Source organism: Hypomesus transpacificus, chromosome 14 (assembly GCF_021917145.1).
Source record: "Hypomesus transpacificus isolate Combined female chromosome 14, fHypTra1, whole genome shotgun sequence".
Lineage (NCBI taxonomy): Eukaryota > Metazoa > Chordata > Actinopteri > Osmeriformes > Osmeridae > Hypomesus > Hypomesus transpacificus.
The window spans coordinates 14,330,135-14,472,545 of record NC_061073.1 but is presented as its reverse complement, the minus strand read 5'-3'; the positions used below and the strand labels follow the sequence as shown (position 1 = coordinate 14,472,545).

At 46.1% G+C, this 142,411-nt stretch overlaps 5 protein-coding genes across 6 annotated transcripts in view; 1 reads left to right on the top strand and 4 right to left on the bottom strand.

Moving 5' to 3' along the window:
- shank3a (SH3 and multiple ankyrin repeat domains 3a) overlaps window positions 1-15,825 on the top strand; it is a 19,331-nt gene extending 3,506 nt beyond the window's left edge. Inside the window, exons 2-10 of the mRNA XM_047033528.1 lie at window positions 460-584; window positions 713-848; window positions 3,732-3,812; window positions 4,070-4,093; window positions 4,715-4,842; window positions 5,301-5,406; window positions 5,689-6,227; window positions 6,466-8,639; window positions 14,283-15,825. Coding sequence (XP_046889484.1) covers window positions 460-584; window positions 713-848; window positions 3,732-3,812; window positions 4,070-4,093; window positions 4,715-4,842; window positions 5,301-5,406; window positions 5,689-6,227; window positions 6,466-8,639; window positions 14,283-14,847 — 3,878 coding nt within the window. The 3' untranslated portion in view covers window positions 14,848-15,825. The remainder of the gene's footprint in view (window positions 1-459; window positions 585-712; window positions 849-3,731; window positions 3,813-4,069; window positions 4,094-4,714; window positions 4,843-5,300; window positions 5,407-5,688; window positions 6,228-6,465; window positions 8,640-14,282) is intronic.
- Window positions 15,826-19,983: 4,158 nt separating this feature from the next.
- On the bottom strand, window positions 19,984-23,678 carry rabl2 (RAB, member of RAS oncogene family-like 2). Its single transcript, XM_047033967.1, has 8 exons — window positions 23,209-23,678; window positions 22,965-22,994; window positions 22,614-22,693; window positions 22,315-22,394; window positions 22,114-22,225; window positions 21,845-21,942; window positions 21,664-21,747; window positions 19,984-21,317 (listed from the first exon to the last, which is right to left on the bottom strand). Exons 1-8 carry the CDS (start codon window positions 23,313-23,315, stop codon window positions 21,234-21,236), a joined length of 675 nt encoding a protein of 224 aa, XP_046889923.1. The 5' UTR covers window positions 23,316-23,678; the 3' UTR covers window positions 19,984-21,233.
- A 110-nt stretch (window positions 23,679-23,788) lies between these two features.
- odf3b (outer dense fiber of sperm tails 3B) lies at window positions 23,789-26,361 on the bottom strand. Of its 2 annotated transcripts, none has more exons than XM_047034472.1 (7): window positions 26,247-26,361; window positions 25,412-25,530; window positions 25,112-25,315; window positions 24,923-25,024; window positions 24,677-24,798; window positions 24,438-24,578; window positions 23,789-24,358 (listed from the first exon to the last, which is right to left on the bottom strand). In XM_047034472.1, exons 2-7 carry the CDS (start codon window positions 25,521-25,523, stop codon window positions 24,266-24,268), a joined length of 774 nt encoding a protein of 257 aa, XP_046890428.1. In that variant the 5' UTR covers window positions 25,524-25,530; window positions 26,247-26,361; the 3' UTR covers window positions 23,789-24,265. The 2 variants fall into 2 exon arrangements, with proteins under 2 accessions (XP_046890428.1, XP_046890429.1); XM_047034473.1 differs by having other exon boundaries at window positions 26,243-26,323.
- A 669-nt stretch (window positions 26,362-27,030) lies between these two features.
- Window positions 27,031-30,741, bottom strand: zgc:77752 (uncharacterized protein LOC393862 homolog). Its single transcript, XM_047033527.1, has 12 exons — window positions 30,563-30,741; window positions 30,285-30,365; window positions 30,081-30,199; window positions 29,716-29,853; window positions 29,314-29,585; window positions 28,897-29,199; window positions 28,306-28,566; window positions 28,048-28,164; window positions 27,821-27,922; window positions 27,580-27,657; window positions 27,327-27,437; window positions 27,031-27,159 (listed from the first exon to the last, which is right to left on the bottom strand). Exons 1-12 carry the CDS (start codon window positions 30,739-30,741, stop codon window positions 27,031-27,033), a joined length of 1,890 nt encoding a protein of 629 aa, XP_046889483.1.
- Window positions 30,742-61,785: 31,044 nt separating this feature from the next.
- On the bottom strand, window positions 61,786-133,111 carry tmtc2b (transmembrane O-mannosyltransferase targeting cadherins 2b). Its single transcript, XM_047034815.1, has 12 exons — window positions 132,725-133,111; window positions 100,591-101,200; window positions 84,428-85,265; window positions 83,520-83,634; window positions 82,975-83,060; window positions 81,507-81,691; window positions 81,300-81,378; window positions 78,615-78,736; window positions 73,891-73,972; window positions 72,653-72,767; window positions 68,763-68,826; window positions 61,786-64,560 (listed from the first exon to the last, which is right to left on the bottom strand). Exons 1-12 carry the CDS (start codon window positions 132,805-132,807, stop codon window positions 64,381-64,383), a joined length of 2,559 nt encoding a protein of 852 aa, XP_046890771.1. The 5' UTR covers window positions 132,808-133,111; the 3' UTR covers window positions 61,786-64,380.
- Window positions 133,112-142,411: the final 9,300 nt, after the last annotated feature.

Here is a 142,411-nt window from a genome sequence, read left to right as displayed (position 1 = left end):
CTCCCTCCGGGTCTCACCTCACCTCCTCGGTCCTCTCGTTTCCGTGATGCGACGGTAGAGTGAGGCGGAGAAGACACGCCCACTTGTGTCGATCACCGATGAACACCTCCTCGGCGGTTTAACTTGTTTTCCTTTTTTCTGAACCAGCGAACAAAGCACACACATGCACGCAGACACGGAGACACACACACACACATACACACACCAAGCTCTTCTGAGAAGCCCTGTGTTAGTGAACTGGCTGGGCTCCAAGGAATTAAAAAAAAAATGGTATCGGAGCATTTGAAGGTAGAGGGGGTGGGGGTCGATCTGGCGTTTAGTACCCCAGTGAACAGGTCTCCTTCTCATTCACTGACTATCTACACAGACCTTCTAAAGATGGTCCATCCCAGATTGGGAGCACACTGAGCTGCGTTGCTGGTCCTGACGCAGCACGTACTTGTGTGTGTCCTTCCCCAGCTGAGACGCCCATCGAGGAGTTTACGCCCACCCCAGCCTTCCCTGCGCTGCAGTACCTGGAGTCTGTGGACGTGGAGGGCGTGGCCTGGAGGGCGGGGCTCCGGACTGGAGACTTCCTCATCGAGGTAACCAGGGACAACAGAAACTGTTCCAAAACCGCTCCAGCTGCCCAAACGAGGAATGACACAAACGATGACGCATCTAACCATGTCGATGTTTTTTCTGTCTACGTGCGTGTGTGCGCCCTTCCCAGGTGAACGGGGTGAATGTGGTGAAGGTGGGCCACAAGCAGGTGGTGTCTCTGATCCGTCAGGGAGGCAACGCGCTGCTGATGAAGGTGGTCTCTGTCACGCGCAAACCCGAGTCTGAGGAGGTGGTCCGCAAGAAAGGTGAGCCGCTGAGGGGCTGGGCCGGGGGGGCCGGGGGGGGGCCGGGGGGGGGGGCGGGGGGGCAGGTGCGTGAGGAAAGTCAGGATGGAGACAAAAGAGGGACGGATGGAGAGACAGGGGAGGAGGGGGGGATGTGACTGAGTAACTTTGCGAGTTGCAACGGCATGAAACGAGCGGACTGTTTCCGAGTGCCTCTCTGTGAATGGCTGTCTCCTGGTGCACTTGCGTGCGGCGTAAACTCGGAAACAGAGACTCACTGTTGAGGGGATTGTCGCGGGAGCATACGGGCCTTATCTAGAGAGTCTGTGTGTTTCCATCGTCAAGGTAATTTCACCATGTTTCTTCTCTGTAAATTCATGTGGTTTCCATGTCAACCACATCTGATCATTACTCAGCTCCCACACAGTCCTGGCACTTCGACCTCGGAGCCTGTATGATTCTGTGTGTGTGTGTGTGTAGCATTATACCACTCCTCCATATAGGATGGAAAGGTGGAGTCTGAGAGAGACATCATTGACCTACTTCCATCTCGCACAGATACAGATCTGCTATAGTGCAAATTCTCTCCTGCTCTCTAGCTTTCTTGCTCTGTCTCTCGCTCTGTCTCTCTCTCTCTCTCTCTCTCTCTCTCTCTCTCTCTCTCTCTCTCTCTCTCTCTCTCTCTCTCTCTCTCTCTCTCTCTCTCTCTCTCTCTCTCTCTCTCTCTCTCTCTCTCTCTCTCTCTCTCTCTCTCTCTCTGGCTGTTGCTTTTCTCTCTGTTGTTCAGAGCAGACATCTGTCAGTAGCAGGGAGAAAGAGTGAGAAGGCGATCATATGCCGGCAGTGTTTAGTGGGTACTCAATGATGCTTATCATGAGGATCAGATCATGAGATACTGTCCGTATGTCCTTCTGGGAATTAACAAAGAGACCTGCGGTATTTGCGGCATTGACCCCCCCTGCGACACCACGAGGAAACTGGTATGATTTCTGATTTTAAACGTTAAAACTGTGGAGGAAGTCAGGTGCTGCACTAGACACTGCATGTCTCTGTAGATGTGAAGGGGGGGGGGGGGGGGGGGGATTGAAGCAAGGCTAACCTGTTTGTGTCCTCCAGACAAGTGCAGAGTGAAAGTGTAGCATTTGATGGACAAGTAAGACGGCAGCGGTTAGATCTGAGGGAAGACGTGTGTGTCCCCTGGGTGTTGAAGCAGCTGTCTGTGCTGTCCAGTGATGTCCCTGGCTCTGCTAGAGGTGTCCCTGTCCCTCATCGCCGGCAGATGTACTCACCGTCTTCACTGCTCCTCCCATCGGATTTTCTCTGCAGTTTGTAACTTACCTGGCACACGCACACACTCCTCTCTCTCTCTCTTACGCACGCACGCACACACACACACACTCGCATATCGTGGCTCTGCACCAACCTAGGCCTTACTACCGCCACCGTTACCATGGTGACTATGCTGCTAGTTTGAATTAGGCATTGCATTACAGCTACAGCATCCCCCTCTCTTTTGCTCGCTCACTGTCTTTGTCTCTCGCTCTCTCGTTCTCTATTTCTCTCGCTCGCTCGCTCTCTCTCTCTCGCCGTTCCTTCCCTCAAACTCTCTCTCGCACCTTCTCTCTCTCTCCATCCATCTCCCACTCTTCTTCTCTGTGCTGTAGATAGCTGTGTCGCCCTGTGGAGCTGCGAAGATGTTTGCGAGCTTTGGACTGTGCCCAGGATGGCGCACGCACAGAAAACCTCTCGCTGCCGAGCCCAGCGGCAGTAACCGGCCGCTGTAGGGTTTGCAGATCCATCGCTCTACAAGGGTGCGTGCAGAGCAGGCGTGGTCCATAGTCCACACCGCCGGCTGGAACAATATTGTGGGGTATTGTTTGAAGACAGAAAGGTTTGTCAAGCGGCTCGTCCGGCTGCTGGTACTGTATTTACAGTAGACGCAGGTTAGCTCGGGTTGGAATGTGGACGGCTGCCGTGTGTTTTCAGCGTGGGAGCGGGAGTTGCTCAACGAGCCGCCGCGTTCTGAACCTGTTGAGGACACTGCTGAGCGTTGAATTTGAATAGTGTCGTGATATTAAGTCGGTTGGTTATTCGGTGTTGCTGTTATGTGGTGTCGGTATTTCAGAGTAAGAGGGCCTTTAGAATAGTGGGCTTTGAAAGTATAGTAGGTTACTGAGGGTTCCCAAGGGAGGCATACTAGCTGGTGTATCCTGTTATCTTTCTATCTCTAGCTCTCTTTCACTGTCTTTTTCTCTCACTGTCTTCAACTGACAAAGACACATGCCACTACGTACTCACTGGAGGGATTCTGAGGGTGTTGCTGTGTATTTGCAGGTGTGCGGTTGTGCTTGAGGAACTTGTGGCATGTGAGTGTGTGTGGCTCCAAGTCCACCCCCTGCCAGATCCCAGACACTCAGTAGGTAGACAGGGAGATGGCTGCCTCAGTCCCTCTCTTCTCTCCCTTATTTTCCTTTCAGCCTGCCAAAGGGGGAACAGTGTGTGATTGCCTGCATAGATGGGTAGAATGGGAGGGTAGAATGCACGAGCTCTACTTCAAATAGGCCTGCAGCAGCTCTCTACAGCCTGCGCACTCTGGATGGGGACGGGACCTGGTGGCACCCAAACAGACAGACGGCAGAACCCCAAGAGACAACAGCAGACTGAAGGACTGAGAGTCAGACCAACAGACGGCAAGGAGCATGAAGAAACTCGTCTCCAACCGGGACCTGAACAAAGTTCTGGCCGAGTGCGAGGCGTCCAGCTCGGCCCAGTACGACCAGATGAAAGCCGTTAAGACGGGCTGGGGCCTCCGCCTGGGCGAGGCCAGGAGAGCCCTGAGCCGCAGGACCAGGGGGCCTTCCTCCCCCTCGGCGTCATCGTCCTCACCCTGTCTTTTCTCCGCAGCCCCCCCGCCACCCAAGAGGGCCCCCAGCACCACCCTGACCCTACGCTCCAAGTCCATGACTGCTGAGTTGGAAGAACTGGGTAGGTGAAAGAATTGCCCCACGCACACACAGACACGCACTCACGCACACACAAACACACACACACACACACACCCTACTCTGTTTCTCCGTCTCTCCCTCCTCTCTCTCCTTTCCCTCTCTCTTTCGAACGTCTCTTTTGTCAAGTTGCGTCTCTGCTCGTCTTCCTCCCCACCAACCGTTTGCTGTGATCTCTGTAACTCCACTAGCATGATCTTGTTCCTCTCCCCCTGTTGACACTCTTTCTTTCTCACCAAGCTTCTGCTCGGAGGAGGAGAGGAGGTGAGTTTGAGGCAAGACGCCGTCACCGAGCTCATCAGCGTCAAAGACGTGATTTCACCTCATCCGTGTCAATTTAAGCAGCGTTGATTAGAACAACCGGACACACACAATCACGTGCCTACGCACACGCACGCACACACACAACTAAGCTTGTCACTAATCCCACGGCACTTTAGCCCCTCCACAAAGGCCTGGAATGATGTGGCACTGGCTGCGGGCCCCTCGCCCTGTAATTGCAGGGTTTCAAGGTCTCTTTCATCTCTAACTCCGTGATCTAGAACTTTCCTCATCATTTCATTTGCCGCTTTACCGGTTTTCCAAAGCTGATTGCCACCTCTAGACTTGGATGTTGTCAGTCAGTGTGGACTGGGGGCTGCATGAAGGGTCCGCTGAGTATGTCACCATGCCACCATGATATCAGTGCTCCAGCAATCCTTCAGTGTTGTGATGATGAACGTGGTTGATGTCGGAATGCCGTTGCTTGTTGTTTCGCGAGAGGCTGAAAGTCTGGGCCGTCGTAACATTTTGCTGGAGGCGTGGTGGCAAGCACATGTCATGCCTGCCGTGTAGAGGTGAATGTGGTGCGGTGCAGTGTTTACACTGGGTCTCCTCCTCCTGTAGAGAGGCTGGATGAGATGCTGGCCTGCCAGGAGCCCATGCTGAGAGCCCAGCCCTCAGAAGTGGACTACAGAGCTGCCACCGTCAAACAGCGGCCCACCAGTAGGAGGATCACACCCGCTGAGATCAGTGTGGGTACACACACACACATACATACACACATACATACACACGCATACATACACACATACATACACACGCATACATACACACATACATACACACGCATACATACACACATACACACACACATACATACACACACATACACAACATCTCCCCCCCTGGGGGGTCAGATGGCTGAGCGGTTAGGGAGTCGGGCTAATAATCAGAAGGTTGTTGATTCGATTTCCAGCCGTGCCAAATGACTTTGTGTCCTTGGGCCAGGCACTTCACCCTACTTGCCTCGGGGAGAATGTCCCTGTACTAACTGCAAGTCGCTCTGGATAAGAGCGTCTGCTAAATGACTGAATGTAATGTTAATGTAACACACCTGATCATTTTCAGTGTGCAATCATTGTTTGATCTTGTTGATATTCCTGCGTTGCGATGTCTGTAATGAGAAGGGGACCTTGTGGTGTTGTTCCAGTCGCTGTTTGAGAGACAAGGGATGACGCTCCATGGAGGCCTGCACCCGGGGGTGGAGAGGGGCCACATGCAGCTGCCCAGAGGCATGTCCAGGACCAAGTCCTTTGGTGAGACCTGGATACAGCTCTCAGGATAGCTATCGCACGGTCCAGCTAGCCGAGCTGGAAACTCGAACCCATCGGTTTGAGCTTTTTTGTAATAGGACCGCAACACAATTCCTATTTTATGGAGACAGTGTATGTATTGTATGCTGTAATATATGCACCACACCCACCCACCCCTCCTTTCCCCCACCCCACTCCTCACCTCCCCCACCCCTCACCTCCCCCACCCCTCCCCAACCACCCACCTCCCCCACCCCTCCCCCACCCCTCCCCCACCCCTCCCAGGTGCATCTGAGGAGGAGCGTCTGTCTGCCCTGGCCGCTGAGCACCACTTCCCCCGCAGCTCCTCCATGACGGACAGCCTGCGAGAACACGCCCAGCCCCACCCCATCCCGCCTCCCCCGCAGATGGCCCCTCCGCCTCCCCCCTCCCACTACTACCTGGACACGGGCCCTCCCCCGGCGTTCTGCCCTCCCCCTCCTCCCGCCAGGGTCCACAGTCAGGGTCACGACCCGGGGGGGCGCTCCAGCTTCAAGCCCTCTTCCCTGGACCTGCCCTCGGAGGCGGCCTCCCGCCAGAGCTTCAGCCACGCCGAGAGACAGAAGAAGGCTCGCTCCATGATCATCCTGCAAGACTCCTCCCATCTCCCTGTGGAGCCCACCGACATACCCCGCCCCTCCGCAACCGGCACACCCCCTGAGCGAATCAAACGGAAAGGGCGGGTGATTGACAACCCCTATGCCAATGTGGGGCAGTTTAGCATTGGACTGTACACGCCCACCAAGCCCCAGCGTAAGAAAAGTCCACTTGTCAAACAGTTGCAGGTGGGTCCAAGATGTACACAAAGAAACGTTCACGTAAAATACAGCCCAATGAGTCAACTAGCCATTTTAAGGTGCATAGATCCATAATATTAGGATAAATGAAATCCATAAAGTAGGATATCGAAAGTATTGCATGTTTCAATGACTTCAATGTATAGTGTTTTTTCTACTGTATACCTGTACAGTCTGTTTACAGCCCTGGCTGTAGGTGTGGTTAATACTGTGTGTTGTGTCTCAGGTGGAGGACGCCCAGGAGAGAGCCAGCCTGGCCTTAGCTGCCGGACACTCCCGAGAGCCCTCCCCTTCTGGCCGCCACCCGCACGGCCACGCGCACACACACACCAGCCGTGCAGACTACTACCAGCAGCAGCTGTTGGCGGAGCGCGAGCGCCTACGTGCCCAGGGAGAAGCTCTTCTTCAGGGGAAGGGCCCTTTCGCGGCAGCCATCGCCGGAGCCGTGAAGGACCGCGAGCGGCGCCTGGAGGAGCGAAGGAAATCCACCGTCTTCCTGTCCGTGGGGACCATGGAGGGGGGGTCTGGACCCGACCCCGAGGCCCCCTCCCTCACTCAGTCGCGGTCCATCGATGAGCGGATGCTCACCAGAGAGCTGGGCCAGCTGCCCCCCCCAGCGCTGGCCCTCCGGCCCTCCCTTGGAGGGACCACCTTTATCCACCCGCTGACGGGCAAGCCCCTGGACCCCAACTCACCCCTGGCTCTTGCGCTGGCCGCAAGGGAGAGGGCACTGACGTCCCAGAGCCAGTCCCCTGCCAGCAGCCCAGAGCCCAGGACTAAGCAGGAGCGGCCTAGCCTCTTCAGCGACACCCAGACCAAAGAGTCTCAGCAGGGGGAAGGGTCACCTCCTTTTCCCCCACAGAGCACCATGGTGGTGGGGTATGGTGGAGTGGGACCCCTTCCGGGGGCTGGAGCCGGTAAGGGCCAGTGGGGAACGTCCTCACCCACCCTCCACCGTCAGGAGATGGAGGGAAGAGCAGAGGAGAGGAAGGAGGAGAAGAGGACAGAGGATAAAAAGAGTATGTTAATCAGTATCATGGATACTTCTCAGCAGAAGACTGCAGGCCTCATCATGGTCCATGCTACCAGTAATGGCCAGGCGGTAGGGCTTGGGACTGGGCTGGATCAGGCCCCCACCTCAACAACTTCTGATCCCACCAAGCCCTCCAGTCCCCGGGCTTCTTCCCCCAGCCCCACACCTTCTCAACCCCAGGCCCAGGCCCAGCCCCAGCCCCAAACACAGGCCCAGCCACAAGCCCAGCCACAGGACCAGACAGCAGCCAGTCCAGGCCAAGATAAGGCTTTGGTCCAGGGTAGCTCAGAGGAGGATGTGGAGCCTTACACAGTGACACTGCCCCCCGCTATGCTGTCATCCAGTGACGAAGAAACCCGTGAGGAGCTGCGTAAGATTGGGGTGGTCCCCCCACCAGACGAGTTTGCTAATGGACTGCTGGCCCAGGCCCAGGCCCAGGCAAAGGCCCAGGCCCAGGCAAAGGCCCAGGCACAGGGGACCCCAACATCCCCAACAAAACCTGCCACCACCTCCCCAACCACACCTGCGACCCATATACCCTTGACCCCCTTGGCCCCCACTCCAAGCCTGACGCCCACCCAGGGCCAGGTTCCCCACCCTCAGCCTACCCCCAGTGGAGCAGCCGTCTCAGGGAAGCCCTCGGATCCTCTGGAGCCTCCGCCCACGGGGGAGTCTGGCTCAGCGGCCGACTCTGGCGTGGAGGAGGCTGACACCCGCAGCTCCAGCGAGCGGGAACGAGACCATCACCTGGAGACCACCAGCACCGTCTCCACCGTCTCCAGCATGTCCACGTTGTCCTCGGAGAGCGGCGAGCCCGCCGACACACACACCACACACACCTCCTACGCAGACGGGCAGACCTTCGTGCTGGACAAGCCACCTGTGCCTCCCAAGCCCCGACTCAAGTCCCAGATAGGAGGCAGTAAAGGCCCTGTCACCTTCAGGGACCCTCTGCTGAAGCAGAGCTCTGACAGCGAGCTGCTATCACAACAACAGGCTGCCACTCTGGCCGTAGCCGCGGCTGGGGGGACTGCGCTGGGCTCTGGGGGCCTGGGCTCTGCCTCCATGTCTGGGCTAGCCCCCGGCAGGCCTCGCTACCTCTTCCAGAGGAGGTCCAAGCTGTGGGGAGACCCTGTGGAGCCTCGAGGCCCCGGGTTGGGGTTAGGGGTGGGGAGTCTGGGGAACTTGGGAGGACTGGGGCTGGGGTTAGGTCTGGGACTGGGAAGTGAGGAAGGAGGGAAACCGTCGGTGATGGGGGAGCTGAGTAGCAGACTACAGCAACTGAACAAAGACACTAGATCACTGGGAGAGGAGCCTTTGGGGGCATCTCTGGACCCTGGGAGGAAGTCACCTGTTACAGGTGCCAGGTAAGCAGACACATTTACGGGGAGAGCTACTAGAGCTAAACATCCTACAATAATCTGTAGACACATCCAAACACAATTTTAGCAGTTTTTTCTATGTAGTCCAACTCCACACTGAATTTGAAATTAAAATGGAGTATACAATGGGTGACATTGCCCTTGGATACTCTCCCAAGTTTATTGCAACATCCACCTAGAACAAGAATGAGATGAAACTGATGATTGATGTCATTCCCCGTGGATAGAGCTGGATGCATTTAAATCTAAATAAATTAAATACTGATGAACCCAGTATCATCTCATTCTAGCCCAGAGACTTCCTACTTCCAGTTTCCATATTCATACATTTACCAAGAATAACCACTGTAGTAGCTGTGCAGTTATCATACACGATTGGGTTTGTTCCCCAGATTTCTTTTCACTGCATATTTGATCCTGATGTTGTACCTCTTACCTCTCTAGGTATGCTCCATGCTATAGTCATGGATGTACAATTAGACTAGTATTGGCTAATACTGGGAAGCACAGCCAGTGGTTATGTCACCACAATTCTGATTATGTTACCACAGTGCTGTTAAAATTTTACAATATCAACACATTTTTCTTACTGTACAAAACGTCCTGCTTTGTAGAAGCACTAATAAATACATGTCGTTATCCCACCAACTACAAGTGTTGGCGTAGAGGTCATATAAATTAATTTCTGAATATGCATGATCTGCTTTCTCTTATTGTAAAGTATTGGAATAATCCATGCCTATCCCCATCACAGTCCTCTACAGTGGTAAGTAAGGCATAGATGCCATAGCAGACCACTGACCTTCTGCAGGGCTAGCATTAGCATGTAGCAGGGCTAGCATTAGCAAGGAGAAAATCTGCAGTGCCGGAGCTTCCCAACGTAAACCTCCCCCTGTCTGACCTACAGTAACCATGGTAGTGAGGAGACACATGAACTAGGATGGCGACTTTTTGCTCATTTGAAGTACAGTAGGTTTGGGCGGTGTAGAACCCACACAGCAAAGTGTCATGTGTTTTTTCCTGCTCTGAAAGTCCAATAAAGTCCTTTGTATCCCTACAGATGTGAAAAGGACCCAGAAGAGAGTAAACCTTAAGTTTATAGCCTCTAGGGTAAACCAACATTAATTTCTTATCATTTCTTATTTCCTAACAAGCCTATCAACTAATCCCATGGAAATGGAATAACCCTTTTTTTGACTTATTGTGTCTTTTTTGTTTCATCAAAATCCCAACGTCAGTGGTTACCTTGTTTGCATCGCTTCTTATCCCCAAATTAAATAGGAGCCTTCTGTGTTTCCGAGGGTTTTACAGTAGTGCACACCTCCAGTACTCCACAGGTGGAGCTGGTACATACGTGTAGAGGGAAAGGATTGTCTTTATAAAGTGCATGTCCTCAGGAGGATCGAGGAGGAGAGCCGATGACTCAATAGATCACAATGCTAGTGGCCCACTTGGAGTACCAACAGCTCTCTGTTTCCACGGTTACGGCATTGGCCGCTCACTTAGAGTTCTATCTAGTCCTTAAATGATTGTTGAATCAAATCAGTCGGTGAAACATTAGCTGGGTATGTGTGTGTGTGTGCGCGTGTGTGTGTGTGTTTGTTCCCATGGTTGCTTAATGGGTACATGTTGGTGCAAACAAGGTAACACAGGACCTAGAGGCATGCACTTCCTAAGAGCTACTTCTCATCTCTCATACACTTTCCTTTGGGGTTTGGTGCTACAACCAGTCAAGCCACCTTTCTTACTCCTCTAGAACCTTCCTTTCCTCTACCTGTAGACACCAAGCTCTGCTCAAATACCATGACATGCATCCTTCTCCCACATCCTCGGGAGGTATCAGCATCGATCACAGTAATAGATAGAGTAGCTCCACTACTGCGCTGACCCACTCAGCCTGGTCTGTGATCTCCTCACAGTTGAAAGGATGTCTTCTCACAGTATTTGAACACATTGAACTCTACCCTCCTTTCCCCCCCTGTTCCCTTCCACCCCGAGGGTTTAGCTCAAACAGCTTTGAACTTCAGACACGCTTCATGGCGGCAGCCAGATTCACCCGCACTTTGCTCTATGTTACGTAACATTCAACTTCATTTGCTGGCATTTATGCTAATCGACTTTGTATTTTATGACTTGTATTTGTTCGTACAACAGTATAACACAATAAAGGTAGCATAAGGTCCTGTCACATGGAGAACTGAGGCGTAGTAGACATGTAAGAGCACTGGGATGCTTCCCCTGCACCCAATATGCCTGTTTCTCTACTGACCATGAGCAGTTATGGCTGCTTCTACAGTGGCCAGGCTGACCCTGACCCTGACCCTGACCTCCCTCTGGCCCTGGCCCTGGGCCTGGCCCCCCTCTGGCCCTCTCCCTGACTCTGGCCCTGGCCCTCTCCCTAACTCTGGGCCTGACCCCCTGGCCCTGGCCCTGGCCCTCTCCCAGACTCTGGGCCTGACCCCCTGGCCCTGGCCCTCTCCCTGACTCTGGGCCTGGCCCCCCTCTGGCCCTGGCCCTGGCCCTGGCCCTGGCCCTGACCCTGGCCCCCCTCTGGTCCTGGTCCTGGCCCTGGCCCCCCTCTGGTCCTCTCCCTGGCCCTGGGCCTGGCCCTCCTCTGGCCCTGGCCCTCTCCCTGGCCCTGGGCCTGGCCCTCCTCTGGCCCTGGCCCTGGCCCTGACCCTGGGCCTGGGCCTGGCCCCCCTCCCCCCCTCTGGCCCTGGCCAGCAGCAGTAACGGACGGCTGCGTGCACACCTCAGCTCTCTGATGCCCTTTAGTCCATGCATAAGCTAACATGCAGCTTTCCTATGTTCATAAAGTGAAGACCAATATTACAAACTCAAAAGACATTCATCAATCACAATAATATAAAGATTTCATAACACTATCTCTGACATCATCAGGATCTCTGAGATGGTACAGGATAGCACTTTGTCATATGAGAACAATCATTCTCTTCCGGCTCAGTAACACTCATCCACACATCCAATCAGAATTGTACATCCCTCTCACTTCTGCCATTAACACTCCGGTGCACTCCTCTCTCCTGCCGAGAATAAATCTATAAATCTTGATGAAATGCAGATGAAAAATACCCTTTATTTCTCTCTCTTCCGCTCTTTCCCCTTGAACCCTGTCACTTAAACCTGCTTAGACCATCCACAATTCCAAGCATAGCCTGATCAGCATCTTAGTCATCCTACTGAGATGTCACTCGGTCACTCAATGCCTTCCATTCAAACTCACTCACAGCCAGCTTCTATACTGTATGTGCCATTCATATCCACCATTTGTACATGCTGTGTATGTAATAGATTGTTGGTTCAGAGAAATGTGGTTCTTTTCTCGTCTTTTAAGTTATATCCTTTTTTTCTCAGTGATTATGTTGAGGATGGCATTGGTCCTCTGACTAACATTTTCTTAGAAATGTCTCTTTAAAGACAACAGGGGCACTGTTAGATAATGCAACTGTATTTTTATACTAATGTGGTAATACAGTTTGTATTTAACATTTACTTTTACAATGTTAATAATATACGTATATACATACACATATATACACAGTGTATTCACACAAACTCACATACTTATACAAAACTGGTTCTTGAGGTTCAAAAAGGTTGATGTCTCACATTGAGTCAGGAGACATTTGCCATGGCTCTTTTGTTGCTTTATTTGGTTGTCTTTTGTATTCTTTATCATTTTGTTCAGTGTTTGAGATGTGAATAGTGTGCTCATTTCTCTCTCATATACCCTGCTGGCCAGATTTAGTCATGCTAAAACCCAATCTGTTGTTGTTGTCATGCCAAAAATACACAGACACTCAGATACATGTAGACATGTGCAAATACTCACACCTAGCCATAATAAATCTCTCTCACACACACACACACACACACACACACACACACACACATACACACACACACACACACACACAGGCATGGCAAGGGTAACAGAGTTGAGTTTAACAGAAGCTAGTTCTGGCTAGCAGGCTACGTCTCATGGACTGATGCTAACATTCTCTCCCATTGCTCTCTCTCTCTCTCTCTCTCTCTCTGCTCACCTTGCATGCTCCGCCCTGCTGCTCTGATCTGATTGGTCTAGAACTGACTGTGCGCCCAGGAGGGCGGGACGACTGTGTAAGTGCGCATGGAGCTCATCTCATCTCACTCCGCTCCCTAGACTTGGTCATGTCTGTACACCCTGCCTAGCACCCATATCCATCACACTCAGCAAATACAAATGATGCAATTTAATCAAACCTGCACACATGTTAACGCGACATAGACATGCATGTTAACACAAAGTGTGTTGGTACTTACTAAGCTCTACTAAAAAAAAACTTCTACTGTCCCACCTCCTCCCCCTCCCCTACTATCCCACCCCCCTTCGCCTGTACCCTCCACGACAACCTCTCACTTGCTTCTCCGTTTGCCCTCCACCTCACAGCCCATAGGCCAAAACGGACTACTGTAGATGTTTGCACCTGGCACTGTTAACGGTCAATCAGACGTAGAAGGAAAAACAAACAAGGCATCCTGTTGTCGCGGTGATAGGCAGGTGCAAACTCTAAGTGACAAGGCACTCGATGCTGCCACACTCAGAGGAGTTGTCTCTTCGGACACTTCAGGGGAACAACACTGTTCACCTTTTGCAGACTGATTTAAGAGTCGTAACAGACATTGTTTGTTTTCACTTTGACCCCACTAGTTCCTTCTCAGTAACCATCCATTCCATTACCCTGGTAGAATGATAGGGATGTCACCCTTACTCTTTGCATGCACAATTCAATTGTTTGGCTTAGAAAACAGTGTTGAATAACTGTGTGTGTGTGTGTGTGTGTGAGTGTGAGTGTGAGTGTGAGTGTGAGTGAGAGTGAGAGTGAGAGTGAGAGTGAGAGTGAGAGTGAGAGTGAGAGTGAGAGTGAGAGTGAGAGTGAGAGTGAGAGTGAGAGTGAGAGTGAGAGTGAGAGTGAGAGTGAGAGTGAGAGTGAGAGAGTGAAAGGTAAAGAAAAAGCCAGAATGAGCCACCAAAACAACTTGAATCATGATGCAATGTACATCGTTTGAGAAGTCAGAGTCATTACTTTATGGTAGTGTTACAGGGAAAGTGGAGATTGGGAAAGTGGGACTCCTTTGCTGATTAACTGGACTAAGTTTCTAACTTTCCAGAGAGATTAGAGTTAGAGATCCCCAACATCTGACCACCCATGCCAAGACTAAACGTCAGCCATGCACTAACGAGAACTTTTATCAAGTTCTGCTAACATGATTTAAAAAGTGAGGCTGTGAGAGAGTTAGACAGAGAGAAACAATTCCCAGGGTTATAAATGTCCCTTGAGATAGGAACAATATTGTACTCCGTTCAAACATTGTCTTTCGAAACAAAGTGAGGCTGTTTCTCTTGGTGATGCTGTGAGACGTACCGTACCCTACACTGACTAACGGTCACTAACCCCAGCCTACACGTCTTGGTTTGTTTGGTGTGAAGAGTTCCAAAAGAACATCGTCCTTCAGTGTCAGAACAAATCCATATTATTCTAATGGGTTTTTAATTTCTCTGTTCCCTTACGTCTCCTTCTTTGATATCCTGGTTTCTCTGTCTTTCTGTCCCTTTCTCTCCTCTAGACTTTTCAGCAGTCTAGGAGAGCTGCACAACATTTCCCAGAGAAGCTACGGCACCACATACACCATCCGCCCAGGCAGCCGCTACCCAGTAACACGACGCACACCAAGCCCAGGCGCAGGCTCCCCGGACCGAGGGGACCCGCTCGGCCGACTCACCGGCTTCGGCCTGCCCACTTCCCCCACCACGCCTCCCCACACCATCCTCAAGTCCTCCAGCCTCAGCCTGCCCCATGAGCCTAAGGAGGTCCGCTTTGTGATGCGGAGCTCCAGTGCCCGCTCCCGCTCCCCATCTCCATCCCCCTCTCACTCCCCCGGGCTGGGCTCTCCTCTCCTGGCTCTCAGGCCCTTCCACCAGAAGCCCCTCCACCTGTGGAACAAGTATGACGTGGGGGACTGGTTGGAGAGCATTAACCTGGGGGAGCACAGAGCAGGCTTCCAGGAACACGAGATCGAGGGCTCCCATCTCCCAGCTCTGACCAAGGATGATTTTGCGGAGCTAGGCGTGACGCGTGTTGGACACCGCATGAACATCGAACGAGCGCTCAAACAGCTGCTGGAGAGCTGACCCCTGCCTTGAGATAGAGGAAGAGAGGGAGAGGAGATGGGAGAGTAAGAGGACAGAGAGAATTGGGGAGAAATAAGAAAAGAGAGAGAGACAGCCCTCCTCGTTTACTCTGGCTAAATGTGTAGGTCCTATCAATTCATGTTTAATTAATTTTATTGTATTTGGATACAGTTATTGTTTTAAAAGAATACCCTGCGCTCGATACTGAATTATGGTCATTTACTGTACATGTTACCCACTTGTCTGCTGCCCACATCATTGCCTGCAGCCAATCAGATTCAGTCAGATCAGACCTCAGACCACAGACTACTGGGTCGTTACACGAGTTCCAACTGGAACCAATTTGATTTGTATTTATTTGTGAAAGGTCAAGTGGATGCCCTGGGACCCTGGTAGCCTGTATCCTACCTCTCTACCTCTGTTTCTCCCACTCTCTCCCTCCTGTGCTCGGGGCCTCTGACGGCTTTTATCGTTTGAGTAAATAAGAAGGTTCCAAACGGAAAGTTCAGTTGCCTTTTCAAAATATTTCTACTGAGATCAGCAGTGGCGAACACAGGATTATGGACACAGTAGTGACACTGCTCTGAAAAAAGGTGTCTTCTCTCTACCTGCTCTTATCTTTCAGCTGTTTGAGCCCAGAAGTGGAGCTCCGCCAAGGAGCCCATAGGAGAAGCCCCTCCCTCCCCAGGACCCTCTCACGGACTGACTGTGCTAACTATTATATTTGGAGAATGTTTAACCAACACTAGTGGCTTTTTTCATAATCAAACAATTTGCTTTGGGTTTCCAAAGGGAATATAATAGATATAAATGATATATGTACTTACATAGCTTTGACAAGAAAAGACTGAACGTTGCAAGAAGAAATGTAATAAATGCAACTGTACCTGTCTCCTACTTAAAAATGAAGACAGAGAAAACACTTTCAATTTATTCCGACAATAATTAAGTCATTTCTACCAGTTATATACATATATATTTGAAAGGAAAAAGTATATATATATATGAAAATGACATTTTGTCATAAGTATACAACTTTACTAAAACACTATTGATGGTATTATATATAAAATCCAGTGTTGAACCTTCCTTATATGGTCACCCTTTCCTGAACAGTAGCATGAGAGTTTGCATCATGTTTTGGAAAGAGTTTGTTTTGGAATTTGTTTTCTTACGGTCTTCCGTCACATGCAAGGGCATCCCATAATGTGAGCACGTGACCTAAATTGACTCCCATCCCTGTTGCCTTGGATACAGATCATTGTCACTCAAATTGGCCCAACTGCTGGACCTCCACCATACTGTGTTCACCTGTCCTGTTTCAGAGCCAGTCAGAGACTGAACGTAGTGAATTTCACAACCTGAATCTCTGCCCCCCCCCCCCTCCCCAACCAAATGACCCACCGGATAACCAGGTCTCTCACACCCAGCATAGCTAGAGTCCTTTTAACAAACACTGGCTCTCTGTTGTCCACCTGGCTCAGGAGATGGGATGTCATCTGAGAGGTCTCAACCATATGATCTACAATTGTATTCCCATTGGCTGCCCTTGGTGACAGTCTGAGACAGTGGGGGTTGTTCATGAACCTGTTGGCCAATACTCACCTACAGGTCTACCGGCCTTTCTCTGAGAGAACACCAGTTGATCCCCCACCAGAAATCACCACCTTCTCACCAGGTCAGGCACTTATGGCTGGGAGCCAGGCATCTGCCCCAGTTTTGTATTGGACTGTCTTGGTAGTAGTGGTGGAGGGTTGATTCTAGTGTGGAGGCAGAAAGGATAGCCCTCATTGGCTCACTGTGACCACCTGACCTTGCTCCAGTGTTTTGCCCCAGGGCTCATTTGGGCTTTGGTTGGTTTTATTCTTGTTTTTGTTTGGACGTTTGTTGATCTGTTCCTCTTCTACACTGTGGGTAGATTTTGTAGCTTGTGGAACATAATATGTATCAAATTTCTTTTCACTCACGTGATGTTTGAAGTGAAAGTTCAGAGAAAAAAACACAGATATTCAATCTGCTAAAAAGTACTTACACTTGTAAATATGAACAAACTACAGATATTAGCTTTTTATATTAATCACAAGCATTGTATATATGATAGATTTCATATAAATTTTTGAAAAACAAAAAATATATAGATCTATATATGAATGTTTGGCATATATGCATAGTTAACCACCTGTGAGAAAGGTGGGAAGATTTTATTCTTTCTATGAACTCTTGAACTTTTGAACTCTGAACTATGAACTAGGGGAAGATTTGCACAAAACAAGGTGCTAGCATTAAAGCCACCCATTGTCCAAGCACATCTGGACACTAACTCTAACCATCTAATCACCCCTCTCCACCATACATGTATGTGTGCATGTAAACATCAGTGTGTATAAGTGTGTATGTGTGTGTGCGCACTTGTGATAACATTTGTGTGTTGTGTGTTTATATCTGAAGGAGTGTTCATAAAGAAATGGATTTTGGGAGCTAGTCAGCTGTAGCCTTACTGTAATACCATCAGAAATACCTGGCATGGTTTGTCTCTCATAGCCAACCGCATTGACTAAATCTAACACATTCACACAGGCACTCACTGACACAAACATGCCCCAGCTCTCACATTGTAGTACCCTATATCGTCTTAGTAATGTTGTCATATACAGGAATTAGGAAAGTGTGTGTTTGCGAGTGCGTGTTTTATTAAAACAGAGGAGAAGAGAATGATTTGGTGACGGGTGAATGAATTGAATGTGTTATTATTTCACATTTTGCCCCTGCTTGGTGGCCGATGTTGTTTCTGGCTGGACTTGAGTGGTGGGCTTGTGTGACCTCCACACACGCCCCATCACCTGATGCCGTGATGCGCTCCCCTCCTCATGCTATCTGGCTGTACTCCTTTTTCCTTTTTCAGACTTTCAATTTCTGAGTTTTAGATATGCTCTGTGAGGTGATTTAAAGAGGAAGAAAAACTAAGGAAAAAAAACGTGCCAAAAAATAAGAACTTTTAACTGTATATTTTATTTATCTTTGCTTTAGGACTACCTTAGTTACAATGTTCTTGAGCTGTTACTCAATAATATGGTGCCATCTCCTGGAAATCTTGAGAACTACAGACATTCGTTTAGATCCTCCACTGTATGTACAGCACCTTTTTGAGGTGGGAATACAGTCATTTTTATGTTTTGTAAAGGAATAATAAATATATATATATATAGATATAACCAGATAAATCCTGATTTTAAGAGCTTTGCATTAACATTTCTATTTATAAACAAGGTATTTGCTTGGTTTCACCGTGTTGAAGGTTGTTATGAAACTTGACTAATTGCTCCCGAAAGATGTTGATTCAGAAATACACACACGAACACACACATACAGACACACACACACACACACACACACACACAGAGACACACACTCTCAAATAGATATCCAGTTGGATCCCTTTCGTGAGTTTGCCGCAGTTTCATATGCAAACAACACTAGAGAACGGAGAAGTGAAACAAGACACATCGATCACATTGTTGAGTTTTGCTGTAGGGTGAACTTAATCTTCTTTTCTAATCAACAAAGCACAATCTAGATGGTGAGAGGGTGTGGTGTATCCTTTGTTTTTGGTTTTGATCCACTGGGATCTGGTGACCCTCTGGATCTAGTGATCGTATCATGATGAAGGGGGTTTTACTTTCAATGTCAATTTTCTCCTTGTTTGCACTGTGAAGTTTAATATGGTGGGTCTATCACTGTGGTGGCAAATCCTAGTCCTGCAGGATTCCTCTTTCCCTCCTCAGCTACAAGCTCTGGTGGGCTGAAATAAGGGGAATAGTTAAAGATTTACATATTTGTGTGAACCTCCACGAACATGCTATCACTAACCCGAATCCTACATGATGAGTCTCCAGTGTTAAATGCAAAGGGGAGGGTTGGGATCAGATCAGTGGACAGCAGTGGACAAGAATAAAACAACAGGGTTTGAAAAACAAAATAACATTGGGGGTTATCCTACCGTGTTTTACCTGTCCCCGCTAGAAAGAGTCGGCCTATTTCCTTTCAGCCCACTAGTTGTGTGCATTCGAAGACAGAAATGGGGAGTGAAGGAGGGATACGGTAAGGCCACAGGTGTCATTGTGATAGCTCCACCACAGAGATCTATGTTTGTTATCTTATGTAATAAATTTATAATTAAAAACATGACATCACGTGTCAATCAGTCATTGGTCTGATCACTGAGGTGTCTAAACAGTAGTTCAACCACACAATCATGCACTTAACAGGGTTCCTGTGGGTTTCAGTAAGTCAAATTTAAGACCTTTTTAAGACGTTTTAAGATCATAAAGATTGAAATTTAAGACCTACACGACGCATTACCAAAACAATATTCAAATCAAAGAAATTCTCAGAAAATTTCATTTCTATGAATTCAGTCATTGAAAAAGCCTTAATTTAATGTACAGATAACGCAATCACATTAGTAACCTAATTTCATTTCATTCCGCACTAGGTACTAGGGGTGGGGGAGAAAAACGATTTACATATGAATCTCGATTCAGTTTTCTAGCATTTCACATCGGTTCACAACTTATTTGTATTTTTATGTAAGCATATATTGAATTGCAATTTGATTAAAAATAAAAATAAAAGTGAATCGTTATTTTATCGAATCGTGACCCCAAGAACCGAATCGAATCATGAGGTACCAAAAGATTCCCACCCCTAATAGACGGTAAGACACTACATTTATGTACATAAATGTTTAAAATGTATCCGTGTTGCAGAAATAAATAAGTCTATTCAAGACTTATTTATTGTCACTGTATTTTGTGAACGAGTTCTTAGAAATCCTTCAGCAAACTTTCACTTGTTTTGTAAGTATGATTAGAAGGCAGAGTATTCTGTTTTATAACTTGGCATTAGCAGAGACAAAACGTAGGTTGTCCTTTGGCAGTTGGTAATGCCATAAGGCGAAATAGAAGGTCTTGTAGAAAGTAACTTTGAAGTAACCCTCTGTGGCTCAGTGGGTAAGCTTGTGTCCTATCATGTCTATTGACAAACATAGTAACCCTGGTTCAAATCTTGCTTGAACCAAATGATAATTCATTTAACTGATATCAGTTAAGTTATATATGTTATTTATTTTTTGAATTTTTGTACACAGTGAAACATGATACACATATACAGTGTAACTGTCATTATGAGATAATTATTTTGATGCGTGACTCTTTATTTAACGCGTAGGCATCATTAAAAGAATAAAATGTGTGAACAACCCATGCTGATGCTTCCAGTATTGCCAGATAACTTCAGACAGAACTTTAATGAACAAGAAAAGTCAAACTTCCTTATATCCAACCAAGCAGCAGAGGGTAATGAGCAGTGCCAATAGACGGATCGCACGCGCTCGCTGTCTCTCCCATTGTCTCTCTCTCATTAAAGTCATCTGGATTGTTTTCACCAAGTTGGCTTTAAGAAGTTACCAGTCAGACACACTCAAAATACACCAACACAACCTCTAAGACAATCACATGGTTACATGGTACCTTTGCTGTTTAATTCAAATACACTACACGACAAAGCTCCGGGTTTACAGTGCAGGGCATAGAGCAACCATAGCAGCCAGTACATGTTCCCTAACTGTCACTGCACACAGAGGACAGCCCACAGTGCAAAAAGCCGATGAGATCCAAAGGAGGAGCAAAGAGACGGTTCACATTCACAGGTTTCACTTTGCTCTCAGGCACACGCCTTGTGTGTGGGCATCACGCTTTACGATAAAAACAGAATCATTCTAGTGTCCTCTTAAATAATGTACCTAGTTCACACGCGGAAGAAAACAGTCAAGTGTTTAGACGGAACATTGAGGGCTGAACCCACACAATGGCCTCGTCTCCCTCCCACCAGCCCTCCTGGGTGGATGGGGTGGATGGAGAGAAGATGGTAATGGGGCCAGCTCAGGGGGGAGGGAGGACTATGCTGCAGGGTGGCTGAATGCAGCCCAGGGTGAGGCAGGCCCTGGATTACATCAGCACAAGACTATTATTAGACAGGCAGCTCAGTGCGTGTTTAAAACAGCCTGTACTAAACCCTGCTCACTGTGAGTGACAGGTTGGACCCACCACCACCACTAAGTCAAAAAGGACATATGCGAAGAATAAGGTGTTGACAACATAAAATAAAAAAGATACGTTCATAATTTAGGAATGACTTCAGTACGATTGGTCCATAGTGTCCCAGAGAACCAGGGCATCGGGCTCCACAGGCTGCAGCACTGGAACAAAATGTCCACAACCTCAGCTTGATGACAGCTCACTGGGGCTGGTACCCACAGTACCAGCCCCAGTGAGACATGGGAAGGATGTGTCTATAAAGGTGAAGATCTGTTGCAGTGGGACTTGGTGTCACACAGACTCGGGGCTCTCTGTGTTCAGGCCTTCTTCCACGGCTTCGGAAGTCTTCTCCTTCTTCGGCTCCAGCTCAAAGTTCTGCAAGTTGGGAAATATTAAGAAGATTGGATTCACACGTTGGCCTTTTAAAACCGTCTGCTGTACTTTTACTGCTGAATGGCAAAGGATGCACAGCATTCACAATCGTAGAATAGTGTATACATTAGACAGCATGTGGTACAAATGTATATAACACTTGTCTAAACCTCTGCTACTACTATAAAAGACAAGGAGGGGTCCGATCTTTTCAGAGGTAATTCAGTGAATTAACGTTTTTTTGTGTGCTTGCACTAATACCCTTTGGATTTCTGCTTGGAAACAAAACCCTTTTGCTGTGTAGGAAATCAACTGATCTTGTAAATACTTAGAAAGAAGGACGCTGTACCTCTAGTTCTCTCATCACTTCATCCATGAAGTCCCGAGAGTTCTGCTTGTACTGCAGTGCCATCTTGATGGTTTCACGGAACATCTGAGAAACAAATCACAGTTGTTAGTCACCTGACCTATGTGTGATTTTATGTGAGGTCAGAACTGAGTGTGCATTCGGGGTGTATCGTCACCCTCACCTTCACTACATTGGTCCCATCAGCAGCAGACACAAAGTAGTGAGAAAGTCCCTGCTTCTTGGCAAAGTTAAAGCTCCTTTGGGTCACCTTCACATCGGCTGCAACAAAAAGAGACACCGCAAATGCATGTCGATTGGTGGTGCGCCGATGGCTCACCAGTTAAGCTTGCGTCCAGTGCACTATGTACACAATTAAACGGGGGGGGGGGGGGGGGGGGGGGGGGGGGGGGGGGGGGGTCTCCCTTTAGAGATCATGACCTAATGACTCACCATCTATTTTGTTGGCTACCACCACACAGGGGATCTCTGGTCGGTACTCTCTCAGTTCATTGTACCAAGTACTCAGATTCTTATACGTGATCTTTCTCTGGACGTCGAACACCTGGGACACACCACCCAACAGTCATCAGCCGGTCAACGTGGCACCTGAGGACCTTAGGTGGGGCAGTTTTGATACGAAAACACACTTACCATGATGCATGCGTGTGCTTTATGATAGTAGGACGGGTGCATGCTCTGGAACCTCTCCTGACCTGCAGTGTCCCAGAAATCTGGACACACACACACACACACACATGAGCATGAACACACGCCTGACGGCTCAATGTGTCATCCTGCATGCGGTTACCAGGAGAACAACTCTGGATTACAGTGACAGTTTACCAGTTACCACAGTAGTTGTTTATGAGTTGTTGAACATCCACAGACAACTTTTATGACAGTGTAGTCAGTAGACACTGCGAAAGGAAATGTCAAATCATAATACTTACCCACTAATATAGTTTTCCCATCAATAGTGGTGGTGTACTTGTACAGAGTTAGGGCATAGGTTGACAGCTGGTGTGGACGACTGGAAAATGTGTTAGGGAATACAATAATACACCCCAGGTTTTGATTTAGGAGTTTAAAAACAAGTCAAATGGCAACCCTTCAAAGAAGAGAGCACAGGATTAAACTAAATTGTAGGCTATATTGATTAAGTTAACAAAGGTTATATGCACCTCAATAAAGGCCATCACATTTGATCTGAGACATACAGACGTTGCTGTTTCCCAGCTACCCCATGTAGACAGGCAAGTTTTATCGCGCACACTTTAGCAGCACCAACATGAAAAGGATACTATCCATCCATGAGAAATCTCTCCATCAACCTGCAAGACAAGACCGACAAAAACTGATTAAAATGTAATTATTTTAGAACAAAGTAGGCTAAACTACACGTTATTTTAGCCACTACACGGTGCCGTGCAATCAGCTGTTAATACACTGTTGATTCAAATTATGGTCTCTTACGTTTAATGACCAGTGTGCTGTGTTGGTTGTTAGGCTCACACCTGTCTACTGCGATTGTGCGCCGTGACTTACTTGGATTTACCAACTGCACTGTCTCCAAGGCAGATGATCTTGAGTTGTTCGTCCGCATCGTACTTCTCTTGATCCAATTCAGAGATGCCAGTGGCGTCTCCCGCCATTCTTTCAAGCAGATGTTCTGTCCGTAGCCGACCTTTGTCTTCCCTTGGTCCGTTTAAACCAGTGGTTAGTCAAGATAGCTAACGAACTTGCTATAATAGAAAATAGCTAGTTAGACAGCTATTTACGATTGCTAGCTAACGTTGACTAGCTACTCACTTGAGAGATTAGCTCGCAAACTAGCAAGCTTTAAGGCAGCTAATTTGACAATTTACCGTAGTAACTACGACATGTACAAACACTAAATTTAGGAAATGTCAACGATGCCTAGATTACTACGTGTGGAATATATTAACATTTGCTGGACGTCGTTGGACTTGCGATAGCAACATGTTTTGTGAACAGCAGCTGCCTGGTTCCTACGCAACGAATAGACGCTTAAAAGGCCCCCTATTCGCAAGTCTGTCCTTTAAATTGCCTGTTGAAATGCATTTTTCTACTTTTAATAATTTAAACCTACAACAGACAAAAAGATGATTTGCCAGTAGAAAAAACTACTTTATTTATTGCTTACAATGTTGCAACTTAGTGAACATTGGTCATAATTTTCTTGTGCAAAAGACAAGACACCAGGGATCAGCGATTTACCCGTTTGGTATTATTCAAGTTAAGTCACCATGGTTTTAATACTGTCAGTGGCAACCCTGCTTTAGCAAACAACGAATCATTATTTGTGTTGGTTCTTTTTTTGCATTACAGATAATTAACCACAATCTAATAATGAATATCAATGGTCCACAGATTTTCAATCATAAAATCAGAAGTGGCATTGACATAAAAGCATGAATACTTGGCACAGAACTTTTCAACACTACAAATTCTTCACTATAGACATTTGTATATGATAGCTGGATTATCAGAATAAATCTTCATATTTCAGTGCCGAGGATTGTTAATCCTGCCGTGTTTATTTATAGGTAAAAGGAACATGGCAAGAGGTATGAAGAGATACTTATTCAGCAACATCCACAATAAGTGGTGCAATAAACTCAGAGTGGCGGATTCCAAAAGAGAAGCTTGGAGGCTTGACCCTTGTGAAGGTCACCTGCAATTGGAAAATAGGCAGCTAGTACCCAGAAGTTCACAGGGAAGTTAGTTAGAAATCTTGTTAGGCGGTAACTTGCCTGCTCAGGATGGTGGGCCCCAGGGCCTGGTTTCCTGGTGGTATCTCCAGGCATGCTGTTACGGCCAGTCATGCTGTAATGGGCAGGCTTGTGCTTGTAGGTGCAAGGGTCCACCACTCTATAAGTCCCTGGGCCAGGAGTCTACAGGACACACAACATCAATTTGACATCAGTTCCAGTCAGTAAACAACCTCCTATGAGGCCATAACATCGTTTTTTTTTGGACGGATCAAACTAACCTTCTGCAGGTCCTCAGCGAAGCTGCCAATCTTGCTGCGTCCGCGGAGGGAGAAGTTTGGAGCTGAGGTTTTGTTCACAGTATTTGGCCCGAGCACAGAGGGCAGCATGTAGGCAGCAGGTCCTGAGAGAAGAGAAGACTGTTATTCACACTTCATACATTTATATTGAATGGCCAATTATTACAGTAGCATCCTGTCCACAATATAACCTCGAATTGGAATAGTGATAGGGGGGCAGGAAGTTACCTGGTGTCTGGTCATTAAGGAATCCTTTGCTCCTGGCAGAAAGGGAGTAGGCAGGAGCAGAGTAGTAGGCTGACTTTCCTGCCCTCTCTGGGGAGTAACGCCCTAAAACACCGAACAGGAAAAGAGTGTGTGTGTGGTGTGTGTGTGTGTGTGTGTGGAGTTGGACGTGTGCATTGCTGTGTTATTGACCTGGCCCAGGAGTCTGGAATAGCATGATGTCCTTGGGCCGGCTGTAGAGGGAGTAAGCGGGAGTCCCATCTCGACCCACCCTGGTGATATTGGAAGGGACCAGATATCCTGGGCCGGGGGAGCAGTCCGAAGAGAACTGGCGGTGGCGCGTCCCAAAGCTAAATGCAGCACCTTTCAGCTTCCTGGGGTCATGAAAGTTCATACCTGTCAGCACATGTAGAGAGGAGAGTCATATGATGAGTTAGAGAATAGCGAATAGATGTTGATCTTCTCAGAAGACAAGGCTGATAAGGGTTGTACCTGTGGCCCCTGGAAGAGCATATTTGGGTCCAGGGCTGCTGTAGAACGCAGCTATGGGGCCTCGGGGCTTGTGTGGTCTCCAGGACCCAACCCAAACATCCCTACCTGTCATGATTAGTCTAAAGGAAAGCACAAGAAAAGATAATTTCCTAAATGAACTCATATTTATTAGCAATAAAGTAGCAGTCAACTTGTAAGTTATACAAAATGAAATATAAACTCAGAATAAAACAGAACCAAGTATGTATAGACAAACCCTTCTTCCGAGTTGAACAGTCAGTCGAATGTCTTTGATTCTATGAATGTCTTTTTAACAACATTTAGCGCAATTATGACGTCGAGCGTCAGGTCACAATCTGCAGCTGAACTGAAGTGTTAAGAAACAGTGGACTAGGCTGCTAAGTGAGCTTGTGTGGAAAATATCCACCACTACCTCAAACTAGCCCAGTTTGTCACATATTACTGAAAATTAAAATCAACATTAGCCTACTAAAACAATAACGCAGCAATCCAGCGTAAAACACATTTATAGAATCACACTTGAAATCGTTCCAACAGCGTTTTTTAAAACGGTCTGTTTTGTAATCAAATCAATGTACTAGCATTGATTTATTTAGCCCAAAATGAGATCAATCGATTCTTTAAATAGGTCAATACAAATCAAATCAGAGTCCGTTATTGATGTCTTAAGTTGAACCCATTACTTTTTGCTACATAGGCCTAGCCTATCTAGAACTGAGACTTGAATATTAAAACCAACTCAATAAAAAATACAGTTTGCAATTCCATATACGGCACCTATACCCCATTACCGCCATCTAAAATCCATACCTACGTGATTTGTAGTAGTCTTCACCCTTCAGTAGCAAAAGCAGATCCCCGGAACACCACACGTGCACAGAGACCAAACACAAGACTGTTTAAAACTTGGTTGTGCTCTTGCTCACTATGACGACGTTTCCATAGAGATGACACTTAGGTAGGGCAGGCAAAAGCATTTCAAGATAGAATAGTAGTTGACTATTAACACGATGGGAAAAACCTGTTTGTATGCTTGCCACACATTTGTATTATACCGGGATCTATGAAAGCACAGGGAGTCATAATGAAACCAGTGGCGAAAATCTGCTATCAATTTTGGGGGGGACAATTAAATTGCATTTTCTGAAGAGCAATTCCTGAAGGGGACAACAAAATTACTGCTGTAACACATTGTAATATGTTAAATCTATATTATCACCATTGGATTGCCCCTTGGCCGAGACGAACCTGTGCTACTGAAAAACTCCATGAGCCGTGTTAAAGGTAAAAATGTATTTAATACAAAGATTTTGGAATCATTCAACATCAGGGCATATGAGGTAGGCTACAAAGAAAAACCCGTACTTTTCAGTTATCATAGAAAATACAAATGAACACACTTCTGCCTATTTATAAATATTGCTTGTGCATCTATCATGCGTGTCCTTATTATGAATTCCAAGCACATCCTTATTGTGATTTCTAAGCCATGCCTAGTCTCTTGTCATTTTTCCAACGTAAATTGCGATGCACAATGATAGCAGGCCAGTCAAATTAAGCATTCACCATGCCTAATGCAGGTGTTGAAAATTATTTCTTCACTGTGCTTGATGATGAGTGTTGTTGCAAGCTTGTGTCAGAGAGTTATTGCTGTGGAGCGTTTCTCTGATATTACACTTGAAGATTTTCATCAGGGCTGCATGGCTCTCCAATTCCACTTGAGGGCGCTGTTGGACCAATAACAATTATTCACATTAGGGCCCGGCGGCCCGCAACATTCATCCAACCTCACACACACACTTGTCTTTCTGAGAATAAATGACCCAGTCAGACTAAGGGACAATGACAGTCTCACATCGTACAAGTCATCAAAACACACATGCTGAACACTGACCCTGATAAGTGCCCGCATCAGGCGTCGCAGCACAGCATCCTCTCTATGTGGACACAGACTGGTCACCTGACCCACGCAACCCAACAGACAGGAGATGGTGTGCTGTTGGGGCTGGCAAAAAATAAACACAAATCATCAAATCGTATGAGAAAAAGAGAAACAACACAGAATCAATCCTCGGGCTACAACTGGAGCCGATGGAGTTCCAGTACATTCGAATACATGTCCAAGACGAATGTGGCTAGCTAGCTACCTTGAGCAGCACATGAAGGTTGGTACATTGGACTCCCGATGACAACAAACCGATGTTCTCTGCACTCAGAACAGGATCCTGGTGGTGAACAGACCAGAGGACAGATGGACAGATTGTGAGAGATCGAGAGGAAGAACACTTGGTTGCCGTGTCGACCACAGCCTCAATCTCATCTCCACTGTTGAGGAGTATGACTCAGATTTGAGTCCTGACCTTGGGATCGTTTTCAGAGCCCACTGACCTTGAGTTTCTCCAGCCAGGCCCACAGTAGACAGCTGAGGACCTGGGGATCCGACTCTGTCACCAGTAGGGCCCATCCACACTCACTGCTGTTCAGCTCCTCCTATTGACAGTGGTTAAATATGTCAAGGGTCTCTGGAGATGGTTGTGGATCAAAACGTGTGTCTAGAATGGGTTATTTAAGTACACTGGGGTTCTACTTCGTGGTGTGTTTCTATGGGCAACCACCTGTATCAGAGCTGCCCTCTGTAACACCATCTCCCCTGGAGTGTTCTGGTCCGCCATTGCCTTGGCAACAGCACGAGCCACTGAAGCCTGTCCTGACTTGTGTTGAGTCCTGCGTAACTGGGTGGGAAACAAGCGTCAGCTAGGACCATGTACACACAAACACTTATACACAGGACGCATGTACTTATACAAAGGACGCATGTACTTTTACACAGGACGCATATGCATAATTTGTCTTTAACATTGTTGCAAGTTTACCTCAATGTTGGAGCTGAATTTAGGAAGAGCCATTGCCTTCTTGGCTGCACACTTAGACTTCTTGGCATGGTCATTGTTGTTTGGCCCACTACCTGCTGTGGGATGAAGTTTTGGTGCGTGCTCTGTGTTGTCACAGTGACCAACAGATGGTGTGGCTGGGTCAGGGCTGACAGGCTTCAGATCTGGTTTGATCTGATCTAGTCCATACCATACTCTCCCAGTCCCTGACAGGGGTTCATAGTAAGAGCCCAGCTCCAGATCCTAATGAAAATACAACCACAGTGAGGATAGAATCCCAGAGCAACCACTTACCATCATCCCAGGGTTGTAGTGTTAGGGTTAGTATAGTCGTTTATTTATTGCTATCTGTATATTTAGGAAGTTCACTTATCTAAGCTCAGCATAGATGTAAATTTGTTCTGTGTACTTATATGTTATGTTATGCCAGGTGCTTGCGTTGTCTTGTCTTAAGAATTTCAGTGCCCAGTCTAACCTTGTGTTGCTCTGTGCACCTGACAAATAAAAGACTTTAACTTGAACTTGAACTAGTGTGACGTACAAGCGTCCTAAATCCAGTCTCACCTGTCTGACTGTGATCTTGCTGAGGTCAGAGTCGCTGTAGCTGCGCTTGTTCAGCAGCACCTCTCTCTTCCTCTCCAGGAAGCCCTGGGGCTCGTCCCAGGAGGACACGGAGGTGAGGCTCTGAGAGCCCAGCCAAGAGACCCGCTGGACCTCCCTCAGCAGGGGCAGGTACTGCTTGGCCACCAGGGTCTCCCTCACAGCCCAGCCCAGGGCCCGCACCATCGCCTTCCTGTCCAGCTCGGCATGCACCTCAGCTTGGGCAGGAAGGCCAAGGGCCAGGCAGGAGAGCCGCAGGCACAGCAGGTACACCACCTGTATCAGAAGTCAGCAGGAGATATGGAAGGACATATCAGTTGAAAAAGGGTTGGTCGATTGTTTCTTGAAAGTAGACAGTATTTGCACCAAGCGTGCAGCTGAAGCCTTGACCTTGGGTATGTGTCTGAGGGTGCGGGCCTCCTGGCCGTGCAGCAGGAGGGCCTGACGGTGCAGGTGGAGCTGAAGGGTGAAGTGGGCCCCGTGGCGCAGGCTGACGTCCGGGTACTGGGCCAGCTGGGTGCCCAGCAGGCGGGCAAATTCGAACACCAGGCTGATCTGGGCACGGGTCTGGATGGAGCGAGGCCGTTTGATCCGGACATACTGGACGGCTTCGCTGGGGCTGATGCGCAGGGTGTAGACCAGGTAACAGGCTATCAGAACTCCTGTCAAACACAGAGTACGTCTCAGCAACTCAACTGGATTCACAAATTCGCTCCACTTCAATCTTTTGAAACAGACACAACTCCACATGCACATCTACACACAAGCCCACACACATTTCTACATATCCACCTGTCCTTCCCAAGCCTGCATGGCAGTGAACAGCTACTTTTCCCTCCTTCACAGCAAACGCCAGCACCTTCACTCCGTCCATCATACCAACCAGAGATGACACACTGAAGTCTGGCATGCCAAAGTTAAAAAAGAAAACTTAAGACAGACACACACACGCACACACACACACACACATACATACACATACAGTTAGTACGCATGTGTCGGCATCCAGCAAGTAATGTAATGATTCAAAATTACAAGACTGAAATTAGAAATCTGGTTTTACACATCCAACATAATACACAAACGTAGAACGTGACTGTAGTGTAGTAGAGTGTAAACTGTGCATGTACAGTTGTGTACGGTATAAAGGTCCTTACTGTCATGCTCCATGAAGGTCTGTGGGGAGTAGGTGAAGCCACTTTCAGGATCCAGAGGAGGGCCGCAGTAAGCATGCTCCCCTGGAAGCTGCATGTTGATGATGGACTTGATGTTTAACCTGGAAGATCAGGGTCGCTTATGACACATCCACAGAGAGATACCCAGCATACACAAACACGGTTTTGAAGCAAGTATGGGCTTACCGTTTGAACTGTTCTATTATGTTGTATTTGTTGATAAGGTAAGTGGAAGGGCGTGCCATGGCTACAATGTCATCAGTTACCCTGAGAGCAGAACAAAATATTTTCAATAGTTGGAGGTCTTATTTACTGCAATAACACAGAGCTCCTTCTCAGTCTCTTGGACTTTCTGTCTTCTCCCCCCCCCCCCCCCTCTCTCTCTCTCTCTCTCTCTCTCTCTCTCTCTCTCTCTCTCTCTCTCTCTCTCTCTCTGTTGTTCTCTCTCTCTTGTTCTCTCTCACCAGGAGGAGAAAAGGCCCTGGATGACCTGCTGACTGGGCCTCCAGCATGCTGGTCCTTCATAGCGGCAGTCCCGCCCTCCACAGGCCAGCATACAGATGATCTTGTGTGGGATAGCCTTCACCAGGTTCTCCCTGGCCTGGGAATATGAGGGCTGTGGAATCGGCACAGGCAGGGTCATTCTGGGAGTTGTGGTTCCTAAAAGCGTGCTCTGTCTGACAGCCCTGTTGGCTTTATGTGTGTCGTGTACTGCAGCGGTGTAGTGGAGTGGAACAGCCGACAGGAGTCTGAATAATCTGCTGTTGGATTTTAATCATGCGAGGCCTCGTGGCAGTCTCACGCAACCTTCTTTTACACATCAAGTCTGTTTGTCGGAGAAGACTCTTGAGGTTGAAAAGCTGGAAAAAAATATACAAAATTGTGCATCATTGCAGTACCAAAAGGTGCAAATGATTCTCAGATACATGTGGGTTGTTTAAAGTTAAAGAGATAACTGTAAAAGTTAATGACTCAGAGAATGGACACTTCCAACTCAAGAAAGGATAAATTAAGTGTATGCAAAAAATACATTTAATGAATACATTATAGCTTAGCATTTGTCAACCCAGTCTACTGCCACTTCCAACTGTGCACATTTAAGATGAACGTTTATGATATTTGAAGGTACCATGGATGAAAAAATACATCTTGAAACCTAATCTCTTGTGGCTCACCTTTCAGGCAATATCTTGGAGAGAGAGTTGATCCATGTCAAACAATATCCATACAGAGAGGCAAACATGTCTACAGAGCCGAGGGAGACACTTCTATGTGCTTACCTAGCAAACCACACACACACACACACATATGTACACACTCCTGTGTGCTGACCCAGCTTCTCTAAGCCTTATTAGCTGTCATAATTACATTAGAAGAGACATTCATAAACGATAGTAAGCTGTTTTACATAACACCTATACATTTTGCCATGCGAGTCCTACACGGTCCCTAAACACCATCTGGAACCTGCAGTGATACATACTTTTACCATGTTTTACATGTCTTGTCACAAACAATATTTGCCAATAGAGATTTGTGTGGTGCGAAACCTAGCTATTTTAACAGCAGGAACTTCTATTTGCCACGTCTAGCCATTGTACCAATAGTTACTGGTGAATGTATGGAAACAATCACTGTAACAGTAATGCTAATGGTTAACCAGCCACTCACTCCAGTCACTCAATATCCAACATATAAACAGGAAGAAAGTCAGAGGACTTCTAGGATGGGTTCCTGCAATGGCATTTAATATCCACCAGGTGGAAGCAGATACAAGGACAGCAACCGTGATCCAGAAAAAACATACTACATTGAGCAAAACATACAGAACACATAAATATGCATTAAACCCCCCTACATATACTAATATTGATTGAGGGATGATCCATATTGTGTGGGGCTATTGATATAAAAAAAGTAAATATCGGCAGTTTCTGCACACGCTACTCTGGAGCACTCTTTGGCTTTGCAGAGATTCTGTCTTGCTAGGCCATCTGTCGCTACTCCAGTGTCCTATCCTCCGGCCAAATTCAATAGGAACCTTCCAACATCCTGTTTCTAAATCCTACCATCTCCCATCCCTGCATTTAGGATACTCAGACCAATTTCTATCCACATGTAATCACACATCATTGAGCATGACCATCAAAACCAAAATCCATATGTTCCTCATAGACAGACAAATCATCTCTGCAATTAGTCACATAAAATGACAAGCAAGCCCCACGGACTACAGTGGAAACATTACTCTCTAAGACAGACCATCAAATAACACCGAAAATAGCATTGTGTGTGGACTCTCTGGATTACTTTGACAAATGAACAGTTGTTTCCACTGATGGTTTAACTTGTTACAAATGAAACCCCATCCTGAATTCAAAACAATAACAGCATACCATGAGGCTTCTGGTGATACATGTGCTCAGCTCCTGCTTTATATGGAAGATTCAGTTATTCCAACCTTCTCTCCTTCTCATTACCCAATCTTGGACATTTCAACCAGTAAAGATCATTGTAGTTAGACAGATAGAAGCAGGTAGAAGTATGTTTGAACCTTAAAATAAATAAACAGTGTGCATACATATTTGGATTTGACAACAAGTGTCTTGTGGATTAGAATTCTTATTGACTATATTCACTGGCTCAAGCAGACAAGATGCTTCAGAAGAGTGATTGTATACAGTGTCTGCAATGCACCATGTCATGATCCAAAACATTGTCTATCCTAAACACCTAGTGGGACATAGTCTAAAAAAGTCTGCTGCACATCCTGGATTAATTCCCCCAGAACTCCCTTCCCCTAGGTGTGGCGTTCCAGACGTCTCTGACCTCCTGACCCTCACATCCTGCTCAGCTCAGCAGGCCTCAGACGCCTCCCTCAGCCACACCTCCAGTCATAAACTTCAGGTCTTCCCTATCCCCCTCCTCTTCTTCCAGGCTCCTCCTCTGCTTGTTTTGGTGCATCTGTGCTTTTACTGTCTCCCCTTGACCACTCAGCACAAACATTCGCTTACATAACATCTTTTTTATTAAAAGGAAATCTTTTAAATCTCGCCTACTTTATATCTCTCGATTTTGGACCTTCCAGAACATGCTTCAAATTACAACCTGTTCAGATCCACCACTTAAACTAGTGGAAGGTTTCCTCCTCTTCATAGTTAGAGAGTATTAACAGCTCTGGCCTCAGTGCAAGCGACCTTGAGGCTCTATAACAAGCTGTGAAGCTTCAGTCCAAGGCCATTAGAAGGGTTATGATGTTCTCTACTGTAGGGAACTGGGGTCTGGGCCTGTATCCCACCTCACTGCATTGGCCAAAAAGGAAATCCCTCGGTCAATGGCCATACAGAGCATTCAAACTTGGGATGAAACAGCCAAACACACAATTTTACACACACACACACATGCAAGGGTACACCAGTCCATATTCATACTGTACACATACACACTCAAATCAGAGTCTGAAAACCTCATGCAGCCTTCACACAGTCAGGTAAGCCCACATGCAAACATGCGCTTCAAGTGGAACTAACTTCATGAAATATCCAAGCAAAGACAAACAGTGCAAGAGGCTGGATTGACAGTCTTATACATTAATAGAGAGTCCTTAGATATCAATAATGTAATAAAACTAGATTCACAATGAAATTCCTTTTAGAGCCTTTGACTTTTTATAATCCACTTCATAACACGGCATGGATCGAGGATCTCACTTATCTCCTCTCCACATGATTTTCCTCCACTCCGTCCTCCAACCTTGACTTCAACCCTCTTCCCCCTACCCTGTTTTCCTCCTCCTCTCCCTGTCCTCTTCCCCTCCTCGTGTCCTCCTCCTAAGTGCTCCTATCCCCAATGTGTGCATGACAGGTGTGCTCTGGCCTCTGGTCCTCTCTGAGGGAGGCTCATCATGTCCGTCTGATCCTCGGTTCAGTCTCTACACCAGCACGGACACGGACACTAAATATGAAATGACTTTAAGCCCACAAATTGGGGAAATACACATGAAATGATTGTTTTCACAGCTGTGCACTTGGCGCCAATGCTTTCGACTGGAGTCAGGGGTATGTGTCAGGAGAGAAGCAGTTCAGGAGGGGAGTAGACTTCAGGAGTGTCCTATTAAGAAGGAGGAGTGTGCGTGTGTGTGTGTGTGTGTCTGTGTGTTTGTGTGTGTGTGCAGAAATATCAGCAGGAGCAGATGAGACCAGAGTTTTGTAGCTGATTGATGGGATTGCTTTCTGTTCTGTCATCAACTCGCTGGTCTGTCCTCCTCTGAGTTGTTTGTATTGAATAAAGCATCTGTAATGAAATCATAGTTCAGCGCTAAACACTGATCCTAAATCCCCTCCCTCTCTTTCCCCCTCATACATCCTCCCTTCTCTCAGCTTTGATGCCGTTTATATAACAAGGTTACCTCTGGTACTTGCTCTAATTTCCCCATGAGGAGTTTCCTGTGTGGAGCCCAGAAGGATCGTCGTTCCACGGCCTCATTACACCTACGGTGAGTTACTGTACTGATGATAATGAGGAATGCTAATAGGTTTCAGTGTAATGGTACTTGTGTTGTGCTCTCTGGGGTGGGCAGTCACATAAACACTCTGCTGCTCTGCCCCATGTTGTTCAGGGAGTTGCTCGGATACAATTATTTTTACTTTGACACTCAGACAGTCCAACCATGACCTGACTCTGGTTCATAACCTCTCAGTAAACTGTGCACTGTCAACACATTTAAATTTTGAATACAAACATTGAACAGAACAAACGAGCACCAACAAACAAGCAAATGTTTGGCTGATTGAGATCATGACTTTATTTTATTAAAGCACGAGTTAGTGTTTTAGACCAGGGAACAGTTGGATGTGCCAGTAGAAGATGACTAATTCCTGACTGGCAATGGCAAACTTTCATCAAAGAACAACGTTTTCAGGGAAGAGTTTTGTGTCATATCCAGGCGAATTCTACAGTCACACGCAAGCACAGTTTACTGTAAACCCAAAGCTTCAGATTAACTCTATGGCTTTGGATTGGATCACACGCACAGTTGGAAATTTGATCACAAGAGTAGTTCATGTATTGCAGACTACAACAAAATCGGAACGCATGCATGTGTGAATGGTAAAAGTGGTTAAATAATTGAGACTGTGGTCAGCTTGAGATTCTGACTGGTTAAGAGAAACAACAAGGAAATTAGTAGCAGCCTGGTCCAGAACTGGTCGTCTGACTGGCCTTATTTCCCAGCTAGGGTTCACTGCTGTCTCAGGGTTACTGGAATGAGTCACTATATATTCTTAACCTGCTGACTCAGAGAAAACATTTACCACTGCAGTATATGCCCATCAGTCAAACCCAGCTAAGACATAATTTATGCGGAGTAAGATTTTTTTTGACGCTTATTGAGATTTTATAAGTCTCAGATCTAATAAATGTGGTAGGTAACACAAACCTTTGGGTGGTCCATGCCCTACTCTGCACCCTCCACAGTCTTAAATACTTATTCAGTGACCCTCTCTTAAACCATTGAACCATGAGATGTTGCTGTTGCTTTGCCAACTGTCCAGTGAATTACAGTTGTAAGTAACCCTTACATCAATACATCATTAGCTTATCTTGGACCCGCCTCTTTCGGGCAAGTCTCGCTGGAGCATGCTTCTCTTCCTGCTTCTTCTAAGGAGTGTGGCTAGGTATTACAGCCAACACTCTGGCCAATCAGCTCTCGACAAAATCTCTGTGACTGAAATAATGCAACATCTGGCACTCCGTGGTGTTTCAGTTCCAACTCATCATTGTCAAAAACAACCTGTGTTTTCATTTCTTCACAGGCTGTCTTGATGTTTTGATGCAAGCGTTTCAATACCCAAGGGATACTTCCTCCAAGCTTGATTAACAAGGAAGACTGAGCCAGCAAAAGCAAACAATGAAAAACGTTAATTAGTCACAAAAGGATGTGTGTGTGTGTGTGTGTGTGTATTTTTGAGTGTATGTGTATTGACTATTAGGGAAGTGTTAAAGTTATTGTGTATGACGAATTCAGGCTGACCTATTTACCAGATTTTTTGTTAAAAAAAAACCCTAACATATGAGCCAACAGTGATCAAATAAACAAATATACGACTATTCTAAAATATTAATCCAGCAATTGATGATCAGATTTGGACAGATACTCAAAGCTGACACTCAAAGCGTACACAAACCCCACTTCTGGGACAATGCCTGGCCAGAACAACTACCATCACAGTACAGATACGTTAGTTAAATCTGTCTTCTTGGTGCATTGGAAAATCCTGTGAAGATAACTCAACTGAACCACACCTATCCTCATGCTCTACTGTTTTACTGAACATTACATTACACATCTTCTCTTTTTCTTCTCATTAGATAGAACCTTTCTGCCGAAGTCAAGTCTATTTCCATAGCAATAAATAACAATATGTGAGGGTCTTGACTGAACTGATTTAAACAAAATACATTAAAACACAATGCATGTGTATTTTTTTTATTTTTTTTATTTTTTTATATTTTTTTTTTTTATTTTTTTTATGGGTACAACCTCTTGTACCCATAAGATGAAAATAACATTTTAAACTATTTGATTCTGGTTTGTGTTGGCTGCATAGGCAGCTGAACGTAGATCATGTGATGTTCTGCAAATTCATTGCAATTGCAAACCTTTATAGTGTTCTTTTCTTCATAACTGTTCCCACATGTTTAATAACAATATTGTACATTTTTTTTACCTTTCCAACATGAGGGAATTTGAAGATCTAAGCAAAGATAATAGTGGTTGTAGTCTAATCTTACTTTCTTATTACAGTAGGATTCTAAAAATATGGAGGGTTAGAGGATCATGGTTGCCTTGACATTGATATGATCACAAAAACAACCATTTGAAAAGAATAGTCAAATAGTAACCACTGTATATTACAATATGTGGTAAAATGATTCATATTTCAAGTTTTTCATAATCGTAATTTCTTTTCTTTTATACACATTAGTCAAACTTCTCTAAATTATCAAGAAGAATAAAGCAGCCATTTTAAACGGGACAGCATTGTTTGAATCATTAACCTAGCGACATCATCTGTGAGTACATGATCTCTCTGGGTTGAAGGCCTCCCATGACATCAAACTTACTCTCTCAATTTTATTGATAGGGAAAAGGATCATGAGATTTGCCAGGCCGCACGTGTTTACAACCACTATTACGTACGCAGTGATGGTGTAAAAGTTTTCTTTACCATTCTGCACACACTGTTTTATTTGGAAGTTTCAGCGGCAGGGGAGGGATGACATTTCTAAAGTGCCCAGCAGCAAAGATATTTAATGTTTTGTAGGAAGCAGTAAACTGGAAAACACAAAGGAACCCTATGGTAGAGTAGCCATAATTGCCGTAATCATGCAGCCATGTTACCACGGAAAGCACAATGATTCCACTTAACCAGCACTCAGAAATGAGGCTAAGAATACACGTACCCTCTGGACGTGCCACCAGATGGAAAGTGCAGCAGAACACTGAACGTGAAGCTTCCGTATCCTATAACTTAACACCTAACAGTGCTCATCCTATTTCTGATCATGAAAAAGGTTTCTTTGTCGTTGAAAAGCATAACCGTTTTTTAAACGGCCAAACTGTCAGTGATGATTTTCAATGTTTGATTTAATCGGATGTAATCCTGAGTAGGCACTTCTGGTTTTCCTACTGTTAAACAAGCAGTGCTTTTTGCTGCTTGTTACTAGATAGAGGAAGGGCTTTGATCCTGGCACTGCCTTCAGGTTCCTTCCTGCCTGTGACCTTTAGTGTCAAGTCTGCATAATGATTGTGTGTTCTAGAATTCCTCTCAACCGCTGCCCAGCTACTGCACCTCCAATGGACAGCACTGAAGAATGGACTTACTAAACTCAGTCCTCTTACTGTAATTCAATATGACCGTGGTCTAATATTCACAGTCTTTGTCAAGGTGCAGAGGGGCTAGCTGTCAGATGCTGTAACACTCTCTTTCTGATGGTGACACACACACACACACTCACAAAACTGATTAGGATCCAAAGTTTAGCAGCCTTCCTCCTAAATAGCAATGCGTTCAACTCTTCACAAAAACTCCTGTTAGAACATGTGTGTTATCTTGTGGTTGAAGGGACAGCACCATGGTTGCTTGAGTGAATCCACCATGTGTCCCATTAGATTTTAATGATCATTTTTTACTTTGAGAAAGAACGAGATCCAGTTCAGCTTTATGTGTGACCACAGCACTTCTGGATAACAAACTAGTTCAGCTCATTAGTCATCCTGAGTGAACGGACCTACAGACCAGACAGAGCAATGCTGTGAACCCTAATGGAGGAAAGCCATTTGAGCCTTGACTGTTGTATACATTAGCTGTCTGCAAGTTTTCTATATTGTTTTCTGGGAGTCTCCTTAGATTTACTAACTGATAGATCTTAATTATTTCAGGGAGGACCACCAGGTTTTATCTAGGGATCCGCTAGGGCATTTAAATAGAAGTATTTATTTTTACAAGATCAGTATAACAAAATTCACAAAACAAGGTCAGTGAACCCAGAAGGAGCAAAATCATTATGCATCTACAGACTGTGGGTGGAAGCTACAAGGGAAGGGGCCTCAGTTCATGTTGTTTACTTGAACTCTGCGTTAAAGAGCACAGCTCTGGATAGGCTTGGTGACTTATAGCACACTCTGTCTCAACTGTGCCGAGAGTCTCTGTGGTAGAAAGTACTTTTTGACCGGGAGGTTTTCCAGCGTTTTGTAGGTCTCTGGTATGGAGACTCTGCTAGAGTCTTTATTGGCAGTATATAATAGTACTGGACCCAGCCTGCTTGCAATTCGCTGGCAGTATAACTCCAGGTTTGTTCCAGGCCACGACAGCTAGCCTGCTGTTTGGGCTGGACGTCTGCAGAGAGCACTTGTAGATCTGAGATGGAGAGCTTCTTCTTGCGTGTGGAGAATGTGGGAGAGATGAGGAAGGGGAGAGGATAGGCCTCACGTTGTCTCTGTCAGGGAAGATCCAAAGGGTATGGAGACACACGCTGAGATGTGAAGAGCAATGAGCCACTGCTGTTGAGATGTGGACAACGTGCTAGTGCCCAGGGAAAGGAAAAGAAGTAGGAATGTATTTGTTGTTTGTACTTGAAAAACAATTTTCAAAAGTGGATTTTGGTAAACATTTACAAGCAGAAACTTTATTTTATTTGACTTGGCTGCTGTGTGAGTCCAGTTAGTCCCCTTCAGGAGTCTGTCTCTCTTTTGTATCTCCTCTAAGGGTCATACTGGAGAAGACAAGCTGTGGACTGGGACACCACACATCACGATAATGAAGAGAAAATGAGAAGAGAGGAAGTCGAGAAAGGAAATATCCCTTCAAATGCCCCTTCCTTCTCTTCTCCTCCCCCCCACCCCTCCTTGTTCAGTCCCACAACACCAAAGCTGGGCCATCCAGCAGAGAGAAGGAAGTTCGAGAGCGAGCTGGAAGCATGTCTGCACCAAGCAAGTGGGTACTGATGGTCTTTGTCCACCCTGAAGAGGAAGCTGCTCTCCCAGACTGACAGCCAGGGGACATGATGGGCCTCGAGGACCCTGGGGCCACCCTGAGGCTGGATGAAGATGGAAAACCCCATTGCAAGGCCTGAGAGGCGTGAAAACACAGTGTTCTGCCTTTCACATGCGAGATAGTAATAATGCAAAACAATTAAGAAACACTTTCTCTGTCAGTCTGGGAAAGATCTTAACGATCTTAAAGATCTTAGCCTGTCCTTTGAGTGGTATACTATAATTCAGAAAGCTTCACAAATCCATTGTTTTGTCATTAAACAGAGGCAAACCATCTCATCCTCTAAATGACACGTATCTTGTTGTCGTTTTGTAGAACAGCAATATATTCATGTCATTTTAGAAACTCACAGGCAACAGAAAAACATGTTTTGCTTTTCACACGTCGATGGCTAAGGCATTCTAAAGTACAGACACTTTCTCATATAAACATGTTTTGGTAAACAGACTGCCTCAAATGACAAGAGGCTAAAGCTTACTTGTATCCCCCTAACAGTTGAGGAAGCTGGATTCCTTACTGTACTATTTGGAATATGATCCACATATTCACAGCTGTTTGAAATTAGCATTTCAAAAAGCACAGAATGCATGGAACATTTCCTGATTTCTGCATCATTTCATGTCGTTATTTGCCATTCATATGAAAATACCTTGCCCAATAGGAGATAACCCCTTTACAATCTTACTCTGTATTTACTGAACTCTTGGTTTCCTAAAATCTGTTAGTGTTCTACTCTGTCCTCTTCGAACCCATATTAGTGAGCTATTTTTATTATATTTTTATGTTATGGTAATCCATATTCCGGTTTAATCTAATAATTATACAATCGCGATTTTTCCTTTCTGATTTGGGGTTTAGTTCGAGGGTTCAGGATTTGTCACGTTTTATATACTATACTAAATCTTTGGACATTGTGTGAGCATTACAGTGACAGCTCAGTGATTTGTAGAGAATAAGTGTCCTGTAGACTCCACAACAGGCAGCTAAATGAAGGGCTCTATGACTGAGCTGGTTTTATATAATTGGAAACACACATTTCACTTGCGTTCTTGTGGCTAAGACAGGGCTTAAGAGTTTTGTCTCTCCCATTTTGCCTTTTGCAAAACTGAATTACAATCCAGAAATAAGATTTAGCATCTTCTATTTTCACCCTGGGAGCTCCTTCGGACAGATTGGAATGTCATAAAAATCTGCATGTTTTAAACATTTGTTAGATGATGAGAAATTGTTCTTAAAGTGCTGCAGAATCCCTATTGGTTCAAGGGTTTTTTCTACAAAACATCTTCTGGTTTGGGTTAATACTTTATATGTTCCAACAGAACTGACGTTGATGGAGAAGTAACCAAACGTTTTTAGTTTTTTTACAGTAAGGGTCAAATAAGCTAACATCATAAAATACATTTACATTTGAGAAAAGCGCAAATGCGTGGTCTGAAACTTCTCCGTTCATTTTCAGTATTCAAGAGGTACTATCAACGGGCGCAGATCAAAAAGCCTCTGAATGCAATTGTATAGAATTAGATAGATACAACCAATCAGAGCAGCGCTCCTCTCTCTCTACAATCATCGTATTAAACTGGAGTGTGACCATACATATGCCAGAGCAAATAAGCCATGAGCTACCTTTCACCTCCAGTAGATATGTCCACTTTGGACCTGGCTTATTTTATTTCCAGTGATATATGTTTTTAATGTTCTTGGAGAGATCATTGCTGCTGAGTGTTTCGTCCCGGAGGACCTTGTCAGCCACAAAAAGATAATCCTACATGACAGGCCAATACTTCTAAGAGATGAGACCAGAGAAACGAGGTGTTTCTGACGATGCGTTATGGAAGAGATATGAAAGGAATTTGTCTTCATCTATCCGGCATCTTTTTTTTAAATCAGCTAACAGGATGAAATTGTGTTCACACGTTGTGAGTGATGACAACACAGGCAGATACAATCAGCAGTGCAAAGAGGAGGGGAAGGAGGACAAACATGTATTTCATGATGCCTTTAATGAATGAATACATCCTCTTCCAGTGTTCTCTAATTCCACAGATCACCAGGATACAGATCTGATGTACAACCCGAGGGGTGCCCAATATGGGAACCAGTACCTACATATTGGGAATTAAGACAGGTCCGCTACATTTACATTTAGTCATTTGGCAGACGCTCTTATCCAGAGCGACTTACAGTAAGTACAGGGACATTCCCCCCAAGGCAAGTAGGGTGAAGTGCCTTGCCCAAGAAGACAACGTCATTTGGCACGGCCAGGAATCAAACCTGCAACCTTTTTATTAATAGCCCGATTCCCTAACCGCTCAGCCATCTGACCCCCCCCCCCCCCTACTGCTTGGTGCACTGTGTGAGTTAAATGACTTCCATGAAGTCAGAAGGCCCTACTTCTTGTAGGGCGTAGATGGAGAGGAAGAAGCACTACGCTGAAGGATCCCTTTCTTCAGAATAAAGACCTGGGTTACTTTGTCAGTAGCATTTAAGATGTTTTGTCTGCATGACTGGGTTACTCACATCGGGGGAAATGCCAAGATTGAAATATTTCTAATATTTCACAAGTATGTAGCCCCAAAGGATAATCTGATTAGGGTATGGCTACAGCATACACATAACAACTCAATTGATCTAAACTGTGGAAAGTGTGGTTGTGCCAGGTCTGAAGCAATGTTAGAGCCAAAGCAGCCAGGACTGTGAGGCGACTGACAGTCTCCAGTTACTCTTGAAACAGAATTAAAATCATGAAAGGGAATCAAGTGCTAGGGGGATCACATTTTTTGACTTATACTGTACATAAATCATTCAAGGTTTCAAAAGAGTGAACTGCAGTTTTTGAACTGAACTAATTGTGCTTTTATGTTCTGGTAAAATATTCTACCCCCAAAATCCTGCTGGTGTTCCATTCTCTCCACTAGTAAGGCTTGTGTGCTGCTCAGTTGATCCGAAATTAAAAATCTACCTGCAGGTTTTTTGTCTGAAATAAACAGCAGGGCTCCGGTAGGTTCCACATGTTCTCTCAGTACTGGTTCCCCAATGCAGCATGTTTTCCCTCTGTCTGCTTTACAGCCACTGGCCTCCCTTGCACATAAATACACAGGCAGGCCTCTCATAGGGAGTAAGACCCTTGTTTTAGAGAAGATAAATAAATAGAGGGCTACCGTTATCGCAAACTAACCTCTAGGATAAAATAGGTAATCATTTTTTATTTTCTTCTTCTTCTTCTTCTTCTTTCATTTCACTTTTATGGGGCTATAAAGACTTAAGTTATTCATCCAAAATCATTCAGTAACATGAAAGTGGGCTAAAATGTATAATTACGTACTAAAATGTGGGCCAGGCCAAGTCATGAAAGAGGGAATGTTGTGACCGAAATGACTTCAGGATGTGTGTGTGTGTGTGTGTCTTAGTGCTTTCCCAGGTTATTTATTGTAGAATAGATCAAATTGCATAACTGGTTTCTGAGTTGTCCCCATTGGCTGCCCTACTATATGTATGCACTGTATTATGTATTGAACACCTCAATGTATGTAGTCAACTAAATGAATACAGGACCTCGGAATGAGCAGGTCTCTGAACTTTTATGAAGTCCACCTCTTAAACTGAAACTTTGACTCCACTCCAAGCATTCAATATCCAGCAGGCCAATAGAAAATTACGATTTGATGAGGAATATAAAAGAAATGCATTGTGCATATAATTGTACTTATGAAGACTGGGTTTAATATTCTTTATATTCTCTTTTTATCCCTGGTTTAGATATAACCACACATACAAGTCATGAGGAGGTCCCCTGGTAGAAATATATTTGGATATTGTGCTTTGTGTGTGTGTGTGTGTGTCTTCGTGTGTACTTGTGTTTATGTGTTTGTACAGTATATGTGCTATTCATACTAGCAGTTCACCAGTCATCAGATTCAGTATGGATGTCCCTTGATTGTACATGCACCAGAGGAGGCAGGCATCTGGCCTGTACCTACATCTTAAGCAAGTCATACACATCTAAGGCTTTGTCAGTAAAACCACAAAGGGTCAAAAGGTCATCACTGCTGGTCAGCTAATTCTGATAGATTGTTGACTAAAGAAAGTCAGTTGTGGGATATTGTCATAAAAAAAAGTCCAGATTTGTTGGAAACTAATGTAATGGTTAACAAATGCCATTATGGACGACGCAAAAGAAAGGTTTACTTGTGTGTGTTGGATGTGCCATGTGTAATGTCACGAGTAAATGGCAGTGACTTGATGGAGGCTGGAAGGCCCAGCTTTATGATCACTGTGACCAGATGAGATCAATGGAGAAGCAGAGGGCATGTTCTGGGGTTGGACTAAGACCGTAAATGTAGCGGACAACTTCCTGTGGTCCTTTCGTTTTTTTAAATTGAGACAGCTGGTTTAAATCAGTCATGAGAAAGACAGACTGCTCCCTCTCACAGTGTGCCTTCATACTAACATGAGAGAAAAGCTCACCACCGAACACAGTTCATTATCATTTCTAATGCATAAGGCTGGGTACGTGGTGTTCTGAAGCTATAGAGCAGACTGTGCTTTTCTCCGTTACCTCCATTTCACTCCATTTATATTCACAAAAAACATTCAACTCAGATCTTTCTGACTTGGACTTTGGATTATAGGTATTGCTATGTTGTTCACATACTATTCATGTAAAATGTTGCCAACTTTCTTTACCCAGCAAGGTTAGTCCAGCTGTGGCTTTGTGGGACAGTTTTCGGGTCCATGTTCCCCTTGAGATTGGACCTGTTTCATCCTGGTCAGTGAGGGGTCTACATTCATGCTGAGTATGCATGGCGGCCCGACAGCTGTAGAGGGGAGGGATCGCCAAAGATCTCTAGCCCAGACATCAAAAAGGTCCATTAAAATATTAAGGAAGTGAAGATTCATGTGATGTTGGTCTGGAGGACTGCTATGTTCCTCCTCCTGCTTACCATGTCCTGGTCTTTTTCAGTTTCCCAGAAAAGGCTATATGGAGAATAAATTGGAGCTCATGGTCCGGAAATGGTCAATGTTGGCCCTCCCCCGAAAAAAGAAATGGACCAGAGAAAAAAGAGGCCTCAGAGTGAGTGATGTGGCAAACATGACAACATGGGTGCCTTGCCTCATCTACCTCCATCCAGACGTCATGGTTTCCCTCCATTCACTTCACCCCTGCTGTGCTCTCTCCATTCACAACCTGCAGGATTACCAACATGGCCTCTCCTCCTGCTCTCCAAGTCAAAGCCTCCACGAGTCGCCCGTGAGGACGTTAGTTTGAGTCTCCCAGGCAGGGACTACTCAACATGAGAGAGTGGTTCCAAACCATCTCTGCCACCCCAGCCACATCCTTCTCAGAGCTGACCAGGCGTTTAGTGCCAGGCATGCAGGAATGCCCCCTCCACTTTAGTTATTGTCACAGCTGCTACTGATTTCCTCCGGCCAAAGTCTGCCTGCCCAGTCCAGCCCAGCAACACACAAACCTCATGGTATCCTGGCAGTTGGATCCGAGTCGCTCTTGGCCCGCTTTTGGTCATGGAACTGGAGACATCCACCTACGGTTGAGACTGAGGAGGTAGATGGAGTGGAAGAAAGAGGACAAGTTTTCTTTCGTAATAACGTTTTTAATGCGACTCCCTGGTTCAGGCTGGCTCAGCTGAGGAAGGAAGAGAGGGAGCCATAAATGAATTAAAGACACATTTACAGATATTTAAACGTGCCCACACAGCCTGGGGCTTGTATCTAAATAGTCCTGCGAAACGCCGAGGCTTTATCTGAAACTCTAAAGTTCCCCTAGGCAGAGCAAGCTGTGAAAGGGAGTTTGGGGAGGTTGAAGGTGTTGAAATGCTCATCAATCACCAAACTGCAGTCATTGAGTGTTGTACTGATTGAGCGTACTGTGACAATATCCCACAAGTGACAGGGAGGGACATACGAGCCCTCCCCCTACACGATGGACAGTAGCTGACAGGTAAATATACACATAGACAGTAACTGTAATACATCAGTGCTCTGAGGAAGGTTGTATGTGTCTCTCAGTATGAATGGGCTCAGGTTGAACCCTCTCAGCGGGACTGTTTGACAGCTGTTGGCAGAGTGTGACTGTGCCAGGCGTGGGTCGAAGCAGCGTGAGATAGTCTGGCAATGCCCGTGGTGAGACAGATGGTGGTGCTTTTGCTAACATCTGTGTCAGGGCAGCCCCTGCTGGATAATAGATTTTCCTTTCAGGGTGGAGGTATGACATTGTCCTGACCATGGTGGTACACTGTCCACGAGAGTCTGCAAAATCTATTAATGGCCCCAGGGAAATCTTCAATCAGGACGTAACACGGTCGGGGTAGCTTCGCAGCACAGGTGTGTATGGGGGCTTCCTTATTTCTACATGACTGCTACTGTTTTGCACATCTCTTTTTGAAGTGTAAAATTAATTCAAATATATTATTGGCAAAAAAAACTGAAAAAGTAATCTTCCTCTTCTTTATGGATACAGTCCAGTGAGCTAACACAATTTTTCCTCTCTGTGAGAGCTCCACTGAAGTCTTCATTCAAAACTATTACTTATAGCGGCTGTATAGGAACAGTATGGCTGTTTTTTGCACTAATGGATCTTGAAAGAGTTTCAGACCCACATTCCACACCGTTTTGCGTCAGATAGAACTAGTCAGATAAATGCTGCATTCAGCAGGACCCGCATGGACACAGCTTAGCCTTCCCCTCTGAAAAACGCACACACACACTGGTCCACCTCTCACCGCTGGCCTGGGCAACTGAGGCTCTTTTGTGCCCGAGCAGGAAGTCTGCTACACGTCATTCTCTGCTAGGGCTATTCAAGTGTTCCTAAAAAAAAAAAAGGCAAACTTTCTTCCTTACACACTTGGCCTGCCTTCTCTTGGTTGCTTGGTGATTTACAACTGCACGATGGGATGGTGTTTGCCCCCCCATGCTGCTGGGGTAGGGAAAAGGGCATCTTTGCAAAGTGTCCTCTGACACACCACCCACCCCGTCTTAAGCAGGGTGTTATCCCCCCCACAAATCACACCGTCCATTAAATCACAACCCTGACACACATACACACACACACGCACATGTCCTTTCTCAAACTGGCAGTTCCGCCATCTTTATTCAATTAAAGAGATTAATGGTCCATGATACAATAAGACACCCCAGGTTGACATTAGTTGTGGTGGACGTAGCTGAAATGTCATGGTTATCGTTTTTGAGAAAACAGACTGCCAGTTTCCAGGGGAAAGGAGGAACTCAAAACAAGCCACTGCGGGGGACATTCTGAAGATATACCTCTTATTCATGATCTGGTAAAACTTCTCCAACTTCTGGACTAATATTACAATAGAATATGTGCAGACCTAACTTGGGTTGCAGTATAGATTTTTCCCCCTTGGTCTAGTAGGAGATCTCTGGTGGCTTCCTATCTCTGTTGACAGGATGGCTGACAGCTCTGTCCTCACATGGACTGTGTGTGGGTGAAACCTCATCACTGTTTGCCCTACAGTCATTATTCTCACTCTGGTGGCTAATAGTGGTGCAATGTAAAGCCACAACAGACCTGAAGACAAGAAGCTCACTCAACAAAACCGCCCAACCCCCACATTTTCCTTCAATAGAGTGGAGAATGAATTGGCATTGTCCACTGTTTAATCTGTCTATCATGAAAATCACTATGAGAATAAACGTCCAGGGTGGAATGACAATATTCTTCTGACAGGGTTCTGATCTTGAAGAAATATTCAATTACAGTGCCAGATGTAAATACTGTGGTCTCATCATTGAGCGTTGCAGGGCTGGCTGAATATCCTAGTAATCAGTTGTGCAATTTAGAAAATCGTAACAACAAATGAGAGATGTCGTTTTACCAAAGAGTTTCGGTAGCAGAGAAATAGTGATGATTCTAGCTCAGCTGGACAATGAAACATCTGACGAATCTGGTGGGTGATGAATAGAATGCGCAGAAAGTACAAATTCCAGTAGGTTATGCAGTGTATGTTACATTTCAGTGATGTTGTTTATGAATATAAACAGAAGGACTCAAAATAAAAATGAAAACTGTAAGACTTTAACATCCTCACCCTTGGCTGGAGTTAAGAATCAACACATACAAATAGTTACATTTAATTTGGCTTAGATTTCCATCTCCCGAGTATATAATGATGAATGTTGTAGCGTTCAGTTGATGTGCCGTGAAAACAAAAATCATTTGGTTGGGTTTTTTGTGAACCATAGCTTTGACTGAGTGAGGAGGAGGTGGCACTGAGGCATGCTGGGAGAGGATGTGAGCTCATGTTAGTGTATGTCCAGGTTATGTTTTCCACCTCTAATGAATGTACAAGCTGGTCTTCATGTAACCGAGTTACATTTGTTAAACTCCCTCAACAACAGATACCACCCACCCACGTGTGGCGGATCTGGCTAAACCTGTGTTTACGAGAGGTGGTAGTTGCGTGCGTGATTCAGGAGAGGAGTATTCCGAGTTTGATCCCCAGTGTGGACAAGAGAGGGAGGAAACATGCACTGATGAGCAATGTGACGACATCTGGGACTCTTTACACCAGATTAAACATTAGTACTTATTTTGACCACATAGAGTAATTCAGATATATCTCATTTGTATTTGTGCAAGGAAAAATACCACTGCCAAATCATACCTCCTGGATATACTCAATTCAATGTGAGTAGTGTTTGAGACTACAAACGGTAATCTGTTCAATCTAGGATCCATTGTTTTATTTTCCGAGCTTTCGGATATCTCTGGTTTGCTGCAGGATGCAGCTGGAGATGCATGTGGACATGTGCGTGTGGAGATCTGGGATCCTACAGTAGTAATATCAGGGTATTTACACTAACATGGTAGGAATCAGTGTAAAGTGTAACTGTGCCAGATAAATTAATTGAAAAATAATGAGCCATGTGTGGGTGCCGTAAATCAAGCTTGTATTCCTCTAAAACTATTCCATGTGTGGATGCTGATTTTAACAAATCATATTGTACATAATCTCTGACAGAATTAATAGACTGTGCATGTGGTGGATTACACTTTCCACACCATTAATCACATAAATGCAATATGTTGTTCTTTGAGGGATTCTTGAATTAATATGGACTCTAAGCAGTGACAAAATCCAATATTTCAGCAATATATTGTAATGTATCAGACTATAAATGCCTGACTATGCCTAAATGCATCAGGCGAAGTCATTTAATTCAATTTAAAAATAACTTTTCATAAATGGAACACTTTCAAAGCATTTTGTGAATTTGTGGACAATGGACATTGATTTTTAAAGCTAAGGAGCAGTGCCGTATAATCAGCATCGTATTAACATATGTAAATGTTTGTCTATCTTAGGCAAAGAGTATGTAAATATGCAAACGCTTTGTGTCACTATACAAACACAACACTACCCCATTTGTAATTCCAGTGTTGTCCCTGAGCAGCACTAGTTTGCATCAACGTCTCCATGGGAGAATGGAACCCAGTCATTTGGAAGTTCTCTCCTCTCTCACTCTCTTTTTTATTCTTGTCATACTCTGGCAGGTGAATGACAAGAGCAGACATTTAGCCAACCCTGGCTTTGTCTGGGGAGATAGATCACCCTAAGGTCGTCAGCTGACTTTCCCCACAGTGACCACCCTCGCACAGACAGGCTGAATTGTCTGTCTGTAGTTAGTATTCATTTCTTCTGTCGGCAGACTGTCGGGCACTGGGTAGCTATTGTTGGACTTCTTCAGGGTAGTTCCTACAGGCCTTCATATGCTTGACTCAGTGACAGTGATTGTTAGTGAAGTGGTTCTGCCTTGGCTGTGTTCCACTCACAAACATGATGAAACAAACATAATTCAAGCATCAGATTGTAAATGGTTTCCATACAACTTGTAGACCATACATGACTCTCTAGGTCCCCTGTAAAAGATAAGAGGAAGGGAAAACAGATTTCCGCATGGGAAATAATATGATTGCAAAGGTGTAACAATGTAAATGAGATGGTTTAGGCTTGTGGTGCGCTGATGTCATTGTTTCACCAACTAGATGAAGAAATCCAAGGTCTACACGGCACAGAGCTCAATGGAAACCGTGTATTGTGCGAAAGAAAATAGTCCTTCATTCCAAGATAGTAGCAAAGCCAGTAAAAACACACCCTTCTTCCTTGGTATTACAGTGTGGCCACTGTTGTGGCAACTGCGGACAAAATTGGGCCCTGCCTTCCATTAAATAGCCATTTGTCACCATGGAGGGAAATGATGTGTACCATATGCCCTTTTCAAGACTGCACTGTATCCATCCTGAGGGTTTCCTGCTCAGTGGATGCTGGTATTGGATGAATACATGAACCAGTCTTCACTGACACCACTGACTGACAAGATAATGGACCTACTCTCTCTGTCTGCTGTTTCGCCTCTTAAAGCGAGGTGAAATTGGCTGCCTCCATCCTCAATGGAACACCATGGCATTTATGTGAAAGGACAGACACAGAAGTATGTGGATTGTTACAGTATGGCAATCTCTTTTTCCATCAGGTTTGTGCATGATATTTAATATATCTGGATCTTCTGCTTGTCCTGGCTTTCTTGTTAACCAATCAGAAGGTGCATACGCCTTGAAGTATGGAGGATGAATAGTTTGATTCTGAGGGGGCTTTCCTTTCACTCCAACACATTCTTTAACAGGACTGACACTTTTTGGAGGAGTGTATGCGGGCGAGCTGTTCGGCAATAAGATTAGCATAATTGCGTCATTAATTGTGGCTTCCTTTCACTTTGAATAATAGCAGCTGGTATAGGCTGTGGCCTCCAGTCATGAGAATGGGGTCCACACACAGTAGTTAGCATCGGCGGGCTAGCTGGAGACACACAGGCTGCCTCATTAGGAGACTCCTGCAGGCCTGCTTCTCTCAATGAGGGGATGGCTGGCTGATGCTTCTGAATGACTAGCTGGATGTTTACCAGTGAAGGGGGCATTCAGGTGAAAGTTATTACACTTATCTTCCCACACTCTGAGCTGCATAGTTCTGGTGCACAGTTTTAGCCCACAGGAACACTCATAGTTCCGTTGTGCAGGCCTCTGTGAGGCAAGAACCAAAAGTATTCAAGAGATTGTTAAGGAGTGGAATCTTTTCATGTTCTAAATTCTTTCTCGGTACTTACCAGTGTTCTGGAATAAATGGCAGGGAGTTTGTGAAGTGGGTGAATAAGGATGTAATGAGGAGTGTAGGACTGGTTCTGAATGAGCAAACTCAAGCTGTCTCCGGGGCTTTGGTTTAGGGACAGTGAAACCTATTCAGAGTGTTTGAATTATAATTGGCTCGGTCAGCAGCATCGACAATATCCTAAAAAGACACAGTATCTAAAAGATTCACTCACAACAGGACCACACAGCAATCTCCGTAAAAAGTTGACAACAATTATGATGGAGCACATTCTCACTAAGCTACAATGATAGGAGTTGGAATTCACCCTGGAAATTCACTGAGGTTTATCTGTGTGTTTATCTGCCTGTCTTCCAAATGTCTTGTCTGATGAGAAAGAACAGTTGTTTTTGTTCCTCCATTGTTTTAGCACATTTAACTGAACCACAGCAATCTCTCTGCTGCACTGACTTCTGTCCTGCAATTACCAATCAGAAGTTCTACAGAAGTGTGCGAAATAGCCCCTCAGAGATCACCCTCAGCCTCACAGTGACTTAAAATGTTTTCTTTTCACCCTGACTTTGCAATAAAGAGAACCTCTGCTTAGGATCATGCAGAGGACCCAAAGTCTAAGTGCAATGGCAAAACACTGTTCATGATAAAGGAAGGTGCTTGGGAATGTTCGTCTCGAAGTTGTGGAAAACCAAACACACTAAAAGGTCTGGGTGCTGCTTATGTTGGACTGCAGAGTCTGTGATGAATGACAAGTGAATTATGATTTGGGCTGGAATGCACCCACCCAGGTGCAGCATTTTATGACTGTCTTTGAATGATCAAATGTAAAACGTTAAAGTTATTCTCAATCAATTATTTATTCGTCTTTGCTTTCGATTTCCTAAGCAAGTACGAGGCCCTCACTGTTACACACAACGCCAAGCCTCCTAACATGGTAGTTACATTGTTATAGTTGGATGCTTCTCGTTTCGGCTTGTTATCGCTGAATGAATTTGGGACGCTGTGACAGAGTGGTTTGTTGTTTTGCTATTATATCTGCCAAGTCCTATTTTCCAATAAGGAAAGTGATGATAGATGAGGACCACTAGGGAAACCTTACTATATGCTGCATCAATTACTTCACCACAGCAAACGTACACAGGAAGGCCAAAAGCCACATCCATAAACTTTTATTTAGTTTCAAATATTGCCAAGATATTGTGCTCTGATCCAATTCCGAATCCACAAAGGCTCAATATTACAGTCAGTGTATTTTAATGAACTAGTGAATCATGGTCAGATAGTCTGCAAGATGCAGACCCTGTCAAAGTAGCGTTACCTGAGTACAGTATCGGCAATCATCACCGTGTCCTAACAACAAACACTTGTTCACCTAAAAAATGGTAGGCTTGAAGAGTCTCGCTGAGCGGAGTGTATTCAATGACACAAGGGCTGAAATCCAGCCATACTGGTGCTGGTGTGGTCTTGGTGTGAGATTATTGGAATGAGAGTCCCAGAGTCACAGTTTGCTGTTTTGGACACATCATTAAAACCTTGCCTGCAGTGATCTCTTTCTTGTGGCATCCACATACAGTTCAATAAAAAACACAATCAAGTTCATCTTAACGGCCAGTGTCTGAGAAGCAATAATGTCACAAAGACGCCTTATTGGACGTTACGTACTTTACGCTTTACATTATTGTTGTGTGCTAAGGATAGAGATGTGGATAAGGGAGTCTGATGGCTGAGCGGTAAGGGAATGGGGCTATTAATCAGAAGGCTGCCGGTTTGATTCCCGGCCGTGCTGAATGATGTTGTGCCTTTGGGTAAGGCATTTCACCCTACTTGCCTCGGGGGAATGTCCCTGTACTTACTGTAAGTCGCTCTGGATAAGAGCGTCTGCTAAATATAAATAAGGGTTGAGATCGTGCTCAGATCATGGGTCTATCGGGTGAGCAGGAAACCCAGGATTTTTCCCCACGTGATCCAACAACTCATCTCTAAGATCCCTGAAACTACTGTAATATAAAACACCAGTATTCTTAGTCAAAAATGAACACTAGATTTCCCTCTACAGAACCGAACGCTCCTGCTCCAGCTCCTGTTCCTACCCACCCCCACCACCATGGGACATGCTGGGATGATATATAACTCCAGATCTGTGTATTTAGTCCTGGTCAAATAATTGACCAGTCTCCAAACCATCCAGGCCATACTGAGCTCCAGTGCATGTACTTGTAGATGTAAATATTTAAAGCTCTTCTGCAACCTGTAAACAAACCTGAGCTCATGTTCCTGACACACAAACAAGCAACTCGTGACAAAAGCATCCACATAATAGACGTATGATTTAGACAGTGGGAAAGTGTTTGTGATTTGATGCAATGATTACACTGCAAAAATCTATAATCATTGGTGTTGTGTGCACACCACCATCTTACTGGGTTTAAAGAAGACATGAAATAAACCCCTTGCTGGGTCAGCCAACCGGGTCTAAGCCCTTAGATGTACCAGAATGTTTCCAAAGTGTTCACTTGTTAGATCATCTCATTGTGATTGGTTTATTTTTGGTCCAAACCTCAAGCATGTTGTTAGGGATAAGAGAGGGGAAGGCCTGTAATGACTGGGACAGATGGATATCATTCTCTCCTCTCCTTGTAGATTTGTTTTTGTCGTAATTAAACATGATAATTTATTCAGAAAATGTTTCAAGATCGTGTCAAGAATATGAAATAGTTGAGGAGTAAATGTGTAAAGACAAAAAGGCTGGCCCCATGTTCCAGTGACCTATCTAGGTCAAATGAATAGTCACCATCTGTAAGAATGTTTTGCTTCCAAAACACTGAATATAAATGTCAAACAAACATGTACTATCAAACAAATACAGCGCATACACATACTGTACACACATGCATACTTATCTGAAACACCCTGGCCCTCAATTTGCTTATATATCTGGTATTCATAAGGCCTCTTTCTAGTCATGAATCATTAGAGGTACCTTCCACATGTGGCCTCCATGCTGTATACGACCCTAGGAAAGCATTGTGTATATGGTACACAGATGTTCATTTGAAGGGTCATTTGCTGTTGATCTTGTATAACTCAAGTGTTTTAGCTAACTGAAACAACTGTAATTTATGATCTCTGCGACGTCCAGGAAGTGGTGGGCCGTGTTTAATTGCGAAGAGCATTTTTGGCATTTGCTTCGCTGATAAAATTCTGGACAATGTATTTTTGGTCAGGGGTTCAACAACTGGTAGGTCACTTAAATCTAGATGTATTACTGAACCTCTGCTAGAGTTCAGATTTACAGCTCCCTGTATGTATTAACATATGTGCAACGGTGTGAGCATCATTTGACTTTGGTTATTAGTGGCAGAAATACAAAGTGAAAGTAAGTAAAGAACCCAGCTTCAATGAAGGCGCAACTGTGAATACTAATAAACAATGCTCAGTGTATTGCTGAACCTCCGTAATTGGCCATGAATCTGTGTGTGTGTGTGTGTGTGTGTGTGTGTGCAGAGACAGAAGGAGGCTTGTGTTTGCACCTATAAGAGTTTCCTGCAGGTGTGGATACAATAGCATAGTTTGTGAACACACACCAAGACTTCAGAAAAGCTCAATTTTATGTTAAGTGAATGCTCCTCACATCACATCAATAGAAATGTCATTATCTTTGACAGTATACACTAAGCCATGGTCAAACCTAACCAAAAAACAGTAAAAAAGTGATGTCACTCTGGTATAAGTGAGTACACTCACTATGCGTTGTCCAGTTCTGAATGTCAGACTTTCTGTAGTGTACTCTATTATGCAAGAGTGCATGTTGACAGATTTTTAAAAAGATCCAGCTCAAGAACAAAGACCCATTATTAAAACAATGTGTGTCCTTTCTGATGTCTGGCCATTGAAGTGTGCAAGTAGAATAGATCCCACTGAGATGGCAAAACAAGAGTTATGTTTCTCACCAACAGAGTGCATTGGTTAGATATGGATTTATGTTTGCTCTGATTTAATTGATATCTGAAAAGAACACATCCATATGCATCAACAGAGTGGACTGGAGCAGCTGCTTGGACTGTTTGGAAAGGCCACAGCGTCAAGATAATCCTGCATCAATTTCAAAGAAGCTTCAAGATAACCTTTGTACAGTTTTTTAAACTGAGGACCCACGCAACTCCTTATGATGACTGTATCACATGATGTTGTTTGCTCAGTTTGTAAAACAAACCACGTTTGGAACCACATTCAGAACATCTACAGCAGTAGGCTTTTTAGAAGGACTTCTATGAGTGATCGTTCATACATTTAACGTGTTGGTCTGTCATGTCATTTGTCGTTTTGTATCCCCAGACTTGCTATCAAGATGTGTCTGGTCTGTTCTGTGGCCTTAAGGAAGAAAACTATAAAATAAGCCCTGTTTATTTTGCATATCTACAGGAAATCCTGCTCTATGCATTTAAGCACAAATGATTGGTGTTCCTGTCCCAAGGGGAGGTTTAACACTATGGGTCCCCATTTCTTAATGTATAAAACCCACAGATACACAAAACCCACTTGTTCATACTACTGTGTATCAAGTCACAGGGCGATACAGACAAGATCATAAATTAATTACTTGCGGTTCAAATGGATCTTCTTAAAATTATGGTTGGGGTTCGGACGGTCCTGCGAGGAAGACAAAAGTGAGGACAGACAACTCGGATTTCCTCCACATTTGAACCTGAAACCTTTTTATAACTACAAACAGCTATCTCTCACCTTAGACTTTTTGTAAGAACCCTAAAGGCCAAACTTGATCTGTTTTCAAGAAACTCATTGAATGTTCCATAAGAGAGGTTGATGGTGTAGAGAAAACAGCCATACGTAATTATAAGACCCAGTTTCTTACAATCCCAGTGCAGCACTCAGGCTTTTCCAATCTAATGAAGAAATATAGCTGTTTTTACACTGAGAGATTTATGGCTGGTGTAGTAGAGAGTTAACCACCAGTCACATTCAGTTCCACAGCATAGTTCAATTCAGAACTTAACATTCATACTTTTGGAGCAAATATACACGTAAGTAATTATTGCTCCAAGATCTTGGTTGCTCTCCCTCCCAATACATTGTAAAGATACCAATCTTTTTACATGACAGTTCACATGAAAAATGCGTAACAAATGCCTGACTTGATTACACTTACTGTACAGTACAGTAAGAACAAGACTTATTGAAAAACTCCAACATTTCCCACATAAACAAAACTGTGACAGCCATTCAGCTTAATTATGTTTATGCAATGCCAAGATTCACATTCAAAAAATGCATACACTAATATCTTTTGACCAAACAGAAATGGAAACAAATATCATTGTGGGTGTGCTATTTTTTTTTAACAAAGGAAACTGAAGAAATCTTGTTTATTGCTCTCAACTCTTTCCTTCCTTAACAAAATAATGAATCATTTTGAAACTGGCCCACAACTGTTGCACAACTATGAGAACTGTCACAGTTAGTGTCAATGGAAACTTATTGAAATGCCTCCCCTGTCTCCTGATGTAGACCAGCAGTAGCTTGGCGTGCTTGGTGTAGGCCTGTGTTTGGGCCTCTCTCTCCACCAGTATGTGGAAGCTCTTAGCTCGTCGCTGCAGAGATGGAGATATCAAAGAGTGATACAAACAAAATGACTGAAAGGCACTGATTACAATCAGGCAAGTGTGGAAACTATCAGCAATGTTTGAAATAGAAATGATATGTGGACACTTTGCCTGACTTCTCCACATGTGTTTCGCAGTCATGTTAATGTTTCAACTGTAGATGTTTCCTGTATAATTAAAAACATGGCACATCTTGGCAAGAAAATGAAACCGATATGTTTTGGACAGATTAGAGGCCGTGCCATCCAAATACAGGCTACATCACTGTCACACAGGGAATACGTAGCAGCTCTGCACTTCCTCAACACAGCTCATGTTTTGAATGCCCGATAGTTTACATTTGCTCCAATCTCAAGAAAACGGCAACCCCAAAGCTTATCAAGGGTCTCAAACATGAGCTGCTGCCAACTGGAGAAATGTTGAGATGGTTAAAAGAGTACATGAAAGAGAATGCTTGAGTCTTTCGAAAAGGTGGGTGCTGTCAATTTGAAGTGGAGCACTTCATCTCCAGCATGTGTGAAAACATGTTACGTGATATCAACAAGGTGACTGTTCGTCACAAACTCCTTATAATTCTTAAAATCCTTAAAAATAGCAAATTTCGTTGAGTATCTAATGCACAATGACAAATAAAGCCTATTCTATAATTCTGAAAAAGTGGTATTTATCAGCAAAAGCCTATTCCCTAAGTCAACCAGAAAAAATGCAGAAATACAAGGGAAACACTGCCTCCATCATTCTCCAGACCCACTGGTCCTCATCCAAAACCACAGGTTTTTGAGAACTTTCCATCGGAATTCCTATCAGAACTGTCAGGGGCCCCCGGAACCCTGGCGCTCAACATTCTGAAGCCCATTTGCAAATTACCTCCTTCACCAGAGGGACGGGGATAGAATAACATGCAGCCTTCTCTCCATCCAAGAACTACCTGGGTCAGCTACCGCGTAAAGCCAAGGAGCAGGGCAGGGCCAGGGGGTGTCAAAGCTGGCTAGCAGAGCTCTCTCTGATATGAGGCCTGTTACACCTTCATACTCCAACCGGTGTTCTATTTCTATGTTTTTTGGGTTTTTTTGCATTGTGGTGTCCAGAGTTATTAGCAGTTTTTTGCCTGAGCTCTGACACCCAGAGCTAACGTGACAGGCTGGAGTAGACTTGCTCGAAGTGTCCGTGTTCCACATTTGCATGATGGATGGCGGCAGTGTTGGGCTAGGACAGGCTGTCTGCTCTAATGGGTCTCTGAGGAGTCCAATCAGCCATCCTACCGCTCTCTGGATAAATAACGAGCTGTAGGGTTCCACTCTGGGGGTCCAGGAGGGACCGGCGGCACCCTCACAAAAATAGCAGGTCCCCTTTCAGCACGTTAACGAGCGTAATGGGGAGTGAAGGCAAATAACTGGAGACGTACACTCCTAAAATACCTTCCACATTTCCCCCATATCGTGGCTTCTCCGTCAATTTGTGTGCATTCACAAGGTAACGAAATGTATGATGAAGGGCAGCGTAAGGTGTGCTGGCTCCTGTTCAAACCACACACCCACGACCCAGACAGTTAGTTTAACACTGTAGGCAGCGAGAGGCTTTACAATGTGACGGGCTCGTTTGAAACACGAGGTGCTAAACACTGACAAGGCCGTTTGATAAAAAATCTACTTAACACATGTATTTACACACTTAATCGTTATTTTGAAATGTATATACAACCTCGTGATAAAAAAAGAAGATATTTCTTTCTGTAAAACGGTTTTACAGATTTTGAAGACAGCAACAGAAAATGTCAGACTCTGGAGGCAATGTTTTCTTTGAGATACTTTTATGAAAGTGTGATGATTTAACGTACACAAATTACACTTAAAAACGATCAAAAAAACTAATATCACACATTGTTTTTGAGTTATCCAGGTACACAAAACAACTCTGGAGTGTATGTTATCTATATTCTTTTCTAGCATGTTCCCAACATGGTCCAGAGCATCAGGGTTGGGGAGTCATGCTCTCTACTGTCTTCTTCAGAAGGAACAGACTTGTAGGACCCGCTGACCAGAGCACAGGTGGGACACCTGCAGGACAGATGTAACCCAGATGCACTCATTATGTCGGGTCTCCTGTTGGACCATAACAGGCACTGTTCCCTGGAGCCCATCCCCCTTCCACAAGGCTCTCCGTCTTCCCCTTCAAATGAAAGGCCAGCTGTCTGGGAGTCTGGAGGAGCGCCTCTTGTTTTGACAGTCTCTGCAGGATCCACACATCCGTCTCCCTGGCTGGAACTAATCAATCCTGACGCCCACTTTATACTCCTCTCCGGCCGCACCTGCTGCTTCTTATAACAGACGTGATCTCAGTAATGTACTGGGCTGCAGAGCGGAGGAAACCTCATACCGCCACTGCAGCGAAGACACAATTGTGTCTCGCCGTGCCAGGCAGTGAGGGGTGTGATATCCTGTGTGAAGGTCTCAGACGTTGCTTGTTGACCCAGTGTTTATGAGGCCCCTGGGCATGGTGAGGCTGCATCTGGCCTCTGCGGATCCTCAGTAGCAGGCGGACATTTTGAGGAGACCTCACCTGGAATAAATGATGAGTTGTTCAAATATGGTTTCGCATTCATGAAGTTGGTCCGTACCCCAGTGCCTGTTTATGCATCTCAGCAGGTCACAATATCAGCAGGAAAGCAATTATTCTGTTTGATTCAGTGTCATTCACTCTCACATAGGGAAGCACACATGATTTCCTGCTGTGTGTGTGTGTGTGTGTGTGTGTGTGAGACAGAGGGGCTGAGAGGGAAAAAAAGGAAGAAAGAGAGAGGAAAGTGTTTGAGTGTGCAAAAAAACACAGTGCAAGTCTTATTAATAACATTTCCCGGGAAAGAACTATGTGTAGATGCAAAAATAAATCTATGCCGCTAGCCTGCTGAATGTCTACTATTTGTCCGGCAATGTGGTCAAAGGGCATCAATTGACATGGTCGTCTTATCACAAGAGTTTAGGTTTGAACTCCCTCTGTTACATTGGAATGAGCTGAACATGTGCCCGTTTCTGGTCATGGATAATTATGCAGGTCTTTTTAGGTTAAGACACAGCTCTGATCTCAAATATAATGATTTATTTTTCATGTACGGAAGTAGTGGCATTAAATGATTTAACAGATGGAGGCCTACAGTATGGTATTTGAAAGGAATGTACAGCATCAGTAAGGTACGCTGTCTTTTTCAACAAAGCATCCTAGGACAGGTAACATTTGATTCACAAGTATTTAGGACAAAAATGTGTCCATACAGTTTGTTTACGTTTTAAACATATATGTTTGGTTTCCACAAACCTCTCATGACAGTTTTGATCAAATGTAAAGTGTACTGTAAGAGAGGGGCATCTTTCCTTATGACTACAGTGCTATTAATACCAAGGACCTTCAGTTTCTTTAATTAGTCTACTGCAGCAGCCTGGTTACAGTACAGATACCTGTAGCGCATTATAGCACACTGGAAGGAACTACAAAAGAAGGAAAGGCAATTTCCTTCCCAGAGACAAAAAAAAAAGCCCCTCTTCAATAATATGAAACAGTGTATTGGAGAGGGAGATGCCCTATTGTTGAGTCAGGCATCTCGTGTATGATCCTCATCTTAATGCTTCTTCTATCAAGCAATAACAACGGCTCTAAAGTCCAGAGGGGAGGACTTTGCTGCGTCACGCACAGCGATCTGCGGCAAAGACTCTGCATGTTTGCTCCGAGTGCCTGGCCCACCCCGCTCAGATCAAAGCTGTGATAGGTCTACGGCACATTCCACAGAATATTTGCTTGATAACAGCTGGCAGATTTGCCATATAACAACATAATAGGAAAAATACCCTCATAAGGAAATCGTAAGCCCTCACTTCTCTAGAGTGGGCGCTTCTGGATGCAAAAGGCAATATTGTAACATGATGAAGTGGGTCATGAAAATGCAAGACAGATGTTATTTATTTCCTTGGGTGCTGGACACAGGGAATCCATGACTTAATGCTTAATGCGCTGATAAAAATGTGCATTTATTGATAGAGAAGCAGGAAATCAGATTGCATGAGATGTGAATCTCAATGTGATGGAAAATATTTTGGTGAGTTCAGAGGTTTTTGATTAGAACATGTAAAGTTTTGTGATGGTCATCCAGCTCTGCTTCAGTGTACGAGGCTCTGTCGTGGAGGTATGCATGCTGAAATATTCTATTTGGAGAAACTAATCAGATAATTTATCCTAGACTACAAAGAGATCTTGGAGTCTTTCAGTGAGTTGATTACATTTTAGTAAGGTTTTTCAAAGTCCCTGTAACTGTAATCGCATTGGAATTTAGGGTCTCTGAATGAACAAATATATCTATTGGTTATTTGTAAAAGTTGGGTAATTTGTGTTGTCATGGTGAATTGTTTTCAAAACAGATGACTTGTACTGTATTTCCATCCCACGGCTTTAGCTTGAGACCTGCACCAGTGTGATAACACTCATGAACATGAATCACCTGATACTGATCAACCTACAATTAACTGTACATGGTAATGCATCAAACAGGCTGTGTAGACATCGCTTGTGATCTAATCGCTCCTCATTTGTTCAATGTATGCTAACAATGTCTTCCAGGATTAAGGTGCTACGATACCATTTGTAATGTTGAGAGGTACAATGTAAAGGCAAACAATGAGGTACAGTACTAAGGTCCCAGAAATCTGAGTACAGTAGATATATTTGACATGTAAGGCAGTAGATATACTTGATATGTTTGGAATTTGTAAGGGAAAGGAACATTGGTGCCTGTTAAAGTGAAGGCTGAGAAAGAGGCAGAATTATTTTGGTGCATGCTTTCATAGCCTTCCTATCTAGCAAGTTTGATCTCTATTCAAGATAAGAGAGGCACACCTGTGTTCTGGGAAGGAAATTCAAAATGGAATGGACAGTCCACAGCCTGGGCACATTCCAAATCAATAAGGAACCCTGGGCCTCCTCTTGCACATGTGAGAACCATCACAAGGCTAACTCCTTCATTCTTAGGCTAGGGCCTTCTGCTTGTCAGCAGGGTTTCAGCGGTGAGGAAGAATGAGACAGACCAACCAGATGTAGAGACTGCGCTACTCTACCATGTGGGAATATTTACATCCCTCTCGGTGTCGAACAAAAGATGAAAGTCAACGAGATCCATTTGAGCTGGGTTTATGACACATTTTAGCAAATTTGCAGGAGAACTTTAAATGCTGTGTAAAACCTGTTCCACAGCATGCTAGGCCACCCTATTAAGTCTGGGATCCACTAGTCATAAGAGGCGGATAAGAGTATGGACTGTATGGATTACTGTGTAGAACAGACACACATGCGTTCTTAAGATGAAGAACGCTAGGAGTCCGATGAAAGCAGAACACCATTTTATTGTGGAAAAGCAACATTGGGAAAGTCTATTCTGGCACATGGTTTCTTTTTTATATTACAAAAAGGAAAGGCAACAAATTGTGATCATTTATACAAATACAACAACTTTCCAAAAATAAAACTTTAATTTAGTAAACTCTCTGAGTGCTCTGTGAGCCATATTCTGCAATAACCCACTGCTTTAGAAATCCCTGAGCAGAGACACAGAATGAAACACTTCCTATTTCAGTCACACTAATTTGTTCATGAACAGTTTACATACAAGAGAAATTAGAAACGTGATGGGAGATTTGCGTGTATCCGTGTGTGTGTTTGTGTAAAGGAGTTGTGATTATCAGATTCAAACTTTTACTGAAACATCCAAAGGGGTGATATTAGCCAAGTACATCACAGTGTTTACACAGTCACAACCACCACAATTGCTACACTCACAGCCAACTGTACTGAAACTGCTATCAAACCATGTGAAATACCATATTAGTAGTGTATTCCTACCGACAGAGAGACAGAAACACACCAGGTGGAGGACTTGTAATGTTAGCGTAGAAAGAAGGTGACTTCCATGACAACTATCCCATCTATAAAGCACTGTACTCGACCACTTACAAAGTGTACAGACAGAGGAAGATCCCATCCTTCACTTAATCCCATTCAAAATTATTATAAAAATAATCATGTTCAAATGTTCCTTTAAGAAAAAAAATAGAAAAAATCGTATATGTATATTTAGGTATTGGCCAAAAAGTCAAACGTTGTGGTTCAGATTACACTTCAGAATACTGTGCGATGTTTCATTAAATTGTAGTTGCACCATATTGTCTGTGATGGATTCTTACCAAACATCTTTCTTAATTACAGATTTGAAACACAGTTCCAGCTGGTTTATATCACAAATAAATAACTAATATGCAGTAAAATACAGACAAAGTAGGCATACAGCTGAGGACAGATGGACATCCCTACCACACAATGCCGTAACAGGACTTCTAATGTACATAAAATAATCTATTAATTAACTGTGTTTTGATATGCTGATGACAAAATAGAAAGAATGTATAAAACTGAAATGTTAGTTTAGGTAGAGGGAGGGATCACGGCAAAATACTTCCAATTACTTTTGAACTTGACCCAAGTCAGACTTGCAGAGCCCTCAGCCTCCCTTCCAAGTCTGACTGCAGATCTGTCACACCAGTAACTGCACACCGGTAACTGTCGCTTCTTGAATCATATATTAAGATTAATTTATACAAACAAATACATGAAAATTAACATTTCAAAAAAGTATTACAGTTAAAGATTCCCTCAGACATACTATGGCTGTGCATTGTTATAAAAAGGAGTGCTTGGGTTAGATTGCTATTTGGTTATGAGAACTCAAGAGATGGCTCAAGTCTTTTTCTTGTAATGTTCAAGACATCAGCACATGAGTCTGTATCTGGAAAGGAACAGGCCATTCTCACCGCTCCTAAACTGTCTGAACCTTCTCAAAGCAGTTCAGCTGAAGTAGGTGAATACAGGTACCTAGTTCATAACGTCTTACTGTACCAAGCCTCTAAGAGCGGATTTAGTACCCAAGGACACACTAGTTGCACACAAAGGAGCAAGTTATCATACTGTACCAGTCTGTTTCAAAGTTCAATTGAGTCATGGTAGTGGTCGAAGAGTAAGGCATAACAGAGAATAACTGAAACTTAAAAATGTTTACTTAAATAAACACCACATGTACATTAATGTTTTTTCTTTTTTACTTTCCTTCAAATGAGCTTGTTTTGTAGGAATTGATTCATCAAATGACTGGGATTATTTGTATTTGTTAAAAAGGTATTCAGAGTCTTTTTCCCTTTTATCTGTAATCACTTTTCAACAACATGCTACCTAATCTGCTATTAAACTTACAGATATGGAAGTGAGGGGATTTGTTTCACACAGGAAGCTTATGAAACAATTTCCCTTTGGCAATATCACCGGATTAAATTCAGTTTCCAGAAATATTGCCTTGAAATCGAGTTCATGGTCAAAACATAGCTACTAAACCTGTAACTTCCCATTATTTAACTTAACTTCCACTTATGTGCACAGAAGTTTTGACCAATACTTCATGAAGTGGTAGTAGAAGTGGAATAATATCTAATGTACTGCTCTTCCTTCAGATTCTGAACGTTCTGGGCTTTCATTGTTTCTTGAGCTTTGAAACTTGCACTGCCCCTGGACAGATTTGGCCCTAAAGGACCTATTTATTCATCAAAAGGACGAAACAATTATAAAATAACTAGATTTCAAGTATGTATCTATGGCCCTCTTCAAGTTAAGTGTTCCGATAAAGAATCACAGGTCCTGTGAAGGGGGTTTCTAGAAAGGCATCCAAGTGTTGCATGCTTCACAAGGACCAGCCCCTCAGAGAGTCCCTTCTGGCCTGCGGAGAGCTGGGGCGTGTGAGTATGCCAGTCATAGCCTATGCTGTCCCCCTCTCTCCTTATTTCCTCCCTCCATCTCTCCACAGTGATGAGTAGGGGGATGGGGCTGTGTCCTTCCCCAGGGTTGGTGCACAGATGGTGGGCTGGCTGCCGAGTTCACAGCCGCCTCATGGCCCCATGGTCCTCAAGCCCTGTTTCTCCATGATGTTCCATAACTTGCGCAGGTTGGACTGGGTGATGGTGTCGTCCGGCTTCAGCTGCAGGGCTCGGAGGTAGTTGGCCTCTGCCTCCTGTAGTTTACCGTTGAGGTGGAGGATCGCTCCCAGGTTCATCAAGGCTGCAGGATACTGAAGTAAAAACAAGGAAGTGACCCGAATTAATTGTCTTTTACAGTACAACACTGTGAGATATCCTGGTTCAGCTGTTGCCATAAACACTTTATTAGGTTGGCAATCGTGTGCTTTGTGTAGACAGATCATTTCATTGCATGGAACATTCAGAACTTAGAAAGTCACAAGGCTTGAAAGGCATGGGTGAATGTTAGGAGATAAATAATGCAAATAAGTGTCATATCTACTTTCTGTTTGAATCCATCTACACTTTTAGGCTATGCATAATTGAACAGGGGGTACTTCTCTAAGGAGATTGCGTAACAGTCTGCCATCAAACACTGTAAATACTGATCAAGCCATGATTGAAGTTTAAACAAAGAGACAGGTGTCAGCCATTAGTAAAAAGTATTCCGTAATTTAGATGATGCTGTCACCACTTTGACAGGACATCCTTTCATCTATGAAGTTCCACAGTTTTGGCATGACATTTCACGGGCCTAGCCTCAAGACCGCCCTGTGTGAGACCAAATCATGACTGTGTTATCCTGCTCCAAGCATTGAGACACTGAGCCAGTCAAAGCGTGAGTCACCAGGACTAGAGCACTAAAGTGTTTACTGCATGATCCAAACAAGCCTACAGAGCCACCAGTGACCCAAAGAGTGTCTACACATCTGATCTCTATTTCAACCTTGATATTGGAAAATATGTTCCCCTCTGCACTTATCGCTACTGTTCTGGTCCACAGCTACATACTATAGCAGGGTGTTGGTTAATAGTATGAAATGCGAGTTTTTGGTTTTATTTAATAAAAAAGGTATCCCTATAAATACAATTTGAGAACATGTTACGAAATCCTGGTGTTTTTCTGACTTCTCACGAGGTCTCATGAAAAGATGTGAGTTTATGTCAGGAGTACATACATGCCACGGGTTGCCAACATTATTTAAGCCAACTGTCAAGCTGTGAGGACGAGGAGCTGTGTAGATAACCATTTAACCTAACATACCTGTCATACCGTTGTTAGAGTGAGATTTATATTGACCTGGTGATGGTTTAGCCATCATTGTAATCCTGAGGGCTTGGACAGTCAAACACAGACAGGCCTCCATTTTCCCGAGCGTTTGCCTTGGCTGATCCACACTGTGCTGTGTAGGAGATCAGCTCGGGCCTAGCCTGCTCTACGACACTCATCATCTCTGTTTTCCCACTGTCAAGGTTAGATGAGTGATGTGCCATGCATGAGAATTTCAATGGGAACAATATGTCCAATAGTGCTTCTCCTCTCATAGGGGAAATTAAATTGATTAATAAATCAAACGGCCTCTGGAATGATCCCGTCGTCCCATAGGCGGCCCCTCTCACCCCTTGACGGATATAAAATAACACATTTGCTTCAGACTTCCTCGCCAAAGTAAAGGCTGGCATGGCCTAAATTCCCACTAATGCTGACTCAAATGTGTTTGAGCCTTTCATTGTTGGATACAAATGTACACTATTTCTAAGCAGTGAATACTGCTTTTGTAACGTCACCTTGGCCTGGGTACATTATAGAACTACACAATTATAGATATGCTCCCCAAGCTATAGCAATCTGTCTCCCCAGGCAACCAGATTTGAGCTAGAAGGCCACTTTGAACTAGGACCCAGATAGACTAGCCGTTATTTAACCCCTTAAAATGAAGATCAAGTTACGCGGACCAATTTGTAAAATGTAATCCGTGCTCGAGACCCATTTTAAGATTGCAAATATGATTTGAAAGGGGCCACACATCCATGCAAGCCCCAGCACATAGTATGATATATGGGCTCCACGTGTGTTATTGTTCCTGTGTGGAGCACAAGGGCTTCCTACTGTTTTTGAGGTCAAAGCCCCCATGGAACACCAACAGAGATGGCCTGTGAGGCTGGGCCTGAACCCTTCAGGGGTGCAGGAGTCACCCAGACCACAGAGGACCTGAACCCTGGGTGGTGGCTCTGGTTTCCACACACCGACATTCAGAGGTAGCAAACCACAAGCCGCAAAGAGGAACAAAAACACCATTCCATATAGGTTCCCTGGTCCACTCCTGTGTTTGTGTTTGAATGGATCCTGAAACGATTCATCGGTATAAACATTCGATATGTTTATACTGTATATTATAAATATCTTCATACAGTATGCTACAATTTGGGGTTAGGTCCACACTACACATTTCCATCGATGAATGAGCAACATTGTGCGAACGCTGACTCTCCTGCTTTCTCCTTCAGTACAGCTCAGTTGAAGCGTCGGATCCCACACGCCAGCCCCCAGCCTCTCTCCCTGACGTTGACCCCCACCCGACCCTTCCCCCCCAGTCTCTCTCCCTGACCTTGACCCCCACCAGACCCTTCCTCCCCAGCCTCTCTCCCTCCTAACCCTTGACCCCTACTGGACCCTGCCTCCCCCAAAACCCTCCACCCTCCGGCATCTCCACCATTCCATTTCCTCAGGCATGCAGTTAGTTATAGGACAGATGTGGAGTATATCAGTTGGGCGTCGGGGAAAACAGCTGTTTTAAACCATGAAAGTACAGTTCAGGAGGGAGGGGGTAGACCAGTAACAAACCTACTTAATCCTCAGAGTATACCAGGTGGGGCATATCTAAGGGAGGGAGGCCCTGGTAGACATGAATCCCACAGATGCTGCTGTTTTAGGGGGAACACTGCTGGGAGAGTACCTCTGTCAGGCTCCAGTAACGTTGGTGGAAACCACTGATGGGATGGAGCTACACAGCATCTCAGTTCAAGAACACTCAAATGGAATTGAAGTGTCGTTAATAAATGCCAGTCCTAAGGAATCACGAACAGTCAGCCAACAGCATACTGAACTATAGTGTGAAATAACAAATAAAGATTGACAAGAAACATGGTTTAAGTCAAGTCCTATCTGATAGAACAAAAGATAACTGTAAGGAAGATGAAAGATTGTACTCAATCGTAATATGGCCGTCCTTATAAACAACCCTAATGGAACGTTGCCTTCCAAATAAGGTGATGACATTCGGCTTAAATTGACTGTTTTTGAGCTTGGACAAAAGTGTTTAGATTTGCGGATGCCAAAAAAGCTCAAATACAAAGCTCAATGGATGATGATCTTCCAGAAATAAACATGAATACCGGGAAGACAAAATATCATCTAGCTGCTACGATGCCCTGCTTACTTTCAGTCATCGTTGACATTTGGCAAGTCTAAATAAAGTCTAAGATTAAGATATACCAACGAATAAACAGGTCGTTAAAAACAAGGCACTTCCACCTCTCAGAGTCAAAGAGAAATAACCTCTCTGAATCCTGCATCAACATGGCCTACACTACAAGGCAGAGCAACTGCAGACTGTCTGCAGCACAATGACAGTGAAGGCCCCTTCTCCACAGCACGGGGATCAGGGTTAATCGTATTAATGTTGCTGACTTATGGATATGAGCTCTCTGTTTCACCTTTGACTCTCTAGTGGCTCAAGACTCTGGTAATGTATTCCTTTCAACCCAGACAATAATGAGGGCTGTGTCACTGCTAGGAGAGTTGGGGAGTGGTACTTGATTAGGAATTCAAACTACAAGGTTGGCTCGCATAGGAAGAACCCTTGATAATGTACATGTTTATCACCGAACCTTCTAGACAGCATTATCAAATGAATAGGATTGATGAGAGAGAGTCTCTTGGTTAACACAATGTGTAAACTGTGTATTTGGTACTAAACGTATTGACATTTTTAACTGGCTCAGCACAACGTCTAGTAGTCCGACACTGTCCAGATACCCTTTGCTACTCAAGAAGTCATTTCTTCTAATCAGGAATATAGCAGAAATGCCACAAACCTATATGCCCATGAATCACTGCAAGAAAAACAAGTTATACATTCGCTGTCAAACGATCTCAACGTACCCCCGAGTCTACTCATTTCAAGTCACCAAAGCCCCACGACTAAGTGTTATTATCATTATTCTTCCCACCATCAAATTACCCCCGCCTGTTCTTTGAAGTTCTCTGATTGATGTTGCACTAACAAACCTTTAAGCTGGGTACGAACCGAGCCAGAGTCTTTCTGATCTGATCCTTCACAATGGGGGCCATTGTAAGAGAACCGTCGGGGCAGCCGAGGGCTGTTGATTGCTGCGAGAGCCACCCAGCCTGTGATTGCAGCTGAGCGTCCATCACGGTGAGTAATAAGGGGGTCATTAGGACGGTACTCACATTGGGTCTCAGGCTCGCCGCTCGTCCGTAATACTTCTCAGCTGCCTCGTTCAGACTGGCCTGTCTGCGGAGGCAAAAACACGGGAAGCAACCATCAGTCATCTTTATTGCTGGGACTTCAGAGGGTAGACCTTGACCCCTGTGTGCTCACTGGTCACCGCGGGCCAGGGACAGGGCACAGCTGGGACACTTGGAGCCAGTCCCACAGGCTGACAACAAACCCAGGTCTGTCGGAAGGCTCTGTGCAGTTAACAGTCTGATGACGTTCGCTTCATTACTAGGTCACAATCTTTGACCCGTTAAGTTGGTACAAAGAGAATGATCTTTCTCATCCATCGCGGGTTTATTCATAACAAACAACTTCAAAGACTATTATGGCCCCTTGTGGTTCGTGGTGTATCAGTGTTCCTGGTTGGTGGGAAGTTGTTGGATCAATATTTCATGATTAGCAATATGGATGAAAGATTCATGAGAAAGAAGTGTGGGGAAAGGATGCTTGGATGGTGGTACTTTTGACAACATGTAAACAGTCTAGATCGGAATCAGGGAACGAAGTTCTTGCTTTACAGAATGAGGGAGAAGGTCTTCCTCAAGTCCAATAAAAGAACTGGCAGTGACAACAGGTAGACTTCAGGACAGATGAGTTCTCACTTCATCCCAGAGGACCCGAGGAATTTAGTGTCTGTAGTTGCTTCTATAAAACCCTTCGTCCAAGCAGGAATGTCTTCCACATCTCCATACCCAACCGCTTCTATGCCCTTTTTACCTGGCTGCATGACTCCCCCTTCCCTTCAGCCAAAAAGCTTTTCCGTTTATCAATACCCCTATAAATCAAAAATAATTTTACAGCTCACAGCTGCGTTTCACTGATGGTAGCAATTGTCTCATTGCAAACAGTTTAACTTTGACAGAGTCAAGGACAGGCCCAACACGAGCTGGCTCCAGATCCCTGAGTCGTAATGATAAAAGGGAGACCAGACCGTCTGAACTGGGCTTAGGAAGTCTGGCCCTATTAAAAGACTGTCCTCCGTAGGGCAGCAGGGAAAAGGGGAACCGTAACATTGGACAACCAAGAATGCACCATGGATACATCCTTACCTGGGTAAAATAATGGTTCATCGTCATCTTTGACAGGTGAAGGCTGAGAGGGACGGATCCAAATATATATACATGAAAAACAAATGAGGCCCGGAAAAAAAAGACGACACTTGATACTCTTGTAGGTCGTTCAAAGCATCCAAACCTTGGAGCTCCACATGGGGCCGTTGCAGTTAAGTCACAGCAGTGGTTCAGTAGTGGCTGGACAGCAGACGTGTATTTGGATGCTTTCCACATGAGGTAAGTCAGACTGGAGTGTGGCAAACTGAGCTGTAGAGGTGCTCTAGAGTGAACCGATACAAAGGGACATTTGGATATAGACTGTCACAACTGCAGGTATACATGATATGTCTATTCACAGTATATGCTTCTGTCTGAACCACTCTCTCTGATGTGAGTCAATGGGACAAATACAGTATTTAATGTTTTGGCTTAACGTACATTTCTGCAGTCTTTGTCTCCAAACCACAATTGTGTGTTTATGTGCCAGAATAACATTTAGATAATAGTATTTAAGAAAGAATATCTTAAGAATGACAGTAATCCAAGTCTATAATATCATTATCACATTTCTAAACACATTCTTGGATGTTTGATGGAAGGTGGCCACTCTGTGGTCACCATAGTGATTGGTCCTCCCAATTTTAGTGGGATTGTGTTTAACCAGAGCAAAGGACGACAAGAGCTAACAACCAGTTAAACCAGCACTGACCCTCATTCTAGACCCAAACCTTACACTTCAGCTACACCAGCACTAAATTCCATTCTAGACCAGCCCTTACCCTTGGGAAACAAATACACCCTTTATTAAGCTCACTGCAGACACAATGACTCACCAATCATTAATCTGACTGTGTCCCTTACAACTAAGGTCAGTCTGAAAAACATTCCCTTTCAGCACCAGACAGCTATCTGAGTGTAGATCTAACTATAGCTGACGTCTCTTTCTACAACGACGAGACACTTTTTTTGCACAACTGCTCAAATTAATGATCTTGTATTCTGTCTGGATGTTCTGGACTTGGCAAGCAGTGTTACATTTACATTTCATTTACATTTAGTCATTTAGCAGATGCTCTTATCCAGAACTACTTACAGTAAGTACAGGGACATTCTCCCCGAGGCAAGTAGGGTGAAGTGCCTTGCCCAAGGATACAACGTAATTTTTCGAGGCCAGGAATCGAACTGGCAACCTTCTGATTAATAGCCCAACTCTCTAACCGCTCAGCCATCTGACCCCCCCACAGTCAACAGTCTGGCTCCCAGAGGGCCTTGGGCCCTGAAAGGCCAGCATTAGCACATTCCCCAGGGCCCGAGCACTCGAGCGGCCCTCCCTCCCCACACCGGCCTCCGCTTCCTCCACCGGCTTCCACTCTGAGGGGCCGTTTGGAATAACGTGCTGATTGTTTAAAGAAGGCTGGGGGAAGCGGAGAGAGGAAGCAAACTTGTCAGAGGCTGCAGCAGAGGCCCCCGGAGAGCAATGAGAGACGCTAGCACATCTAAGGGGGCCTTCCCTCCGCTAACCTTTACTCCGTCCTTTCTCCCCCTCCACTCCTCCCCCCGCACACATTCACTTGCATCCCCACCAACTGAGGGTCTTCCATGTCTGGGTCCAAAACAAACACATAAAGAACATGAGCTCCAGAAGAGCCAGACCCCATGCCAGCAGGGCGGTGGGGAGCATGAGCCCAGCCCCTGGTTCTCTTCGGCTGCCAGGGGTCTGGATCCCGGAAGGGGCTCTCCGTGGAGAGAGAGGCCGCAGAGGAGCACATAACCCTGGATCAGAGCTAGTGTGTGGGAGTGGGGCGCCAGATGAGTGCAGACAGAAGCTGCAAACGGCTGAATGACGACGTTTTTATTTATTTATGGCTTTCGTCAAATTGAGTGAAGAACTCAATGTCCCTCTACAGGACTAGAGCGATTCTAGACATGCAGACTTGTACTGACTGCTTTCACAGTAATAACTTCCCTTGTAATTCTCCCTGGATACATTCAAGCAAGTCAATCTCCAAACTAGGAAATATAATCTTGTTGGCGTCAAGCGCCCCTCAGTCTGTGTGGCACACTGTACCTTGGCACATGGCTCTATTGACACATTTCCACTCGCAGCTTGAGCTGGAACACACCAACAGGCTGAGGCCTCCAGGAGCACTCTGACTCAGACTCACGAGATGAACCTTGCTCTGGTTTGGAGGCTGCTTTTCATGAATGAGCCAGAAAGAGAGAGGGAGAGAGACGGAGGGGCGGGGAGAGGGACAGACAGGGAGGCAGCGGGAGGAGAACGCGTTTGGGAGAGAGAGACGGAGTGAGAGAAACAGAGGGAGGAAGGGACAGAGTGAAAGAAAGAGAGTGAAGGGGGGGGGAGGGAGAGGGGAAAAGACATGTAGCATGTGCGTTCAGACGAGCAGCTTCCCTGGCTGGTGCAGCGGTTGAGAAGGGGGATCTCAACAAACGTCAAATAAACCACTCTGGCCTCGGAGGGGTGTAATCCTGGGAGATCAACTGCACACTCTCCAACCTCCATACACTCCCCCCTCCATCAACAACCTATCCTCCCTGGTCTGACGGGTGACTCCTGGACTGAGTGGTGGAGGATGACAAACTACTACCAGTGTGGGTGGCCCTGGTGGTGCTTACAGTAAACCCCTAACACCAGCACATCCTTGCTCTGCCAACTGCACAGAACAGGTGGTGGCGCCGTCACCACCGCACATCCTCGTCTACTTGATTTCACAGTGTCCTATCGGGACATTTCAGTTGTGACTGTAAACCCTTCCTTTGAAACCCCTCACCTCAGCATGTGCGCTGCGCTGAAGACGACGTCAAACTCCCCGCTGTCCAGGCGTGCTGCCTTCTCCGCCATCTCCGCCGCTTCCAGCAGGCGGGACTCTTCCAGTAAAAACTGACCTGGTGGCGGGGAGGAGAGAGAGAGAAAACGGTATCATAATACAATGGGAGTCCATCAGAGGGAAGGCTAAGGCCTCGGCCTGGAAATATTGCCTTTGGCCTGGGGAGGTAGCCGTGTCCTTCCTCCTAATGACTGGCTGAAACATGAGATACCAGCACATTGTCCCATCTTTGTTCGGCCTTCACTCAGGCTCATTTGGCGTGGTGTGGATTTGTGCAGGCGTAGATAGGTCTGATCTCTAACAGAGACCTAGCAATCATCAAGACTGTTTGAAGCTATAGTTTGTCTCCCTGTAGCTGTTCTGGCAACCAGGCCATGTCTATACATATAAGGCACAGCTGATTGGACATAGCCAGGGTCTCGAGCCCTCTCAGGAGGCTGGATATTAGACCCTGGATGGGGGCGTGAACCAAAGGTGGACTCCCAGAGAGGGTCAAGTTGAGACAGGCATGATACCATGTTGATCTTGGTGAGCTTCTCCATTGGAGCTAGCCAGTAGACACAGACCACTGGGCGAAACCAAGCATACTTTCCGAAATAGCTGTGGAGGAAACTGAAGCGTGCGCTGCAGGCCTGAGGTGCGGGAGGCCCTCCATGGCCCAGACGGAGCTTCACGGGCCCACAGAGCACGGCCAGCGCGGCCGCCGAGGAAGCGGATGGATTTCTGCGAATCGCCGATGCGTTATTGGAGCTGTTAGGAACATTTGACAGCGACCCCCGTGAAACATCCAGGAAAAGAAGGGGGATTTCACCGGGCAGTCACTCTCAAATGAGGAGGACGTGTGTGATCGGAGAGGGGGATCAAATGGGGTACACTGTCTGTAAAGCTGCTGGTCCGATTGTTTGGGAAGGCCCACACGGGCACAGATACACACATGCGCACACACACACACTTCTTACATAACAGTGTGGGCACCGTCTGCCAAAACTTCAATGGAGCACAGTATCATGTCTAGGTTGACGGTGCGAAACACTGGACAGATGAACAGCCTCGTTCCCTTTCTTCATCCGATATCTGCTCGCAAGAAAACGTTTGTGTGTGTGTGTGTGTGTGAACACAGTATAGGCAGTTGGTTTACCTTAACGGTGAAGGCATGTAAAACAACAGTCATAGGCACTCACCGTAATGCATGTAGCAATTGCCTTTCATTGGGTCCAGTTGAATTGCCTTCAGAAAGTACCTCTCTGCTTCAGTCTTCTGGCCCTGAGAGGAGCAGTTAAACACGCTGTCATTATTTGTTTCAAGTTCTGCCATATTCATTTCAATGAGAAACTTTCCCGGCCACAAACCTACTGTGACATTTAATCTTAATAAGCGGACATAAAACACATGTACTGGTGTTATTCTTTCAACACGTGCGTGTCCTCCTGAGACAGATTTACAGTCAAGAGTACACAATGTCCCGCTTGGCACAGTCCACTACACAGTGGACGTTGTGCACTCATTCATTACACAATTATATCCGTTCAAATAACACTCGCTTGACCACAGAGAAACTGTGTGTGGCCCCCGCACCGTCATTTAGGGAAGAGAGAGAGAGAGAGAGAGAGAGAGAGAGAGAGAGAGACAGAGACAGAGAGATACACAGAACAGGACACCAACATGAATGTATGACTTTCAGAGTGTTCTTTTTTAGTTAACCTTTTGGTTACAGGTTATTTGAAAAATAATATATATTATTGACCCCTGAAAACCAAATACATTTCTATATTTACACTGAAGAAGAGAGAACAAAAAAAACAACCTTTCTACTAAAGCCTTCATCGGTTATGAAAGAGGCCGACGTGAGAGAGGCAGCCAGTCCTGATGGAGTAGAGAAGGTGAACAGGAGCTGGGCCAGCTGCTCTCACACAACACTGGACCTCAGCTGCACGTCAGCTGCACTCACATCAACAATCAACCATCAATAGCGCATGTTTGCCTCACTAAGCTAATAGCAGTTATCATAAACGCTGCATACAAAAAAACAATTCTAAAACTGGTTGTTCCCGTCTTTGATTGTGATTGGCTATATCGCGCTCCATGTCGTTGTAAAAACCAGCAGAACCTTACAGGTTGTTCTTATAACATTCTGTCACATTCCATTTTACTGCGCATCGAATATTTCAAATAAAAAACGGCAAAGGTGTCCATCTGGCTGTTGGTTGGCAACGATTTATGTAGGAACTATACTTTGTAGTGGCGGAAGAATGACGGTTTATATAAACTATTTTGTTTTTAATTGTTTTTATTTATGAAGCCATATCAAATATTTGTGGTAATAGTTTTAGAAAAGCAATAAGCCCCACAAGTCCATGTTTTGCGCTGATTTTAGAACAGGTAAGGGGGTTTTCGGCACTGGTGCACACATCTATGTCCTTTTGTGAGGAAAATGATCACACAAACTAGAACGCAACACCGTCTGATGCTAATTAAAAGGATGGATTTCTTTTACATTCATTGTTTATGTTGTCCTCATCGTCTTTTAATTCTTCTTCGCTTTGCTTCTTACTTAGGTGTTTGCTGAGTCATCTTCTGCTGCCTGGCTGGAAGATTAATCATTCCGAGCCCCTTTGCTTTCGTGTCTATCTATCGAATCGTTCTGCCTGTCAAACCCAGCCTCAGTTCAGTTGTTATTGGTTAGTATGCAGGTCTGGCTCTGGCCTGGAGATGAACCAAGTACATACCTCTGACACAAATGCTGTTGGATGTGCTGTCTGTCTGAAATCTGTTCTCTCTGAGGCTATTTGGTGAGATGGATAACGTACTGGAAATCTCTGAAATTCAGCCAGCCCTCCAAAAGGTCAATAGGTAAAAGTCAACCTCCCAATAACTATGCCCCCTCCCCTCCTCACCTAACCTGGGCTCGCTGTGTGGCTCTTTTATCCTGTTTTCACATACGGGGAGAGCTGTTGGTGCTGACCCTCTAATCTGCGGGTGCCATCAGCCATAGAGCAGATGCGGTCGACGCTCCCTCTATCAGGAGCGTCTCAGGCTGTTCCTGTGGGCTTGACGAATGAATCCTGCTTCTGATTAAACCAGGAAATGACTCGGGTCCAATACGACCGACATCAGCAGGGGGTCATTCATCACAAACCTGGCCACACCCCCGCCACCGCCAGGGTGTCCAGAGGTGCAGCAGGGTCCGCACAGCGGGGGGATGACATCAATATCCCCAGCTTGTTACTGACTGCCCCCCTGCCCTCTGATACTCTCATGCTCTCCCCCCCCCCCTCTACTCCCACCACCCCACCCCAGCATCTGCTCTCCCCTCAGAACCCCCTCCAATCCCCTGCTGCCTCACCCCGGCACAAACCCGTGCCCCCCTGCCCTTTCCCTAACCCCCCCATGCCACGGCCCCAGCCCCGACTCAGATCCTAGCCGCTGCCCTGCCACAATCTGAACCCACGGCCCCTGACAGGATGGAGGCTTCCCATCACTCACAGCGGGGGGTGGGGGGGGGGGCTCACTCAGGCTGGGTTGGGTTTGATCAAGACTAAACACGGTTGTCGGAGAGCACACAAGGGTGCCAGCGGGATGGCTCTAAGGAACAGTGAGACTGATGGAAGTAGAGCTCATCAGAACATTCCGGAACTCCCATGTATCCCAAGGTAAAATAATGAGCTGAAGTTTTGACAATATAAGGAAAAACTATGAGTTGGGGGGACAGGACAGCATCATCGGAGGCTGATGAGTGTCGACAGTTCTGTGGCTTTTAAAACACTCCATGTTTGTGTCCATCATTCTACCTCCGAGCTTGAGCTCAGGATTTCTATCTTCACCCTGGATCTCAAAACAGTCTCTGCTCAACTCCTGTCTGGATAAAGGCTAACAGGACTGTAAACCTGTCAGAAAGACTCTTTCCTCCCTCATAAGGCAGAGGCACCTTTCGTTCTTTTCTTAGTCTCGGAGGAGGGGAGAGGAGAGGAGGAGAGGAGGAGAAAGGAGAATGTGCATCTCAGTTCTCACCTGCCTGCTTCTAAGAATCAATAACTCTTGCTGAGGCCAAACTCCTTCACGCCTCAGTGAGTTCTGTTGCTCTTCAGTCAAAAAGTGAATCAACTCAAGAGCATTGCACTTTTCTATATATTGAATTGTGTCGCTTCCCCAGAGTTCTGCAGGGACAAAGGTCCGTTTCAAATATATCTCAAATATATGTCCAGGGGCTTTCGTTAGAATCCAATTCACGTCAGCTTACCAAGCATCTTTCATCGCCACCACCTAAAGACATTCTTTAAACCGACTGCTAGATCTTTTGAGACAGAGAAGATCCCAAAGCAATAAGGACAATCCACCATCCATCTGTAACCATTATATTGTTGTGAGGAAAATCATAGACTGATGAAGATGATCTTTTGTGTGGAAAGGAGACGTGAGAGGGAAGGAGTGTAACGTGTCACGGTGCGGTAAGGAGCCATATGTGTTTGTCTGGCATGCTAAGTACTTAACATATACTGTGCATTTACAGTGTTTTTGTGTTTCTTTCTGACTCACTTCCTAGGAGGAAAAAGAGTAATCAGTACTTAAATATAATTTAAATGTAAATAAATGAGAAATACACCTTTGATATATTTGTCTTTCTCTACACAACTGAAAGAGAAAAACTTTATTATATATCAATATATTTTTACTTAAGTATACTACTGTACTAGATTATACAATAGATTCAAGTTAAATTCATTCTGAAGTAAATGTAGAACATTACGGTTTGATAATGCACAGTTTTATGTACTAAACACACTGTCCAATCATCTCTAATAAATCAGGATGTATTTACTGGTATTGCTGCATTTACTTGCAGCATGCCCCAAATAGGGAGGTAGGAAGGATATCATTTTACCGACTGAGCCTGATCTCTCTAACCCCTCAACAGAAGGGGACTTAAGTAGAGCTCAGATTCAGGGCTGGAAATGAAACGAGACATGTGCAGGAAGGGCCCAGTCAGTCGGCGGTGCTCCAGAGCCCATCCGAGCTCCGAGGGCCTCTGACCACGTGTGTATCCCGCCATCAGAGGCCAGACTCTGGCCGGGAGCGGCGTCAACCTGGGCGGAGAGGCCACACCTCCATCCTGTGGATCCCCATCAAACACTCTGCCATAGCTCCTCTCCTCTCCCACCCCACCCACTCCGCCCTGGGCCTACTCTATCTGGGACCGAGCGGATCTGTCACTGGGAGCTCACACACTACATGCCGCACTCCCCCTCCTCCTCCTCCTCCCACATCCCATTCCTCAGTCCCCTTTGTCCCAGTCCAGCACACAAACAGCCCTTTCTACTCCAACTCATCCATATGACCTGAAGGATCAGGAGTCAGAGAAACCTGGCCCAGGGCGAGGAGGTGGATGAGGAGACAAAGTGGGAGGGGGGATGAAAGGACAGGGAGGAGGAGGCAGGAGAGGAAGAGAGAGGAGGAGGAGGAAGGGGGAGACTTATTTGCTCCAGGGCTGTCTGTCCACAGCAATCTGCAACCTTTGTGTCAGACACTGACTGCATGTCAATACACAGGGCCCGGTAAAGGAGTTGTTAAGCATTAGGCCAGGGATGTGGTAACAGAACACAAAAGGCTTGTTGTGACATTGGCACTCAATCAGACGCCTATCCCCTCAGGAGGATGGAGCACCTTCAGAAACCCAATATGATTCACACACACACGCCTGTACATGCACACACAAACACAGACGAGCGCACACACACACGAGCCATTGATTAGGTGTGGAGACGGGCTGGTTTTTCCTCTCCAGGCTACATGCTCCCAAAGTAGGAGAGACTGCCGGTGACGAGGAAACAGTGGGGAAAAGTGAGCAGAGCAGGCCAAACAAAACAGGGAAAGGAGAGGAGGAAGATGAGAAGAAGATGACAAGGCTTACCGTGACGGCTAGTAGCTTGCCGTAGGTGAGGTGAGCTGGAATGTGGTCTGGTTTGGATCTCAGAGACTCCCTGTACCAGTGCTCTGCTTCAGACAACTTGTTCAGCCTCATGTAGGCCTCTCCTGTAGCGAGAAGGAAATGCGAAGGTTAGGGGGTCAGGGGTCAAGAGGTCGAGGAACCACCCCAAATTCTTATTGTTGGAACGGAAAAAACGTCATGAAGGGAGGCGACCGAGCGAGGGAGAAGACATGCCATCGCTTCAGTCGTGTCAGACCCCCCATGATCCCAAGCCAGCCATTTCATTTGATGAAGAAAAAAAAAGAACCTTTGCTGAGGTCAGGCCTGAGCTTAGTTAAGATAACGATTTAATTGCGGTGTCTGTGAGGAATATCGACTCAATAAGATCATCTTAGAGCAAAACCCCATTAGTTGCTTATTTATATAAAGTCCCGAGACGATAATAAACCCTTCATGCAGAATCGGCGAGGGTCACGTCAAAATAAATATCTGCCCTGGTTGTGATGCTCGGGCTCAGCGTTGGACAGCGATGAGAGGAGCGCTGCCTGACTCCATGTCTGACTTCACCGCTGTGATGGTGGAGATAAGGGGCTGATGACATGACACAGCACTTGATCCCTCCGTCCACCTGACAAAACATGGCCCTCTCCTCTCCTCCCACCCTCCCGCCATCATTTTGGGAGGACACCGGTAATAGGGGGACAACAAACCAAAACAATGTTGGAAGTGTAATGACTTAGTAAAAACCAGAGGAGCCAGAGGATATAGCAGCTGCTAGGATTTCTATATAAACACAGAAACACGCTTCTCTTTTCGATTCCACACCCACGGCCAATTAGAGGACATGTCATTCAGACTAGTGGAGGATTGATCCTAATCAGTTCTCTGATGATAGACTGAGATTAGCAGCAGGTGGCCGTGATTACTGATGAACTTTTGCCCTCTGATATTATCTGACCCCACTGTCTTTCAGGGACTAGTGTGACCTAATATGCATCAATAAAGGCTACATTAAAAAATTATAATAATAATTGGAATAGAGATTCTTTCAACAGATGTAAGCAAGTATGTATCTCTAGTGAATGATTTTTTAAGATGTTATCCATTAGCACAAATGTGTATGATCAGGTCAAGAGGGTAGAGCTAGAGAACATACATTAATACCTGATGTTACCCAAATTGAATAACACTAATGGGATTACAATAAGATCATAATCATTAATATCAGTAACATTTGAAATATACAACAGCAAAATAGGCAAACAAAGGACATACATTCGTCTTGCAACTCCAAATCACTACAACATGAAGCTTCACATGGGGCATGCCCACATAGTTGATGCAGAATCAGAAGTGACAATTCCACGGAATTGGAAACCACCATCTTCGGGTGGAACATTCCATGGCACACAAGAGACAGGGAGACCAGCGAAGAGCGGTTGACTGCCAAGTTTTGACGGGAATCAAACTTTGTTAACTCGCCTTTCCCTCCCTCTTGCTGTCTCCCTCGTCCAAGCGTCAGATTGATGAGGCTAGTAAAAAGATAGGGGATGGATGACAGGTATTCACAAGTCTCCTCAAGGATCTTCATCCAAGGAGCTAAATGGAGCCACACAGCGCCTTGCTATGATGGCCTCCCACAGCCAGGGCAGCTTTGAAACTGCGAGGGCTTTTCTAGTCAACATTGTGACACATCTCAGCACTTCTGTCAAGATGCATTTGGCTCCACCGGTGAGCCCACTGTTGGGTGGAATTACACTTCTCCAACGAGAGAGTGAGAGGGTGCGTGTGTAAGTGAGCGAGTGTGAGAGAGAGAGACAGAGAGACAGAGAGAGAGAGAGAGAGAGAGAGAGAGAGAGAGAGAGAGAGAGAGAGAGAGAGAGAGAGAGAGAGAGAGAGAGAGAGAGAGAGAGAGAATGAGAGAAAGAGAGAGAGAGAGAGAGAGAGAGAGAGAGAGAGAGACTTTGAAAAAGTTCAGAATGGCTTTTGACTGACAAGAATGTGAGTGGAAGCAGAGGTCACCTGAAATAGAATATTACCGTTTTTTTCCCCAAATCAAAAGTCACAACTTAGTCTACAGCTGTTTTCACATGACTGTAACTCGAGTGCCAAGGTTATTATTGCAGCGGGAAGTGAATTATCAGTGTTAATGCACTTTAGAAACCCCAACATAGGGGGCTCAATGGGAGCGTTGAGCTGCCACTACATGGACAGACTTTGAAGCTGCTTCCCGTGTATTTCTGAGAATGTCTAATCCCGGTGCTCAATTTAAAAGACCTTCCGAAAATAAGGCACCCTCCAAACTAACAGCCTAAAGGCACAGTACCTCAAAAAACCTACAGTCTTAGAAACCGCAGTCTACCTGATATACCAACAGTCTACTATCAGAAATCCAGTCTCCTTTCAAAGCCACAGCCCACCTCAGGAGAGAGCTCAAGCTTCAGAAAACCGAGAGGCTAAGACCTGGCGCAATCAGTGCTGCTAAATCCTGCAGACTTTAGACGGAGTGAGGGTCCACTAACCCTGCCAGAAAATAAATTATACACAGCCAACAGCAGATTTAACCGTTACAAATGACCCCAGTATCCAGTGAAACCCCCATCACGTCAATCCCTTCGTTATCGTGTTTGCAGCTTACATGGTTCAATGTCCAAAAACTGGACTTACCCATCATGTTGTAGAGGCTTTGAGGCGCAAACTGTCTCGGCATTTTCTGTATCGCTTCTTTATACACCGAAAGGGCTTCCTGTGAACGACACGAGAGACACCTCTGGTTGGAGACAAGCGGACCCGTTTGGAATCACGTGTCACATTTCTCCGGCACATTCCCTCTGGCTACGGCACCACGGGGTCCCCGGTGTTTGTCCGGCCTACCTCCTGGTGGCCCTGCTCGTGCAGCAGCTTGCCCAGGTTGTACAGGCAGCTGGTGACGGAGCTCTTGTGGGCGTGGGGGTCCTTCAGGTTCTCATCGGGGATGTCGGCGCAGGTCAGGAAGGTTTTCTTTGCCTCGTCTAGACGGCCCTGGTTCATCTGGATGATGCCTGTGTTTAGGTAGGCCGCTATGGAGAGGGAGAGAGGGAGGGAGAGGGAGAGAGGGAGGGAGCACGTCCGACAGAGAGATGGAGGGTTAGAAAGAGAAAGCAAGCTCGACAGAGAGAAAGAGGTGCATGAGTAACTTTTGCCCCAGAACATCCACTCTATGCTAATATATTTTCCAGACTCAAGGGGACCAGACTGGATGTGCTTGAGTGGAAGAGGCTCTGTCAGAGTCTCTGAGCGGGAGCCATGGTGAGATGTACAGTAGAGTTCTGTTAAGGCTTTCTCCTCTACTGCACTTCAGATTCATCCGTCTTAAAGGTCCAGTGACATGCTCAGGGAAGCTTCATACACTCTAATGTCAATAATAGCGTCGGAACAAAGCTGATCAGATTACTCAAAAGGCTGTTGACAGTGATCAGGCTTTACCTAATAGAAGAGCAGAACAGACATGGACATTCTTTCCTCCAGCGCTAGCTTTGAATACCTTACACTGTAAAACCAACTCTGTTCCAGTTGTCAATCAGCCATTACGGTACAACCTTGAAGCATTTCTTTGTTCTCTCTCATCCTCACTTCCTTTCACTTTCCTTCCATCTCCACCACTTTAGTTAATTAATTAACGTTATCACCAGTAAAAGATAATTGAGTGTTGAGTGAAAATTACAGTTTAATCATTATCTTGATTGAGATCGTAATTACTCTCTGCATGACAACAAAGAGAGAACTACGGAAGGGCTGTCTGATGATCTGACTTGGGTTGTTACCGTACCACAAACAAAAGGACATTGCTGATGTCATGACCAGAACATCGGAAGAGTGATTCATCTGAATATGAATACATGACTTCTGATAACTACGGAGCTGAAAAAATGATTTGCCGTCGTTTGTTAACAGCTGCATGAACATTGCTATTTCAACAAGAGAGAGAGAGGAGATGCCGGAAAAAATAAACGCTAAAATAGAGGAGAGGAGAGGGAGAGAGGCAGAGACCGGGGGAGAGAGAAAGAGATGAATGGTGAAAGGGGACCCTGACCTGAATTCATAAGTAATGGAATTCTGCCACAGTTTAATCAGTGACATGAGGTGCCATCGAAAGACGGTCTGCAGCCTGCTGAATCATGAATACAGTAATGTAGCTGTCCGTGTTTTCCACCTCCCCGCTCTTTCTTCACCTTGGCTTACCCTCTCTCTCACACTCACCCCCTTGCACCCTCTCTCACCCTCAACCCCATTTCCTGTTGCCTGGAAACAGCAACAACCTCAAAAGCTTGAGATTGACCATAAAGAGAGAAGCTGTACTTACAAGCCAGAGTTGGACGGCTTCCAATGGCCAGCTTATAGTAGTGCAGCGCCTCAGAGAACTTGTTGTTCTCTTGAAGCAGCAAACCGCTGAAACAGAAAGAAAAACAAAAGCTTGAACCTGAAAGACAAAGACTACAGAGACGTGTGGAAATGCAGCAAAAGTCGGTGACTGTCCGCCCTTCACGGTAGACTCGGCCAGAGTACAAGTTTATAGTCCAACTTCTCACAAAAGGTGAACTTGGAACTTGTTTTGCAACAACAAACAAAGGACAGTGTACATTGGTGAATCAAAGGATGCACTTTAAAACACCTCCTGTCTGGGAACCTGGTCTGTCGCCCCCCCCCCCCCCCCCCCCCCCCCAAAACCACAACCCACAATGATTAATCACAGCATTGTCACACCCAGGGGAGTACAGCAGTGGCTTTTCTCTGTCTGAAGAGCTAGGATCAAGTGACACAGCGACACGTGTGGAAGCACATACACAGGAAGTTTCTAGGACAGAACGGACACAAAACGGCCGAAGACGGCTCCGTGAACACACTCACAGGTTATACAGCATGTCGGCCATGTTCCTGCGGTAGTACAGGGCGCTCCGGTAGGCCTGCTCGGCCTCCTCCATCTTGCCCTGGTTCTTCAGGACGTTTCCAAGGTTACCCCACGCTGACGGAGGAGGGAGAAGGTCAGTCCCAAACGTTGCTGCCACCCTCCCTCACTGTAAACACCCCTCTGCTTTCCTCTCTTGACCCCCGGACAAGCAGCTGTCGTGTCTCAGCTCTGCCCCAGAATCAGAGAGGAAAAGGAGCTCCAGTTGCAGACGCAGCTGTGGCCCCTCAACTCTGTCCCTTCACAGCCCCGGGCCAGCATGAGGAACACAATATATAGCATCTGTGATACTGCATTTCAATGTTAGAATATAGGATAAGTTATACAAAAAAATATATATTATGGTTTACTAACCAGTGCAAATAAATATGAGATTCATAGTAGTAAAAAATAAATCCTCAAAACTTTGATCTGTGGTTACTGTAGTTTCCTACAAACGTCCTCCATGCGAAGAAGGCACATTTGAATGTGTCCAACAGCAGGGCTAACAAGGTCAACGTGTTTACACCGGGGCGAGTGGAGAGGGCTGCAGGCGTGAGATATTTCTGAAGCAGCAGCGTGTTACATTATTCAGTGTTGATGTGGCGACAGTCTGTCTGAGAACGGCACGGCCACGCGTTGTGCCACATGCTTAAAAGCCCCATCCCTACGCTGTGCACTCCATAATGTAACAGCGCTAAGAGGTGATGCAGTCATTTGTCTGTATCTGAGTGTGTGCGAATGTGTGTGAGGATGTGTATGCAGCCTACGCATATATAAATAAGCGCGTGTCTGTCAGTGAACATGCATGCATTTAAAAGTGTGTGTGCATGTGAGTCCAGTGTGTGTCCTGTGTGTGTGTGTGTGTTACCTTTGGCCGGGTTCACGTAAATCCCTGACTTGTACAGCATCTCCTCGTCGTGCCAGTCGCCGTTCCTCAGGACGGTCTTGAGGCCCAGCAGCAGCACCAGAGCAGCGCTGCAGCAGAGCAGCAGGGTCCTCGCCGACCTCCTCCTGGCACGCACGCCCAGGGCCCGCAGCCCCAGTGACACCAGCAGGCAGAAGCCCATGCTGGGGATGTACAGCACCCTCTCTGCCACCACGAAGCCCACGTAGAAGAACAGGTTGGTGGCCGGGAGGAAGGGGATGGCCAGCAGGCCCAAGGAGAACACCACCACGTTCTCCGTGGTGGGGAGGGGCATCCTGGACGCCGCGTGGTGCTTTTTGGTGCCGTTCTGTGCGCAGGAGTGAGGTTCAGCGTGAGAGTTTGTGTGTTCCTGCTCAGGGGGGTGGTAGCCGTGTCCGTTAGTGGCGGACTTGCCGTTAGTGACGCAGTGAGCTTTGCCGTTGGTCTCCTTGCTCTTGGCCTGGCGAGTGCGCAGACCCGTCCACGCCAGGAGGACCAAGCACACATAGAAGGCCACACTGTGAAGGTTCCTCCAATCGCCAAAGCCCCTGATCAGAGGCACGGCGTCCATGGACCAATCGAAGCTCAGGGTGTTGGGGCAGAGGAGGAGCCAGAGATTGACTGCGGGCAGATAGAGGAAGGTGAGGGTCCGTGTGAGCAGGGAAGGGGAGTCGGCCGCAGGGTTGTCCGAGTTGGAGAAGTTGGGAGGTTTGTTGCCCATCCAGTACAGCCTGCAGGCCAGCAGGACGGCCCCGCAGACGGCCAACAGCAACACGCTCAGCAGCAGGTGGACGTTTCTCCTCTGGAAGACACGAAACACAAGCACGCAGCTGAAACACAGCCGCCAGGCAACACTGGCAACAGGATCTAAACTGTTTTGAGAGCGGACAGCCAAAGTCGTTTTCTGGTTGGTTTGTGATTTTTCGGACTGTGAGTTAGATTTCGCGCCAAATTGTAAATTGAGTGTAAGACTGAGTATGATGTTGATTTCTGACCTCACGTCAACTGCAAAAACAACAGAGTATTTTACAGTTACTTAAAGCCTAAAACAGTGGACGGTTGTGTAATGCAATCTGGAACTAAAGCTGTTGTTCATGCACCATTTGGCAAGCCAAGAGTTTTAAGCAGCTTTAGAGCATGTTTCCAGAAAACAAGAAATACAATGCTTTTGCTGTAACCGTTTTGTTTCTGGGTGTTCAAACTGGTTTTAAATACCTCTGTACAGGAAGATATCAGTTAACAGTCAATTTTATTGTTAAGGGAAATTGTGACTGTTGCAGCCAAAACAACCACGGTTGAATTAACTGACTGTTACAATTGAATGTGAACAAGTGGACCTCAGGTTATTTAATACTTTTCAATTAATCTCTGTTATCTTTTCACGCAGCACACCTGGCTAGCATGGATACGTCAAAATGAACTGTAAAATACGACCCTGCAGACGACTACGCCTACATTACAGGCAAGATATTAAACACTTTATGAATTCCCCCATGGAAATGATCATGAAGTATTTATGGAGTGTTTGAATCTTTTACACTTTGCTGGGGGAGATTGTGAGTTTGGACTATATAGCTCCCAATAGGACTGTTCCACCATTAAGATCAACTAGCCTTTCCTACGGTGTTTATTTTGGAAAGGTCTCTCCTGCTAAAAATCTTTATAGCTTCCTTTTAACAATAACGCTAGCTAGAACATGCAGGTCAACATCCCTTATTGCCGCACACTTACACTGGAACTGAAGTCACACAATACGCATTAACACACACACACACATACACACACACACACACACACACACACACTATAGACCAACTCTCAAGACAGTGTCGGTAAAAAGGGTGAGGCAGCCTCTCACAGCCAGAGCCTGGAGCAATAGAACGTCTCCAATAATCCCCCATCACTCCCCAGAGATCTCACGATAAGTAACTCACACATACTGTATACATGTCCAACCCGGCACTAATTTCCTGCTAAGATCTGTACACGTATCCCTACGTACCATGGAAAGTAGTCCCGTCAATTTTAAAACAACGATGACACAAAATGACATCAGTCTATTATCATGTGTCCTTTATCTCTGGTGGCCTAAGGGGAACGACATGACACGTCTATGATTGTGCAGTGCTCTGGGACTGGCCTTTCGATTCCTGTCCTGTCTTTTGTTCTGACTGATTGATTCAGAGAGCAGAGGCATGTATGCTCAGGGTGAACCCAACCAGGGGGCAACGCTTCCTCTCATCACACTAATGAATAGAACTGACAGAGAGGAGAGGAAAAGAGAGGAGAGGAGCAGAGAGGAGAGGAGCAGAGAGGAGAGGAGCAGACAGGAGATCAGAGGAGAGGAGCAGAGAGGAGAGGAGCATAGAGGAGCAGAGAGGAGAGGAGCAGAGAGGAGATCAGAGGAGAGGAACAGAGAGGAGAGGAACAGAGAGGAGAGGAGCAGAGAGGAGAGGAGCATAGAGGAGCAGAGAGGAGAGGAGCAGAGAGGAGAGGAGCAGAGTGGAGAGGAGCATAGAGGAGCAGAGAGGAGAGGAGCAGAGAGGAGAGGAGCAGAGAGGAGAGGAGATCAGAGGAGCAGAGAGGAGATCAGAGGAGCAGAGAGGAGAGGATCAGAGGGGAGAGGAGCAGGGAGGAGAGGAGCAGAGAGGAGAGGAGCAGAAAGGAGAGGAGCAGAGAGGAGAGGAACAGAGAGGAGAGGAGCAGAAAGGAGAGGAGCAGAGAGGAGATCAGAGGAGAGGAGGCCGTATTGTTAACAGTGACCAGTCGTTAATAATAGTGCCCCCAGTTGGGGAAAAAACTGTTTAATGATTTAGTATTATTGTTCTACTTCTACTACATTCTTCTTATACCTAGAAATACACCGATGCTAACTCAATCCATCCCTGCTGGGGTCGAATCATCTGCCACTGATGTCCTGTGTTGTGTAGAGAGGCTCCCCATTAAACCCCTGGGTAAGGTCAGCCCTGTCAGAGGCACGGGGAGGAGCCTGACAAACCGCTCTCTATTCCAGAGGTCCCTCTGTTGCCTGGCAACGGAAAGGTCGGCGGTTCAACCCATGGCCCAATCCCTCGATGACTCGAGAACTGCTGTCAGGAGTGTGAGGGGAGCTCCGGGGTGAAGCGCAGAGGATCGGGAGGTGATCAGGAAGGAGAGAGGACACAGGAAGACACAGAGCATCTCTACAACAGAGATGTTCACTTTGCAGAGGCCGGTAGGCTACCCCTCAGCCATACCCCCTTTGGAAAGACCTTCCCTTCAGTCGAATGACCTACCGCCGTCTATCGAAACCCAATCCACTTGTCCTATGCAGAGAATGAATGACTGTCCTGACAGGCAACAGGACAAAGTGTATCACTGTATACTATAGTTTGTAGTCAGCCTCTGGACCTCATAGGAAACCCTGAGGGCTAGGGGGAGGGGAGAGTCGCCTTTACAATCAACAAGTCGGTTGCGTTATACAGGATGATGCAATAGATACACTGTTCTCAATAGAGAAAGTAGGTCAACGTCACTAGATGGATGTTTGGAGGGCAGGTAGTTGACCTCTGGTCGTGAGGTTAACACCAGAGCTGTGGATGACAGTCTCCTGGGATACAGACATGAAGGAATGCACCAGGAATATTTGAGCTGACCGCTAAGGGATTAGCCCATGCCATAACAGGAATAAACAGACAACATAGCATTATGGTCAAGGTCATTGCCCTCTCACCCTTTCTCTGTCACTGGGACACAGCCACTCTGCAGCTTGCCCCTCATAGTGGTGTGTCTGTGCTGCAGGGCAGTAGGTGTGTATCTCTTATGAGATGAGGACTATCACTAGAAGAGGCTTATGGAAGAGATCCTTCCTATGCTGGACAGTCTAAAGGACAACCATTGTGACAGTGCAGACAGGGGCAGCTATGTCAGGGTATGTGTTGTGTCACATACACAACAGAAGCAACTTGGTCCTACAGAGATGTTTAAAACAAGGTCTAGCAATTTTATCAGTGCTATGCGTTCTGAGGGGAGTGTAAACCAAGAGAAAACAATGTTGCTGTGGAGCTAATGTTTGATTAAACATTACAGGTATAAAGTGGATCACATGAACAGGACAGTTATGCTTTAATTATAAATCAACAGGAACGGTAATGCAAGAAGATTCTTCCCCCTACCACCATCACATACAGATTGCCTGTCGAACATCTTTGTCTGAACTTCCCATGAACCTGTAGGACATCCTCTCTCAAACTCACACACATTCATCTCTCCAAACAATTACGAGCGGAATGTCGCTTTGTAGCCTCATAATAGAAATACCTCAGGGGACCTACTTGAGATAAGAGCGTGCGCACTGAACAGTGCAGCAGCCTCCAAACAGGCCGTCGACCAGCAAGGTCAGAATCATGGTGTTTAAGACCATCACCACCACCACTGGAGATCCAGACTGGCATACCAGGGGCTCCACAACAGGGCTCTCCCTAATTAGGGGCTTAAGACGCCCTGTCCTCCAGCCCCCACCAGGGGGGAGGGTGCAGTTGGAGAAGATAGAGAGGTGCTCCATGAGATGGGAAATGGGACTAGGGTCGAGTCCCGTTGAGCTGACTGGAACCCACCCTAAGCTGCACGGCAGTCCATCCATGAACCAAACCTCGCCCTCAGCCACCTGGAGAGCCAGGGAGCGGGTCTGTTCTGGAAGGGCACACAGTGGTGAGGCTCAGCTGGCTGGGAGCAAACGATGGCTCTCAACGAGCCATGTACGCTACCTGGCCCTGTGACAAATGACGATGTCATCCAGACTCCTCTCTTGCCCTGCTGTGGTACACGAGAGACACATCACCATGCCTGCTAACCACAACCACACTGCCTGCTTCGTATTTGCATACAGTATGTTTGGCAGAGAGTCTCTGCTAAATGCAGGCCAAGCCTTAAGGCAGTTTCAACAACATGGAACAGACCTTTATTAACATTTCCATGGAAAACATGTGTGGCCCTTGGCCCTTGCCATTATCTTCTCAACAAACCGGAGCTGTTTCAGGCTGAGCAGTCAGACTGACAGTGAAGGGTAGATTGAGACTGGTGGGCTAGGGTACCGTCAGCATGTTGCAGACCTGTGTACACTGACTGTGGAGCTGTCACCATGATCTCTTTAACCAAACAAACACAAGCATCTCCCCTAATATGCCTCCCATTAAAAAATGTCTGCCTTTCAAAAGCATAAGTTAAATTACGGAGGCCAGCATGAGGTCCGAGGGCCCTGGCACCATTCTGCTGAGGGCCCAGAAATTCCAGCTTTGTCCCCTTTGTCCATAATCCAGTTTAGCTTGAAATAAGTGGTTTAGCCCAGCCTGGTAGGAGGCAGGAAGCCTTTGTGTCACTCTTTTCTTTTCCTTTTTTGTTTCAGGCTCAATCAGTTCGGAACTGAAACAATTGACTCTTTTATGAGGCAGGCATGTGAAGAAAATATCCTTGGAGATGAAGTGCAAAATAGACTAATTACAGAAACTCCGTTTATTCTCTTTGCACGCCTTTCTTCCAAACACTTGGGGTGGAAACGAGCGGGAGGAAATTTCAATCAGAAAGGTTTTCAAGAGCAACTGGTGAGTGGTGAGGGAGACGTGCTGTGCCATTGATTAGACCTTGGGTCTGGAATGGGCTCTCAAAGAAAAATAAATCATTTGTGGCAATTCAAGTTTTTTTTCTTACACACGCACACACATCTCCCTCACTCACTGACGCATGGCCCCATGCTAATTTGCCCAGCACCAATCCGGAGCAGTTGAGGCAAAGGTCCTTTGTGTCACCTTGGATTGCCCACCTACCAAGCAGATACTGGGATAGGATGCAGGGGTGAATCAGATTAGATACTGTACCCTGGACTGACCTATCCATCCCTCACCCAAACCCAGTATCAACACAGATAATCCCTCTCAGAAGGACTAGGAAGGATGTAGCTTAGGTTGTATTGGATAAAAAAAACCTATTAGACATTTACAAGGTGCTCTGTGAATAAATGAATACGTTCAAATAGAAATGCAGATCCAAGTACTCCAGGACTGACAAGGAGCACATGTCCATCATCACACATCATGGAAACCAGAGCCAGCCGGCCAACACCTTTTCGTGTAGACACACGCTGCATCTGAAGGAGAACTCTCCCAGGCTCCGTCTTCACGCGATCGGCCAGATCCTCGCCAGAGATCACAGCGTCAACAGCAGAGGGTTTGAGGGAAGTGACACTGCCCCCACACTCGATAAATAATGACACGTTCACAGCTGCAACGGGTTACACAATAACAATGTGGATGTCTGCATGGCATGAAGGTCAACCACAACAAGTGCACCCCCCCCCCCCCCCCCCCCCCCCCCCCCCCCCCCCCCCCCCCCCCCCTGACCCCAACCCTTATCAGCCATGTTGAAAGGGTTCTGTCAGCAAGGACAGCATTCATAGTGTAAAACACATGACAGAACATGATACGAGCTGTGGCTATATTTGCTTAATGTGTTGAGAATTTGGAACAGCTCTCGCACAGAGCATCCAAGATAACCACTTTGACTACTTGGAACTATATAACTACATAATGAAGAGACTTGAAATGCTCCAATTAAGTCACCAACTTTTCTGGCTTGTTATGGAAATTGGAGCAGAGCTTGAGGATTGTTCTGCATTTAATGATCTTGTTCCCATGATTAGAGAGAAAGACAGAGCATGTTACTTTGTAGAATAACAGACACATAAGTGTCCGTTCCAGGGATTAGGTGGAAATCAAAGTAGGTTGTGAGAATGTAAAAACTGACATTCGGTTTTCACTCTGAGTTGTAAAATTGACACATGGATGATGTCAGAACCTTGAAACTGATCACCCTCTACACATGGCCAAGCGTGACCTGACCTCACAGGGACCATGTTTGTCGGGGTCAAGGACCACATGTTCTCAGGGTTTAAACGGTCAACCTCCTCAGCAGGACCCTGCTCAGCAGTGCTCTTGTTCAAAGCGTTTAACCTGAATGACCTCATCTCACAGCGAACACAGTCAGCTGACTCTGGAACCCATAATCCACCAATCACCTGGGAAGGGGGAGGAGTCAGTGATGGAACCAGCCCAGACATAGGCTGGGAGAAGGCCGAAGAGGAGCAGGAATCTACTACAGATAAAACCTGACATTTATTGACTGTGAAACATTAAAGATGAGAGGGATGAAAACACAGATTTCCAGGAGAAGAGAAGAGCTTTGATGGAGGGACTAGGAAAAAGAGGGCAGGTCTTCAAGCAACTCGGCATCCACCTGACAAAATCAATGGTATCTAGATGATAAGCCACGACAAGTTAAACAGCAAAGCTTAATTTTGATGTTTGCTTCTGGCTGTGATTTGGCTCTGTGTGTCTGTCTGGAAGCAGGTCGACCCTCAGGTAGGCAGAGAACTAATCCTGGAGGAGATTCCATATTGGATACCCTGAATGGACCCCAGCAGATGTTCTGATGTTCAGGTCACAGGGTTTCCCGCAGTACTTTACAGTTAAGGCGACCGCCCAAGCAACACACGCCTACCTCCTTTACTACTTAAAGAAAAAATAAAATTGAGCGATATACGCCGTGTTACTCTGTCCTGTTTTCTCCCTTCCATTCCACGAAACGCCAGTCTCCCTTGATTAGGCTAGTACCCCCCCTCCCCCCCGCCCCCCCACCCTACCACCTTAACTAACACATTTTCTGCGGGAAACCCTGGGTCACATTTATTAAAATCCCCTTAGCAAACCTTGTACATGGACCCATAGGATTCCAGCACTAACCTCTAACTTTCTCTGTCTCTTCCTAGCCCTAACCACATATCCCCCTTGTCACACGCACAGACAGAGCCTATTATACACGGTCCCATTTGATGTTCCCTCTAATCATCCAGTTCACATATTTCACACATGCACACGCACCACACACACACAAACAATTTGTGGAAATGTATCTTTTTCTTGCCAAAGACAGATGAGCCAGGTTGGACGGTCAGTGGGTTCTCTTCTCCCTCTCTACCTCCTCCTATAATCAGAGCACATTAGAGACCTCAGCAGCAGCCGCAATCAGCCGCAGCAATCTGAAGACCCTCTCTGGGTTAGAGTTAGGGCAACTGGGACTCTATAAGCCCTCTCTGGGAACAGGGCTAAGGAAGGGGGCTCTGGAGAGTCTAGGTCTGTGTTGGAGCTGTGTTAGAGGTCAGTAAAGAAGGAGGGATAGAGGGAGGGAAGTTAAGGGAGGGAGGAAATTACATCCAGCACAGGTTTTGGGAATATGAACAGCCAATCAATGAAAAGATATTCCATTGGTTAGTTTGAGGGAGACTGTAACTTGAGATTATAAGAGCTATAAAGCACTTTATTCCAAGGTAGTAACATCAATATTGCTAGATATAAATGAGAAGTTAATACAACAGTTGACTGGAGCAATCTAGGAGGTCAAGTACTGACATTATTTTGGCTTGAAGAATCGCTGACTGTAATGTTCAAACTGCATGGTCAGAATCTATCAGCAGCAAATTCAAGATCACGTCAATCGCAATTCATCAAAGTCCCTTAAAACAAGGTCAACTGAAACAGCTTTGCATATCTTTATCAGTAGCAGATATTCGCCACGGCCCTTTAGAGAAGAGGGGAAAGGGTCAAAGAAACCAAATGAAAACAGTGAAATGATAGAGAAAACCAGTCTTCAAATAAGTCACCAGAAACATTTATTGAGTGAAACCACAATAAGGGGTCCAGAACATAAACTGACAGCCCCCAAATCGTACTCTTTCCTTCCCTGTGTTTATGTACTCTGGGCAGCCCTGCGGTATTCCAGAAGGCTGGGGTCACAGGGGTTGTGGAGACAGAGAATGGCTCGGTGTCTGATGATGAGAACTCAACCAGATTCGGAGTAAGGAATATCAAATGACAAAGACCTGCATGGTGGTTGAGAAGAGTCAACCCTCTGCATGGAGACCCCCTCAGCACAACGGGAGGTCAGGCATCCTGAATACATGAAGGCTTTCCGTGGCAGAATAGAGTTGTGGTCTTGAAAACAGACTGAAGCACCATGCAGAAGGACAAATATGGTTAGAGCTTCCACGATGGCAAAGGGATAAACAATAGGGAGTCAGATGGCCGAGTGATTAGGGAATCGGGCAAGTAATCTGAAGGTTGCCAGTTCGATTCCCGGCCATGCCAAATGACGTTGTGTCCTTGGGCAAGGCACTTCGTCCTACTTGCCTCGGGGGGAATGTACCTGTACTTACTGTTAGTCGCTCTGGATAAGAGCGTCTGCTAAATGACTAAATGTACAAATTGAGAGAGAGAAAAGATGAGGAAAAAGAGTGAGGAGTAAAGAGTTGCTTAGTACGGTAGATTAATCGGCTAAGAATAATATTGAGAGCAAACTCTTCAATCCAAATAAATAATATGAGCAAGGTCTGTGTTTACTGTATCAATAATAAGAGATCATACCCGCCCTGTGTCATGAAGGGTAATTGTGTGAGAGGTAAACATTGTGTTGCTTATAAAGCAAACCTTTGATCAGCCTGAGAGAGAAGCATTTGAATCAAAGATGGTCCTAATTCTGCTGAAGAGGTGGGATGCTGTCTTTGTTACTGGGGGAAGATTTTCCACAATTTGTATTAGTGTTTACAAGCAGACTATCCACTGTGGCTTGGCTACACCGCTGTGATAATCATTCCAGCGTGTCACGATGGAGAATATGATAAATGAGTCTGGGCCAAAGACGATTTATCCCAAATTGCCAGCTGAATGTTTGGGGACAAGAACTGCAACTCAGCAACAAACAAAATAGTGTCTGTGTGAAAAGAACAGAGTGAGAGAAAAGGAGAGAGAGAAAGAGAGAGTGAGAAGGGGAGAGACAGAGAGAGGGAGTGAGAGTGAGAGAGAAAGGGAGAGACAGAGAGAGGGAGTGAGAGTGAGAGAGAAGGGGGAGAGAGACAGACAGAGACAGAGTGAGAGAGAAGGGGGAGAGAGAGAGAGACAGAGAGAGAGAGAGAGAGAGAGAGAGAGAGAGAGAGAGAGAGAGAGAGAGAGAGAGAGAGAGAGAGAGAGGGAGAGAGACAGACAGACAGACAGACAGACAGACAGACAGACAGACAGATGGAGCGCAGATGTGGAAGATCACTCCATCTTTCACGTCTGTATGGAGCTCAACTTTACACGCCTAATGACAGAGTTTGAGTATTCCATAGCTGTCAACCAGACCAAGATCCCAGTTATTCATTATTGTGCTGTCGTCTGGGAGGGACACTGAGCATGAGCATTGTGACACTGACGGATATGACTAGGTTGAAGCTGGGGCTGGTGAAGGGGTATGGAGTGGGACTGAGGCTGGGTTTGGGGTGTAAAGGCTGGGATCACAGACTGGGAACCCAGAAGGCCTTCCATGGCATGGGCCCCATAGACATAGGAAATCATCCCAGGAATCACAGAATATGTATTCTTTTACCTCATGCTGTCACATCTGAGTGAAGTGTCACCCACTCCATAGGATAAGTCATACCTAGAAGTATTTTAGATGCCAATGGAAGTTCTAGCTGTAAATAACGATGTACAGTACAGAGAGAGAGAGAGAGAGAGAGAGAGAGGTGCTGTACTGTGTGGACATGCAGTATCCTAAAATAGACCAACTGCTTCATGGTTCACGGAGAAAAAAAAACACTGCTTCTGACCCTGGGATGTCAAGTTAAATATCTTGCTCTCCCTCTGTCTCTCTGTCTCTCTCTGTCTCTCTCTGTCTCTCTCTGTCTCTCTCTGTCTCTCTCTGTCTCTCTCTCTACCCCCCCTCTCTCTCTCTCTCTCTCTCTCTCTCTCTCTCTCACAAATACACACACACAAACTGATACAAAGAGACAGAGAGAGCCCTCACAATAAGTGCATCCATCCTAGCAGCTCGTTTTGGCTGGTTCATTTTACACTCAGATGTGAAAAAGGACAAAGGGACACAACGGAGATTGTGATAAAGTAATTGAATCAAGACGGAATACGCATTTCATAATGAATCGAAAGATTAATTGCTTTCGGTTCCAAACAGTGATTTTCTATAATACAAGCCGTTACGCAAAAAAACCCATTAACCTAAGGGCATTTTCTATCCTTTGAAAGACGACATATTGACATGTTATTTTGCAACCATCAAAATACACAAGGAACTGGCCTTCACACAGCCTGAATACGCAGACAGTCTGCTAATATCCCAGTCATTGTGAAACAGCAGGTCTGTATTTAGTTTAGACAGATGTGTCCCTTTCTGTGTTCTCTCTCTCTCTCTCTCTCTCTCTCTCTCTCTCTCTCTCTCTCTCTCTCTCTCTCTGTGTCTCTCCCTCCCCCACGGGGAGGGTCAGGGTCAGGAGTGTTTGGTTGTCACGGACACCATGTGTGTCAGGTCGTCTTATCTGTGACGAGTGTAAGCTGGCCAAGAGCTGCCAAAGCCCAGTCGCTTCCCATCATGTTCAGGAGGGTCTTCGAGCCTCGCCACCCATCCTGTAGCCAAGCAGGCCCGGGCAGAACAGGAGGCATCCTGGGAACTCGCACTGACCTCAACATTGTTTGGCACGGCGCTCTATGGCACTCCTCCACATCCGAACGGGTGATGCGAGGGCGTCCGGCAGGTGTCTCAGGGTAGGTGAGTGGGGGTAGGCTGGTGGGGGGGGGGGGGGGGGGGGGCGGGGGTCAGGTTGGAGGAACGTGTGGGTGGAGGAAGACGGGCTGCGTCCACCAGGCCCACTCCATCACACGCTGACAACGGCCATTAGAGCATGGAGGAGCCATCTGTGAAGCTGCGGCTACACTGGGGAAGGCTCTGTTTCACAACGACATATTACACTGCAAGGGCATGCATCTTTTACTGTGCACACAAACACACACACACAGCGCATGTTTTTCGGCCTCCATGCCTGTGTGTACGCCACGCTCCCACCTGTGCTCTGCCTCCTTGTCTTTGATGGATCCCCGTGGCCTCACCAGCTCCAGGCACACCTGACTGCCTGGCTGGCCTCGACTGGTCACGCTCCACCCCCCCCCCCCCCTCCGCCCCCCCACGGCCACATGGGGAGCAGAGACACCGTGTCCTTGCAGGGTAACAACAGGGGCGGAGCACTACATGTGACAGGTGTGAAATGATGTGTTTATGGAGAATAGGAAAAACATGACAGATATTCTGGTGTCGTACTCTGGAGTCGTGTTGGTCTGGGTTAGGAGAGTTCAACGTGGATGAATGAGCTCTAACAGACAGCTTCCACACTGCCCCTGACCTTTGATGGAGAGCACTGTATGAGGAATGAAGATGATGTTACTGTGACAGATCTCGCTGCCACACAGTGACGATCTAGCCAGCCGTCTCTCAGGCAGGTGTCCTTGTGGCACTTTAGGACATTTCTGTTTCCTGTGACAGGGGAGGGGGAATACCATCACCATAGACTAAGCCCTTTTTTTAACAGCCAAAAATGGAGGGCACCATGTTTGTGAGTGAGTATTGTCTTGTCTTGAGTCCTTTTCTTCAAGACAAGGCTCACCCAGGAACAGTAGATCACACAAGGCTGTGAAGAACATGACTGAACACAGTGCCTTATTCAGGCTATTACAAAGGAGCTGCTCTGTTTGTCAGTTTTTGATGGTTCAACTGGGAAAGTTACACTATGTGGGAGCAATTTTCGGAAGTTGAAAGTACAGAAAAAAAACTCCTTTTAAACAAAATCAGGGCCATTCATCAAAAGAAAAACAATTCTAATTTCAGTGTCACATAAAATGTTTCCCCAAAGTATGTTTACACAAAAATCATGGGGTAAACAATATTGTGTCCGTTTTTTTGTCTTACCAACTCACTCGAATTACAGAACTATGTCACACAGTTGTCGAAACATTTACTTTAATAGCTACCCAACAAAGAAATGTGTTGTGGAAAAACAGCCCAGATGCCAAGTCCTGAGGAGAAGTTTTACTGCACCGCATTAATGAATCAACATTGTGAGATCATATTGAATAGCACAACTCAAATGCCAAACTAGGTGTACTAATTGTATCTAGCTTCAGTATCTGTTATTGAAAATGAGCCTGTTAACCAGTTCCACACAGAAAATTAGCTCATAAAGACGATTTTTTTCCACATAAAGATAGCTCAGTTACATGACACATTTAGCTGCTGCCAACACGTCTTATACTGGGATACTAGTAAAGTATTTGGTAGGAGCTTGCATGCTTTTATAAAACACAACAATTATATTCAAAGGCCATACACTGTTGTAAAAGAGGAGCTTGAACAAACAAATCTGACAGCGGACAGACTTTTTAGTAGCCTACAGTACAAGTCTTAGCTGCATGATTTCACAGGAGTCCTCATTGTAGCTAGTCTTAGTAGTTTCGTACCTTCAGAGTTGCTACATAGCTCCATAAAGCTGTTAGATTTCCCCTGTGTAAACCACGGACACGTTCCCATCCACACAGACACCTCAATGGAGTGTGAAAGGAAATAAGCCTGTGCAAATGTTTGTGGCAGGATAACAGGTTGTTAGCCATCACCCCCCCCTCCCCCTCCACTCCCCCAAATCAGCTGATTAGACAGACAGAAACCATGCATGGTTGCAGAATGTCAACCGAAAACAGCTCTTTAAAGTTCCGTGACGGCGAAATGGCTGACTTTCATTGGCTGTAGGAGATGCAGGGTGGGTTCTTTTTCCCTTCCAGAGGGTCGGTGAGCGGCAGGAGGAAGCCCTCCAAGAGTTCTCTCAGGTCTCTCAATAAAACCTCCCCTGAGCTCTGGGACCCGAGGCTGCCAGGAGCTGCAAACCCTACATGTGCTCCTTCGCTTACTGTACAGAACACTCCGTCCGTCTCGCTTTCCTCTTCCCCTCCATGGTTCTCTCTCTCACTCCCTCTTTCTCTCTCCCCACAGCGTTTGTCTCTTTCTCTTCGTTTTCTGCTCGACTATAACAAAAAGACGAATGCACAACGTCGGCGTATTCCACGGCAAAGAAACAGAGGCGTCATTTTAACAACGCTACACAACGTTATAGTGGTGAGCATGTGCATTTGTCACCTGCTCTCGTCTCAAACTGATACTTCAGCAGATTTAAAATGCTTTCTTGCGAGAGAAAATGCTTTCTTGCGTGTGTCTTCAATTAGAATGAATGACGTTTTCTAATATGCACCACTCACTTAGTTAGCATACCTAAACCGGAATTCACAGTGCGCTGTGAAATGCGAGAGTGCTCAGTCATCAGAGACAGCAGGCAGAAAAAGTCCATCACCGCACCAAATAAGATGAGTGGCATCACTGGTTCTGAAGGCCTCAGTTCATCACCCCTGGCCTGGAGAAAAACACAGTTGTTTTCTGCTGTGTCGATATCCAAACTGACATTTTAAAACAAACGAATCGCTGACCTAAAATCCATTCTCCAGCGTACAGGCTAGCGCTTACCCAGCCTCACTCCCATTTCGCCCTGAGGAAAACCACCTCTTGATCATTATCGGTCGTGACGAGTGGTTTACGCATACCAGACTGATGCTAACTGGGGTGGTGCTGCCAGCTCCTAAAGCATGCCACTGACAAATCATGCCTCAGCTGGGCTCCAAATCAATCACATCTAAATGGAAACTGGTGACGTGTCGTGAATCTGGTGCACACATAATGTGCCAGGGCGTGAGATGAGCCCGGGCCCCGGTCCATGCCAGCCTTGTGTAAGCTGCCTCTCTCCATCCCTAGGGAGGGCCTCTACTGGCAGGGTGGACCTATTACTGTGGTCCATTACTAGCAAACACAGAGTCAGTCAGCTATAGGCTATCCTCTCCTTGAGCAATCTTAACCATCTCCCCTCATCACCCTGTCTCCACATGCCCCTCTCCACCCTCCCCCTCTCACTGTGTCTCTCTGTGTCTCTGTGTCTCTCACTGTCTCTCTCACTTTCTTTCACTGTCTCTCTCTGTCTCTCTCTGTTTCTCTCTCTCTCTGTCTATCTCTGTCTCTCTCTGTATCTCTCACTGTCTCTCACTGATTCTGTCTGTCTCTCTCTGTTTCTGTCTGTCTCTCTCTCTGTCTCTCTCTCTGTCTCTCTGTCTGTCTCTCTGTCTGTCTCTCTCTGTTTCTCACTGTCTCTCACTGTCTCTCACCGTCTCTCTCTCTATGTCTCTGCAGCACTCCTCCGCACCCCGGTCTTTCTAGAAGACACGTTGTGTCCTCAGCCTGTGTATGTCAGGGTGTTCCAGTGCCATTGGCCCCACTGGACTCCCTCCCGCTACATTTGTGCAGATGTCTGCTTCGATCTGGCCTGACGGGCACAGAGCAGGGGAGGTCACGTGACCAGAGAACAGACGCTAAGCACTTCTGACAGGGCGCAGTTGAGAAAAAATAAAATTCTTGATGGCTGGTGTGCTTCAACAGAACACCAGAACCAGGGAGCCTTTGTGAGAGATCTGGCTTTTCAGTTTCATTTAACACACAAGCGCACACACGTAGATGCTGATCAATTCCAAGGCTAATGTTTTGCGTGTAAACACAAAACTCCTTGAACATTTGCTTTCATCGTAGAATCATTCGTCTCAATAACATTCACTTTACCATGGTGGAAAGACGCGTCATTAGCAAATCATTATCAAACTAGCCTGGATGTAATTACTCGCTTATTAGTTAAGTGGTTCTTAATTGGGCTTAAAGACACTGTTAACGCAAGATGAAACACTCATACATTCAAGACGACAGTCAGATAGGACCACTGGAAGTCTCACTCCACTAACATGGCTCCTTGACACCCTCCACTCCATGTTAAATGCACAGCAAAACCAGGACCAGAGGAAGACCATAGCTTCACACTGCCTATGGCTGTGTGTGTGCGTTGTGTATACAAGAGTATGGGCCCGTTGACTCAAATAAACAAACACGAGACGTGCGTCCTCTTTCGTTTTCCCGGCTTGTGTATTTAGCCAGCATAGCGGGGGGGAAACAACGGCTCAATCCGAATCACACAGCTGTACATACATTGGAGAAATGTTTTCCAAATCACATCCGAACGAAAGGCAAACACACAACGTGAATATCCCCTTTCTGTTTGGGCCCTACCACTGGGGGCAGCCGGTGTAGGGGAAACAGGAAATGGGATCCGTGCATAACAACCGCGGCGTGGACCAACTGTTTACCTTGTGGTGGAGGAGCGCGACGACCTGGCGCAGCTTGAGCCTGTGGAAGACGCAGACGTCGTAGAGGGCGGCCACGGCCAGCACCGTCACCCCCTGCTCCTTCCACAGCATGCTGCAGGCAGCACAGCCCAGGCAGCCCAGGAGCCAGACCCCCCCCGGTCTGCCCAAGGACAGCCCCTCCACGCTACTCCCAACGTGGCTCCCGCTTCGCCGGCAGCAGTGACGCACGTAGCACAGCAGGGACAGCAGGAAGAAGAGGGCGGCTCCAATGTCTGCCCGGCCCACGATCCCGGCCACGGCCTCTGTGTGGATGGGGTGGGAGGCGAACAGGAGCCCGGCCAGCAGGCTCCACGGGCCCTCCCCCAGGAGCAGGCAGGCCAGCCGGGTGAAGAGCGCCGTCACGGCCCCGTGCAGACCCACGTTGACCAGGTGGTATCCCCAGGGCTCCAGCCCCCCAAGGGCATGGTTGAGGCGGAAGGAGAGGGTGCAGAGCGGGCGGTAGGACTTGTGGCTGCCGCTGTGGGTGAGCAGGGTGCCCCAGAAGTCGTCGTAGAAGATGTTGATCCACGGGGTGTCGGGGAGAAGGTCCTGGTTGGTTTTGATTGCGCGGCTGCGGGGAGACGGAGAGAACAGGAGGGAGAGGGATTAGATTAGGTTAGAGGGATCTGTCATTTGTTTATTGAACCTTTTTTCATTCTGTCATGTCTCTAACAAAACTCCTGGTTCTCCTTATTAGAGGGGAAGGACACAAAATCTTGAGGCGATAAACGAGCTGTTCAAGAGCATACGATGCCAACGTTGGAGCGTAATGTTTTTGGATTTTTTTATGAAGTATGATGCAGCTTTAATAGGGACATCCCGTCCCTAGAGTGGGCATAAACACTGACGGCAGTGAAGCCTGAGACTCACAGAGTCGGGGGAAATGAACACAGCCACAGTTAGTTCACACTGACGGCTGTGGACACACCACACCCTTGTCCCAACACAAATAGTCACAAAGAGAGATAGGGAGGGGGGTTGCCATATAAGCTGCATGGGGACTGAGGGACCAGACCTGTCAATCACGCGTTTGTTTGCAGCTGAGAGCGGGTTATCTCCAAAGCAGACACACCACAATGGGTTGAGAAAGAAGCAGAGCGAGGTATGGGGGGTGATTAACATGTCTGCATTTGGGGGATTTAAGAGCACTAGGGTCCACAGACAGAATAGGCAGTGTTGATCAGATGTGAGGGACCTCTCTAAGGACCAGGCTGAGGATCCGAGGGGGCCCCCCTGCCCTGCCCCGCCCTGCGTCAGCCTTCGGCAGGGAGAGGAGGACCAACGGAACAGGGACCAGGGTCTGGGGAAAGAAGACCTGCTCCAATTCATCCCAACAGGGGTAGGTCATCCAGGAGTTCCTCACTACTTGTCTGCCCTGGTAGAAAAACAGGCCTCGACTCCCTTTGTCTGGAGAGTGGAGACGACAGCCATGGAGACGACAGCCATGGTGACGCATCTCCTTGGAGAGCAACGTGTGAGCTCAAGTACGGGCGTGTAATTAACCATGCCTGATGCATGGGACACAGGACACGTGTGATAACACACCAGGATGTAATCAGCCCCCATGGTGGCCACATTAGCACAAGCAATTAGACACAGAGAGGGAGGAGAGGGGGGGGGGGGGGGGGGGGAGGGGGGAGGAGAGGGGGGAGGAGAGAAGCAAACAGACAACCGTACAAACACAATAACAAAAGGCAGACAAAGAAAGCTCTCGATGGGAAGATAAATAAAGAGAAAGAAATAGAGAGCAATAGAAAGAGAGAGAGAGAAATAGAGAGAAAAGTGTAAAGGAGCAATCTATAATATTCAATTTTAGGCTATTTCAGCTAATATGTTTCTACATACACTACCGTCACCAATACATCACAAACATCTGATCCTGGGCCACTAGCAGCAAGCCTATTGGTCTCGTCGAAGAACAATTATGGGATGGCTTATTCTCTGTCTGAGAGGCTCGAATAAATGCAACTTTGTCCTTAGTACATGTAGCATATGGGAAGGCAGAGATAGATTTGCGAAGGACATGCCGTCCTGTTGGACGTGGCTAGATGTCCTGGAGTAGCAGCTCTGGTTTCTCTGAGTTCTCAGCCAGCAGGGCGGTGCTGGGCTGCAGTATGCCAGCGGTCTTTAGGGCCCAGGGCTGCAGGCCTACTGCTGGGTTGGGTGACTCAGATATGCCAGTTTATTTTCTCTGGCCCATTTGTCAAGTGAAATCTTCACTCTACCGCAAAATGCTCACATAAGAAGCATTAGGGTTCAATTACATCTTTGAACCATTTTGGAGACAAGTGGGTTTTTTTTTTTGTTGCCCATTGCGTTGGGGCCAAAGAGGACAGATACAGTGTATATTGCATCTCAACCACTGCGCCTCTGGAGCCGAGACAGAGGTGGAGACCCAAGCCAGCCTGTCAAACCACGACAAGCACCGCGGCTTCCCGAGTCACGCAGCAGAAGGCTCACCTCTCAGATAGTCAGCTCACGACAAGCAGGCAACACTCCGAGATCTGTGCTTACCAGTCAGTCACTCACGGGAGGAGATGGAGGGATGTAGAAAGCAGGGAGGGAGCAAGAAATCCTAAACCCACATTGCCACAGCTGCTACTGAGTCCCTGTACTGGATTTTTGAAGTCAGGCTAACACATTGATTATAGCATAGCGTGTCTTTTTTTGGACAGTTAGGCTTCCAGTGCATGGTCATTCATCCCAGGGCATGGTCATTCATGCGCGATGGTCCTTCTTAAGTCTTATGATGGAGGATGGACATCATACCAGGCAGGTTCAGCCGTGCTGAGAAGCCTGCTGGAGCGAACAGGAAGATTGGGTTTCTCCCTGTGGCTAGGAAGCAGGCGGCAGCCAAGACAGGCAGGACCTCTCAGCGCACTGCAAACCTTTTCCAGCCGGGAGCACATTCCTGCTCCGACCGCACGCCTGCCTGTCGAGTCCCAGAGGATCGCCTGGATCATGTGATCACTCCCAGAATCCCTATTCCCCTCGTACGATCACTTCTCTACCACCATCCTCCACCAGATATCCAACCCAACCTCCTTTCCCATGCCCCTCCCCCCTAATCTCAAGCCCCTCAACTTGTCATTGTACCCCAACCCCCCCCCAACTGTCCTTTGACCCTCCACAAAATGGCAATCAGTATCCTCTTCTCCAGCCAACCTCCCTTCACCCAGCCAAGCCCTTGAAAGGTTTTCATTCTTCAAGTCACTAGCCTTGTCTTCACTTGGAAGGTTCTTTGCAAATGTGTCGCATGTTGTTCTAACCCTGGATTATATTGCATCAAAACTCAAATGTGAGTTGTTAGGCTAATGTAAAAGATTAGTGAAACATTCGGAAAGAAACTGTAGATCTTACAGATGCCAGACAGCTAGCAGAGGGGTGTGTAATTCAGTGCTTACAATAGATAAACCTACACATTGCTGTGGTAGACGCAGAAACTATATCACTCTGGAGTTAAAAGCAGTCTGTAAACCTCAATGTTTTTAGACAAGTGCTGCATGACTTCATCCAAACAAATATGTGTGACCCCACCGTCGAGAAAAACAAACCTCGTAATGTGTGTCTGGTGTTCATATCATAGCATGACTAACCATACTCACCGACTCCAGGTCTTTTCAAAGAGGTTCAGTTTCCGTACAACTCATCAACCAAGGGACTGCAATATACTGTACTGCCTGTAGCTATTGGAGATCTTACACCTAACTCTCACCAGCGAAACAATAAGGAGCTATAACAACGTTGTCCACGACAGTACAAATCTGTGTTTTTGCATAGTTTCAAGAGGAAAGGTTGATGTAGCAGGAAATAGTATTGTCCTAAAAGAAATGGCATTGATGTAGAAAAGCTTTCTTGTATACAGTTCTGATCTTGCTAGTGGTAGCGGTGTGCTAGTCCCTTGCACTGCTCCCGGGGGAGCCGGTGTGATGAATACATGAGCAGGGTTTGGTGAAGAACACAATTCCTCTAACTGTGGGATGCCACGTTAAAAGATCATCTCAGATTGAAGATTGATTGGCTTTTCCATCGCGTCTGTGGAAATGGGAGAGGTCAGCAGACAGCCAGAGGCCGCAGACAGCAGAGGAGATATTAGATTGGAAAGAAGTGCTGGATTAATCCAGCTATGCATTTAAAATGAGGGGATGGATCTGAAAGAAATTGTGAAAAAATCCCTTTTGTAAGTGAAAAAGGGAGAAAGAGGGAAAAGACTCACGTATTGCCTTCATATCATCCAGCACATTATATTTTATTTTAATTCGAAAAGGTATTTCACAAGCATAGAAAGCCTTTTGCACAGAAAGAAAGACTGAACAGGCAATGTGGTCTTCCACAAAACAATCTACAATAGTTGTAATTTATTCCAGCATGTGAACAGAGGGAAATGGAACAACGCTGGCATGAGAGAAGATGGATCTGGACAGAGCCAAGTATGTGTCATCACGCTGTTTCAGTATCTGAAAGAAAGCAGCCATATTCCCAGAAGGCCCACAGAGCCCCCTGGGCCTTGCACCCAGCAGTACCACCAGCTCCACCCAGCAGTACCACCAGCTCCACCCAGCAGTACCACCAGTTCCACCCAGCAGTACCACCAGCTCCATTGTCTAGGGTTTCTTCCCATGGGCATTCTAGCAGATCAATAACCCCATGCCCAGGGTTGCAAATGAGGGGAGGAGGGATTTGGGGGGAAAAATACATTATGTACTTTTGTAATTGGGGAAAAATCCAGAGAACTTTCATGGCAGAGATACAATGGAAATTTACTGGACCTTCCCTCGTTTTGAATTCCTTTGCATATCTCTATGGTAGACATCAATGTGCCAATAGGAAATGGCTCACCCACATAATGAAGACACAATGAAAAAATGAAACAAAAAATTATAATTTGCCCGTTTAGCCAATTTTAAATACCAGGAGAATATTTTGAAGTTACTCAAACTGGCCTGCATAGTATGCCTTGTAAAGGGGAAATGTCATCCTAAAGACAGTGTTTGATTATTCCATTAGAGATCCAATATAAATGGGTTGTGGGTGAATCGGCCAAATCATGAAATAACAGCATTATATCTCATTCCAACGAAATCAGGAAAAAACACAAGCTTCCTTTCCAAAACAAACTAATTGTGTTCTTATGAGCAAGTCTGGCCAACATTTAACTAAATCTACTCCCCAGAGGTACTCAACACGTTCATCAACAAGCTTTTTTACTTGTTCTATAACTTACATCGATGTTTGATTGTGTGAAGGAGAAAGTAAATTTCTAGTCAATTCAATGAATTAAATGGTCAGCCATTGACAAATCACAGAAAACATTTTCCAATACAGAAAGTGGTGGGTGAAATAGGTACAAAGGAACAAAGACTAAGTCACATTTTAATGTCCAATTCATAGACTCAGGACTCCCAAGAAACCATCATCAGGTTTACAGCTCTCAAACCAGTTTTCTAGAAAACACAACATTAAATGCCCAGAGAATTAGTATTGTTTTGTATTGACAGGGATGTTATGTCATCATGGCTGTTGGAATGAACAAGGGGTCTAACTTTTTCAGAGAGGGACCTCTTTCCTGCGTCCCACCAAAGTCCAGGTATCCTACCATCATCATTTCTCCGCAGTGCCAGTTTCCAGGGCACACACGTGAAGCAGCGTGGAGGTCAGAGGTCAGAGGCCCTAGCCAGGTGTGAGGGCCTCCTACAGGAGCAGGGTGAGGGACGTACAGCAGCCTGGGTGATAAACAGCCTGATTATTACATCTCATCAATCTGTCAGCATGCACCAGGCTGCTGCCGCTGGACTGGGACAGCATGGTACCATGAACCCCCTTTCCATTTCAATGTCTCGCTCCATATCGTCCCTCTCGGAGCGGCTCCTGACCTGATCAGTGTAGTGAGCAGGTGGAGAAGAGGAGGGATGGTCGTTCCCTGAGGGCATCGAAAATGGATGCCCTTTGCCTGGTATGCTCATTAGCACACATACGCATGCACTCGCGCACACGCACGCACGCACGCACACACACACACACTGTAGACCATGGGGGTATTCCATAAAGCAGGTTATGCAACATAACCGAGTAAGTTAACCCACCATCTGATTTACAATGTTGCAGCAACCTACTGGCAATGTTGCTACAACTCTGGGTATCAGCTAGGGAGTTAACTTACCCGGGTATGTCACATAACCTGCTTTCTGGAATACCCCCCCATGTCAGGTTGGTGGCGATACATTGGCCCTGCTTTTTAGATCGTGATCAAGAACACTCCAATACACAAAACGATTTAACTTAGTTTAACAAAGAGGCCAATTGTTCAACTCAATCTATTTAGTGACAGAATTTACCGACTGCAGAGCACTTAAGACTCTTAATACAGGGAGATTCAGACAAATACGCTTTATCAGATAACTCTTATCCTTTACTTATCAGTTAAACTATGTTGGCTTACTCTGGCAAGTGTTCCAAGGTCTTTCTCCCTGCTCCCTCCCCCAGGTTGACCCATGCCTAATGCTGCACCAGACAAGCAGAGGTCTCACTGGGGGGCCTCCCAGCAGCAGCCCTCCTCTCCACAGGGGGGGCTTTGTCACGCTGAGACCTTTCTGGACGCGCTGTAATAAATTTGTCTTGACTTTTGTTCCCCTTGTGTTTAGGAAGTTCCTCTCTCTCCCTCTCCCGTGGACAGGAATAATATGAGAGCTCTCTCTCTCTCCCTCTCCCCTCTCTCTCTCTCTCTCTCTCTCTCTCTCTCTCTCTCTCTTCCTCTCTCTCTCTCTTCCTCTCTCTCTCTCCCTCTCTCTTTCTCTCTCTTCCTTCCCCTCTCTTTTCCTCTTTCTCTCTCCCTCCCTCTCTCTCTTTCTCTCTCCCTCTCTCTCTCTCTCTCCCTCTCCGTGTGTCCACTGGTTTCGTGCAAGCACCATCCTGTCCCTTCCGCAGGTCTGTTTCATCACTTGGGCTGAGGGGTTGATGACCCAGAGGATGACTCCGGGGATGGATAGATGGGCCGCTCTTTCACCAGACGGGAAGAGAGCTGCAGGCTAGACCCCTATCAGAGCCACGCTGGGCCAGCCCCAGCAGCCCGTGTCACCAGGCAGGCACACACGTTACCAGGCCCGGGCTGGGCCTTGCCTCTGCCTACCCCACCCGACGTCAGGGAGGCTTTATGGGCCACAGCAAATACTCAGGCTGGGCCCGGCCATGGCACGCCACTACTGACCCTCCGCCCCACTGATGTTTTATGGCCGGAGCGTGAGTGCGGGGAGATAGAGGGAGAGAGAGCCAGAATGCCAGCCGAGCAGAGAGGAGAAGACAGGTTTAGCACTCTGACCTCCTCGGGAACCGCCTCACACATGAATCAGTGCCTTTTCCTACAGGCCTGCTGTCCTCTTACTCAACGGGTCCAGCAACCCACAACATGATTCGGTTACGGTTGTCGGGAACGCAACTGATTTCAATTCAACCATCTTGAAAGCCATTACAGAAAAACCCACTCTCGCCATTGCATGTCATTATTCACGATAAACATTCGCCTTCTTTAATGGAATCCTTTTCGTAAACAGAGCACCGTGTCTCCGTGCCATGTTTTTTTTCCCCGTAACCCAAGGAGACCACAGAATTGAGTGGTGGCATATGGGAGGACCCATCCGCATGTGGACATATTCATTATGTAAATGAAAAGGTGGGAGGGGGGGGGGGTGGGGGGGATTTCCAATGGTCTCTTTGTGATCTCATTAGATTCTATCACAGCAGGCCTGTGTTCACAGGCCTCCCACCCACCCATCCATACTCTCTGCTCCTCTACCATGAGTGCTGCAGGCCTTAATTGAAGGCACATGTGCAAGGAGATCTCCCCCACAGACAGCCATGAGAGGGATGGCAAGGCTCTCCGTACGACAGAGGAGAGCCTGGGCCAGCGTAGCCTCGCCTGCGATGCAGGCGGAGCGGATCTCTCCGGTACTGTATCCCTCCAGTGTTACCCCAGTTACTCCAGCATGTACCTAGGACCCCATCCAGCCTTAGCTGCTGCTGCTGCTGTTGCGTGAGACTGCAGAGTTTGGTAATCCTATAAACATGTCTAAGAGGAACCCAAATAGCCACTTAAGTGTTTTTAATGCTTTGTCTTCCACATGGTGTCAATTTGCATTTTTGTGAAGGAGCTCATTTACGCATTTCAGACTTTATAGCCACCAAATCACACAGACCGCATGGCCTTCCTCATTCACTCCCCTGTTTAACTGTTGTTTGATTTCACTATTTACTTTTCCATTTATAAGCAGTGAATCCTTCCATCTAGAAATTACAACAAATAAACAACACTGGGGTCAGACAATGAATGGCGTGACAGGCTATGTTAAAGTACCTAACTTCAGAACGTATTTTAGTATGAGCAGCAAAACTGTAGTCTAAAGGAATGAATGTGGAACTTCTGAAGCAACAACATCCCTCACACATGGCAAATTAACCCTCAACCAGACAGATTAAAACCCTTTTATCAATCAAGCAAACAGAAAAGGTTATGGCTGCAGTGCAGCTTGAGGGCCCATTCAAAGGATGCCCAAAGGACATATATTCATTCTGACTCAAACCTGCTCTCTTCCCTGTGTCTAAATGACCTTACAAGGATACTGTAGGGTTGGATTTTCACTTTCTAAACCATTTTATGTCAATAGTCAATTCTGGGCAATTCTACCCAGTTCTTTTTTCCTTGGCTCAATCGATTCACAAGCCAAGATGTACTGCAACAGCAAGCATAATCCTGTTAAATAAGCCATTTCTGCCTTACGTGCAATAGCCTCTCTACGTTTGTTGGGCCATAAAAGATCACATTCTGTTAGGAAGGTAATGTAGATTACATTACAGAGAGACTAGATTGAATGTGAACAGAGAGAGCTTAAAGCTTAAATACTGTTTGGGTGACATCATTAGCATTGAGCTAGCCTGGAAAATACTATGCTCGAATCAATAGCCTGAGATCGATGTGTTTTATCTGAGGGATAGGCCTCACCATGGACAGGATTCCCACAGCTGAGAATCTCATCCTGTGATGGAGGAATCAGCAAAAATCAGCAAAAACAGATTCACGGCTTTTAACGGCTCGACTACCTACAATCAGTTGTGGATCTGCTAGGGGATTTGTTAACTGCAAAGGATAGTCCCGGAGCTCAGGAATCAAAGGATATATTTTTTTTTTCTTAATCCAGATATTTTATGTTTGGACTGCTGAGCCAATGACATTGGAGATGACAGAGCCACATGAATACATATGAGTGGCTGGATTGATTTCCTTGTTCCCTATTTGTATTCCCTTGATCAAGGGGTGCTACAAGTTTACCATGAGAAAAATTGGATTCAGCATGAAAAATAATACAAATTAAAAGTCTGAATCAAGTTGGACTTGACAATTTCACACAGGTCAGGTAAACCCCCAAAGCCTTTCACACAGGTCAGGTAAACCCCCAAAGCCTTTCACAGGTCAGGTAAACCCCCAAAGCCTTTCACACAGGTCAGGTAAACCCCCAAAGCCTTTCACACAGGTCAGGTAAACCCCCAAAGCCTTTCACACAGGTCAGGTAAACCACCAAAGCCTTTCACACAGGTCAGGTAAACCCCCAAAGCCTTTCACACAGGTCAGGTAAACCCCCAAAGCCTTTCACACAGGTCAGGTAAACCACCAAAGCCTTTCACACAGGTCAGGTAAACCCCCAAAGCCTTTCACACAGGTCAGGTAAACCCCCAAAGCCTTTCACACAGGTCAGGTAAACCCCCAAAGCCTTTCACTCAAAAAAGGTTTTCATCCCACTGATTTCTCAGGAAGTCTGGTGAATTGTTATCAAATGTTTGCCATAGCAACTACACCCTGAACTACTTGTGAAATACAAACATATTTCCTTATCAAGGAGCTATGCCTCAGCGGCCTCAGGATGTAGCTCTTACACATTGTCAAGCACGCTGCTTTGATGTTTATACAAAGTCGATTTCCTAATTAGCACCAGCACTGCAGGAGCCCATATGGTTAGGCTGAGGCATAATGCTGGCATGTACAGTGCTAAACTACTGCCTAGGCTAAGACTTTCAACATTACAGACAGAAGCATGAACAGGCCTAGCTATTATTAAGACTAAATTGCTGGTGATTTACAGTCTAACACTGTTAGCATAAACAAGCCTCAACCAAATTGGAAACACTTGATTCTGCTCATCCCTCTTCTGCTGCCATGGCACTTGTGGTGCATCATGGTAATTGCAGTGAAATCCTCCACCTCCTTTTAGTAAGACCGACTCTTTCCTGTCAGTCCGTGGCACTGGTGGATAAATATCTATGTCAGCACCCAAGTTATTGAATTACAATGTTGACAAGGGATTTGAAATGCCCTTCTTTGCAATCTCCTACAGTATGTTTACTTTGATATGTAGTATATCAAGCGTGGGCATGTCATTAAGGCTGCTTCATGTGTCCACAGCACATGTCTCGTGTGACTTCAAGAGAGCAGGCGGCCACTCTTGGAGGCCTGAAGGGCTCAACAGAAGTTTTAGAAATTAGCATGGCCCCCGGCATCATGAAAGAAGAGGGGGGGGGAAAAGTCTCCCAACATGTGTGTGACACATCAAACAGCTTCCTCCATCCAGCCAAGCCCCATAATAAGCCCTTCACATGTATAGGGAGCTTTATGGGAGCTATGCCGGCCATGTTAGAAGAGAGAGACGGTGGAGGGGCATATATTATGTTGCAGACGTGTTTATTATGATTTCCAGACTTCTGAGGACATTTTGGGCTCTTTTATTCAACAGAGAACAGGGACATAAGTCTCCAGATCACAAACCTTAATTCCCAGTTTGGGTCCATATGCTAGGCTTCTTGTGGTCGGGGACGTGGGGACCCAGCCAGTGTCATGCTGGGGTGTTATGGAGGAGCCTGTCATTACCTACACTACAGCAGTATGGGGTTTCTTTCCGCAGTCAGTGCTAAAGGTACAGTACACAATAGGACGCATTCAATTCAAGCCCCTAAAAACATGAAGTCTTTCTCAAGTCACACTCAAAGTCATTAGTATTCCACCACTGTTACCTGTACAAAGAACGACAAAAATCCTTAAAATCTCAAGTAATTTATCCACATGGTCAACCCAATTCAATACACAGCCTTAGTCGTCAGCACATAACAAAAACACCATAAGCTACAAGAAAATGAAATACCTCCTTTTCCATTGCTCTATTTAAGCACATTCACACAAGTAGAAAGAACGGCATTCATGGCATTTCTGAAATACTTGTGTGTTTATGCGAGGGCATATAGTAGGTGGAGTGAACAGAGGGGGAGGGAGGGGGATGCCGAGGAACCAGCCTCTCAGCCAAGTGGACAAAAGAACAAGCATAGCTGCTGTGTTCGTAGGCTGGCTGTGTGAATGGCCCGGACAAAGGCCCCGAGAGAAGGGAGGGAGAGAGCGCTGCGTCTGGGCCTAAGACGAGGAGGGACACACGGGGCTTGGACTGGAGAGGGAGGGAGGGAGGGAGAGCCAGGCCTGGGGAGGGAGGGGGAGGGAGGGAGGGCCAGGCCTGGGGAGGGAGGGGGAGGGAGGGAGGGCCAGGCCTGGGCTGGTCCCGCGCCCACGCAGGGAGGCTCGGCCTTCCAGAACCTCCGAGGCTGGACCATGTGTGGTCCATGATCACACCCCGCAGGCACGCCATCCCCGCCCCCCTCCATGGAGAGACTGATGCCCCCTTGCTGCCCTTCCTGGCCGGTAAGAAAGGGGGGAAAAGACAAAGACCCTCAGAGAAAGAGAGGACCATTGAAGAGGAGCGAGGGAAGGAGAGCCACCGTGTAGGAGAGAGATCTTAAGGGGAGGTGGGGGGGGGGGGGGGGGGGGGGGGGGGGGGGACTTTGTGGACTTCCGCTTCTTCTTGGAGCAACAATGATGGTGACAGGTGACAGAAGAGGACAGAGGGAGGACAGGGGTCCAACAGAGAAAGGGAGTAGGACGTAGAGACGTGGGGGGGAGACAAAGGGGTCAGATGGAGGAGAGAGGACAGGGGACAGGGTCGGAGGGTGGAGGTGGCTGGTGTGCTGAGGCCACAGAGGTCCTCCTACGGAGCGAGCGTCTTTCCGACGAGCGCACCGCAGGAATGGCGTCTTTCGTTTCAGAGTGAAGCCGTTAGCTCTGTTAAACGCACACCGCGATCCCCTACGAGTTATCACAAACTCAGGAACGCACACGACGGTTATTCATTAGGAATTATAACGACGCACGAAATGAGTGTATATAGGCCAGAACATTTTGAATTTCAACCTTCAATGAGCTGCAGTGCTTCACATAAGCATATAGTCAAACCATGTACTGTATGCCAGAAAGACGCCTATGTTTCCACTCCCGTAAGAATCCATGCAGCGCCCGTTCCTCATGAGACGGCCGACGCTTTTGGACAGACATTGAAGGAAACAGATGGGGGAGCCCTGTCCTTCGTCAGATCCCAGATACACACATACACACACACACAGCCCGGCCCCTATCTGCGTCATCCCGCTCCTCACCGTTTCCAGGTCAGTCGCCGAGACAGCGAACGCCGCCTCGCTCAGGAAACCTTCCCTTAAAGAATTAAGGTCAGCGGCCCTGCTTACCCCAGCCTGAGGATCAGAGATCAGGGGGGGAGAGTGGAAGAGCAGAAGGACAGCTGACGTCACTCCCGTCACCCTTCCCTGACTGGCCTTGTAGGCCGCCCGCCGCTTACACAACAGGCTTCCTGTGGTGTTAGGAACTGCTTAGAGAGGATGATGGGGGTCAGGGCAGGCTCAGTCCGGATCTGGGCCAGGCTCGCTCTGCTCTCTCGTCCGCCGAGGACGGCACCCTGCCAGCTAAGCGTGCACGCTCTCGCAAGCATGCACGTACACACAAACAGTCCCACCACACTGTTACAGCCACTGATGCCGCTTCGGTGAGGCGCTTGTTGCAAAAAGAACGGGAAATTCGCCTACGGGATGCAGACCTTAGAGTAGGGGGGTCGGGTGAAGGCAAATAAGCACCTCATATCGGGGAAACTCCAAGCCTCTGGCAGAAAAGCGGGACATTTCCCCTCAAGTCATCTCAGTGCTGCCAATAAGGTTGCATGATATGACTCACTGATGTCTCCCTGCGGCTTTGAAAATAAGTCAAATCAACGAGTCTAAAAATAGCGGTGGCGATTCTGAACACTGCAACATCTGGACATATCTGCCTTACACACAGCCTATTTCACCATAGTTATGACTATAAACTATGTTTTCAGCTCGTCTGTGTGCGTACATGTGTGTATGCTATCTGTATAAGGTCGTAAAAAGCTTGTTGCTAAACAGTTTTGACTGTGTACTCGCCCGTAAAGAGGGAAACGGCAAAGAAAGTTAATGACAGAGAGAGCAGAAAGATGGCGGCCACCCAGGTGCACATGGAATGGGGACTCGCCTCAAACCTACTCCATCATGGTGAACCTTCAAACACAAGCAATGCTACATTCGCCTATGACTGCATTGTTCAGCCATGTTTCTGTTTAGTGGGTGAAAATCCTGCTTTACGTTATGTAACACGTAGAGAGGAGTAGAGATCACTGTGGAGAAGTTGTCTCTCACACTACTCATCCACACAGGAGAACCAGAACCAGACTTCTTTGGATGGGCCAGACGTATAAACCTCTCCCGACATCCTCATATGTCCCTGAACCGCCTCTGTTCACAGATAAGGAAATGACACGCGAATGTAAGCACAGCAGATATCAAAGCGTTGGGATTCAGATGGCGCAGGGAGGTGAACTCCTACTTTCTCCAGGCGCTGGTCTGAGTAATGAAGTGACATATCTGAGTAAACTGGCAGCGAGACCAACTCGTAAACACACGGTGCACTTTCAGCACACAGCACCTACAGTAATATATCATGTGCAACCTACATACAATAATAATAATAACCGTGCTGGAGGAAACGCAGACAGCATTCCTGGTGGAATCCACTTCTTACAGAGTCATTTGTTATCATAGGTGGCCCAATTCAACCCCCTTGTTCATTCAATTATCTCCTATAACAAAGATTGTTTTAAATCGAAACAATATTTGAGTTTTTTCTTTTTTCTAATGAAGGCTGCCATTCACAAAGAAAAACGCTGCACTGGTAGATGAGGAATAAGTCAGCGTTTGTGTCAAAGTGGTCTTGACAACTACATTCATGGATGTAGATTAGATGTGGGTTTTAATCCCTTTGTTCCATTCTAGGTCAAACCGGGGGTGGGGGGTGGGGTTTTCCTCCACCTAGAGTGTCGTGCGAGCAGGGCTGCAGTACTCCAGGCAGACAAGCAAACAAGACACTCATGTGGTCTTCCTGCCGCCGGCCCCTCCCCCACCCCGCCCCTCAGACACACCAGGAGCCAACCCTGGCACAGTGACCTACTAACCACACCCCCATGGGAAACACCCGCCATAACACACACTGGGTTTCTAATAAAGTCAGCAGCAGGGATGGGTCCGTGTCTGGGAAGGTAGAGTCGTGCAGAGTGTCTCCCCATAACCATCATGGTTTAATGAGTTCCCTCAGTGCCATAGTGCCAGGGCTGAAAGACAAGCATGCCTGGTCCCAACACACAGCAGGCCAGGGCTGGCCAGGGCTGTGAGAGGCAGGCATGGAAAACTGGAACAGGATGGAGCCCGCGAGGAGAAAAGACAAAGAAACCCAGCTTGATGTAATTCATCATGAGTTTCTTGTGTGAAGTGTGTCCACGACAGCTCCATTTTCACTGTTCCTTTAGTATACTGTCAGGAAGAAGTACTTTTACTCGAGGAATCACTTGGAGTGAGTGTATAAAGCCAGCTGCTACACAGTCCAGCCAAGGACACTCTGGGCCTAGAAAAACCACGGTGCTTTTCAGCTAAGGAAAGACCTTCACAGTACAGTACCATCCATTCAAGTAATGCCATTTCATGACAGTTGTACTGAAATCACACACCCGCATATAACGGTGCAATGGGATGAGTTTGTTTTGATTTCACGTGAGGACTGAATCTCGTCAAAGTAACCCGGAGATGATGAGGCTTGAGGGGGCGTCGACGCAAAGGGGTTTTCAGTAGAACTCGTTCCTCCATCGTCCAAGAGGCGAGTGGGAGAAACCTCAGGGCCTTCTTTTGGTGTGGCTGGGCGTGACCCGGTCTAAGTCAGTGACAAGTCACGCAGGTCTGGGAGCGGTGAGAGCAGAGAGAAGGCTCATGTTTCACATCAACTGGTATCGCCGTGGTAACAGTCTCCTCCTCATCTGAAAAGCAACAGAAAATGCCAAGTCCGAGGTACATCAGACACCAGACCCAACTAGAATGTATTTACATTCCATGCCCCATTTCACTTGGTTTTTCATCAAAACAAAGACTGTGTTAACTGAGCTTCACCCATGCTTAAATCGAAACGTAAAACCTTTCTAAAATAACGTGCAAAATGTACAACTTAAGGTAACTATTTATTGGATGGTGGCACACCCAACCAGCCAATAATGGACAGTGAAAATGGTCTGTAATACGTGCTATATTTATGTCGGGTTTACAAAAATGAAACGGTACAGAAGCAAACTTCTAGCAACATTGGCAACGCAAAAGTGTCTGGCTCAGGGTCTTGACTGTATACTACAGATATGTTTTGAGAAAGGATCTAATGAATACACGATGTGTACTAGCCTGAGAATTGGATATGCAACTACTGGAAACAATTAATAGCTCTTTTATGTGTTCCTTCCAGCTGTGTTGTAACTTGGATCCTCTTCTGTTGGAGAATTGCAAACAGCTCACTGGAATGCTAGATGAGAAAAAAATGCCAAATATCTCATATTAGTTATGTCAGTTATGACAACTAGTGCGGTGCCCGTTTGAATGCAATATTTTATGATCTGGGAAAGGGGGGGGTGTATCCTGCTGTGGGGAAGGATACCACATTGGACTGATCCATGGCTTCATCGCTTAGGGCAACTCAGCATGCTGGCAAACAAGTTTATTTCTTGTGAACAGCTCATCCAAGGAATTTCACACTCGATACCGCACATCCTTGGGTCCTGAGCAAGTCTGCTGGATTACCTTCATGCAGTGCCCGCTTCTCGAGAAAATAGAGCCACAGATAGACACACACACACACCAGACTCCTGTCTTTATGGTTACATATCACTCTCGTTTATCTTGAGGTTCCTCAAAAGACAATTTGGACGGAGTGGGATATAACTGTAGGATACAAACGATTAAAATGGTCCTATCCACATCTGATAGAGTTAGAGACACAGACAGTGGGGCTTTTGTTTGACAAGAAGCTAACAAGCTAATAAACAATGCTAATGCTAACATCCCATACTTGCCGTTCCACACCACAGGGACCACCTGTTCATAGCCCTCATTACTGGCGACTGGGAGGTCTGTGTGTCTTAGAGCAGGCATATGAAACAGCCTCACTCATCCCTGAGGAATCCTGCAATAAAACTCTCTCTCTGGGATCTCACAGATACGAGCTCATAAACCGCAGGCTGCGTGGTTAAGCTGAGCATAAACGACCTTCTCGGGAACACACCATCTCCAGCACTAGTCCACTGGACCAATTGGGTTTAAGTGTTGGGAATTTAGTATGACAAGCTTAAAGCAAGAATACATGACTGGCTCATACTGGGTGAAAAGATTACTAGCCCCATCACACAGCAGAACCAGTTTGGTCAACTATCCCCGAGCCAATCCTCAGAGATTATGGGTTTGCAGCACCGAGAGTCATCCAGCTGTGTAGTCGAGAAGCCCTGTAAGAATATGCCGATCCAGAAACAGAGGGAATCTCCACCAGACTAGACTCTTCGCATCGCCCATCCCCAACAATCTCTGATTATTGGGGCCATTGTTGATCGTGAGGAGTCCTTGGAGCGCCTCACTGATCCAATCCCCCTGTTTCCCTTAATGACCCACAATTCCAGTCATTCAGCTGGGATAGAACATGGGTTGAGCTCTGTTTTGGCCAGACTGAGCGGGCACAAGGCCCAAGCTGTTTATACCCTGCTGTCTTGATCTCATTTGGGAAGGAGCAACACCTATTACAGAGTACAGAGTACAAACTCTTTAACTCCCAAAAAAGGAGAGTCAAAAGTGACAGTAGAGAGAGATTCCCATATTAGAACAGGTAAAGTAGGTATTTGTGTACAAAGAGGGAACAAACTTACCATATGATTAACAATTCTACCCAGGCTGCCACTCGGATCTCTGAGGGCAAAGTTCAGCGGAGGTCATTGCTCGCAAACTACACAGCTCTTTATCTGGGTCTTTATTCCCTGATTCAGATTTCTTAATGACACCTTCCTAAACCTAAATCACAGAGTGCGGTCTTCCCACACAAACCTTTGCAGGGCTTACGTACTGATGCAGATATCCCAGTCCATTTGAACTTAGTCAGAACCTAAACTGCCAAGGATGAGCTCTCTGGAAGAAACGTAACAGCCTGAAAGGAATGATACTTACTACAGATGAATCACATAAAGGGCAGGACAAACACATTACGTCATGATCTGGGCTTTACGGTAACTCCAACACTGCCTCCTCCAGACAGGGGTGGGGTCAGTGAAATGTTGCTGTGACATCGGACACAGAGGAAGAGAACTCTGGGAGGTCTGGGACTCTGGGACTCCCTCTGCCTGAAGGAGCAGAGCTTGTTGCTTTCACATTTGGATACAGCAGGGGAGGGGGGGGGGGGGGTTTAGCTCATGAGTTTGAGGCAGTCAACACTGTCTGGATGGTCCTGTCTAACTGATTTGTCAGCTTTGCTCACCACTGGAGGGTGATTAGGATGAACTGTTGCAGAATAATTGAATCGCTTGGGGGAAAGAGAGTTCCCCATCTAGCCATTTCACTGCTACTGAGAGCATTCCTGGAGCTTAGCAAATATGAAAAATTCAAGTCACCCAAACTAGGTTAACAGACCAAACAGTTAAACATTCTCCTGAGCTCTGGGACAGCTTCGTCCAGGCTCAGACCAGACTCCAGGATTGGTGGTGGAAGGAGGGAGAAAATCTTCCAAAGACTGCTAACATGAGAAGTTACTAACAGGTCATTCCTCCCTGCTGAACTCATGCCATTCCGTTCAAGATTCGTATTGTGTTTCATTACCTTGATATCTCTTAAAATGACGGGAGTTAAAAATAATTATTTCTGGCCTGTGGTACAGAAAACCACATGGTCAAGTCTGTAAAAGTCAATGGGCTGTGCAAGAATATGGTCTGTCTGTTATAATATCACAACGGGAAAGAAAGCCTGCATGTTACAACGCCAAAGCAATTTGAGAGACAAATACAAAATGATTTGTTCTACAGTACATCCACTTAATTGATCTGCAGTCCCACGCCACCCCTTTAGTCTGCACTTGAGCTCAACTCAATTACCAGCCTTGTGCAGTGAAGCTTCCCCGACCTGCTCTGCCCTGATTTCATGTGGGAAGGTAAGATCATTTTCTGCTTGAAAAAAAGGACCTTGATGGAGCTGAATCTGCGGCTTACACACACACACACAATCACTCAGCGACAGGGGCATGTCTGTTCTGTTTCAAAATAAAATAGCTGAATGCTTTGTTTGGAGTACAGTGGAGGGAGGGCTCTGGTGGAACAGAGGAGTTTACACTTGAAAGATAGCCGTGCTTTTGTTGACTCCAGAGGCCAACATCCAGCATGCAAGGCATACATCAACATGTCAATATCAGCATCACTGACCTTTGATGGGTAGCCAAGCAGGGAGAACAGGACGACCATGGACGAGAGAAAAGACAAAAAGAGAGAAGGGACCAAATTCATTTATTTGATGAGTTCATGATCAGTCACAACACCAAAACCATACGGTCGGGTTTCAGCAGGAGTGCACACATCATTAAGCAAGCCCTCTCCGCTCGAGGGTAGTGTTACAGCATGATGTACGCTGAGCGGTCATGGCTGAGCGGTTAGGGAATCGGGCTATTAATCAGAAGGTTTCCGGTTCGATTCCTGGCCGTGCACATGACATTGTGTCCTTGGGCAAGGCACTTCACCCTACTTGCTTCGGGGGGAATGTTCCTGTACTTACTGTAAGTCGCTCTGGATAAGAGCGTCTGCTAAAATGACTAAATGTAAATGTTAAATGAATAATCAGGATCTCTGAGGATGCTGCGCTGTTCTTCTGATAACTGTGTTGCGTTGTCATGCACGTTACAGGGCGTTCTGTGGCGTTCTGGGCCATTGGTTTTAAACATTTTCCAGACTGTGGGATGGTGGCCCGTGGCCAAGTCCCCCCGTGCATGACTCAAGCTTTAGTCCCAATATTTGGTGCAAAGGTCTTCCCAGTGTCTCTCTCCTGCTGACAGACTCAAGCACTGCACACACAGGCCGGTCATGCAGTCCTTGAACACTGCATCTGAATGCTACGGATTCCCACATTACCTGGTGGCACTTGCGATGCAGTGTGTGGTGCGGACTCCTAGAGAAAGTCCTGAGGCGAGGGCAGGCCTAGGGGGAAGCTGTTTCCAGACATGGCACATGTAAACATGTGCAAACAGCAGAGCTGGCAGAGCCTGGGTTCTGACAGCGAGCCCCAGAGTTGGCCTGCCTCCCATCTGATCCATGCCGCTATCAGCCTGGAACTGCTACTGCAGCAGCACCACTGACTGGCACTCGGGCCCCTGATCTGATACACGCTGCCGCAGCACAGGCAGGACTGATCAAGCACACATCCAGCACCGGTCTTTATTACATTTTAGTCATTTAGCAGACGCTCTTATCCAGAGCGACTTACATTAAGTACAGGGACATTCCCCCGAGGCAAGTAGGGTGAAGTGCCTTGCCCAAGGACACAACGTCATGTCAACGTCATGTCTCAACGTCACGATTCCCCGTCAAGCGGGGAATCGAACCGGCAACCTTCTGGTTAGTAGCCCGATTCCCTAACCGTTCAGCCATCTGACTCCCTTTATGTAAAAGTGGCTGCTGGAGCAGCTGGTCCGTCCTGTTAATGGAAAGCAAGCCCAGACTGTCAAACTCACTGACATGTTGGGAAAACAGTTCGACTTGGCAAGTGACGCTATCTCTGATCAAATAGAGATATTATCTTATTTGTTTTCAACGGCACAGTCGCATGCAGCTTCCCAGATATCCAGCATTTGAAAGGAGGAGAGACCCATACCCTGAGGTAGGCCACAACGTTTCCCTGGTTACGCAGTTTTACATCTTTGTCATGTCATCGTTAAAGATTCCCCCCCCCCACCCCCCAAGATTGAGTCTTTGGTCTGGAAGCCCCGACAAAAACAAATATGGCTTCTGTCATATCTGGGCATGTTTCTGCAGACGGATAGAATACAAGCCATAAATCCCGTGGAGTATGATCATTAAGATCCGTATCCATTCCTGCTTTAAAGCAGTAAAGTCACTCTGTGAGATTATACTGCAGCTTGGGCCATGAGGACACGTTTCCCCAGAGACTCCAGACACTTGGATCCTAAAATCCCCCACCTCCCCCTCAAACAAAAACACGAGGATTCTGCCTCCTTCAAGCCCTTTGGGTCTTAGCAGAGTAATAGAGTTTTAACCACAAGAGAGGGTTAAAACCGGGATCAAGACCTGGGTCTCTTGGGGGGTTTAAACCTCTAATCTGGTTTAGCTGGGCCCTAGTCCTCCTGTAGCAGCTGTCACCCACCATCTCTCCGAAGGCAGACGAATCTGCCCACAGTTAAAGCTTCACTAAGATTCCAGTTGTCTATTCTCTGTCCCAAGCAGAGGACACCAGCAGCTAACTAGGGTGGGTGCATTGAGCAGACCTCATTCTCCTCTCCTAACCTGATCAGGTTAGCGACTGCATGGTGTAGTCCAGTCCACCCCTGCTAGCCCCCTCCCTGGATCATCTGGCCCTAGGCGATGATTAAAGGGACTTTAATGGGGCGGAACCACTAAACAATGGCAAGCATCCTACAAGAGAAGAAATGTAATACTGTGAAAACCTTTGATCTCAGATGACTTCTGAAGACCTATGTTCCGGGAGGACACGTTCCTTCTGACAGGCCTTTCCTTATAAATCAGGCTCAGAGGAAGGGGCGAGAGGGAGTAACGGTAGTTTATAGTTTGTGTTCTGAGAAGAGACAGAAGCCCTATCCACTGACATGACATCCTGTATCTTGATCTTGGCAGAGCTGAGGAGAATCTGTCACACAAACAACAGTGAAACCACCCCCTCCATGTTTTTAGGACTGTCCACACTGCAACCACTAGATCATATAAACTACAGCAGCTAGCATTCTAGAAGAACTGGAGCTAACCAGTCTCATAGAGACTGTGACCAGCTAAATACTGAAGTAACTCAGAGGTTGTCATGGTTCTGGGTGGTTGATAGCCAAGACCAAAAACTGTAATACATAAACATTTCATGAAAGCAACTGCCAACTGCTCAAGAATTCCCTGCAACATTGACAACAAGCCAAGAAGAAAGATGGGGGTTATTTCAATGACTAATGCTTAAATGTCAAACAGATATTTCCAAGATGTTCAATCAAACAACTGTTGGCTACCAACTAAAGTCATTCCTCATCCAGTCCTATTGTTTCTCATGGGACACAAGGCCTTCCTGGTTGACCACAGAAGCCTGGATAGAGTATGAAGGATTTCAACACACTGCAAATGTTTGCACCAAAATCGAGGTTTCTGGCATATTGTGTTGCATGGTGCTTGTGCAATGTGGCACTTTTGAGACAGGATTCAGTCAATTGGACAGCACAGTTATGTTGAACTTGGGAAGGCGGGACTTTTATCTGAAAATAGAAGCACACCGCTGAGACCTAAACAAACACATTTCAACACAAGGGCTCTGAGCTGGCACATGGTAGATGTCTTTTTGAAGCCCTCCATCATAAAAACCCTCTTCAAAAGTCCCTCCTCAAGTCCTTTCAGAACCATAACGCCTCATATCTGTCTGGCCCAGCCGGCCCGTATCAGAACAGAACCCCAGGAGAACAGCAACAGAACCAGGCAGAACGTGGAGCCGAATCTGGTAGCATGTTTTCCTCTAATCACCAGACCCCTCTCGCACTCCACCATCAATGTTAAGGAAATTAGAAACACTTAAAATCCCATTGTGCAGACAAACAGTGTAGGCCCCAGCCAACTCATCTGCTCCTCCGACACAGCGTATTAATCACTCCCCCTCCCCGTCTCCCACAATCAGGCCTGTGGAGGGGAACACTAGCCACAACCCCACGCACACACACACACCTCTCTGATCTTGGCATGTCAGAGAACACATGCTGTGGGTCACACGTGATATGGTGGGGAAGGGGACTGGAGTTGAGGGGTTACGGTAATGCACTTTCACTGCTTCATGCTAGTCAAATATTTAGCCTACCTGTGCTCAAACCATCAATAAATGAGAGCATACATCTTTTTGGGACCTTCCCCAGCCCTGTAGAGCATTTATAATGCATTATAGTGGCATTGTAGTCGAGGGACAACCCTCTATATTCCATTATGGATTGGTTTTCTAGCAGTCTGGGCTTTGTGACAGCAATGGGCCAGAGATAAACTGAGATGCAGTACTTTACCTCTATGAGGCCAAGCCATCTAGGCTTCACTGGGAAACTGTGACACAGAATCAGCGGTAATCAAAGACTGCGCTCATGAAACGTGAGAGGAGATGCCGGCGTTCCCAGGAGAGCTGGCCTCATAGCTGTCGATCTGGTCCTTCCAAACAAAGCGAGGGTGCGAGAGACGCCGCTGTACATGCCTCCGAGCTGGGGCTGGACAACCCCCCCGTGGACACACCGATGTGTACGACAGCTAGGTCCAGCTGCCGTACAGCCATCCCATCCGGCAGCCAAGCAGAGTGACGGGTACTCCACATTAGAGCACTAGGGATGTATTTGGGAGTGACACCATGGTGAGGTAGGGAGAGAGAAACAGCGTGCTTGGACTGAAGCGTCCTCGGCTGATTTAGGTGGACTCTGGCCTCTTAAACCAGTCAATCACTCTGGCTAATGGTTCTACCATGTGGTGATGAAGTAGGCCCACAACCATGGCATGGTGAAGGTGGTAGATGTATGAGGAATAGAGGTAGTCTATAGCCTAGAGGCCAAGGAAATGTCAGGTCATGTGAGGGGCAGTTAGATTATTAGGTGGTGAAATCTCTGACCTCATCAAGCTAAATATTGTATATTTTAATGACTTTCAATGCAATTCCTGTGTACAGGTGTGCTTGAATGGCCCAGGATGTTGCCTATTATTTCAGTCCTTAATGGGGGACTCAAAAGTCAAATTTGAGTGCATACAGACGCGTAAAACACCAATCAGAGCGCAGATGTTTTTCCAAAACTCATGAACAGTAGCCAATAGGTATGTGGTGCAACATGAGCATGCCCAACCTGTGCAGACAGATCAGTAAAATCTACTACTAAAGGCATCAGAACAGGGCCTGTACACAGCACAGCAGCGACCAACTCAGTAAGCCATCCCTCTCTCTCTCGCTCCCTCCGGGCCCCCTCTCTTTCTCGGACGCTCTCACCAGATCGGATGCCTATTTATTTTACTTGAGAGCATATTTAGGAAGTCTCATTAGTGTGTCAGACTAGCTGACAGCCCTCCACTTCACCCTCTCAAACTCGGGGGCTGAGAAGGAAGAAGAAAGAAAAAAAACGTCACGTACTCTCTCATACACACTGCTCCTCACAGTCACACTCCAAAAATAAACGCGGCCATGTGTCTTCCCCATGCCTGGGAGAAAGACCTCACGGGTCTTGATGGACCATGGAGGGGGAAGTCCCAGGCAAAGGTCAAAGGTGAACCGAAAACAGCATGGTTCCAGATCTCACGGATCGGTGCAAAGTTAAAATAAACTCCTGGATTCGTGTTCACATTCAAAAACACTGACCGGGACTAACACTTATCAGTCTTCATTCATGGTATGAGAGAAGATAAGAAAGTGACAGAGAAAGAAAGGAAAAAAGAAGTGACATTTGTTTTTTGAGAGAGCGAGCAAAACGAGAAGAAAAGAAAGAGAGAGCAAGGGATGAAATGTAATATTATACAACATAAGCCATTCTCCATCTGGAGAAATGTCAGACTCGTCTGTAGCTCAAAGGCAGGAACAACTGGATGAGAAACAATTCAATATACACCAAATTAGATTCACATTGTTGTATAGTGCAGTACACAAAAAAGTTCAAAAAGGTCCAGAAAACATTCAAGTCACAACCAGCTGGTAGTGGGTCGGGGGACTGAGACGATGCTGGCTTTAGAAATGACTTAATGTCCAACCATCTCAGGTTTCATTCTCTCAGAACCCACACAACCGCTTGATGAAAGGCCCCAGAGGACTGGGCTTACTGCAGAGGAGTCAACTCTTGCCCTCGGTGTGATGAGAGACGGGAATCACACTTTCAGTCAGAGGGGTCTTTCTATTCTTAGCCCCATGACAGTACTGTCTGAGTGGGTGTAAACAAGCCCTGGTCTCCCAAAGGGGAATCAAGCACTGACCGCAGGTAAATCACAGAGCAGGGACCAGTGGACTCGATAATTGCAATCAGAGACAGCTTGTCACAAAATGGGCTTCCTGGGGTCTTGAAGGACAAAAGGCACCAGTCTGCCCGTTCTGGGATCAGGAAGAGTCTCTATTCAGTCGAGGCGTTGCGTTTCCTGCTTTCTCTTCTGACCAAACGTGGCATGTAAGGATAGACTACAGCGAGGACACAGGAGCAAATAGAAAGTGCAGTTGGACAGGATGTCAAGTCAAGACAGTGTTTCCCACACATAGACTAATTTGTGGCGGTGCGCCACACAATCAACACCGGCCGCCACATATTGCGTTTGGTAAAACATTTTTTTTTATCGCTATTTAGGTTAAAACACGCAGCGTATTCGTTCAGCTGCATTTCCTTTCCCCTACTCTCCATCCGTCTCTGTCACTCATGCATCTTTCTCACATATGCACACAGTCATAACGTCAGCACACGTTAGCAACAATGCATACATATGCCGTTCTACTAGTAAGACCGACAGCTATATCAGCGAGCCTTCAGCATTAGTGCCGTAGCTAAAAGTCGAGGAAAGTTGAGGCTACTTTTCGCTAGGTACCTTACTCACATTTACATTTAGCAGACGCTCTTATCCAGAGTGACTTAAAGTACTCGAAGTTTCCCCTTCGTTCTTTTGGTGAGAAGTCTCAAGAGCTAGCTAGCTACTTACCCGGCGTCAAGTCCAGAGCCGACCAGTTAAATAGTTGTTTAGCACTAGCGTTGCTACATGCATAATGCAGAAATGATATGTTAGTTGTTGTTAATTTTGTGAAGGTGTGAATCATTTTGGATTAATATTTAATGTAACAAATTATTAACAAATTAACTGTGTAACGAATTATTAACGAAGGAATTATTACGACCTCCCCCCTGGTCTGACAACCCCCACCCCCTCCCCGCCACAATTAGATTTCTAATATGTGGGAAACACTGCAAGAGGTAGGACAGGATGTAGAAAAGAAGGCACTGTAGGACAGAATGTAGGCCTAGTGAAGAGGGCCATGTAGGACACGATGTAGGAAACGAGGTAGGACAGGAGAAAGGGCCCATGTGCTACATGTGGCTTACCACAGTCAGGAGAAACGAAATACTGGAGACATGACGGTCAATCACCTCCACCACAATAAAAACAGAAACATAGCAAAAGCAAACAAACTGGCATTGTCCTTGCTGCTCCAAACCGTGCTTTTCACGGGCTTGGGACAATCCGTTTGAAGTCTTCTGCAAACAAGAACTCATGAACACAGTATAGGGCTTTGGATAAACATCTTATATTTCAAGCTAAGCTTTTTTTCTTTAAGACTTGCTATGTTTGTGTTTCCAAACTCTTTGTGCACCCCTCTGCACCTCCAACCCTTCACCCACGCCACCCGCTGATGAACTGGCATGAAGGAGAAGCTTCTGTGGGCCGTGTCGCTCTAGATCCAGTCCTGCCCATTAGCCGAGTCGCCGGCGGATGCCAAAAATACCCTGACCCAATTGGTTTGAACAAGCTGGTCGACCAAGGGGCCGCATCTTTACTCACATACCACTCCGAGGTTTGATTTCTTTGTTGTTCCAAAACAACAGAGCAACACATTCAGAGCACCTTACTGCCCCTGCCCTACCCCCGGGCAATAAGGCCCTTCATTAGCTCGGGATGAATACAAGACCTCTGAGCCCTCCAGCCCTCCACAATGGACAAAGCCCACGGCCAGGCCTGGATGTGTCAGGCCCGTGTCACAGTGCCAGTGCTGTGTGTGGATGAACAAGGCCACCGAGATGGAAAGGACTAATGGTAAGGGGGGGGGGGGGGGGGGGGGGGGGGGGGGGGGAGAGCGGCAAACTATAGCAACCTTGTTCGAAATTGGCAACCAGCGGGTTTTTGTTTCTAACGGATTGGTTTCTGTGCTTACGCTCGCTCCCTCTCATCCATAGTCCTGTTGGTCCCATTCATATGAAGGGAGCAGGGAGACCCATCAGAGTAACCCCGATGACATGACATCATCTGAGCCCAGTGTGGATGACGGGCGGGACGCTCCACTCTCTGCCTGGCCATGAGAAGACGCAAGCAGAGCCTGCAGGGAGCCATGCGTTATCACAGACATCGGCATTAATTGCGCCAAAAGGACCCTAGCGTTTCTATACAAGTAGCTTAATTACCTATTATCTTTTGTTTAAAACCCAGACTAGCCTCTCAAGTCTGAAGTCAGCTTAACTGCTTATGCCACATTACTGTGTTGTGGTGTTGAGGGGTTTTGCCATGCTATACTGGCCATGCGCAGGATTTCCAAGGGGCCTGATGATTCAATCTTCAATTATTAGTGTCTAAGGTGATTAACTGTGCATGTGTGGTTGTGTGTGTGTGTGTGTCAGAGCACATGATACATTCTGTGAGATAATCTGTTAGACTTTAATTAAATAGGCAGCACGGAGATTGTAAAATGGCAAACTGGGTACAGATTAAACTGTGGAGCTGCGTGCTTGAGTTAATCTGAACCCCGAGCTGCCCGCCACAGGCCCAGAGCAGTAAACCCTCCAACTACATATGACCACACACTCCTCTCCTTGCAAAGAAGGCTGCTGATTGGCCTCCATGCCGACCTACATCTGTATGCCTGACTGCCTGCCGGCCGGCCGGCCTGCCTGTCTGTCTGTCCCACACAACCCCACAAACTCACATGGCAATCATCCAGTCACATACAGCAGGTCATCAACCTGTCTGCACTATCCAATTTCTTTAATGGCTCATTTTAGTCAGCTTCAGCAATCAGAGTCTGTAGGAGATTTGCCTTTAGCTTCTCCACAGCCCCTGAGTGATAGGGACAAGGCCATCTCAGATGGATGGGAGGGAGGGAGGGAGGGAGGGAGGGAGGGAGGGAGGGAGGGAGGGAGGGAGGGAGGGAGGGAGGGAGGGAGGGAGGGAGGGAGGGAGGGAGGGAGGGAGGGAGGGAGGGAGGGAGGGGGGGAGGGGGGGAGGGGGGGAGGGGGGAGGGGAGGGGGAAGGGGGGGAGGGGGGGGGGAAGGGAGGGTGGGTACGGATGGATGTGGAAGCTCACCTCAACAGGGTCACAGCTGCCTGTCACGCAGAACCAACAGTTGTACAGTATCTCACTGTTCACAAACACACACACACTCTAACTCCCGGGGGAGCTAATTCTAAAGTGTTGAAAGTCAAAGTGAAACCCAGTGACCCAGAGTAGAAGGGCAGGTGAAGAGCTCTCTCCAGAGGCTGGTTAGACAGCTAGGTGCTAGACATTGTGAACCCTCTCCCTGGCCCATCATTCACAAGCCAGAGTGACTAGACTGTGTTGTAACAGAGCACCAACACAACACAGCCTCATGTTCCAAATTGATATACTTAATTTTAAGTGTGCACTTATCTGAGGTCATCTTCCTTCCCTAAGCGGAGGACATAAAGATATGGAGGAAATCAATTGTTTCATCATACCTAAAATCAATCACCGAAGCGAGAGAAAATTCTACTTGAATTCAATTCTAGGGGTTGTTGACAGTGAGAAAAATGATATTCACATCTCGTCAAGCATTTCTCATGCCCCTAAATCTGAACTGATTTTCCCCTAAAATGCTTTGAGTAATTTGGGAGGGTTTGCAGGGAGGGAAAGCGTTGCACAACCTCTCATTAATAGTATTTTTAGAAACAAAGAAGCCTCAGAGAACCTCCGTTATCTTGCCTTTGTGGTGAGGGTGAAAATAACATACAATTTAAACTACTTCCATATCTTCTGGGAAAGGGAATTATGTAGAGAAGTGAAGGCAAGTATCTGTGGCTGGATCCAAGCTGAACTCTCTAAGCTATAGATAGATCTGGCCTGGATCTAGATACAATATAAGACCAGTTCCCTTGGCAAACGGTATCCTTGTATATAACCAGGAAATAATATAGGATATCATCAGACAGCATCGATAAATACATGAGATGGAATTCTGAGATGAGTAAAACCAGGAGATGTCCTTGTCTGGCCAGTGTTGGGAATCATGAAGTTATAAAAGGTTTTAAAAAGTGTGTATTATATATATATATATATATATATAGAAGAAAAACATTGTTTTATATCATACAGTTTAATTTATGGATACAGAGTCTTCCATCTCCCTGTCTTCTCTCTCTCTCTCTCCCCCCTTCTGTTTAATGTCATGGAGGATCTCCGAGATCGCTTCCTAACTTCAGTGTCATGTCATCTGGAACCCTGACGTCTCCATCTCTGTCCTGGCTCCACTCAACATAACACAACACTCCCCACGAGAGCCCACCTCAAAACCTAACACTACTCAGGCCAGAAAACCCGTCGGAGGCCCACAAATAGCATCTGGAAAAAGACGGAGAGAGAGGGACACAGAGAGTGAGACCGAATAGAGAGAGAGCGAGAGAGCGAGAGAGCGAGAGAGCGAGAGCGGGGGGGGGCTCAGCCACGCAGTGAGTCCAGCTGAAGGGTGGTAATTACAGGGAGAGATGGGGGAGATGCTCAGACTACTGGGGTGACGCCCTAGGCCTGTAGACTCTTGATCACCACAACGCTAGCCTAGCTTAGAGCACAACAGGAGAGGAATCGCCACTGAACAGCAAGTCCAGCCAGTTTAAGTTATTTTGATGGTCTGTCTGACCAGAACCATTACAAATTCTACAGATCTGTGGACACTATAATTACATTGATGGCCATTACATGCATTTGCTGCAGGCAAATTCACAGAAGCGCACATACAGACACGATAAGAGGCTAAGGGTGTTAACGCTAGTTAAAGCTACTTAGAAAATTGTGTCATCAAACATTGAGATGAATTACAGTTTGATACGTCTGGTCACTCCTGAGGACAAATAATCCATTCAGACCAATCGTCAAAACTTCCACGAGAAAATTTCAACCTTTTACTCTACATTTTTTCCAATCCTTCAAGACCATCAACTCTACAAAGAATAATGAGCAAAACAATGTAATGACAGATGAACACCCTCCAAGTATCCTCACAAGTTAATTATCCATAGAATGTCCCTCCTTGTCTACCTAATATAAGTGATAATTTTAACAGGTTTGTTATAACTTTAGGCAATAAAAACATCCATACAAAACCCACCATGCTGACTATACAATACAGGTGGCTCTAACCTGACCACAGTCACCATACAACCAAAGAATTAGCCAGGTCATCGCAGCAGACTCTAAATTAGAGTCTGGGCATGTTTATAGAGTCCCAAAGATTGGGTGATAATTCAGCTTTGACATTTATCTGTTTTCCCTCCTGCCAGATCCCGTTCTCTCTCCTACGCCTCCGCAGTTCCGAAGGTTGTTAACCAGACACAAATGACCTTTGTGACGTACTACCGTCATTCTGCCGTGTGGGTGTCAAGGCTGTGTCTGATCATGAGGAGCAGTCCCAGATGGACTCCACTCCAGCCAGGGAGTCAGGGACACATCTCATCTGACAGGGACCCTACGCACCACAACTGAAAAACTATTTTTTTTTTTTTGGGGGGGGGGGGTGTTGTAATGGGAAAAACAAAACATGTTCTTAATCGTGTATTTTAGAAAGCATTACAAGTCTAAACACCACAAGCTACAAATCTGAAATTATGTCATCCATGTTTATTCCACTACGATTAAACTGTAGGGTCTAACTGAAAAGCCAAACAGTGACTAGTAACATGGACCCTTGAGGGCTGAGGGCTTGAGGGCTGACAACTGTTCGAGCTGAACGATGCATCTAACCAAGACTATTCTCATGCCAGACATACACAAACATACACACACACACTGAATAGTGGAAAGTCCAAAGGGAAAGTGCTGACGTCTGCTAACTGCAGGTCTAAAATAAACAATACTAAAACGGATAAAACTGTACGATAGTGTAAGATGAAAATGTTTTTATCACGCTAATGTCAAAGTCAGCCACTACACAAGTTCTCTGGTAAGATCTTTTTTTCACTTAGTCGGAATATTCTCTAGTTAAATAAAATGGCTGTGTTGAGAGAGTGAGAAAACAGCGAGAGAAAGAAGGCGAGAGAGATAGAAATAAAGACAAAAATAAAGGCAAGAAAATCAAGACAGAGGACAAGAGCGAGGACGGAAGGCTTTGAGGCTCGTCTGCCCCCTGCCACATCACAGTCAGCAGCAGCCACCCAGTCTGCAGCATAACCCCTCGCTAAGTCAGCCAGCCTGTCAGCCATCCAGCCTGTCATCCATCCAACCACCCATCCAACCAGTCAGCACTCCTCTCTATCCTCTTCATACTGCGGCCACTCCCTGACAGCTTTATGGAGTCTCAACACCTCCGTAAACATGAGGGATGATCAGACCTGAGCACACAGTCCAAGGCATCCTCCCTGCCACAGTGCAGTAGAGCAACGAGACGGGAGAACGTCTTATGTTAACGTATGGTGATGTCGATTGGAGGGAACACTTTGAGTGAAAAGAAGGATTCCACAACCCTTTTGCTGATGTTGTTTAACATACACAGGCTGAAAAACATCCCCTAGGCTAGGCTTTTATGGTCGCGACAGTACTAAGAACAGCGTGACTTCATTTGTGTCTGGGGAGGAAATGTATTCTCTTTAAATATTTGACAGAAGTCATGTTGGTTCTCTTTAAATAACTTGATATGATCGAGCTGGAACCAGGATGCATTTGGATACAACAGCCACTTAACCGTCCGAAATCTAAAGGTTCACAGCAAGTAATACAGTACTGTAGTAGAAAGTAAACTATTGTGCTATACCGTTGACTTACCAAAATACCAATCACCAATATATACAAATTCTGAGGTGATATTAGACATAGACATGATTACAAAACATTGAAAGTTATGTTAATAATTCTCAAATTTAATTATTTATCCACAGCCCAACTTAGATAAGACAGCTAATGTAGATTTACATCTACACTACTCAGTCTAGGCTACTTCTTTAGAGCATAGGAAACAAGAGCATTGGTCTTTGAAGCTCAATAGTTTCCCGTATTGATTGCTGATAGGCATACAACAAATGGAGACCTGTAGGCTACTGATACATTTTTTGTCTATTATTCTGGGGTGAAATAGTTGTACAGTTATTAGAAGTGAAGAAAAAAACAAAGGTTACATTTCGTGTAGCAAAGCAAGGTTAAAATACATTTGGAGAAGCCAAATAAAACTTACTAGAAACAACGTTTAACTTACATTTTTAAGGAGAGCACTATGTATTCAGTGTTTACAACGTGTTGGCCTTGTGGACACAGTAAACTAATTTATAAAATAAAACTGCTGTTTCATTCTGTTGTTGAGATTCTGTTGTGAGTGAGCAGACCTCGTTCCTTTGTAGCCCAATCAACAGTTCGGGACTGTTGCACCGCACTCAGGATTTAAACTTCATGCATGATGTTGTTTACTGACTGTGCCTCGGCATTGCGACCTCTAAGCACGAGAGCCATAGCATCACATTCTCGTTGCCAACAGATTTGTGAGCACGCCGTTCCACACTGCACATCATAGAAATACCCTCTGGATCAGACCAGACATGACGACGAAGATTCCATATGACTGTATTGACAGTGTGACCAGGTCAGACATGGCTGACGCGGTGTCTGTGATGTCGGAGTGTTTCATTCATTAGATCTAGCCTACCTGTCATCGTAGCAGAAATCGGCACCCAAGGTGTTGATGTAGAGGACCAAAGCCACAGCGCTGCAAACCAATTCTGCAATCATTTCTCAAAAACAGAAAGCAAGGAAATAAAAACTCTAAGAAAAGAACAGTAGAGAAAATCAAACTCGATCTCTATTCTCTATCTCCGTCTTTGTCAGTGCGTTTTTTGCGAAAACAGAAATTCCAGTTCCCCATCCTCGAAGTGTTGAAAGTGAATTGCCTAGTCCAGACACCGTCCTCCTAACCCATTTTGAGCTAGAGGGAGACAGTTTTGATGCGACATGAATAGTAGCAAAAACGCCACCATCTATGACTGCATTCGCACGCCTTTCTAGCGGAACTGTTCGTCTGATGCATAGCAGCGGTCGCTGGATAAACGTAGAGATTGAGCCGCGTGTGGTAAGGGACCCTATGCGCAGGCGCGGTGCCCCTCCTCCTTGTGGACCGCACAATGAAGGATGCTAAACTCAGCGCGCTCAATGCACACCTTTCGTTCAAGAGATGGGGGGCTGGCCGAGCGACACGGACACGAGTCTAGCAGAGCGTATAAAAATGAGCAGTTCTGTCAAAGCCAAAGCCAGATGCTCCTGACTGAACTTTGATACCCGCCTCAAATTATTCATTGCAGTGGGGTTTCTCACAAATTCGGCTGTACTACAGAAATGTTTGTATTTTGCCTTGTATTCATTTCCCTATACAAATATGTCTGATGATCCTTCCAACATTTTGAATAAAATAGATTTACAGTTTAAAGTAAGTTTGACCTAGTTTGATCTAGGCTATATAGGCTATGAAGTGTAAGATTAACACATAAACGTTTTTCTTAATTTTTTTTTTTTTTTTTTTTGGGGGGGGGGGGGGGGGGTGGTGAAGTGTGACCAACTATCAGAAGATCGTTGATGTTGAAGTGGATCATTGATGTGTCCAGTAGAGGGCTCTTCCTAGCGTCGGAGGCATCAAACAAATTGGAATGTCATTAAATCATAGTTGAACAGAATTTGAGTACCATATGGAACATTTTTTGTACAACTCCCACTCATTCCTTTCTCTCTCTCTCTCTTTCTCTCTCTCTCTCTCTCTCTCTCTCTCTCTCTCTCTCTCTCTCTCTCTCTCTCTCTCTCTCTCTCTCTCTCTCACTCCATATCTCTATATTTCCATCTCAGGCTTAAAAGTGTTGAAACACCATTGCATGGGACTTAGAAGGAAAAACCTTTATGTGAGAAGAGAGATTTTACAGGGGGTCAAATTCCGAAAAAACTCGCTTTTCATCCAATGTTGTATGCAAGGCCGTAACCATGGAGTTTGGAGTTTCAGCGTGCATGGTTGCCTGTCGTAGCGTAGCACATTTATATTTATATTTTTATATCAATACATTGGGGTGAACATTTTGACCAGATTTGAATATTGGTGGGGGATATGTCCCCCCCAATATATATGATGATTATGGCCCTGGTTGTATGCATCGTGTTCTTCTTCCCCAGTGTCTATCAGACGTTCCCGTATGCTCAGCAAGCTGTGCTCCAAACACGACTGCTCCAAATTCTGAGCCCCATATTGGGCGGCAATAAGGCACAACATCAGATCATTAGCTTCAGCCACTGCTCACAGCATTACCCTCAGACATAGTGGCTGGCTCAGCAGTGAGTAGGTGGCAGTGAATCAGGCTCTGACTATACCAGGCTCTGAATCAAGGCTGCTGGTGTGATGCAGGGGGTCGAGCAGGTGATGGATAGATGGATCAATAGATTGAGAGGGCAATGCTATGCCCTAATTTGAAGCTGCAAGCAGGAATGCTGCCATTAACAGCAGTTGGTTATAGATAAGTCTTCATTGGTTAATACTAAATTGATTGTGCACACGTACAGTACAGGCACACACACCCCATCTCACGCGCACCAGTGTGTGATGATGCATAGAGAAAGACAATCCCATTTCAAAAGCTTAATGACTGAACTGTCAGTCGTCCTCAGTTCAACGAGCATCAGTCCTGATGGGGACTTCTAATAGACACCCCTGTCTTCAGATGGCAGCTCTCTCGTCAGTTTTGATAAGGGAAATTAATTAACTTCATACTCTTCCGATGACCACGAGTCATTCCAAGATGGTTGTATCAGTCCAACGGAGAAAGACATCTCTGTTTCTAACGTTTCGCAGTGGGCCTGTGAACTGTGAAGGCCTCCAGGGGTCCAGGTACACTGTTGTTTTTTCACAGCTCTGCAGGGAATAGGTCTGTCTTGATCTCTGACTGGGCGAGCGGTGGCTTCTGTTTTATGAGCAGTTCTGGGATGAATTCTGCTTTTATTCCCTGGGTAGAATCAGAGGAAGCTGGATTGTATGAGTCACGGTTAAATAACTTTGATATTTCCTCTCCCGGACCCACGCATGCAGCACTGACTGTCATATCTTCACAGAACTGACAGCCTGACCATTAAAGTATGTGCACTTATAGTGTACAGTGTGTGTGTGTGTGTGTGTGGGGAGGTGGGGTCTGTTTGGTTCAAATCCACCGCAGTCAGCCTCCATCCTGCAGGCTGGGCCACTGGTTTTCAGGTTCGCAGAGCTCGGAAAATCTGTCATCTTTTTGCTTCAGTAAACTGCACCTGCACACATTTGCAACATGTCGGGAAAGGTCAAGGTTGCAGGCAGACAAGATGAAGCACCACGATTATCCACAGCACCGAGAGATGGGGGGACAGAGAGGAGGTGGAGAGAGGAGACAGGGACGAGGTGAAGCACAAGGAGAGCTGAGCCATGCACACATACACCTGATAAACCGGAGATTGTTTTCCATGTCGCACTGTACAGACATTAGCAAAACGGCTCTGATTCAGAAGATAAGGGACCCTCTTCCCCAGGTTTGCGACTAACATGCAGGATGCCTTGAAATGGATGGTTTCTGCAAAGTATCACTTTGGATTGGTGAGGAAATGTACAATCTCTCACAGTTCACATAACTCAACAGCAGTTTAGAGCTACTGAACCAAGGGTAGCATTAGTCTCTTCTCCAGCCCAGCCAAGACCTCCCATCTGTTTATGCTATGTAGACATAGGCATGCCCAGAGGAATGCTGTGGCTTGCTCAAAAAGCAATTTTCCCTCTCAACCAAGCCGAGGAAAGGGGATAACAGCAAGTTGTCTGGGGGTTAGAGTGGAGGCACACTTTCCGCAAATGTCTGGATAACCTGGCCTTGCTCCTTGTGCTCCTTTAGGCCAGCCACATCACTATGTCGCCCCACCCTCACCCCCCACACAACCACACCACTCTGTCCCTCCACACAGCCCTGTCTACCTCCGGCACAACCACACAGTCACACAGTCCCTGTTCCCCCAGCAATAATCACATAGCCCCACCCGCAGTGCAGTCACAATGGCCTGTCCGTCTCCAACACAGTCTGTTCCTCCCCCTAGCATTTGCACAACTAGGAGAGCTCAGCTCTTACTTGTGTACGTCATCAAATTACACCGCTGTGGAGTTTCTCCATGGTTGAATCAACATCCCTGCTCAAAACAATAAGGGTCAACCTTTGTCGTTGCTAAAGTCTGTCTCCACATCCCACACTGTAGACCGACGTCCAATCCCACAATAAACACAATCTGTGGAAAGCTTCTACTGTAATCATTTAAAACCTTATCTGAGGACATCAAAGCATTTCACACAACTTGGCTCTTCTCAGGTGTTGTGAAAAGATGTTTCTAGTTTTACCCTAAAGGTTAAATATCTTGTCAGTTATCCCATGTTGTCTTCTGTGAAGATAATAGGGTTGTTTGCATCACCAGAGTCATGTAAGAAGAAAAGGTGTGTTGGTTCATCTTAGGTCACTATCTCAGCCTCTCTCCACTTTGTTTACATTGGTCAATGAGCTCCTGTGATTGGCCAAGAGTGTTGTGGTTCGTTTTAAAGCAGGCTGCCGGACAGGCTTGAAGTGATGGCTAATATCTCTCACAGTAGGACAGAAGAGAATTATGAATATTTGAGAGGAATTGGTTATGCGAGACTGTGATAGATTGTAAATACATATCATTTGAAAGAAATAGCACAACTGAAGCGGATGAAATAACAGTAAAACTGAAATCAAAGTGCGTTTGTTCCCACACATAATGTCGCAGATGCCAACTTCTCAGCTCCACCCCAGTGATTAAAGCAAGCTGAGTGCCAGCCTGGGGAATGATGTGGGCTAGGGATGTTTAATAAGGCTGAACATAGTTGATGAGGATTCTGGCTGATATGACTTCAAGGATTTCAAAGGAGAGTCATGCTTTAAACTTCTCTCACATCTCCTCCTGCCTCCAACCTTGCATCCTCATCTCCTGTCACTCTTCCTGATATCGGATTAAATCATGGGACAGGGAAATATTTTGGGGAGACTGTTACAGTTGAAATGTAAAATCCTTCAAGTCTGCTATCATCATGTATGAAGCACTGCTCTCTTTAAAACAGGTCACTTTGAATGTCCGACGGATGTTAAAATTGATGGCACACGTGGGTTTGCAGGTTTTTGCCGTTGTGTGAAGCATTGATGACTCCCCAGAGGGATTGACCCGCTGCTGAAAACATGCTAATAGATTTATCGCGGAATGGGAACAGTGGAAGGCACTGTAGCTACTGAATGCTAATACACTGGAGCAAGCCCTTGCATATTAATGACTCCCGAGTTGGCTTCTTTCTTCTCTCGCACGAATGACAAAGACACACACTGTTGCATAGGTTGACAAACACACACACACACAAACACACACACACACATGTAGTGAGCAAGGAAAATTGCACGACTGCACCCAAGCTCTCGAGACTTTTAATCCTGTATTGGGTGGGGGGGGTGGGAGGGTGGGATGGAATGGTAGTAGGGGTGGTAGTCAAGGCGGTGCAGTCAAGATAAAAAAAAATATATATCTAAACTCCTGCAGGCTCCCGTTCCCTTCCTTTCTGCCCCCTCTCTCCACTCTCCTCTCTCCTCTCTCCTCTCTCCTCTCTCCTCTCTCTACTCTCCACTCTCCTCTCTCCTCTCTCCTCTCTCTACTCTCCACTCTCCTCTCTCTGCTCTCCACTCTCCTCTCTCTCCTCTCTCTGCTCTTTTCTCTCCGCTCTCCTCTCTCCACTCTCCTCTCTCCTCTCTCTCCTCTCTCCACTCTCCACTCTCCACTCTCCTCTCTCTGCTCTCCTCTCTCTGCTCTCCTCTCTCCTCTCTCCTCTTTCCTCTCTCCTCTCTCCTCTCTCCTCTCTCCTCTCTCCTCTCTCCTCTCTCCTCTCTCCTCTCTCCTCTCTCCTCTCTCCTCTCTCCTCTCTCTGCTCTCCTCTCTCCACTCTTCTCTCTCTGCTCTCCTCTCTCCGCTCTCCACTCTCCTCTCTCCGCTCTCCTCTCTCTGCTCTCCTCTCTCTGCTCTCCTCTCCCTTCACTGCAGCAGTCTCTACCCGGCTGTAAGGAAAGGAGAGGGATGGAGGCACTGCATCCACGTGCTGCTATGAATCCAAGACAGGATTGACGTGGACATAAGCCTCATGAGCCCGTAATACCTCCCAGAGTTTTACTCCACACTGGATCCTCTGTGGCAGCAGTACATGCACCGTAATCGGCCGCAGAGTGCTGTGAACAAGGCTTGGTGCACGGGAGAGAGTCTGTCGAGGAAGTGACACGTTGGGTGGGTGGGGAATATAAGGGGGGTCTAGTTACTGTCAAGATTGATGGTCTGCAAAGGGCCTAAGGTGACCCCTGTGTTTATTAGTCTGACTTACTAGGAGTGATGGATGAGGTGAAACCTCAGATCAGTTTAGTAGTAGGGTTTCTATGACCAAAAACAACCCATGTCAAGACACTGAGACTCGTCTGTAACATGTTTTGCTATCATTGAAACGTTCTCCATAGAAGGGTTTTCAAAGGCTTTCAAAAGTCTTTGTTATTTCGTTGTTGTAGAGCATGTTTCTCTGTAGTGACATATACAGAACTTATATGGCATTTGGTTGAGTTTATATGGCTTATATAGCAGCTTATTTCATGACATTTGACTGTAAAGTTCTGTTTGGCCTTTGAGAGTTCCAAATTCCAAACCATCTCTGACAAGTGTAAATTTAGAGCATCAGGAACAAGCTGACGGAATCTCTCCCACTGGAGAATGGTGTTGTTGAGCTCACCAGCCACAAGGAATGGAATTAAACAAAGCCTGAGTTGAACAAGACCACAATACCACAACCAAGACTGCATATAATACTTTCCATAACGTATTATGACACTGAATTTAATGTTTCAAGTACACCACAAGAGTTTTACCATCCGACAGGGCTGATTGAACTTGACAGGTACTGATGGATTATTGTTGAGACCTCCCAAAACCCTACACTGTTATGAACCTTTGATAAGATCTATGGTACTGTTCCTTAGGGGGATTTTGTGTCAAAGACAGCAGCAAAACAGGATAAACATCAAACATTTGCACAGAAAATATTTATATAGGAAAAATTGAGCCACAAGAAACGAAAAAGCGTTAACCAACAGCTAGTGCCATTTACAAGCACACAAAGGAAGTTTAACAAACACAAAAAGAAAACACTGACAATACACAACCTTATAGACCTAATCTGAGACAGTCTGTTCGCTCAGGTGAAAATGCTGTGTGAATGTGCTATTCTTAGACACACTTACTTCAAGCACACCCACTGCAAGCAGCCGATTGATTCCATTCTCTGTCGCTGATATATATGGCTCTCCTGAGATGTGCACTTTGACAGAGGGTAGGGCAGACATGACAGAGTAATTACAAGGTACTGGCGAGACATACCCCAGGGCCTAGTTACATTCATCAATAGGTCATCAGTTAAGTATCATTATGAAGTTTCATTACTAAGCAGACAGCTTATTTCCCTGTGAGACTCATACTGACATGTACATAAACCACGGTAACCGTTAAGAGCAATAAAGGTGAAGGAGAAAGTTCAAACCCTTCTATGACCAACAGTTAAATACAATAGCATCTCCTTGAGAGAAACACGGACAAATACCCATGAATGTACTGGAAAACATTGTTTCCCAAGACAATCGTGTGTGCTTGTATGTGTGTGTGTTTTTGCGACTGTGTGCGTGTGTTGTGGTGTGTGTGTGCAACAGTCCCATCTGGAGCAATGACTGACCTGTAGCAGTAAATCAATTATTCTGGAGAAGTTTCTTTTATGATATATATATATATGCAAATGTACAATTTTCCTATTTTTCGTGGAATACATGGGCATGAACTTACAGTATTTATATTTGGAGGGAAGAAGAGACCAGATGAGAAAGTTGTGGTGCTGAAGCATAGATGGATCAGCCTCAAGGGCCTACCTACAGGCTGAGTGTGCACTATAGAATCAACTCTTTAAACCAAATTTGTTTTGGTCTATAACTCAACATTTTGCAACCAGAATGAAGTCCAGATCCCTGTGACAATTTGGCTTCCATCATGGAAACTTTAGAAGTTAAGAAATGTTGGAGGGAAAAAAAAAAACTTTAGAAGGTAAGACAAGGTCTGAGACCTTCAACAACTCTGGCAGTCAACAGAGACATGTTCTTCCTGCATGTTCAAGGTGAGGTTCCCAGTAGCTGGTCAATGCCAGGAGATGCAGCTGGAGTCAGGGAAAGCATTGTTTCCTATTACGGCTGTGTTTGAGGGCTTGCAAACTTTCCAAGGTATCTTTCACAACATCCTGTGGTCTTCCTGTTGACTGTAGAATAAGGAAGTGGCAGTGTTGGTTTCCTGTGTAGTGGCACTCTATTCCTGTGGCAGTATGAGGGCATGCTACAGGTCTCTGGGCTACAGGTACGTAGGTGTACAGAGAATGTACATTTGCACACACTGCGGATACAAACACGCAAGCAAGCACACCAACACCAGGACAAAACTACAGGATGTGAAGACAAAATGCCCCAAGTGGCCCTTCTGTGGCTGAACTGAACATGTGGACATCTTGAAGTGTTTCATCTAATCAAGGCTGTTTCATTTATGTGGCAAGCTTCTCAGAAGTGGAAATCTGACTGATCCTTAGTCCAACCAACCACCCCACCCACACACATAAAGTTCAGCCTGAATCATACCAGTCCATTTGCCTCTTATCTTCCCTGGCTGACTTGTTTTTTTTCTCCATCTGGCTGCCTTTCTGCCTGCCTGAACCCTGATTTCCCTACTTGCATGTGTGCCTTCCTACCGTACCCTCTCCTTCCTTACCTGTCTTGGGCTGTGAGAGTCAGTCCTGTGCCCCCTTTCTCCCCACCCTGCCTGTGGAATACCCTGCGGTCAGGGCTGCCCAGTTCGGAGGTCTCCTGCCTGGTGAAAGTCCACCTCCCACAGGACCCACTGATTCCCTGTCATTAACCGGAATGACCATGTGAAGGTAAGCCGGGCAGGCCCTGAGTGTGAACATGTGTGTTGGTGGGTGTCAGGAAGGAGCTGTTTTCCACACTGACGCATAAACACTCTGGGCCACGAGCATCCAGAGACCAGGCAGGAGATGCTCTGCACATTACAGCCAGCGAGTGCTTGTGAAAAAAGGAACCATGCTTTTTTATTAGGTTCCAATCGTTGCCAGCAGTTTCTCTCTGTCCCTCCTGCTCTCTGTCTGTCTGTGTGGAACAGGTAATGAACCTGGGTCCAGTCAGTGGATTAGACCAGAGGTCTGGCTAGGAGGAAGCTCTCGGGTCCCAGTTCTCTCATCCCTCACACTACCATTACAAAACCCCTGTTCAGCCATATATCTGCACTATCCCCACTAACATCATCTAGAGCAAATCTCCACTGTCTGACACCTTGACTTCTCTTTTCCCTGTTTCCATCTCTCTACTTCTGCGATGAAGTAGCTGCATGGTTGCTGTCATCTTAACCAGTCCTCTTCCCACTTCTGTCAAATTCAAACCCAACAAGTTTGTGTCCACCAAGTTCCTTAAAAAACGAATGTTTTTGTCGTTTTCTTTCAAAAATTGACATATAAATATTTGACGAGGTAAAAGAATTGTAATGATCTCCACCCAGAACTTATCCTAAACCACATGTGGGAGGTAATGCGCTGTAAACTTTATTCACATTTGGCAGAAGAAGTAGAACATCATATATATGTCTGTTTTCAGGCCAGACTGTGCTTATTTTGGTTTTCTAAAGCTCCAGATACGTTCCATTTTGAAAGACTACAACATAGTTCCTCATTGCTTCAATGAGGCAAACAGGTGCAGATTCTGGCCCCTGACCAGGGTAAACCACATGTTGGGGTTTTTCAGGTTACGGCCGGTGAGATCTACAGTAGGCCTCTTTACCTCACACCTGTCCTTGTGTGTGCGTGCGTGTGTGTGTGCCAACAGACACAATGAAGGCTTCTCATATGACAAATGGCTTTGATGACGTCCGTAGCTTGTTGGAATGTTTTGAACGGGGTGCTGGTCCAAATGTCTTAGAAGCATAGAGAACATTCCGTTTCCCATCAAAGAGGCTCAATTGTTTGGTGTTGGGTCTTCAACCCAGAGACAGGGGGCACGGTGTAACGGGTACCACTGAGGAAACCCTGGTAGGTGTTGGCTGCCGAACTCTCTGAACTAATTAGCCCATTTGTGTGTCACATACACAATCTTCAATCTGTATTTGTTTTCATTAGTTCACTTGTGTTTTTTTACCTTGCCTTTTCAAATGCAAGTTTCTCATGAGTAAAATGTATTGT

Excerpts from the sequence above, each read along its gene's own strand:
- rabl2 (XM_047033967.1), bottom strand. The coding sequence starts at position 23,315 with ATGGCGGGAGACGCCACTGGCATCTCTGAATTGGATCAAGAGAAGTAC. Across the intron at positions 22,226-22,314 it reads AAGCACACGCATGCATCATG|GTGTTCGACGTCCAGAGAAA; the intron begins GTAAGTGTGTTT and ends GGTGTGTCCCAG. Across the intron at positions 21,943-22,113 it reads GGTAGCCAACAAAATAGATG|CCGATGTGAAGGTGACCCAA; the intron begins GTGAGTCATTAG and ends TTTTTGTTGCAG.
- odf3b (XM_047034472.1), bottom strand. The coding sequence starts at position 25,523 with ATGACAGGTAGGGATGTTTGGGTTGGGTCCTGGAGACCACACAAGCCC. Across the intron at positions 25,025-25,111 it reads ATTCCAGACTCCTGGGCCAG|GGCGTTACTCCCCAGAGAGG; the intron begins GTCAATAACACA and ends TCGGTGTTTTAG. Across the intron at positions 24,799-24,922 it reads CCTTAATGACCAGACACCAG|GACCTGCTGCCTACATGCTG; the intron begins GTAACTTCCTGC and ends CTCTTCTCTCAG.
- zgc:77752 (XM_047033527.1), bottom strand. The coding sequence starts at position 30,741 with ATGACCCTGCCTGTGCCGATTCCACAGCCCTCATATTCCCAGGCCAGG. Across the intron at positions 30,200-30,284 it reads ATAATAGAACAGTTCAAACG|GTTAAACATCAAGTCCATCA; the intron begins GTAAGCCCATAC and ends CTGATCTTCCAG. Across the intron at positions 29,200-29,313 it reads CCCTCAGACACATACCCAAG|GTGGTGTACCTGCTGTGCCT; the intron begins GTCAAGGCTTCA and ends CTTCTGATACAG.
- tmtc2b (XM_047034815.1), bottom strand. The coding sequence starts at position 132,807 with ATGATTGCAGAATTGGTTTGCAGCGCTGTGGCTTTGGTCCTCTACATC. Across the intron at positions 81,692-82,974 it reads AAGCCGTCCAACTCTGGCTT|CGGCCTACCTAAACACAGGC; the intron begins GTAAGTACAGCT and ends CCCTCTCCATAG. Across the intron at positions 64,561-68,762 it reads CGGCGAGCCTGAGACCCAAT|TATCCTGCAGCCTTGATGAA; the intron begins GTGAGTACCGTC and ends TTTTTACTTCAG.